Below are 144179 nucleotides of genomic sequence, written 5' to 3'. Positions count from 1 at the left end.
TCCTCTCCTGCCTATATGGTTTTATGTGATGGTTTGATAGCCCGGAGGAAAGGTTTCGTGCAACACTGGGGCCATGTCATCTCCCAACCATGATTCTGTTATGAATAGTAAGTCAGGTTGTGTGTCTGTGAGCAGGTCGTAGATGAGGTGCTTGTTTTTTGAGAGTGACCGAGCATTTATGAGCTGGCAGTTTATAAAAAGTGTGTTAGTGGCAGTGTTGTTTTGCTTAGGAGAAGGGTGAGCAGTATAAATTGAGCTTGAAGCAGGTGTGTTGGTAGTTGTGATAACTGTGTGAGGGTCACAACAGTCTTGTTTTTCAATATAGTGTCCTTTTCCAGCACGTTTAGGAGGCATTTAGTTGGGTCTGTATGCATGTGTGGTGGACTTGGTGGCTGAGAGAGACATCAAGAGTGTACTGTTTTTTGTAGGGTAGCCTTATTATGTAATAGACAAGGAGGTTCGAGGTTGTTAAGAGTGGCATGTTGTTTATTTTGTTTGCGTCTGTTTAGTGTGGATAGAGTATGGGTTAGGGGTGGTGGAGGAGCATGTGGATCATGATGTAAGGCTCTAAATTGTGCAATGGAGGAGAGGCGGTAAATGAAAGTTGCTGGGTTGGGATGCTTGTGGCAGGTGTTTGAGAAGAGTGAGATTGTATGGGTAAAGATTGGATGGGACTTCTTTTTTTGTGTAGTCATGAGGGTGGGAGTGGATGTGACGATAAGTATAATGAAAGTTTGTGTTGATTTGATGTGCTGATGTGTGTGGTCTGTATTGTTTTTGTGGAACAGTGAGAGGGGATATTGATGTGGTTGTTTTCGGTGAGGGGTTTGTATGCAAGTTAGTGCTGGTGAGTGGAATTAGAGTATTACAGAGGGTGTTGATGTGTTTTGGAGATGAATGTATGAGGTGTGTAAGAGGGGATGGATGTGTGTCAAGGTAGTTTGTGTTAGTTGTGATGACTGGAAGAGGTAATATATGTGGTGGAGTGGAGTGTGAGGATTGTATGGTTGTGTGTAATTGGTGAAGAGAGGGGAAGGGTGTTTGTAGATGGTGTGTTGGAAGGCTGGGTTTGGGAGTTGTAATGACGAAAGGTGGTCTGTGTGGAGCAAACAGAGGATAGTGTTGTTGGTTTGTATGAACAGGGAGTGTGTACCTGGAAGGCTGAAAGTAATGTATAGTGTGGTTTTGTGTTAAGTTGGTGATGGCAGGTTGTGTTAGTGGGAGTGGATATAGTAGTGTTTGCTGTGAGAATGCAGGGGTTTGACTGTTGTAGTTGTGAAGATATGTGTATATGTGTTGTATAAGGGGTATTGTGTTGGATGATGGGACATTGCAATCTGTCTGTGGTCTGTTTGTGATGCATGAGTTGGATGTCTTTGCAGATAATGTGTTTCCATGTTGATGGATGTTTAGGGAATAAAGTCCTTTCTGGTCAATAGAGAATTGGGCAGCAATTCTGGCCCTAGGCCCTACCAGTCCCGAACAGGCCCAAACAGGCCCAAACAGGCAACTGCCCTTGTCCTCTCCACCCTTAGCCTCGTTGCCCAGGCTGAAAACGCCCTGAGTCCTAGCCTTAAATAGCCCTACTGGCCAATATAAACCTAGTCCTAACCGTAACCAATCAGATTTGTAACCCTGATACAAACAACCACTGGGAGACCCAGCCCTAATCACCAATCATACCCCTTAATTGACAACCAATCACAACCCCAGCCCTAGAGCCAGGACCCAATCAGATTCTCAGCCCTATCCACCAATCACAACCCCAGCCCTAGAACCAGGAACCAATCAGATTCTCAGCCCAATGCACCAATCACAACCCCAGCCCTAGAACCAGAAACCCATCACAATATCAGCCCTATCCACCAATCACAACCGCAGCCCTAGAGCCAGGAAGCAATCAGAATCTCTGCCCTATCCACCAATCACAACCCCAACTCTAATCTCTAAACCAATAGAAAGACCAGCCCCGAACAACCTATCACAACACCATATGCAACAACCAATAGGAACTTAGAGATGGGCAAGTTAACTGAAATCCAGTCCCTGTGGGCAGGGAGGAGGCAGCTGCTGCTCTATTCAGAATCTCCTTGGATACAGACAGGCTGAATCCGCACTTCCAAGCAAGCAGAGTCTACTTTCCAGGTAAGGGAGAGATTGTTTTTTTTTAAAAACACTGAAATACTGCTTGTCGCGCACTCTGAAATGTGGCTTTTTTAAGGCAAAAAACAGGAGATGCAGACAGTTTCTAAACACAATTTAAATCACAGAAACAGATTAAGCAGTCTCCTAAACACACTCTGCAGGATGTAGGTAGCCTTTTTACTTAGAAAAGGGGGGGGGGGTGCTTTTATGCAGTCTTGTGCCACAAGCTAGAAGGGGAATTCACACAGTCACGGCTAAAAAAAAGAAACACCACTTTAAAAGGTCAAGCTGCCTGAAACACAGAGAGTCTAACATAAAACAGGCACGGGTAGCAGTGAAAAACACTTTTAAACAAACAATACTATTTCCCAGAAAAGTCTGGGGCTCCTTACCTAAGTCTTTTAGGAATCCTTGAAAACTGGGCTGTATTAGGGCACAGGGAAAATGGGAAAGATGAAAGAGATGAGAAGGACTGAAAAGCTCCACATTGGGAGAAAGCTACAAGAGTGAACTGAAGGGTAGGGAGAGGCTGTAAATGGATTGAAGAGATCCAAGATGGCTTTAGGATTACCGCTGCCTTAATGTTCTGTGCGTGCATATTTAATCACACCAGCCGTGTGTTTCAGAGGAGAGCTTTCAGCACTGGTACATTTTTATTTACAAATTAATAAATATTGAGTGGAAACACATCCAACTTGATGGGTCTTACAATTACTACGTAACATTGCAAAACCATAATAAGTTTGATGTATTTCCACTGTGATTCTTTCTTTCTCATACTACTGTATGGCTCCCTTCTAAATGTAACTTGTCTTTAGAATGGAGGCGTACAATAGTATGAAAGAGAAAGAATCGCAATACAGATAAATCAAACTTGTTAGGTTTTTGCAATGTTTCGATGTCTATTGTAAAACCCATCAAGTTTGATTTGTTTCCACTGCTAATCTTTCTCTTTCATACTACCATGCAGCTCTATTAGCTATACAATAGTATGAAAGAGAGACTCGCAGAGGAAACAAATCAAACTTGATGGGTTTTATAATTTACCACATTACATTGCAAAACCCTAACAAGTTTAATTTATTTCCACTGTGATTTGTTCTTTTTCATACTACTGTATGGGTCCATTCTAAATGTAATGCGTTTGTAGAATGGAGCCGTACCGTAGTAGGAAAGGGAAAGCATTTCAGTGTTCCCAAGAAGTGTGCAGTGCCCCTGGTGAGGTCTGATGGTGCACCGGGGTGCCAAGGCGCACACTTTGAGAAACACTGGCTTAAAAGTATGATAAGGAATTCCCAATGCTGGCCTATGAAAGGGGCAGGACTCACAGTAATGAAAAAGGATTTGGGGAGTTTTTTATCAGCAGCACATGAAAAACTTAAAAGTACATGTCTTGCCTCTTACTTACATGGCACCCTGCCTTATGGGCTACTTAGGGCCTACTTTAGGGGTGACCGATATGTCCAAAAAAGGGATGTTTAAGGCTTGGCAAGAGGTTTTAAATGCCAAGACAGAGTGGCAGTGAGACTGCACGCACAGGCTCTGCAGTGGAAGACCCGAGACATGTTTACAGGGCTACTTAAGTGTCTGGCACATTCAGTGCTGCAGGCCCACTAGAAGAGTTTAATTTACAGGCCCTTGGTAAATGGTATACCACTTTACAAGGGACTTACATGTAAATTAAAAATACCAATTGTGGATACACCAATTTTACCATGTTTAACCCCATGAGTGCAAGCATCGGCCACTGGCCGACACCCGCAGTACCTCCCTGGTGCGGGTCACGACCACTGGCGGACACCAGGTGGGTGCACTGGTGGATGTCTTTCTTTAATCCCCCATCGGGAGACACGGAAGAGCTTCCGTGTCTCCCCCCTGCCTCCCACTCACCCCTTTGTGACTTCAACGCGCTGACATCACAATTTGTTTTCCCCACCGGAGCAGGAAGTGAACATAAAGCCGCTTCCTGCTCTGGTGGGAAAAATGGGCCCTAACGGTACTCCCTACCGTTCGGGAAGGCCTCGTTTGAAAGGGGAGATTCTCCCCTGCTTGTCAGAGTGGGAGTCGGATTTACTCCCATCATTCTTAGGGTTCTGGGGTACAGTGGGAGTCTCTGTGGTGGGCTTACCCCCTCCCTCCTTATGCTTTTGGGGACCTGACTCCCCATTCTTGGAGTCTCCCTCTGGGGCTTGACAACCACCCTGGTTCCTAACCACTCATCAGCTGCCTCCCCTAGCTCTCTGGGGTTTGGTCAGCTTAGAGTCCACTAGATGCTGGCGTAACCTCTCTTGGATACAATTGGTCAAGATGTGCTCTCTCATGATCAAATTGTATAACCTCTAATAAGTATTTACTTTGTTACCATGTATCCAGCCTTCTAGTGCCTTAAGTGAGGTGTCTACAAAGTCAACCCAAGACTCGGTATTGACCTTCTGGATGTCTCTGAACTTCTTCCTATACTGCTCTGGTGTAGGAAGTTGGCTCTGTATGCACTATTTCAAAGTAAGGAATAGTATGCACAGAGTCCAAGGGTTCCCCTTAGAGGTAAGATAGTGGCAAAAAGAGATAATACTAATGCTCTATTTTGTGGTAGTGTGGTCGAGCAGTAGGCTTATCAAAGGAGTAGTTAAGCATTTGTTGTACATACACACAGGCAATGAATGAGGAACACACACTCAGAGACAATTCCAGGCCAATAGGTTTTTGTATAGAAAAATATATTTTCTTAGTTTATTTTAAGAACCACAGGTTCAAATTCTACATGTAATATCTCATTTGAAATGTATTGCAGGTAAGTACTTTAGGAACTTTGAATAATCACAATAGCATATATACTTTTCACATAAAACACATATAGCTATTTTAAAAGTGGACACAGTGCAATTTTCAACAGTTCCTGCGGGAGGTAAGTTATTGTTAGTTCTCGCAGGTAAGTAAACTACCTACGGGGTTCAAATTGGGGTCCAAGGTAGCCCACCGTTGGGGGTTCAGAGCAACCCCAAAGTCACCACACCAGCAGCTCAGGTCCGGTCAGGTGCAGAGGTCAAAGAGGTGCCCAAAACACGTAGGCTTCAATGGAGAAGGGGATGCCCCGGTTCCAGTCTGCCAGCAGGTAAGTACCTGCATCTTCGGAGGGCAGACCAGGGGGGTTTTGTAGGGCACTGGGGGGGACACAAGTCAGCACAAAAAGTACACCCTCAGCAGCACGGGGGCGGCCGGGTGCAGTGTGCAAACACGCGTCGGGTTTTCAATAGGTTTCAATGAGAGACCAAGGGGTCTCTTCAGCGTTGCAGGCAGGCAAGGGGGGGGCTCCTCGGGTAGCCACCACCTGGGCAAGGGAGAGGGCCTCCTGGGGGTCACTTCAGCACTGGAGTTCCGATCCTTCAGGTCCTGGGGGCTGCGGGTGCAGGGTCTTTTCCAGGCGTCGGGATTTCAGAGTCAGGCAGTCGCGGTCAGGGGGAGCCTCGGGATTCCCTCTGCAGGCGTCGCTGTGGGGGCTCAGGGGGACAACTTTGGTTACTCACAGTCTCGGAGTCGCCGGGGGGTCCTCCCTGTAGCGTTGTTTCTCCACCAGTCGAGTCGGGGTCGCCGGGTGCAGTGTTGCAAGTCTCACGCTTCTTGCAGGGATTGCAGGGGTCTTTAAATCTGCTCCTCTGGAAACAAAGTTGCAGTCTTTGTTGAACAGGGCCGCTGTTCTCGGGAGTTTCTTGGTCTTTTGGAAGCAGGGCAGTCCTCTGAGGATTCAGAGGTCGCTGGTCCTGGGGAAAGCGTCGCTGGACGAAGGAGGGAGACAGGCCGGTAGGGCTGGGGTCAAAGCAGTTGGTGTCTTCTTCTTCTCTGCAGGGTTTTTCAGCTCAGCAGTCCTCTTCTTCTTTAAGTTGCAGGAATCTGATTTCCTAGGTTCTGGGAGCCCCTAAATACTGAATTTAGGGGTGTGTTTAGGTCTGGGAGGGCAGTAGCCAATGGCTACTGTCCTTGAGGGTGGGCACACCCTCTTTGTGCCTCCTCCCTAAGGGGAGGGGGGCACATCCCTATTCCTATTGGGGGAATCCTCCTTCTACAAGATGGAGGATTTCTAAAAGTCAGAGTCACCTCAGCTCAGGACACCTTAGGGGCTGTCCTGACTGGCCAGTGACTCCTCCTTGTTTTTCTCATTATCTCTCCTGGACTTGCCGCCAAAAGTGGGGGCTGTGCCCAGGGGGCGGGCATCTCCACTAGCTGGAGTGCCCTGGGGCAATGTAACACGAAGCTTGAGCCTTTGAAGCTCACTGCTAGGTGTTACAGTTCCTGCAGGGGGGAGGTGTGAAGCACCTCCACCCAGAGCAGGCTTTGTTTCTGTCCTCAGAGAGCACAAAGGCTCTCACCGCATGGGGTCAGAATCTCGTCTCTCAGCAGCAGGCTGGCACAGACCAGTCAGTCCTGCACTGAACAATTGGGTAAAATACAGGGGGCATCACTAAGATGCACTCTGTGTGCATTTTTTAATAAATCCAACACTGGCATCAGTGTGGGTTTATTATTCTGAGAAGTTTGATACTAAACTTCCCAGTATTCAGTGTAGCCATTATGGAGCTGTGGAGTTCGTTTTTGACAGACTCCCAGGCCATATACACTTATAGCTACCCTGCACTTACAATGTCTAAGGTTTTGCTTAGACACTGTAGGGGCATAGTGCTCATGCACCTATGCCCTCACCTGTGGTATAGTGCACCCTGCCTTAGGGCTGTAAGGCCTGTTAGAGGGGTGACTTATCTATGCCATAGGCAGTGTGAGGTTGGCATGGCACCCTGAGGGGAGTGCCATGTCGACTTAGTCATTTTCTCCCCACCAGCACACACAAGCTGGTAAGCAGTGTGTCTGTGCTGAGTGAGGGGTCCCTAGGGTGGCATAAGACATGCTGCAGCCCTTAGAGACCTTCCCTGGCATCAGGGCCCTTGGTACCAGGGGTACCAGTTACAAGGGACTTACCTAGGTGCCAGGGTTGTGCCAATTGTGGAAACAATGGTACATTTTAGGTGAAAGAACACTGGTGCTGGGGCCTGGTTAGCAGGGTCCCAGCACACTTCTCAGTCAAGTCAGCATCAGTATCAGGCAAAAAGTGGGGGGTAACTGCAACAGGGAGCCATTTCTTTACATCTGGGGTTAGACCTAACTTCTTGGTTAAGCACCTCTTCATGCTAAGGTATGAATCTGCCTCCTCCCCACTTAAGGTCAGAAGCCTATCCCTCCCAGAGTTGGGGACCAATTCCCATGGACAAGAACCTTAGTATTGAGGCTTACCCCTTCTCATCTGGATGTCCCTGTCAAAGGCCTCCAACCACTTGTCTATGTCATTCCCCTCTGCATAAGCAGGATCCAACCCCTTGGGTAGTGTGGAACAAAAAAAAAAAAACACCCATGGACACCTCAACTTCTCTGTTGTTGCCACCATCTCTCTGTTCTATCCTTGCCGACTTCTCCTTCTCTAGAGCCAACTTCTCTGCCTCCAAAGCTATGGGGGCTACCTGGGCCCAAAGTTCCATTTCCCTGAGGTCCAGTTCTGCTTCCTCTTGGTCTGATGCCACAGACCCTCCCACTAGCTATGGATGGGGCCCTAGCTGCTGAAATTACAGTAAGGCAATCATCTACTTCCTCCTGGTGGTCGGAGAGGACATCTTCCCTCTCCCTTCCTACATCTGAAGCTTTCTCTGTCTCTTTCTGTGCTACCCAGATTTCAAGGGACTTGACCATCACAGCCTTCCTAAGGTTGTTAGAAGCAGGTAATCCATTCTTCCTACACAACACCCTAAACTCAGCTGCAGTAAATGTGGGTAGGCTACCCAGATCACGCTCCATGATCCACCTCAAGTTTTGTGTCACTTAAAAACAGCTTTGGCACCAATTGATCAGAACAATTTAGAAAAATCAAAAATGAAATGATTAGAAAATTAGTCCAAATTTGAAAAATCAAAAATACTTTTGCTCTAGGTCAATTTAGAGGATTTTTAACTTATTTCACTTAAAACTGTAGATTGACTTTAAACACAAGTTCTGGATCCCACCACTGCGCACCAAAAATGTTGGAAAATGGATTATTGGAAAGGGCAGGTAAGTACCTACACTTAGCAATAGGCCACTAACCTCCACTTAGGTCCGGTTAGGTCTCAATAAATTAAACCCAGCTCAACCCTTGGTAGCTTGGCAACGACCGACAAGGTTTAACTTAGGAGACATGTGTAAAGCATTTCAAAATCACAAAACAGTAAGTAAGTAAAACGCAAAACACAATAAAAATACAACACCAATGGATACAAATAGATTATATTTGTATCTTTAAAATGCCACCAAAACGATTAAAACCAGATAAGGGGAACCGGAGATATGAATTTTTAAAGAATTAATGCTTTCTAGCGCATAGAAGCAACTAGCGCTCAAAGGGTTAAAAAAGGCCACACTGGAAAGGAACAAAGTCCAGAGTTAAAATCGGATAAGGGGAACCGGAGATATGAATTTTTAAAGAAAGAATGTGTTTTTAGTGCTGAGAAACAAATAGCGCCAATTTGGTCTTCTGGTCGTACCTTGACCGGGGCAAAATCAAAGGTTGAGGCTGATCGTGATGAAGCCCTGCTTGGCTACAGCTTGCGGGAGGCCTCGGTCAAAAGTTTACCTTCAGACTTAGTCGTTTTCTTGAAGATTTTCTTCAGCAGGACCAAATCGCCAGACCAATCCGACCTCCTAGAACTCTTCCTCGGATACGCGTCGCAGGAGCCCTCGGTGGAGATTTTTACCTTCGGACTTAGTCGTTTTTCGAGATGAAAGCCCTTTGACCAGGGCAAACCTGAATCTTGATCCGACGTCCCTGGAGCCCTCTTCAGATACACTGCCTGGGAGGCCCTGGTGAACTTTCTACGTTCGGACGTAGTCACTTTTTCTGAGATTTTCTTCACCGGGACTATTCTGCAAGTCAGGCCGGATTGCGGTTGAGGCAAGCTAGCTAGAGTTGCTGCGGCGGGTCCGTCCCTTTATGGAGCTTCTTTCTGAAAATTCTCCAAACTTCTGGATCTTCTTCCAGATGTTCTTTTAAGGTTCTTTTGGTGTCCACAGCCCACCCCAAGGTTCCAGAAGCTCTGAGATGCTCCTTGAGGGTATGGACTACAACTCCCAGAATGCACCTGGACGCAAACTCCAAAACGGCCACTGGACAGTGGTCAGCTGGTCAGTTTCTTCAGAAGTTGGTGCAGGGGGCTCTGGTTAGCAATTTTCCACTTGTAGCAAACAGGGAAACCGTCCTTGAACCAGTTGAAGCCAGGCAAAGTCCTTCTTGTGGTGAAGTCCAAGTGTGCAGGTGCAATCCTCCAGAGTGCAGTGTCCAGGTGCAGGTCAGGGGTCCAGCAGGGCAGTCCTTCTTCTTATTCTGTAGTTCTTCCTTGCTAGAATCTGGTAGGGATCTGGTATGTGGGTGCAGGTCTGCCAGTTTTATCCTTGCTCCTGTGTGAAAAACAGAGGTGTCCTGGTTCTCCAATCAAGTGCAGGGTCATGCCACCCTGTGATGACCTCTTCCTGGGAAGTGTGGCAAAAATCAATCCCAGGAAGCAAAATTCATCAAAATTCCATCATGGTTGAAAATGATTTTTTGAGGTTACATCTGGCTGAGCCCACCCACTGGTGTGGCTAAAAATCCTAAACACACCCCTCTCCTAATCTAATCAGGGGGGCACCTAATTATCTGGGTTTGCAGGATGTGATGGAGGGTGCTGGGTTGCTCCTAATGTCCTTCCCTGCCTTTGAAGACCAGTTTGGCAGCCCTCCCCCTCCTGCTTCTCCATCTGCTGAGGGAAGATCTCACCCCCCAGGTACATCTCTCTTTGTGTTGAGCCCAGGCTACTTCACACCTCATCAAGGAAGCCTGGTCAGGCTGCCAGAGGCTGTCCAATCAGAGCAAAACACTACTGTTGGCAACTTTTTAGGCAAAGTTTAAAACTCTCTACCTGAACAAGTTATATTAAATCCATTGTAAATTGTGGCATTTATTATAACAACTAATTTGATACCAACCATGAGGTATCTGACACTTAAGGGGACTTTGTAAATTAAAACAAAGTCCCCCCTTTCTAGCCTATGGAGGCCATTCACTACAATGAGGAAAAAACAAATTTGGAGGTTTTATGTCACCAGGGCTTATAAAACTATTTTTATAAGGTCTCTGCTTATAGTTACATGGCACCCAACCATAGGGGCACATAGGGTGCCTTATATGTACAAATAAGGTAGTTTAAGACTTCAGAAGTACTTTTAAATCCAAAGTCGAATTTGCATGTAACTCTAATTTAAAAGCAGCCACCAAGGCAGGCCTGTCTTTAAAATGACACTAGGCACCTCAGCAGTGCACCTATGAGTGCACTACCTATGCCGGGGTCCCTAAACCTACATGTCCTACCATATACTAGGAACTTATAGGTTGGTTAATATTGGCACTTCTAATTAGCCTAATTTGCATACTGATTTTACACAGAGCACAGGCCCTGGGACTGGTTAGCAGTACCCAGGGCACAATCAGAGTCAGGAAAACACCTGCAAATGTGAAAAATGGGGGCATAAAATTAGTGGGCCTCTGCAATCAGCCCTGTTTTCTCACAGCAGGTGCATGTGGTGGCAAGCACAGAGAGAGTCTTCTCTTGGGAGTACCCCAATTTAGTTCACCCCTAAATTCCACCGCCCAAATTGTATTGTGGAGACATCAAAATTATTTATCACAAAACAACCTGGTTTTGTAAGGTAGGCACCTGCATTTTTGGTCCCGGACTCGGCTGCCATATAAGGAAACCTATCAAACCCAGATATGTCTGGAAACTAGACACCTGGGGTAGTCCAATGAGGTGTGACTTGTGTGGATTTCCCGAAGTTTCCTTACCCAGAATACCCTGCAAATGTGAAATTCTGAATAAAAACTCTATTTTTTTCTTGCATTTCTGTCACACAAAGTACAGGAATGTGCTGGGATCCACAAAATTCCTACCACCCAGTGTTTCCCCACCTTTTCTGATAAAAAACACTACCCCACTTGAGTGCCTGTACCTAGTGCCTGCATCAGGAATGGATCACCCCAGGGTCAACAGTTGCCCTCATTTAAGGACTAACATTGACCATTGTGTGATTCATTCCTGACATGAGCACTAGGCCTACCCACACAAGTGAGGTACCATTTTAATCTGGAGACTTGGAGAAATGCTGGGTGGAAGGAAATGTGTGGCTTCTATGAGATTCCAGAACTTTCTATCACCGAAATGTGAGGAAAAAGTGTTTTTGTTTTGCCAAATGTTGGGGTTTGCAAAGGATTCTGGGTAACAGATCCTGGTGCGAGCACCACAGGTTACTCCATCCTGGGTTCCCCTAGGTGTCTAGTTTTAAAAAATATACAGGTTTGGTAGGTTTTTCTAGGTACCGGCTGAGCTAGAGACCAAAATCCACAGCTAAACACTTTTAAAAAAACACGTCAGTTTTCAATGTAAAAATTTGATGTGTCCACATTGTGTTTTGGGGCATTTCCTATCGCAGGCACTAAGCCTACCAACACAAATGAGGTACCATTTTTATCGGGAGACTTGGGGGAATGCTAGGTGGAAGGAAATTTGTGGCTCCTCTCAGATTCCTGAACTTTCCATCACCGAAATGTGAGGAAAAAGTGTTTTTGGGCCCAAGTTTGAGGTTTGCAAAGCATTCTGGGTAACAGAACCTGATGAGAGCCCCACAAGTCACCCCATCCTGGATTCCCCTTGGTGTATAGTTTTCAAAAATGCACAGGTTTGGTAGGTTTCCCTAGGTACCAGTTGAGCTAGAGGCCAAAATCCACAGCTAGGAACTTTGCAAAAAACATGTCACTTTTCTTTGGGAAAATGTGATGTGTCCATATTGTGTTTTGGGGCATTTCCTATCACTGGCACTAGGCCTACCCACACAAGTGAGGTACCATTTTTATCGGGAGACTTGGGGGAATGCTGAGTGGAAGGAGGTTTGTGACTCCTCTCAGATTCCAGAACTTTCCAGCACCGAAATCGGAGTGAATTTTTTTTTTGCCACATTTTGAGGTTTGCAAAGGATTCTGGATAACAGAACCTTGTGGGAGCCCCACAAGTCACCCCATCCTGGATTCCCCTTGGTGTCTAGTTTTCAAAAATGCACAGCTTCAGTAGGTTTCCCTAGGTGCCGGCAAAGCTAGTGGCCAAAATCCACAGCTAAGAACTTTCCAAAAAACACATCAGATTTCAATGTAAAAATGTTATGTGTCCTCGTTGCGTTTCCTATCGCGGGCATTAGGCCCACTCACACAAGTGAGGTACCATTTTTATCGGGAGACTTGGGGAACACAGAATAGAATAACAGTGTTATTGGCCCTTGTCGTTTTCTACATTTTTTCCTTCCAAATGTGGGACAGTGTGAAAAAAAATCTATTTGAGAAATGCCCTGTAATTCACATGCTAGTATGGGGACCCCGGAATTCAGAGATGTGCAAATACCCACTGCTTCTCAACACTTTATCTTGTGCCCATTTCGGAAATACAAAGGTTTCCTTGATACTTATTTTTGACTCTTTATATTTCACCAAATGAATTGCTGTATACCCGGTATACAATGAAAACCCATTGCAAGGTGCAGCTCATTTATTGGCTCTGGGTACCTAGGGTTTTTGATTAACTCACAAGCCCTATATATCCCCGCAACCAGAAGAGTCCAGCAGATGTAACGATATATTGCTTTCAAAAATCTGCCATAGCTGGAAAAACTTATAGAAGAAAATGTGGACAGAAATGGCTCTTATTTTCACCTCAATTTCAATATTTGTTTCATTTTAGCTGTTACTTTCTGTAGGAGCTTTGGGGTTAAGGGAGAAGCATATGTACTTTAACACTGGTTAGCAATGGTAAAGTGCTCACAGTCCTAAGGCCAACAAAAAATACAGGAACAAAGCATGAGGTAAAAGGCAAAAAGACTGTGGTAAGACCACCCTAAGGATGCCAGATCTAACACAATGACATTAGTGAACTAAGAGGCAAGTCAGCAGTCGTGTAAATCTTAAACGTGGCCTAGATTTTTACTATAGCTGAACCAATATTTTAGTCCATTAGATCAAACGTAACAGGTGCTTGTACAAGGCACATTCTGAACTTAGGTATTTAAAAGTGCTCTCATATATGAAAATAAAGAAAAAGAAGGATTTTATAAAATAAAATGATTGTCTAAGATTACACAATTTGAACAAGCAGAGAAGCTGGTATTGTTTCCTGGTAACCTAATTTTACAATCTGAAAATCATCCACCGATGTATATCTCTTTGTCTCCCTTGTTTTACATCAAAGGTCACTGTTTTTCTTCTATTCTTGATGCACAAGAGAAAAAGCGACAAAGAATTTTCGCACCGACTCAGAGTCCTTAGAACCAAATACCTAGCAAAGATTGCATTAATTTTGGGGGGATGTCACACCTCAAATACCCCCTCTGATGCAATGCGTAAAACAAATGAGATTTGTCAGTTATGTTTATGAACACACACAACAAACGACATAGCTCACAGTTGTCTGCCATGTTGTTCTGTTATATGTATGGATCTTTGCTGTCGGGAAATAGGTATTTTGTGCATGGTGGATGACCATGAGATTTGTTATGTGTTGCATGCGTCATAAATAGAACTAGTAATTTAATTGATTTTACACATTTGAGCCAAAAGCGTAAGTAGGTTGTCGAATGTGTTTTTTCAGTTAATATTCTTGTTTTTTTAATAATGATTTTTTTATATTGTTGTAATGTTTATTGAAAAATGTCAACACTCACTACGCATGGCCTGCGACCAAGCCCTATCTCCCACCCACTGGAGCCGATTCAGGAGTTTCTTGGTCGCCAAACATTTTCAGCCTTAATCCAGTCAATTGCATGTTGTAAAAAAACAAAATGTGGTTGACAAGTCTTGACTTGCAAGTTAAAATGGCAGGGACACACATAAGTGTTTAACCTTTAAAGCCCGGTCAGTAACCTTTTTAATGCTTTTAAATGTTTAGATCTTTACTGCTACTTAAGGGATTTACACCATACAAAAAAGGATCACGATCTGAGTAAAGTTTTAATTTCATGACAAGTTTCATGACAATCAGTTCAGTGGTTCGGCCTGTAGAGGTGAGAAAAAGTTCCTATGGGAGCTAAAATAGGAAACCACTTCTTTTTCTACCTCCTTAACTCACCACCCACCCCCATAGCTAGGTCTCAACAAAACTTGGCATGCCAAAAATTAACTATACAGTGGTGAGTGACTGTCATTGTATTTGGTGTGTGTGTGTGTGTGTGTGTCTGTATATATATATATAGAAAGAGAGAGAGAGAGAGAGATTTTTTTACACATTACAAGTCATCCCTGGGTGAAGCTTGCATGATACTAGGGTGCCATAGGGGTGAAGCTTCTGCACCTGTACTTGCACTTACATTTATGTTGTCAGTCACAGATTGGGGTGTCTTAGAGTGTCTCAAAACCAAAGGTTTGTACATAGTCGAAAACAAACAAGGTCCTTCCTGGGGCCAAATTATTTCCTAGACGGTGGGCTACGTTGTTTCCTACACAAATATCACTCATAATGCAGGACACACTGTCATGTCTACTCTCTCAAGACGTAGAACACCTAATTATTTGAAATCTCTTCTTCCAAAAGGGCATGCAGCAACATTTCTGTACAAAGAGATGGGATGGCGGTATATGGTTGTGACGTGAGATTTGATGAGGGTAATGCACTATATTTAGAATATATTTGCATTGTACACATATAACCCCTGAACAAGAAACACATCTAGGAGCAAGATGGCGAGTGGTGGGATGTAGGGTCATTTGACCTTTTTTCAAGATATGGAAAGTTTGAAAGGTGCAGTTCAGTACCAGAAGACAAGGGTAAGTACAGGACTGACTGGGAAGATATTCCCATAGGAATGGGCAAAACATATCGAAATATCAAAACTTTAAGGAGGTATTGACATAGTTTGATTACAGTGAGCAGTTGATGATCAACAGGGTATAATGTGTGTGTCAAAAAGTGGAGTGCAGGTTGTAGGAGGCTGGCCTGGTTTGTAGTGGTACTAAGGGGTACTTACACTCTGCACCAGTTCCTGGTATCCCTTATTAGTGTAGAAGAGGTGTCTAGCAGCTTAGTCTGATAGAAAAGGGTAGCTTATCAGAGCAGCTTCGGCTGAACTAGGAGACGTGTAAAGCTCCTACTATACCACTGGTGTCATATGCACAATATCATAAGAAAACACAATACACAGATATACTAAAAATAAAGGTACTTTATTTTTATGACAATATGCCAAATGTATCTCAGTGAGTACCCTCAGTATGAGGATAGCAAATATACACAAGATATATGTACACAAGACCAAAATTATGCAGTAATAGCAATAGAAAGCAATGTACAGTCACAATAGATTGCAATGAGAGCACATAGGTATAGGGGCAACACAAACCATATACTCTAGAAGTGGAATGCGAACCACGAATGGACCCCAAACCTATGTGAGCTTGTAGAGGGTAGCTGGGACTGTAAGAAAACAGTGAGGATAGAAAAATAGCCCACCCCAAGACCCTGAAAAGTGGGTGCAAAGTGCACCTAAGTTCCCCAGAGAGCACAGAAGTCGTGATAGCGGAATTCTGCAGGGAAGACCAACACCAGCAATGCAACAACTATGGATTTCCAGACGAGAGTACCTGTGGAACAAGGGGACCAAGTCCAAGAGTCACGATGAAGTCAGGAGTGGGCAGATGCCCAGGAAATGCCAGCTGTGGGTGCAAAGAAGCTGCCACCAGATGGTAGAAGCTGTGGATTCTGCAAGAACGAAGAGGACGAGAAACTTCCCCTTTGGAGGATGAATGTCCCACGTCGTGAAGAAGCTTGCAGAGGTGTTTCCGTGCAGAAAGACCGCAAACAAGCCTTGCTAGCTGCAAGGGTCGTGGTTAGGGTTTTTGGATGCTGCTGTGGCCCAGGAGGGACCAGGATGTCGCCAATTGCGTGAGGAGACAGAGGGGGCGTCCAACAAGACAAAGAGCCCACTCAGAAGCAAGCAGCACCCGCAGAAGGGCTGGAATAGGCACTACAAAGAAGAGTGAACCAGAGCTTACCCGAAGTCACACAAGAAGGGCCCACGACGCCGGAGGAACACTCAGGAGGTCGTGCACTGCAGGTTAGAGTGTCGGGGACCCAGGCTTGGCTGTGCACGAAGGAAATCCTGGAAGAGTGCACAGGAGCCGGAGCAGCTGCAAATCACGCGGTACCCAGCAATGCAGTCTAGCTTGGGGAGGCAAGGACTTACCTCCACCAAACTTGGACTGAAGAGTCACTAGACTGTGGGAGTCACTTGGACAGAGTTGCTGAGTTCCAGGGACCACGCTCGTTGTGCTGAGAGGGGACCCAGAGGACCGGTGATGCAGTCTTTTGGTGCCTGCGGTTGCAGGGGGAAGATTCCGTCGACCCACGGGAGATTTCTACAGATCTTCTGGTGCAGAGAGGAGGCAGACTACCCCCACAGCATGCACCACCAGGAAAACAGTTGAGAAGGCAGCCGGATCAGCGATACAAGGTTGCAGTAGTCGTCTTTGCTACTTTGTTGCAGTTTTGCAGGCGTCCAGAGCAGTCAGCGGTCGATTCCTTGGCAGAAGGTGAAGAGAGAGATGCAGAGGGACTCTGATGAGCTCTTGCATTCGTTATCTAAAGAATTCCCCAAAGCAGAGACCCTAAATAGCCAGAAAAGGAGGTTTGGCTTCCTAGGAAGGAGGATAGGCTAGCAACACAGGTAAGAGCATATCAGAAGGAGTCTCTGACGTCACCTGCTGGCCCTGGCCACTCAGAGCAGTCCAGTGTGCCAGCAGCACCTCTGTTTCCAAGATAGCAGAGGTCTGGAGCACACTGGAGGAGCTCTGGGCACCTCCCAGGGGAGGTGCAGGTCAGGGGAGTGGTCACTCCCCTTTCCTTTGTCCAGTTTCGCACCAGAGCAGGGCTGGGGGATCCCTGAACCGGTGTAGACTGGCTTATACAGAGATGGGCACCATCTGTGCCCATCAAAGCATTTCCAGAGGCTGGGGGAGGCTACTCCTCCCCAGCCCTGACACCTTTTTCCAAAGGGAGAGGGTGTAACACCCTCTCTCTGAGGAAGTCCTTTGTTCTGCCTTCCTGGGCCAAGCCTGGCTGGACCCCAGGAGGGCAGAAACCTGTCTGAGGGGTTGGCAGCAGCAGCAGCTGCAGTGAAACCCCGGGAAAGGTAGTTTGGCAGTACCCGGGTCTGTGCTAGAGACTTGGGGGATCATGGAATTGTCACCCCAATGCCAGAATGGCATTGGGGTGACAATTCCATGATCTTAGACATGTTACATGGCCATGTTCGGAGTTACCATTGTGACACTATACATAGGTAGTGACCTATGTATAGTGCACGCGTGTAATGGTGTCCCCACACTCACAAAGTCCGGGGAATTTGCCCTGAACGATGTGGGGGAACCTTGGCTAGTGCCAGGGTGCCCACACACTAAGGGGGTCATTCTGATCTCCCGCCGCCCGCCAAGCGGGAACCGCCAGAAGACCATACCGCGGTCAAAAGACCGCAGAGGTCATTCTGAGTTTCCCGCTGGGCTGGCGGGCGACCGCCAGAAGGCCGCCCGCACGCCCAGCGGGAAACCCCCTTCCACGGGGATGCCGGCTCCGAATGGAGCCGGCGGAGTGGAAAGGGTGCGACGGGTGCAGTTGCACCCGTCGCGATTTTCAGTGTCTGCTATGCAGACACTGAAAATCTTTGTGGGGCCCTGTTAGGGGGCCCCTGCAGTGCCCATGCCATTGGCATGGGCACTGCAGGGGCCCCCAGGGGCCCCACGACACCCGTTCCCGCCAGCCAGGTTCTGGCGGTCAAAACCGCCAGAACCAGGCTGGCGGGAAGGGGGTCGGAATCCCCATGGCGGCGCTGCCTGCAGCGCCGCCATGGAGGATTCTTCAGGCCAGGGGAAAACCGGCGGGAAACCGCCGGTTTCCCTTTTCTGACCGCGGCTTTACCGCCGCGGTCAGAATTGGCCTGGATGCACCGCCAGCCTGTTGGCGGTGCATCCGCGGTCCCCGGCCCTGGCGGTCTATGACCGCCAGGGTCAGAATGACCGCCTAAGTAACTTAGCACCCAACCATTACCAGGTAAAGGTTAGACATATAGGTGACTTATAAGTTACTTAAGTGCAGTGGTAAAGGGCTGTGAAATAACGTGGACGTTATTTCACTCAGGCTGCAATGGCAGGCCTGTGTAAGAATTGTCAGAGCTCCCTATGGGTGGCAAAAGAAATGCTGCAGCCCATAGGGATCTCCTGGAACCCCAATACCCTGGGTACCTTAGTACCACATACTAGGGAATTATAAGGGTGTTCCAGTATGCCAATGTAAATTGGTGAAATTGGTCACTAGCCTGTTAGTGACAATTTGGAAAGAAATGAGAGAGCATAACCACTGAGGTTCTGGTTAGCAGAGCCTCAGTGAGACAGTTAGTCATCACACAGGTAACACATACAGGGCACACTTATGAGCACTGGGGCCCTGGCTGGCAGGGTCCCAGTGACACATACAACTAAAACAACATATATACAGTGAAATATGGGGGTAACATGCCAGGCAAGATGGTACTTTTCTACACAACCCCCCCCCCAAACGAAGGACAATAAGACTAGCCATGCCCTGATGAGTCTTCATTGTCTAAGTGGAAATATCTGGAGAGTCCATCTGCATTGGAGTGGGTACTCCCAGGTCTATTTTCCACTGTATAGTCCATTCCCTGTAGGGATATGGACCACCTCAACAATTTAGGGTTTTCACCTTTCATTTGTTTTAGCCAAAGTAGAGGTTTGCGGTCTGTCTGAACAATGAAGTGAGTGCCAAACAGGTATGGCCTCAACTTCTTCAGTGCCCAGACCACAGCAAAGGCCTCCCTCTCTATGGCAGACCAACGCTTTTCTCTAGGGGTCAACCTCCTGCTGATAAAAGCAACAGGTTGATCCTGGCCCTCAGAATTAAGTTGTGATAAGACTGCCCCTACCCCTAATTCAGATGCATCAGTTTGGACAATGAATTTTTTGGAGTAACAGGGGCTTTTCAGGACAGGTGCAGAGCACATGGCCTGCTTCAGCTCCTCAAAAGCTTTCTGACAGTTAGCTGTCCACAATACCTTTTTAGGCATTTTCTTTGAAGTGAGGTAATTAAGAGGGGCGGCTATGGAGCCATAGTTCTTTATGAACCTCCTGTAGTACCCAGTGAGGCCTAAGAAGGCTCTCACTTGAGTCTGAGTTGTAGGGGGAACCCAATCTATGATAGTTTGGATTTTCCCCTGAAGTGGTGCAATCTGTTCTCCACCTACCAGGTGTCCCAGATAAACTACTTTCCCCTGCCCTATCTGGCACTTTGAAGCCTTGATAGTGAGGCCTGCCTTTTGCAGGGCCTCCAAAACTTTCCACAGGTGGACCAGGTGATCATCCCAGGTGAGCTAAAGACAGCTATATCATCTAGATATGCTGCACTAAAAGCGTCCAACCCTTGCAGGACTGTGTTCACCAACCTCTGAAAAGTGGCAGGTACGTTTTTCAAACCAAAGGGCATTACTATGAATTGGTAATGCCCTCCAATGGTAGAAAATGCAGTTTTTGCTTTAGCATCCTCTGATAACTTGATCTGCCAATACCCTGCAGTCAAATCAAAGGAGCTTAGATACTTGGCAGAAGCCAGTGTATCTATTAGCTCATCTGCCCTGGGTATAGGGTGAGCATCAGTTGTAGTTACCTGGTTGAGACCTCTGTAGTCTACACAAAATCTCAATTCCCTTTTCCCATCTTGGAATGAGGCTTTGGTACAAGTACCACAGGAGAGGCCCATGGACTTTCAGAGTGCTCAACCACTCCCAGTTCAAGCATTTTTTGAACCTCTTGTTTTATGCAGTCTCTGACATGGCCTGGCTGCCTATAGATCTTACTTTTGACAGGCAAGCTGTCTCCAGTATCTATAGTGTGCTCACACCAAGAAGTGGTGCCTGGCACAGTAGAAAAGAGTTCAGAAAACTGCCCCAGGAGATTTATGCAGTGGTCTTTCTGCTCAGCAGTAAGACAATCTGCCAAAACTACACCTTCCACAAGAGCATCTTGTTCTGTGGAAGAGAAGAGATCAGGGAGAGGGTCACTCTCTTCTTCCTGTCCTTCATCTGTTGCCATGAGCAGGGTGAGATCAGCCCTGTCATAGTAGGGTTTCAAGCGATTGACATGGAGCACCCTAAGGGGACTCCTGCCAGTGCCTAAGTCAACCAAGTAGGTGACTTCTCCCTTTTTCTTAACAATAATGTGTGGACCACTCCATTTGTCTTGGAGTGCTCTTGGGGCCACAGGCTCCAAGACCCACACTTTCTGCCCTGGTTGGTACTAAATCAGAACATCCTTCTGGTCATGCCATTGCTTTTGGAGCTCTTGGCTGGCCTGAAGGTTTTTGCTGGCCTTTTTCATGTACTCAGCCATTCTGGATCTTAGTCCAAGTACATAGTCCACTATGTCTTGCTTAGGAGCTTTTAAAGGTTGTTCCCAACCCTCCTTCACAAGTGTTAGAGGACCTCTTACAGGGTGTCCAAATAGGAGTTCAAAGGGGCTGAAGCCCACTCCTTTTTGGGGTACCTACCTGTAAGCAAAAAGGAGGCAAGGTAACAGGACATCCCATCTCCTCCGGCGTTTTTCAGGGAGTCCCATTATCATTCCTTTGAGAGTTTTATTAAACCTCTCAACCAGTCCATTTGTTTGTGGATGATAGGGTGTGGTGAACTTGTATGTCACACCACATTCCTTCCACATGGCCTTTAAGTAAGCAGACATGAAGTTGCTTCCCCTGTCTGATACCACCTCTTTTGGGAAGCCCACCCTGGAAAAGATTCCCAGGAGGGCCTTGGCCACTGCAGGAGCTGTAGTGGTCCTTAGAGGAATTGCTTCAGGATATCTGGTGGCATGGTCCACTACCACCAAAATAAACCTATTGCCTGAAGCAGTAGGAGGGCCAAGGGGGCCAATTATGTTAACCCCTACCCTTTCAAAGGGAACCCCAACCACAGGCAGTGGAATAAGGGGTGCCTTTGGGGTGCCACCTGTTTTGCCACTGGCTTGACAGGTGACACAGGACGTATAAAATTCCTTTGTGTCCTCTGACATTCTTGGCCAAGGAAACAAGGGAACAAGCCTGTCCCAAGTTTTCATTTGTCCCAAATGTCCAGCCAAGGGAATGTCGTGGGCTAGAGTTAGGAGGAACTCTCTGTATTGCAGGGGAGTGACCAATCTCCTGGCTGCTCCAGGTTTAGGGTCCTTTGCTTCAGTATACAAGAGGTTGTCCTCCCAGTAAACTCTGTGAGAGTCACTGACATCCCCATTTTGCTGTTTGACAGCTTGCTGTCTTAGACCCTCTAGTGTGGGACAGGTTTGCTGTGCCACACTCAGCTCCTTCCTGGCAGGCCCCCCTCAACCCAAAAGCTCAGCAGTGTCTGCTTCCAGCTCCTCTGGTGTAGGTTCTGCACAGGGTGGAAATTCGTCTTCCTCAGAAGTTGAATTCACTGTAGAGGGAGGGATAGTAGGTAGTGTTTTACCTTTACTAACCCTAGCTTTAGGGAGCACTTGGTCCATTGTTCCAGGATCCAAGTCACCCTGTCCTTTTTGCTTTTTGGCCTGCGCCCTTGTCAAAGCAAAAATATGCCCTGGAATGCCCAGCATTGCTGCATGAGCCTCCAACTCCACTTCTGCCCAAGCTGATGTCTCTAAATCGTTCCCTAGTAGACAGTCTACAGGTAAATCTGAGGCAACCACAACTTTCTTTGGACCAGTAACCCCCCCCCAGTTGAGATTCACAACAGCCATGGGGTGGCTAAGAGTGTTGTTATGAGCATCAGTCACTTGGTACTGGTGACCAAGTAGGTGTTGTTCAGGGTGGACCAGTTTCTCTATTACCATGGTAACACTGGCACATGTGTCCCTGTAGGCCTGAACCTCAACACCATTTATTAGGGGAAGTTGCTTGTACTTATCCATATTAAGGGGACAAGCAACCAAGGTGGCCAAATCAATGGCACCTTCAGAGACTAACACAGCCTCTCTGGTCTCCCTAACAAGACCAATCCCAACTAAATTTCCAAAAGTGAGCCCAGCTACTCCCTTGGTTTGGCTATTAGTAGGTTTGCTCCCACCACCACTGCTATTACTAGGGGCACTAGGTGTAGCAGTGGGGTTGTGGTAGTGGGAGGCTTGGTGCTTTTCTTTGGACAACTGGGATCAGTTGTCCAATGGCATTTTACTTTACATAAATAGCACCATGGTTTCTTTACTTGATTAGAAGAGGATTTGGGCCCACCACCCCCACTAGAGTGTTTTTGTGGGCCTGATGAAGACTCATTTTTAGATTTGTCCCCACCCTTGTCTGAAGACTTACCATCCTTCTTCTTGCCATCCTTGTCACCCCCTGTATGAACTTTTCTGTTCACTCTTGTTCTGACCCATTTGTCTGCCTTCTTTCCCAATTCTTGGGGAGATGTCAGATCTGAGTCCACTAGATATTGGTGCAACAAATTAGACACACAATTATTAAGAATATGCTCTCTCAGGATTAAGTTATACAGGCCTTCATAGTCAGACACTTTACTGCCATGTAACCACTCCTCCAAGGCCCTCACTGAATGGTCAACAAAGTCTACCCAGTCTTGTGAAGACTCCTTTTTGGTTTCTCTGAACTTGATCCTGTACTGTTCAGTGGTTAAGCCATAACCATCTAGGGGTGCATTCTTAAGAACTGAAAAATTATTGGCATCACTTTCCTTCACAGTAAGGAGCCTATCCTTACCATTTCCACTGAAAGATAGCCATAGGATAGCAGCCCACTGCCTTTGAGGGACCCCCTGTACAACACAGGCCCTCTCAAGTGCAGCAAACCACTTGTTAATGTCATCCCCCTCCTTGTAAGGGGGAACTATCTTGTGCAGATTCCTAGAACCATGGTCTTTTACAGGATTACTATCTCTAATACTGCTGCTGCCACCATGGGGTCCAAACCCCAACCTCTGTCTTTCTTTTTCTAAGTCAAATGCTTCCCTGTCTAGATCCAGCTGTTGCTTTTTCAGCTTCAGCCTAGACTCTTCCACTCTCAATCTACTGAGTTCCCTTTCTAACACTCTGTCTTCAGGGTGGGTGGGTTGGGCATGCTTAGACACAGAAGAATGGTGTGAATGGACAGAGGGAGACCTGTCCCTAACAGATGGCACCCTAACAACCTGGCCTAAAGGAGTGATATTCCTACTGTGATGAGAGCTCACATTAGTACCAGCCATGCTAGGTGGCCTGCTAAGGGGCAGGTTGGGAAGGTTCCCATCTAACACTTTTACTGGGGCCACCCCAGAGTCAGAGTGTGAACCATCAGCTAATCTGTCACCTGATGTGCCAGCTATGGCCTTATCATTCTCAATGAGCATATTAACTAACAATTCTCTAGAGGGATTCTTCCCTACCCCTAAACTTCTATCAATGCAGAGACTCCTTGCACCTTTCCAGCTAAGGTGGTCATAAGCAGTGCTGGTCAGATCCAGAGTTTGACCTGCACCAGACATGATAGAAAAAGGTTTAAGGGACAGAAAAAGAAAGAAACAGTTTCAGAACTTTTTAAGGAACAGAAAAAAAACCTTTTTCAACTTTTAAGAAACTTTTTTTAAAGTTTAGAGGTACTTTTCAGCACTTAGCAAAGGAGTAAGAGAAGAAAAGCAAAACTTTTTGGTTAGGTGTACATACACTGAACTTGTTTTGTATATTTTTCTCTTATGAAAATGACAAAGTGGTAAGTAGTTGCAAGTACTTATCCTACCGCTGCACAACCAATGTAGGAGGCTGGCCTGGTTTGTAGTGGTACCAAGGGGTACTTACACTCTGCACCAGGTCCAGTTATCCCTTATTAGTGTAGAAGAGGTGTCTAGCAGCTTAGGCTGATAGAAAAGGGTAGCTTAGCAGAGCAGCTTAGGCTGAACTAGGAGACGTGTAAAGCTCCTACTATACCACTGGTGTCATATGCACAATATCATAAGAAAACACAATACACAGATATACTAAAAATAAAGGTGCTTTATTTTTAAGACAATATGCCAAAAGTATCTCAGTGAGTACCCTCAGTATGAGGATAGCAAATATACACAAGATATATGTACACAAGACCAAAATTATGCAGTAATAGCAATAGAAAGCAATGCAAGCAATGTACAGTCACAATAGATTGCAATGAGAGCACTTAGGTATAGGGGCAACACAAACCATATACTCTAGAAGTGGAATGCGAACCACGAATGGACCCCAAACCTATGTGAGCTTGTAGAGGGTCGCTGGGACTGTAAGAAAACAGTGAGGGTTAGAAAAATAGCCCACCCCAAGACCCTGAAAAGTGGGTGCAAAGTGCACCTAAGTTCCCCAGAGAGCACAGAAGTCGTGATAGGGGAATTTTGCAAGGAAGACCAACACCAGCAATGCAACAACAATGGATTTCCGGACGAGAGTACCTGTGGAACAAGGGGACCAAGTCCAAGAGTCACGATCAAGTCGGGAGTGGGCAGATGCCCAGGAAATGCCAGCTGTGGGTGCAAAGAAGCTGCCACCGGATGGTAGAAGCTGTGGATTCTGCAAGAACGAAGAGGACTAGGAACTTCCCCTTTGGAGGGTGGATGTCCCACGTTGTGAAGAAGCTTGCAGAGGTATTTCCATGCAGAAAGACCACAAACAAGCCTTGCTAGCTGCAAGGGTCGCGGTTAGGGTTTTTGGATGCTGCTGTGGCCCAGGAGGAACCAGGATGTTGCCAATTGTGTGAGGAGATAGAGGGGGCATCCAGCAAGACAAAGAGCCCACTTAGAAGCAAGCAGCACCCACAGAAGTGCTGGAACAGGCACTACAAAGAAGAGTGAACCGGAGCTCACCCGAAGTCACACAAGAAGGTCCCACGACGCCGGAGGACAACTCAGGAGGTCGTGCAATGCAGGTTAGAGTGTCGGGGACCCAGGCTTGGCTGTGCACAAAGGAAATCCTGGAAGAGTGCACAGGAGCCGGAGCAGCTGCAAATCACGCTGTACCAAGAAATGCAGTCTAGCGTGGGGAGGCAAGGACTTGCCTCCACCAAACTTGGACTGAAGAGTCACTGGACTGTGGGAGTTTCTTGGACAGAGTTGCTGAGTTTCAGGGACCACGCTCGTCGTGCTGAGAGGGGACCCAGAGGACCGGTGATGCAGTCTTTTGGTGCCTGCGGTTGCAGGGGGAAGATTCCGTCGACCCACTGGAGATTTCTTCGAAGCTTCTAGTGCAGAGAGGAGGCAGACTACCTCCACAGCATGCACCACCAGGAAAACAGTCGAGAAGGCGGCCGGATCAGCGATACAAGGTTGCAGTAGTCGTCTTTGCTACTTTGTTGCAGTTTTGCAGGCGTCCAGAGCAGTCAGCGGTCGATTCCTTGGCAGAAGGTGAAGAGAGAGATGCAGAGGGACTCTGATGAGCTCTTGCATTCGTTATCTAAAGAATTACCCAAAGCAGAGACCCTAAATAGCCAGAAAAGGGGGTTTGGCTACCTAGGAAGGAGGATAGGCTAGCAACACAGGTAAGAGCCTATCAGAAGGAGTCTCTGACGTCACCTGCTGGCCCTGGCCACTCAGCGCAGTCCAGTGTGCCAGCAGCACCTCTGTTTCCAAGATGGCAGAGGTCTGGAGCACACTGGAGGAGCTCTGGGCACCTCCCAGGGGAGGTGCAGGTCAGGGGAGTGGTCACTCCCCTTTCCTTTGTCCAGTTTCGCGCCAGAGCAGGGCTGGGGGATCCCTGAACCGGTGTAGACTGGCTTATGTAGAGATGGGCACCATCTGTGCCCATCAAAGCATTTCCAGAGGCTGGGGGAGGCTACTCCTCCCCAGCCCTGACACCTTTTTCCAAAGGGAGAGGGTGTAACACCCTCTCTCTGAGGAAGTCATTTGTTCTGCCTTCCTGGGCCAAGCCTGGCTGGACCCCAGGAGGGCAGAAACCTGTCTGAGGGGTTGGCAGCAGCAGCAGCTGCAGTGAAACCCCGGGAAAGGTAGTTTGGCAGTACCCGGGTCTGTGCTAGAGACTCGGGGGATCATGGAATTGTCTCCCCAATGCCAGAATAGCATTGGGGTGACAATTCCATGATCTTAGACATGTTACATGACCATGTTCGGAGTTACCATTGTGACGCTATACATAGGTAGTGACCTATGTATAGTGCACGCGTGTAATGGTGTCCCCGCACTCACAAAGTCCGGGGAATTTGCCCTGAACGATGTGGGGGCACCTTGGCTAGTGCCAGGGTGCCCACGCACTAAGTAACTTAGCACCCAACCGTTACCAGGTAAAGGTTAGACATATAGGTGACTTATAAGTTACTTAAGTGCAGTGGTAAAGGGCTGTGAAATAACGTGGACGTTATTTCACTCAGGCTGCAATGGCAGGCCTGTGTAAGAATTGTCAGAGCTCCCTATGGGTGGCAAAAGAAATGCTGCAGCCCATAGGGATCTCCTGGAACCCCAATACCCTGGGTACCTTAGTACTATATACTAGGGAATTATAAGGGTGTTCCAGTATGCCAATGTAAATTGGTGAAATTGGTCACTAGCCTGTTAGTGACAATTTGGAAAGAAATGAGAGAGCATAACCACTGAGGTTCTGGTTAGCAGAGCCTCAGTGAGACAGTTAGTCATCACACAGGTAACACATACAGGGCACACTTATGAGCACTGGGGTCCTGGCTGGCAGGGTCCCAGTGACACATACAACTAAAACCACATATATACAGTGAAATATGGGGGTAACATGCCAGGCAAGATGGTACTTTCCTACACAGGTAGTTATGTATGGTATGAGGATGATGCTCATATTGATGCTAATGTAGGCACCTGTTGTGGACTGTTTAGCTAAGAGTCACCTTGCTTGGTGTTTGGAAATGCTAAACAAAATTCTATGTCAGGACCGTAGGCTTTAGATTATGCTTTCTCTTTCTTTACTGAAAAAATACAGCAGCCAATCAACATTAACCAAAACAAAAAACTATATATCCCAACAATCTTGGTAGTCCATAGTGCCCAATCCCAGGCCTGTACTCCATATAAGTGTCTCTGTCCCTTTAGTCCTTTCTCTTTCTTTGCTGCTTGCAGCCAAAAGCTAAGTACTCCTTAATTTCTTACTGTGCGTTATTATCTTTGATTATTTGCTTCGGCCGTGGAGTGGGAACGGGGACTGAGCAGCGCTCGTTTGGGGAATTCCCCTCTCTTCTCCACACACCTTCGCACTCGCACGTCGCCCAGCCTCCCTTTCCATGAAAAAAAAGGAGTTTGAGCCCCCTCTCAAGCAAGATGTTGCCCCTCTTCTGCTTCGTTTTTCCCAGTCAGAGAGCAATTTCGTAGACAACAAAGCAATTTCTTTGCTTCGCAAGCAAGCAGTAGTCAGGACTGTTCCCCACCCATCAGGTGTCGTCAGCACAATCCTTTTGGTGCAGAAAAATGGTGGGGGTTATCGTCTAGTACTAAATCTAAAGACATTCAATTCTTGGATAGTGTACTGCCATTTCAAGATGGAGGGTGTCCACCTTCTAAGAGAACTTTTGCGGGAAAAGGATTGGCTTGTTTGGCTAGACCTCAAAGGTGCCTATCTAACCGTGCCGATTTACGCCCCCATCGTCGTTTTCTTAAATTTTGTTGGCAAGACCATTGGTAGGAGTTCACAGTCCTTCCTTTCGAACTGTCCTCGGCCCCTTAGTGTTTCACCAAACTACAAGGAGTGGTGGTGTAATTTCTTCAAGAAAGAGGCATTCGACTTATCATTTATCTCAACGACATCTTAATTATGGCCCAAACCAAAGACTTAGTTTTAGGGCATCGCCTGTGGACTGTTCAGCTTTTACAGGATCTGTGGTTTCTAATAAATTCTGACAAATCGATAATGACTCCATCTCAATGTATAGAATTCTTAGGCTTCCAAGTAGATTCTATCAAAGCACAGTTGAAGTTACCGCTATAAAAACGAGCCTCAATCAAGAGAGAGTTATGGAGAGCCCTTGCCTCTCCGACAATATCCTTGAGAACCCTGGCTAGCCTAGGAGGGCCTCTACCTTCTTATATCGAAATGAATTTTCTGGGTCTATTTCACTACCGGGCCCTTCAACGTCTGAAAATATTGCATCTGCGCAAAGGGTTAGCTTAATCTGAGCAGATTCTGCTGTCGGAAGAGGCCAGGATGGAAATAGTTTGGTGGTTGGGCCATATGGATGCATGGAATGGCAAAGCCATTTTTGCATCCTCTCTGGAGATTATCATAGAATCCGACGCCAGCCAATGGGGTTATGGAGCTTGGTGCGTAACGGTGCAGACGGGGAGCAGATAATCTCCGGAGGAACTGACACTTCACATCAATTGTTTGGAGCTTCTGGTGGGAGCATTTGCGACTCGATCCATGTCTCCTCCCAGATCCAGTTGTTGCATACTCTTGCGCATGGACAATGTATTGGCAGTGTGGTACATAAACCGTCTAGGCAGGACCACATCTCAGGTCCTAGTGGAGATTGCCAAGGAATTTTGGCATTATTGTCTGCAACACAAAATCTCAGTGACAGCGGAGTACATTCCGGGTCACTCCAATGTGATAGCGGACTGGAACTCGTGTTTTTGAGGGACGACAGTGACTGGATGCTTCATCAGTTGGTTTAGCAAATTCTGATTAGTCGGTGGGGCAAGTGTTCGATGGACCTTTTTGCATCTCGGCTCAATGGTCAGCTCTCTCGGTTTTACAGTTGAAGACCGGACCCTCTGGCTCTGGGGTCAGATGCTTTTCTCCAGGATTGGACCAGGGGTCTTCTGTATGCCTTCCCTCCATTCTCCATGATTCAGAGTGCTCTCTCATGTGAAGAGGGCAGAGATCATTCTGGTGACACCATTCTGGAGAGCTCAGTCGTGGTTTCCAGTAGCGATGGTGCTCTCCTGCACCTCCCCTGTTCTGATTCCATTGTTCCCATCCTTGCATCTGGATCTGGCGGGTTCCCCACCCCCACTAATACTTCAGGGACTATTGTCCCTCATGGCATGGAGACTTTCAGGAAATGTTGGCAGATGCCAGGAATTTTGAGAGACGCTAAGTTTTTCTTATCCCAATCTTGGGTTCCTTCCACCCATAACCGCTATGAGACCTCCTGGAAGCGATGGATGGGTTGATGCAGTGAGCAGAGTGTGGATCCCTTGGGGGCTCACATTAGTGTGATTGTTAATTTCCTTTCGGATCTAGCCACTCAGGGTCTTTCTTATAGGGCCATAAATAATTTTAGATCAGCTATTTCAGCTGGACACCCTCATACTGAGGGTAGACCAGTTGGTGAACATCCTTTGGTTTGTAAACTCTTACAAGGCTTCCACTTGGTTAGACCTCCTCAACCTAAATATTCTTCTGTGTGGGATGTTGATATTGTTCTGCATTTTCTCTGAAACTGGCTGTAAGGAAATGCCTCCTTGGCATGGTTACCCCCTGACTTTTTGCCTTTGCTGATGCTATGTTTTGAATTGAAAGTGTGCTGAGGCCTGCTAACCAGGCCCCAGCACCAGTGTTCTTTCCCTAACCTGTACTTTTGATTCCACAATTGGCACACCCTGGCATCCAGATAAGTCCCTTGTAAGTGGTACCCCTGGTACCAAGGGCCCTGATGCCAAGGAAGGTCTCTAAGGGCTGCAGCATGTCTTATGCCACCCTGGAGACCCCTCACTCAGCACAGACACACTGCTTGCCAGCTTGTGTGTGCTGGTGAGAACAAAACGAGTAAGTCGACATGGCACTCCCCTCAGGGTGCCATGCCAGCCTCTCACTGCCTATGCAGGTATAGATAAGTCACCCCTCTAGTAGGCCTTACAGCCCTAAGGCAGGGTGCACTATACCATAGGTAAGGGCACCAGTGCATGAGCACTGTGCCCCTACAGTGTCTAAGCAATACCTTAGACATTGTAAGTGCAGGGTAGCCATACGAGTATATGGTCTGGGAGTCTGTTTTACACGAACTCCACAGCACCATAATGGCTACACTGAAAACTGGGAAGTTTGGTATCAAACTTCTCAGCACAATAAATGCACACTGATGCCAGTGTACATTTTATTGTAAAATACACCCCAGAGGGCACCTTAGAGGTGCCCCCTGAAACCTTAACCGACTATCTGTGTAGGCTGACTGGTTCCAGCAGCCTGCCACAACCGAGACATGTTGCTGGCCCCATGGGGAGAGTGCCTTTGTCACTCTGAGGCCAGTAACAAAGCCTGCACTGGGTGGAGATGCTAACACCTCCCCCAGGCAGGAGCTGTCACACCTGGCGGTGAGCCTCAAAGGCTCACCCCTTTGTGCCAGCACCGCAGGACACTCCAGCTAGTGGAGTTGCCCGCCCCCTCCGGCCACGGCCCCCACTATTGGTGGCAAGGCCGGAGAAAATAATGAGAATAACAAGGAGGAGTCACTGGCCAGTCAGGACAGCCCCTAAGGTGTCTTGAGCTGAAGTGTCTCTAACTTTTAGAAATCCTCCATCTTGCAGATGGAGGATTCCCCAATAGGATTAGGGATGTGACCCCCTCCCCTTGGGAGGAGGCACAAAGAGGGTGTACCCACCCTCAGGGCTAATAGCCATTGGCTACTAACCCCCCAGACCTAAACACGCCCTTAAATTTAGTATTTAAGGGCTCCCCTGAACCTAAGAATTTAGATTCCTGCAACTTACCGAAGAAGAAGACTGCTGAGCTGAAAACCCCTGCAGAAGAAGAAAGAAGACACCAACTGCTTTGGCCCCAGTCCTACCGGCCTGTCTCCTGCCTTCTAAAGAACCCTGCTCCAGCGACGCTTTCTCCAGGACCAGCGACCTCTGAATCCTCAGAGGACTGCCCTGCTTCCAAGAGACCAAGAAACTCCCGAGGACAGCGGCACTGCTCCAAAAGAACTGCAACTTTGTTTCAAGGAGCAGATTTAAAGACCCCTGCAACTCCCCGCAAGAAGCGTGAGACTTGCAACACTGCACCCGGCGACCCCGACTCGACTGGTGGAGAACCAACACCTCAGGGAGGACCCTCCGGCGACTCCGAGTCCGTGAGTAACCAAAGTTGTCCCCCCTGAGCCCCCACAGTGACGCCTGCAGAGGGAATCCCGAGGCTCCCCCTGACCGCGACTGCCTGAACTCCATTTCCCGACGGCTGGAAAAGACCCTGCACCCGCAGCCCCCAGCACCTAAAGGAACGGAACTCCTGTGCAGGAGTGACCCCCAGGAAGCCCTCTCCCTTGCCCAGGTGGTGGCTACCCCGAGGAGCCCCCCCCTTGCCTGCCTGCAACGCTGAAGAGATCCCTTGATCTCTCATTGATTTCCATTGAAAACCCGACGCTTGTTTCTACACTGCACCCGGCCGCCCCAGTGCCGCTGAGGGTGTACTTTTTGTGTGGACTTGTGTCCCCCCCGGTGCCCTACAAAACCCCCCTGGTCTGCCCTCCGAAGACGCGGGTACTTACCTGCTGGCAGACCGGAACCGGGGCACCCCCTTCTCTCCATTGAAGCCTATGCGTTTTGGGCACCTCTTTGACCTCTGCACCTGACCGGCCCTGAGCTGCTGGTGTGGTAACTTTGGGGTTGCTTTGAACCCCCAACGGTGGGCTACCTTGGACCCAAACCGAGACTTGTAAGTGATTTACTTACCTGACAAAACTAACAAAAACTTACCTCCCCCAGGAACTGTGAAAATTGCACTGTGTCCACTTTTAAAACAGCTTATTGTGTTTTATGTAAAAAGTATACATGCTAATGTAATGATTCAAAGTTCCTAAAGTACTTACCTGCAATACCTTTCAAATGAGATATTACATGTAGAATTTGAACCTGTGGTTCCTAAAATAAACTAAGAAAAGATATTTTTCTATAACAAAACCTATTGGCCTGGATTTGTCTCTGAGTGTGTGTTCCTCATTTATTGCCTGTGTGTATGTACAACAAATGCTTAACACTACTCCTTTGATAAGCCTACTGCTCGACCACACTACCACAAAATAGAGCATTAGTATTATCTCTTTTTGCCACTATCTTACCTCTAAGGGGAACCCTTGGACTCTGTGCATGCTATTTCTTACTTTGAAATAGCACATACAGAGCCAACTTCCTACACTGGCCATGTAACAAGGATCTTTCGCGTAAGCAGTTATCTGCCAAACTCACGGTCCTCTTGTGTTTAATTGCATGCAGATGTGTGTCTGATGTGCGTGCAATGGATTTAGCAGGTTGATAATTTACTCCTTCAGGAGTTTCTTTTACTATTTCTTGACATACGAAAACAGCAACTAAGTGTATTTCTTATCCAGCTTTTCCCCATAATCAAAAATGATGTGTTGTAAAATGTTTGAGGGCATATGAGGATTCACCAGAGAGATTTGCAGGGATGCTCAAGGGCAGTTGCTTATATGTATACAAAGTCCCTTTGCTCCTGTCTCATCAGCCACCTTGGCCAGATGGATTAAATGGCTTTTGGGGGAAGCTGGTATAGATATCTTCCAGTCTGGGGTGCATTCATTGCGCGGCGCCATGGCATCCAAGTCCTTTGGGGCGGGTTCTCGATTAGAGGATATCATGGCAGCTGCGGATTGGTCTTCTGACAGTACGTTTAAGGTTTTCTAACTGAAACCTATTGTGGATGTAGCGTCTACTGTGGTGGATCAGCTTTGAACTAGCACAATCTGAAGCCTCTGGTCCTGACACAGAATAAAAACATTCTAGCTATAGCATCAAGAATTTTCAATTCTATTAAGGACACTGAGGCGAGGATTATCCCACCCTAATTGTTATAAAGATATTGTTATTTACTACAATTTTGTGTAATTACGATATATCTGTTGTGATTTTATAATATACATAATGTATTTCTGATATATTTTTGTTCCCTCCAGTAATTTGTTTTCTTGAATCATTGCCAGATAATTGGTATATATATATATATATATTTTTTTTAGGACCAGATAATAAAGGCGCATGAATTCTTCAGAGTTTCATGGAGGACTAGATGATTGCGCCAGTTTGGACAATGACTACAGAGTTTTTGGTTTTGTTGGGACCTTTGAGAATCCAGTTGGAGATCAGGTTGTTTTGGTCTGATTATTTGGAAAGAAAGAGGAAGGGGCAGAGACATTTATATGGATTACAGGCCTGGGATTGAGCACTATGGGCTACCAGAATTGTTGGGATATGTAGTTTTTTTGTTTTGGTTAATGTTGATTGGCTGCTGTATTTTTTCTGTAAAGAAAGAGAAAGCATAATCCTCGCCTCCGTGTCCTTAACGGAATTGAAAATTCTTGATGCAATAGCTAGAATTATTTTTATTCTTGTGGCAGAAATCTTGTGACAAAGTTAATACTAAACTTCCAGGCGAAAGGAATGGATTGCAGGTCATTAGTTAGCTGTTGTAGTGGTCCAGTTCACTCAAAACAATAGCATCAAAGGGAAGACAGTAGCATATCTTTACAGTGTTAAATAATTGGAACCTGAAGGTTGCAGGAGTGGAGGAGGCAGATGATTCAAGTCTCATGTTGGAGTTAAGTTGTAAGCGGAAGTTTTTGGCAGAGATGTTAGGACATTTGGGAGACGGCAATTGAAGAGAAGGTTATGTCAAGGAAATACTTTATGGGCAAGTGAGCTAAGCATATGGAAGCAGAGAGGTGTCCAGAACTTTGAAGATGTGAGACAGTCTGTGGATTGTGTTTGATGGAGACCTAAGAGAGACTGAAGGGGACGTTGTTGGATAGTCTGTGTAGACAGTGTGGAAACAAAAGGACATTAGGAGGCTGTTAAGGGTGTTTCTGAAGATACAAAGTTGTTGGCATTAAGAGCGAACTTTTAATGGTGGGACTGGTCACTGATGTATATATTAATAAAATATAATAGCATTTTTATACATTCAGCTCTTCTCCAGGTTTTATCAATATCCCTTCGTACAGCAAAAAGGGCCTTTGTATCATTCCTTCAGTACTTAAATAAATCTAAAAGAGTGCAAGTCACTAATGAAGTACTTGTCATGAAAAGAACATTGATCAGATCTGATAGGATGGTTTTACAGATAAGATGTAGCAATTAGTAGAAAAGCAGAACATCCTCTTGTCTAGGTAAATAGTCTATATATTAGACTTAGCTCAGGGTTTGATTTTTATTGAGTGCATAGCTGTCAATCTATCAACTCTGCAAAGGGAGAGGGATATCAGTTTTTTAATAGGATGATCCAGTTTAACTCTATTACATTAAAGTATTTCAGAAGGGCTATGCAAATTTGCAAAGAAAGTGACTCTAATGAAATGTATAAAGGGTTTTTGCTTGTTCAAATGGTGAATCTTGTTGAACGGTTATCAGGGGTGGGTGGGTTGGCAGACCTGGGGAATGGTGCCAGTTGACATTACATCACAAGAAGCAAACCAGCATTTATTAGGGAGGGCAGTCAAATTATTGGACATCTGCTCCAAGGGCTCACATAGTGAATCTTACTGACTCTAAGTGTAATGTCTGAATGGATTTTTATTTTTGGAAAGGGGTGGTTGTAGCATTCCTACATAGTGAACAGAGAATAAATCAGACGTGGTGCTCCAGTAGACCAATCCTGCAACTGCTGGCGAGGGCAGATTAAAAGACTTGCGTCCTTTATTACAAGTTGGTTTCTGTTGAAACATTATTTATGGACCATCCCTCCAAATGGAGGACTTTGCCCTATGAAGAACTACCTAAACTTTCATCTGGAGTTTGGCAGGAAATATACAAAGGAGAGTCTGCCCAATAGTGCCAGTGATCAATGATTGCTGGCAAAGCAGGAGAAGTTCCTATAAACCTTAAAAGATCAAAGCGCTACCAAGTCACTTCTTGTCACAAGTCAGAACTGTACAAATTAAAGAATATAAAACAAAATAAATGCAAAACGATATACTATCTGAGATGGTGGTAGAGAGGACTTACTAAGAATAGTACTGAAAATGCTTTGCCAAAGCCAATAGGTCTGGGTTTAATGTGCTAAGACTTGCAAATAAACCTTAGCACAATAAAGCCAGACAATTGTAAGAAACAAGTACCGATCTTAATTGAAAGCACCATTGGCTTCACTACAGTATTTTTTGTTTCTACCTGAAATAATGGTCGGTTGTCAAGGGAGCCTTCATTATTTACTTCTTTCATTTCTATGACATAGAAAGAAAGAAAAGACTGTAATGGAGGCTCAATTGCTACATACACTCCATTTCTGACAGCAACAACAATATGACTGCAATAAAGGAAAAGGAGCTTTAATATAAATTGGTTCAATTTCTTAAAAATACCAAGGTCAGATTTTAAGAGAGATTTAGAAAGAAAGAGGAACATAATAAGGCTTCCTTCACATGCCCTTAAAAATAGCCAGCCATAAGAGCATCTATGAGTAGTTAATAGGAGGTTCAATTACGACACCAGGAGAAAGAGAGAGAGAGAGTGGAGGGAGCACAAAGCAGACAACACAGGGGAAAGACAGGGTGTGGGAGAAATCAAAGAGAAGCTGACACATAATTGGAAAGGGTGGGAAGAAGAAGCAAGAGGTCAATAGTTGTAACATTGTTCCTAATTGAGATGCAAACACTCAATTGGAGGTGGAAGGATACACCCACATGCACGAGGAGAGAGATAAATATTCCATTGGGCTGATCCATGGTGCAATTCACAAAGTCTTAAGCCAGTGCCTTAAAGAGCCTGGTCCAAAAGAAGCCGATGGTCGCAGAGATAGATCTAAAGTAGTTTTAGTAGTTTTAAAGAGTGCGGACTAGACTTTAGGGTGACAGAGTGCTTTACATAGTAAGATCCATATGCAACAAGATTTACAATAAAGGAATGGAAAGAGGCTACTGTTGGTATAGAACAAAAAAAGTCTGAAGCATTTACAGTTCTTAATTTCCAGGTGCATACTATAAACAAAATTATCTACATCAAGTTCATATTTAGACACTTTTTGATGGCAATCAAGACATAGATCTGGTAGAGGATATTATGGTGTTGGGTTTGTCTATTGCTTCTTGAACTTTTTGTAGGCTGAAATGTATCGAATGTCAGGTGGGATGGAGTTCCTGATCCAAGGAACAGTTTTTGAGAGTTGATTCGGTGTCTTAATCTGAGTGACGCATGTCAGCTTGTTTATATTCTTTATGTTGACGGAAATCCAGGTTAGACTGATTAGAATGCGTATATATGCTCACTTTTAGCTCCTGTTTCTAGTGTAGTGGAAGTGCATAGCGCTTCCTATGAGGAGAGAAGGGGTAGGTGCAAGTTTGTGAATTCAATGAGAAGTGCATTAACACAGTCAAATATAGGGAGTGCCAGTGCTTGAACAACATGCCTCTGAGATGAGCTGTGATAAACTGATCAATCCAGGTTGCATTTGTACTCCCTTCATTGTATTATTTACGTGTGCTTCCGGGTTCAAGCGTTTATCTAGGATAAAGAACAGGGATCTTGCAGAGCGAACATGGGTTGGGCTGCAGGTGATAACTGACCTCTTTGAGTTAGTTTTAGGCGTGTATGTTGCAGTTGGGGTATGATATAAGGAGAAATTCCATTTTAATCTGGTTTAGTTTCTGATGATGTATAGATGACTCAAAATAGTGTTTTGTCTGTATATAACTGGTAGTTGATGTTTGATTTGCTTCAGGATGATGGTAAGGGGCCCCATATCTATGTTAAATAATGTGGGAAAGGGTGTTGAGAGTTGTAGAACTCCTTGGTGGAGCTTTAATATCCTGGAGATAGTGTTGGGAATTTTGATAAACTGAATGGGATTATCTAGGGATGATGAGAACCTCTGGAGGATGTATTTTTTAGGCCCATTATTGCTCGAGTACTTTCATGAGTGAGTTGTTTTTTACAGTATCAAGGCGGCAGAGACATCAAGGAGGATGAGCAGCCAAGAGCCTCTTACCGCTAGGATGAAGATGACGTCAGCCACTATATTTGCATTGCTGGGTTGGTGCTGCATCTTGCTCTGATGGAGGACTGCAAGTTACCCAACAGCTTCTTTTATTTAAAGCAGAGTTTGACTTCGATTAGTAAGCAGATTTCTACAAATTTGGGGAAGAATGAAAAATTAGATATAGGGCAGAAGTTATTAAGGTCTTCAGAGTCTGCACCTTATTTTTTAAGAATCAGTGTCACCTATGTTTAGGTACTTTGGGAATGTCCTAAAGATTAGAAGCACGTTTATAAGCATCAGCCATCGGGTGCTGGACCCACTGTCCCGCTGATCTGTGAGCAAGGCAGGTGGCAGGGGCTCGGAAAAGTAAGAAAAGGGCCTGGTAATAGTGATGGTACTGGTCACGACTTCTTAGATGATTTCTTTGAAAAAAGGCCAGCTGATTCACGATTTTTGATTTAAGGCTGAGGGGTTTTGTGAATGGATGTGTCCGAGAGAGTTTGCTTTTTTTACCTTTCTCAATTGTTGCATTGGTAATCACTGTTGCAGATGGGAATGTAGAATGTTCTACAGTGTCAGATAGTACTTTGGTTGATTTTTGGCTTTGTCGGTTTTTATTCTGATAAGAGTATTTGGATTCGGAAATGTTCTTTTATAGATTCTCCTTGCAGTGCAAAGCAGATCTCTAACGAGGTAGGTTTTGGCACCATCTAGAGTCCGTAGCTCAGAGGGTTTTCCTTCCTTCGTTCCCTTCGTGAACCAAATAGCTGATGTTTTGGTTTTCATCCCTTTCAGGGTTTTGATACGATCTCACCTAAGATCTCTGTTATAGTTTCTATGTATTGGTTTGATTGCTTTGCAAGCTCATTCACTCTCAGTACTGGGGGTGGCATTTACCGCGTAATTTTTTTCACAGTATGAGTCTTTGTCATGTTTTATTGTGTTTCTGGCCCAGTGTTTTGGTCTTTATTAGGGTGGCCGCTGATAATAGTTTTTGTTTGAAGTTAGAGACAAGAATGTGTGGTTTGACCAGTCAACTGGAATTATGGCGCGTGACACCAACTTCCTTCTTTTGAAGTCGGAAGGTAGAGTTTTGATTTTTGTGTGTGTTGATGATGTTGAATAAGATTATTATTGTGTAATTATGACAAGAAGGACACATTTGCATCCACATGGTCTCTCAGGGGAATGTTAAACTCTCCGAGGAATATGTTGTTGTCCGAGTTGGTTGTGCTTACAGAGAAGAGTTAATATATTTGTTTCCTGAAGGCTGAGTTGTTTCTTTGGCAGTAAAGTGGTGAATGGTAGACGTTGAATAAAAAAAGCATTCAAAGGTTGAGAATTGTCATTCTAATGTGTTTCTGCATTTTATGGACTCCTCGAGGAAGATTGTCACTCATGCCCCCACCCACCCCCATTTTTCCATTCTATCTAGCTGTATGAGTATAGTGACCTAGTGCAGTGACCTGTAGTTAAAGGGGTGCATGCACCTTTTCACACAGGCTGCAAGGGCAGGCCTGCAGAAAGGTTTGTATGGACTCCCCATGGGTAGCATAATACATGCTGCAGCCCATGGGGATCCCCTGGCACCCCAATGCCCTGGGTACCTAGGTACCATATACTAGGGACTTACATGTGGGCACCAGTGCGCCAAATGTGGTGTTTAAAAACCAAGTAAGAAGGGAGAGAGCATAATCACTGGGGTCCTGGTTAGCAGGTTACCATTGAACACAGTCAAACACACTGACAGACAAAAAGTGGGGGTAACCGTGCTAAAAAGAGGCTACTTTCCAACACAGAGATTACACGTGTATAGCCCAATTGAGCTATATGCACGTCCTCGCTCCCAAAAACGGGTCGCCACCTACACGGCAGCGACGTAGCACAAGACCCAGGAGTCACAATGATGGGGAAAGGAGCCTAAGTGCAACACACACTTTGTACTAAGGGTCAGCGCACGCAGGGAAGTTGACATGGGGCTTCAAGCAGGAGTAAATGTAACCGAGAGAAAAGCATTAAAGGAACATGTCACACGCACACCAGTGAAAACGGTCTCTTGAACATGGGGAAATGAGCACGAAGCTCTCAGGAAAACACAATGAATACACGTATGATAAGCTGAACAAGACTACTGCAGACTTTTAGGGGAAGAAGAGGACAGCACACTGCGTGCCATTGCCTCACTGAACAAACTTCATATCTATAACTTTTGAAAGAAGAAAAAAAATGCATTGCATAGTACAAATAATATTTTTTAGTACCTTAATTGTGTATGTACCTCCAGTATTTAGACAAACAGCTGACCATCCCCTCATTGCGGTACATGAGAAAGTAGCCAAAGTGTTAGGTCTTGAAAACTGCTGGATGTGTAGAAAATTATCCAGACACCCCAATGACCCCATTGGCCTACATGGGACACCTGTGCCTATACAGAATTATGCTCAAGGAAAAGGATGCCTTATACCAAATGTAACTTGGGACTGTGGAGGAGTACGGATTGTATGGTACCCACATTGTACCATACTGCCCAATATTCAAGCTGAATACCCAGTATCACCTATGAGGGAGAACAATGCAGAGGACAGCGCTTTTCCTGTATGTATAAAGCATCAAGTTTCAGGATGTAACCCAGCTTCCCGATACTTACGATACCTCGCAAGTAGCAAGTGTCCTAACATATTAGAATTTGATGATACCACAGGTAATTGTAATATAAAGGACAGACAGTTAATAAGTAGGATCTGAACAACTAAGAGACAAGGAAAGAAAGTTACCTACACTTTACATTACTGGAATATCACTATTCTTGGAGAAACACTGTTGATAACACCTGATGGTCTTCTATATGATCCACTAATTGAACAAGAAAATGATTATACTAGGGCACCAAATGTGATTTCTAAAATATTAGAATATCCTTTATGGTCAGCTCGCTGCTCTTACATGGCGCCATGGGCAAATGTTACTTTTATAAACTCTGCATGGATTGATTATAAATGGTGTGACCAATTTCAGAACTCTTTCCCAGACGGGGTAGGCCTTCCTCTCAGTAAATATCATACATTGGACACACAGTTACAGGGCAGTATGTATTTCATTTGTGGAACTAAGGCTTACAAGGGCTTCCGCGGCACTGGGAAGGCATGTGTGCTTTTTCTTATCTGACACCAAACATTTCAGTTGTGCTGCATATTGCAGCATATGAACCATTAAACATGGGGAGTTTTGCTCATAGGTATAAAAGAGATATACATACACCTATTCTGAAGGCTGGACAAGGTCTATTTTTTGAGCTAATGCGTATATTAATCCCTGGATATGGCGTATATGATTTGGAATTGGCCCTTGTTAACATGTCTGCTGAGCTAGCCATAGCATTCAATGCAACAAGAGATGCACTTCAAGAGTTGCAGGTGGAAATTAATTCAGTGGCTGCCATGACTATTCAACATAGAATTGCCCTTGACCTCCTGACACTACAACAAGGAGGACTGTGCATTCTGTTGAATTCCTCTTGCTGTTATTTTTTAAATGAAAGTGGAAACACAGCAAGGGATGTCACCCAAATTAAGAAAGCAGTTAGAGTATTTCATGGAGCAGAGAAAATTTCTGATTCTGATGATTGGTCCTGGCTTTGGTCATGGTTACCAACAGGATGGTTGAAGAGCTTAGTTCTAGCACTATTCGGTATCTTTATAACAATAGTGGTACTTTTGTGTTGCCTCCAGTGCTGTTGCTCCATGTTCCAGCAATTCTGTAGTAAGAACATCTATTCATTTTCTGCAGTTAAAGTTCTACATCCTACAGAGCAGGAGATAGCCCTCAGATATCTTTCAATACAACAAGATGTAGAGGAAGCACACAAAGAAATGTTTGATTTAATGGCTATCGACCCATAACACATGAATGCTTTAGATTAGATACTATCATATAATTTAGTCTATGTTTAAATAATGAATACCTCATAGGTGTAAATCTAGATTACAATATATGTGTTTCATCTGAACAAAAGGTGTAATGCCACCCAGAGATATGTATTTTTGATACGTTAATACTATGTTTCTGCAATGTATATATATATTTTTGCAATCAAGTTTGATATTACTATCAAAAAGGCGATATTGTTGGGAAAAATATATATTCACATGTATGTACCTATAGATATGATACTTTAGTTCCAATTCTCTCGTCCCTTATCTGAATCCCAGTAAGACTTCCCTACTGACCTCTCTGACACCTATGCCAGTTGTACAAACAAATCTCTCCAAGCCACGTTGTTAAGTTTAGCTTGGTCTCACACTTTAAGCCAGCAACCCAGCCCCCATTTCTTTAGGGACCACCTGTTGTCTGTTCACATGCTCATGCTCACACTGCATTATGTATATTTTTACACTATGGACTTCTAGTTTTGTATGTGCAGCATTTCTTTTGTATGTGCGTGCCCATGTTTGGCCTGTGTCCCCTTTTGGGGTTGTGCTGTGACAGCACTTACCAACATATATAAGTGCCTGACTTATATGCTTCAGGGCAGAAGATGCCAGCTTGTAAAACATTACACTGGGATGTGCGTCTGCCTTCTGCCTTGGCCTGCCAATAAACCTTGGTACCTCATGAAAGCATTTCATCTGTTCCGGAGCCTTGCCTGATGTTTGTGTTTTCTTTGCGTCACTCTGAGGAGGGTCGAAAAATAGTTTCCTAACAATAGTAAGGGGCCATACTAGGACCACCGTACTAATCCATTTAGTTCTTTAGGTCTAATTTTGAATAATAATACCTTTTCCCCATTATATTCAACCAAAAATCCTAATATGATTGCTATTTATAAATTGTGAAGTATGAGGCAAAATGAGCATTGAAGTAGCAGGATTAGAATTAATTTTGAGCTTTGTGATAATGTCCCTTTTTTGAATATCACATTTATATCGGAGTAATTTTAATTGCCATCGATATATTTTGTAAAAAGATTTTTGGGGACATAATGTAGAAGCTGGACCAGAATAATCTGGATATTATTATTATATATTTTTTTTTTCTTGAGCTTTTGAGTTCCTGGCTGATTTTCCATATATGTTTAATAGTCTTGTATGCCAAACATTAGGTGTAGATCATCCTTAGTATAACTGCTATTCTCATTGTCTAACTTATTTGGTCTTCTGTTGATCATTTCAAGATGGCCGCCTTCTTCCTTGTTCAATAATTCCCCAATAATTGGGTAAGTGACAATACTTTTTTGGTTTATATTGATTGTCCTTATAGCAGGCCGTTTTTTTGTTTTTTTTTGTCACCAAATTATTAACAACATTGGGAATCACATCATTGTTTTATTACTATATTGTCTTCTGATCTCGTTATGAATCTTTTGTTGTATTGTTGGAGGCCGTTCTGTGGCTCTTTTAACTCAGGTTAGTCGCAATTAAAATAGGACTATGGTTCCTTTTTCCAGACGTTTCACTCCCAAGATGGCCACCCGTGCTCTCCCTTTCCCTTTGGGTGGTTGAAAACAATGAAGGACGAATCGCTTTTTCTTGTAAATAAAAATGGCGTTGAACCAGAACGCCTGGCCCTAAATTTGGAGGTTTCTTGTCCGGGGATTTATTCTGTAATTTTGCTCAGTGATTGATTCCATAAACTTACTAGATCTGTATAACTGTATTTTTCTTATAGTAATCATTATTTTTTGGAGCGTTCAATCTGCAATCTTGCGTCTCATTTACTTATTGATATTTCATAGACATAATGTATTATTTTCTCAACTAATTTCTCTGAATTTGTTTTATGACAATCATATTAATATGTAAAAAGTGACTCACTTTTTACATTAATGGACAATCGTACTTGTAGCTGTTATATCATTTATAGACAATGTGATATTTTGAATTGACTTTTCGTGCACATATGCACTAGGGATGAACGTGTACATTTGGATTTTTTTTACATGCTAGTTTCAGATTGTATAGCGCTAATGTTACATTTGCACCCATAAGTATATATATATATGAGCTGTTCAGTATATGGAACTATAGGGACCTCTGTAGGTATAATGTGTTTAATTATTTCCTATTGTTACAGATATGCTCCTTGATTAATCTAATTTGATAATGAGACCCTATACGAATCTATATTAAGAACATTTGAACAGGTATTGTATTAGTTTATGATAATTGGTCCTAAGTGAAGGATTGCATAGGAGATTTTTAAGATCAGCTTGCTTAGGGTTACTTTCTTTTGATTTCTGCCATAGTGTCGAAGTTACTCATCACTGGAAGTGTTGTTGCTATTTTATAAAATAATTCATTCTTTTGTCTCCTATTTTCTGCCTTTGGGATGACTCCCTATCTGTTCAATTTATTATCTTGCCTGATTCTCAATATTCGCTAGCACCCTTATTCTTGAACTATACTTATCTATAATCACATTGGTGTCTTATGTGTTTGGTAATTGCATATACTATTCTATGAGATGGCTTTTCACTAATCAGATTTATGGCATCTGGCTCTAGTTTGCTTGTGTTTACTCAGACAGTTGCAATTGGGTGGCACTTTGTTATTTTCTTTTAGTGCTCTTTTCATAAGTAGATGCTCTGTTTTTTATTTGCTTTTGTTTTTGTTTTTTTCAGCCTGGAGAAAGCTCCAGGTTTATAAACTACTAGGGGGCAAAACATGTGTTGGCGTTTGCTCATCATTAATGCACATTATATTGGCTTCTATGTACTTCATAATAAACTACCTTTGGATCTAGTGATCTGTTTGGATGTGCGGACTATAATTCGATCTGTGAAAGTAAAGACATGAATTAACCAATTGAAACATGGGTTTACCAACACTTTATTATTAAAATTTACATCCAGAGGCTTACATAAGGGGGCCGCACCTCTTTGGTAAACCATATTCTGAGTGTTTTCTTTCATGTGTGTAAGTGCTGTGTGACTACGGTGGTATAGCATGAGCTTTGCATGTCTCCTAGATAAGCCTTGGCTGCTCATCTACAGCTACCTCTAAAGAGCCTGTCTTCTAGACACTGCCTACACTACACTAATAGGGGATACCTGGACATGGTATAAGGTGAAAGTACTTTAGGTACCCACCACACACCAGGTCAGCTTCCTACAACCGGCGAATCATATGTCATTGTTGGTTGAATAATTGTGTTTATTATGCGGAGTATTGTGTGCTCACCGTGCTCTGCATAGGCATTGACTTAGTTCTCAGAAGCGGGTACAATACAGCCAGTTTGGTTGATGCTTTTTGGCATGTCTTCTCAATGTCGTTTCTCCAGCTGAGTTTGGAGTCAAGTATCACCCCTAGGTATGAGCTGCTGCTTTCTCACGTTATCTCCTCTCTCTTGAGGCAAGCCTGCGGATGCTTCTTGATCTGCTTTCTGGTCAATAATGTCGCTGTGGTTTTGCTTGTGTTGAGGGTTATCTGCCAGCCGCTGTACCATCTGGAGATTTTGCTGAGCGGTGTTTCAAGGTTCTTGGCCACTTATTTTTCACTGTAAGATTGAGAGATGACTGCAGCATAATCGGCATAAAGAGCAATGTCTGTTTTCTTTAAGTCCTTGGGAATATAATTTGTAAATATATGAAAGTGAAATTGTCCAAGAATTGATCCCTGAGGTACTCCAGCAAGAATAGAGCGTACAGTTGAACAGTCCTCTCATACTGCCACATGAAAGATGCGTTCTGCCAGCTAACTAGTCAGCAGGGTTAGCAGGTAGCTTGGAAACTTCAGCTTAATAAGCCTGTAGATCAGTCATCTGTACCATAATCAGCCTAATGCTTTGGCTATGTCCAGGAAGACAATTCCAGCTGATTTGTTAGTGTTAAACCCATGGCTGATAATGTCCACAACTCTGAGAAGTTGATGTGAAGTGTTCTTTCCGGAACCCAAACTGTACTTTGCCAAGAAAGTTTTCTTTTGATGCAAAGTCACTGAGCCCAGCCTTAGGGAATACAACTCTTGCATCTTTCCAGGCTTTGGGGAAATACTGGTGCTGGATACACACATTGAAGATTTAAGCAAGACTATCCACTGATGCATTTGGGAGCATCTTGATGGCTTAATTGGTTATTCCATCTTTTCCTGGAACCTTGCCATTTTTCAGTTTCTTCACCAGCCTTTGTACTTTGCCACTTGAGCATTGTTCTATGGTTGCAGCTTCTGTTTCTGGTGGATGCTCCAGGTGATGCTTGGTGACTTCTTGCTATACTTCTGCTGTCAGTTTGCTGGCCTGTTTGGGCTTGAAGGATGCCAGCAAGGACCCCTGACTTGTCTCTGTTTCTGCATGCCAGGTGAGTCTTTCCTTTATTGGTGTGTTCGGTTCCCTTTTTCCAGTCAAGCGTCGAACATTCTCCAGGGAGAGTTGTCAGAGTCCTTCAAGTTAGCTGTGGCTGCTTCCCATTTCTCACCTGTGCAAGCTTATTTGTGTCTTCAGCAGTTTTACCAACATGTTGAACTTCTTCAGCAGGTCAAGGATGCAATACTTCTGTCACTGTCTTCATGCTCTGTTTTTCTCGGCTGTTAACTGCTTGATGCCTTTTGGAAGGTCGTAGATGGACCAGCGTTGGGGTTTCTGTTGAGGAATGCTGCATTTGATAGCAGTGTGGACCACTTCTGTGAGGCAGTCAGCAGCTTGATAAAGGGCTTTGATACAGCGTAATGGATCAAATGTAAGTGTTTGCTCAGTCTTTTCTTGGAGAGGCACCAGTATGCCTTCTTGTAGTTGTACCTGGTCCCCTGTTGTTGGCTTTCAATTACATCTCCAATGGCGATCAATACTGTGTTGTGGTCGTACGTCAGTGTTGGTAAAGTCTCCAACTCCATAGAACAGGAAAAGTTCTTCTTGACAACGATATCCAGGATGTTCAGTTTCTGCCATGTGGCACCTGGTGAACTTGGTTATGTGACTCAAGTGAAATAAACCAAATACTACAATCCTGCAGTGCACCCAAAGCTTTAGGTGAGTTACAAACACTGAACTAAAATCATGCTCTTGCCTGTGCTATATTGAAATAAACAAAACTAATAATAAGCATCACAGCAACAAAAAAAATGGCATGTGTAAACAATTACTACAGAAACATGTCCAAAAATGACCCATTATACGTATTACACTTGTAAATGCAAATATCTGTTAAATTGTAAATGTATCCAGTGTTTATTGATAGTTCGAAAAACAGTACATAGGCACCCACTGAACACTTAGGTAACCACTAGATCGTGAACTGGAAATAAACTTGTGATGTTGTTAATGCTTGTATATATGGCTATTGCCGCTCCTTCCACTGATGTTTCTTGTTACTCCAAACTGGATTCCAGGGGAAAAACTATCCGGGTAGGCCATGAAAGTAGAATTGCTGTATGAATGGTAGAATGTAACCCAACTTTTTTAGACTATTAAATTGGTTCACCCTTGAAACAGTATTCAATGGAACAGGCTTGGTGTGCAACCCTGGTGCATGCTCTGCTCAAAACCATGCTAATATATTGACAGTAGCTGGTGCACACCTGTGCATAGACCCAGAATGTACAACCGCCCAAAGAAAATAAATAATGCTTTATCCTTTTTGAACAATTTTCACATTTTAATCAGACTTCAATGATTGTCTTCAACACTTATTCAAAAACAGCACAATTTTCATAATGCAAAACCATAAACATCAATCCAGGCTTCTTTCAAATGAGGTGCTAATCCAGGCTTTCACTTACTGTTCACAAAGATTTATCATTCAATATGTATGACCACAATATTGTAAACAGTGTATATCGGGCAATTTTAGCCCTTCTATAGAGGTAGCTGAGGTACAAAAAAAAGATTGCGTCAACAGCACCTTTGCCCATTGAGGCAATGTTTTGCCATTGTGATAGAGACTCCTGCAAATGCTTCCCCACCACCCCCTCCTGCTGATCAGTGTTGTGTGATCAGGGGGAAGGGAGAGGGAGTTCCTGCATAGGAGGGCTGGCTGCCTTAGCCCCCTCCATCTCTAAACCTGCCTTTGGAATTGTTTCACCTTTATATACCGCTGGAGAATCTCAGGTTTCTGTTGCTGACTCCGATAGGAGGAGGGAGCCTCTAGCACAGTGACATTTGTATTGCTGCGAAAACAAGTGCAACGCAAATTGGAACGAGGGATGGTGTTGCGTAGGCTCTCATTATTCTAATGAGACTACTGGATTTTGAGCAGCAAGATCGTCTGCGGTGTGGGAGACTGAGTCTGACCCGCTGTGCATGACACCTGTCGCTCTAAATCCAGGTTTTGTTCTGGCTAACTAGCAGTGCCTCATCTCTACCAGGGGATAGCGATGATTGGGCAGCCGAGCGCATGACATATTAGGCTTCTCAGGGAAGTAGTGGGCGCTCAGGTCGCATCCGGTTCTCTTATTCACAATTCAGTCTCATATATAAATTACAAACAGAAGAAGTATATGTTTCCATGACTGGCTTAATAAAACGACTGCATCTTAGATAGCAAAGTGTGGGCTGCAATAACCACGACGACACAACATGATAGTATTAAAATGGTGACAAGAAAAGTGAAGTATAAGAATAACGCTATCATATTTTCACTATGATCGATGGATTTTTTCCTAAATCATAATCTGAGCACAGCATGTTAAACTCTAATTCTGCCTTTCAGGTTCCCCCGGGGAGATATCAACCCTCATACCTGAGCAAAGGCCTGTAGTCTGCATTAGCATCTGTAGCGAAGCATTCAGCAATTAGCATACAGTCGTGGTTCCCTGGCTGGAATCTCCCTCTTAACGTGTAATGGGACTAGGAAGTGTTTTTATAATAACACAGCTGATGTTCTGAGAAAATGTCCCTACATAAGGATGTGTATTTTCTACGAATGTTGGAGAATAAACTTCTACCACGTTCACCGGCAATGTACCAAACTGTAGCCTTGAATGAAGCACAGAGTTATCAAGAATGTTTAGTTTGAGAACACAGTGCTAGGCTAAGCAAAAACAGCTAGATAGATGAAAATAAAACAAGAACGTAAAAATGGTTATTGTAAGATTAACAATGCGAAGCCGAATAAAAGATATCTAGGTTAAGGTGCACAGCGGCCTAGTGTGTTAAAATAACGTGCACGGAGCTATGACTAATATGGCTATACAACAATGGGGCTGGCGCTCCCCCGTGGGCCTCCCACTCCCCTTCCATGGGCAGGGATGGAAGGGAAATCGCTTCCCCTTCAACCCCCACTCCCAGTGACCTCATCAGAGATTGCCCCCAATGCGCAATCTGAAGAAAAAATGCTTGCATTTCTCTTCCAATCTGGGGGTGGGGGCGGGCAGAGACATGAAAGGAATGGAAAGGCCTTTCCTTTCATGCATGTCTGAGCATTTCTGCAGCCCAATCGTGATGCGACTGGGCTGCAGAAATGGCCACTGTACACAAGGAAGTTCGTTTTTTTAAATATAAACAATAAAGGGGAGCAACCCCTTGATCAAGGGCTGCTCCCCTGGGGGGTTAGGAGCATTTTCTAAGGCCTTTTCTGCCGACCCAGGGGCAGATAGGCCTGTTGTAATTATTATATATATAAATATAGGGTGGGGGTAGGGCCATATACCCCACCCCAATAAATGTGGAAATGTGGACATAGTTGGGGCTATTACCCCTGGATCCTGGGGGGGGGGGGGGGGGGGGGGGGGGGGGGGAGGGGGTCAGGCAGAAAGCCTACTAGATGCCAAGGAATTTAAAAAAAAAAAAAGAAATTGTGGGGTGGTGCCTACCAACTACTATGGGCATGGTTATGCCTCTACCCCAACTGAAGGGAGTAACGGTCTTTCAGCTCTCCCCCCTGCACACTAAAAGATCTTATCCCAATGGCAAGCAAGATGCCATTTGATTATTTTGGGTTTTGGTTTTACATTTGGGCCATGAGACCTTGGCTAACTCTCAAAATCGTCCGATTTGGAATGGTGAGGGCTGCACTTTTTGGACACTGCCATGTAGAATAATCTACGAGACCTAGGCACATCCGAAACATCTGGGTGAGTCCAGGGTGGTGTGCTTCACACGCACCCCGCACCATTTTCCTACCCTGCAAACTTCCAACTTTGCTTGAAATCACACATTTTCCCCACATTTCTGTGATGGAACCTTCCGGAATCAGCAGGGTTCCACAAAATTCCTACCACCCAGCATTGTCGCATCTATACCGATAAAAGTTCTGCCCCACTTGTCCGCCTAAAAATATTTTTTTACAAACTGCCCTTTTAGACCCGCTTTGGTTCCCCCTCAATTTCGACATGATTTTGGCTCTTCCCTGTCACGGGTATCATTTTTAATCGGGAGACTGAAGGGAACGTTGGGTGGTAGGAAATTTGTGCTGGTGCAGTGATCCCACACAGATATGTGGGAAATGGTGATTTTTTAGCTAAATTAGGTTTGCTGAGGATTCTAGGTAAGAAAACACTGGGGATCCATGCACGTCACACCTCCCTGGACTCCCTCTGGTGACTAGTTTTCAGAAATATCTGGATTTGGTAGGTTTCCCTAGATGGCTGCTGAGCCCAGGACCATAAAATCACAGGTGTCCCCACCATCCCCCCACAAAAGCAGGTAGTTTAGTATTTGATAATTTTGATGTGCCCACGTAGTGTTTTGGGGCATTTCCTGTTGCGGGCACTAGGCCTACCCACACAAGTGAGGTACCATTTTTAATCAGGAGACCTGGGGGATCGCTTGGTAGAAGTTTGTGGCTACCCTAAGATTCCAGAACTTTGCAGTACTGAAATGTGAGGGAAAATGTTTTTTTGCCAAATGTTGAGAGTTTGCTAAGGATTCTTGGTAACAGAACCTGGTGAGAGCACCATAAGTTACCACATCCTGGGTTCCCCGAGGTGTCTAGTTTTAAGAAATGTCCAGGTTTTCTAGGTACCTGATGAGCTAGGGGGCAAAATCCACAGCTAGGCATTTCCCCAAAAACTAGTCAGTTTTCTTTGGGAAAATGTAATGTGTCCATGTTGTTTTTTGGGGCATTTCCTGTCACGGGCCCTAGTCTTACCAACACAAGTGAGGTACCATTTTCATCGGGAGACTTGGGCGAATGCTGAGTGAAAAAATGTGTGCCTCCTCTTAGATTCCAGAACTTTCTATTGCCGAAATATGAGGAATAAGTGTTTTTTTTGCCACATTTTGAGGTTTGCAAAGGATTCTGGGTAACAGAACCTGGTGAGAGCCCCACAAGTCACCCCATCCTGGATTCTCCTAGGTGTCTAGTTTTAAAAAAATGCACAGATTTGATATGCTTTCCTAGGTGCCAGCTGAGCTAGAGACCAAACTCCACAGCTAGGCACTTTCCCCAAAAAAAAAGTCAGTTGTCAATGTAAAAATTTGATGTGTCCATGTTGCGGTTTGGGGCGTTTCCTGTCACAGGCACTAGGCCTACCAACACAAGTGAGTTACCATTTTTATCGGGAGACTTGGGGGGGAATGCTGGGTGGAAGGAAGTTTGTGGCTCCCTTCACATTTCAGAACTTTGCAGCACCGAAATTTGAGGAAAAGGTTATTTTTTTGCCAACTTTTGAGGTTTGCTGAGGATTCTGGGCAACAGAACCTGGTGAGAGTACCACAAGTTACCCCATCCTGGGTTCCCCTAGATGTCTAGTTTTCAGAAATGTCCAGGTTTGCTAGGTTTTCCTAGGTGCTGGATGAGCTAGAAGCCAAAATCTGCAGCTGGGCACTTTGCAAAAAACACGTCATATTTCAATGTAAAATGTGATGTGCCCATGTTGCATTTCCTGTCGCAGGCATTAGGCCTACCCACACAAGTGAGGTACCATTTTTATCGGGAGACTTGGGGGGACACAGAATACCAGCACAAGTGTTACTGCCCCTTGTCTTTCTCTACATTTTTCTCTTCCAAATGTAAGTGTGTGTAAAAGACATCTATTTGAGAAATGCCATGTAATTCAGAGATGTGCAAATAACCACTGCTTCTCAACACCTCATCTTGTGCCCATTTTTGGAAATACAAAGGTTTCCTTCATACCTATTTTTCACTTTTTATATTTCACCAAATGAATTGCTGTTTACCCGGTATACAATGAAATCCCATTGTAAGGTGCAGCTTCTTTATTGGCTCTGGGTACCTAGGGTCCTTGATGACCCTACAAGCCCTATATATCCCCACAACCAGAAGAGTCCAGCAGACGTAACGGTATATTGAATTTGAAAATCTGATAATCGCAGAAAAAGTTAAGAGTAAAACGTGCAGAGAAATGGCTTTTTTTCACCTCAATTTCATTTTTTTTTTTTATTCCAGCTGTTATTTTCTGTAGGGAAACCTTGAACGATATACACAAATGACCCCTTGCTAAATTCAGAATGTTGTCTACTTTTCAGAAATGTTTAGGTTTCTGGGATCCAGCATTGGTTTCACACCCATTTCTGTCACTGACTGGAAGGAGGCTGAAAGCACAAAAAAAATCGTAAAAATGGGGTATGTCCCAGTAAATGCCAAAATTGTGTTGAAAATTTTGGTTTTCTGATTCAAGGCTGCCTGTTCCTGAAAGCTGGGAAGATGGTGATTTTAGCACCGCAAACTCTTTGTTGATGCAATTTTCAGGGGAAAAAAACAAAAGCTTTCTTCTGCAGCCCTCCCCCACCCATTTAAAAAAAAAAAAAAAAATTCTCTGTATTTTGGCTGATTTCTTGGTCTCCTCCAGGGGAACCCACAAACTCCAGGTACCCCTAGAATCCCTATGATGTTGGGGGGAAAAAAGGACGCAAATTTGGAGTGGGTAGCTTATGTGGACAAAAAGTTATGAGGGCCTAAGAGTGAACTGCCCCAAATGACCAAAAAAAAGACCTGGCACTGGTCAAGGTTAATGTATATTGCAATTTAATGAAACCGCTCAAACACAAAATTACCAAAGGATATAAAAATGATACATTATAAACATATACTTTCAGTAATTCTTAAGAAACGCACCCATGTCATAAGCAATGTAATTTCAAAATGGGTAAAGAACACCAAAACAAGCATTGGCAAAGCCAATATGTATCACCGATACGAGGTCTATTGGCTTTAACAATGTTCTTTAGCCATGCTGTTCAGCAGGTTGCATGCTTGCTGTGCAGCATGGTCGAAAATAAAAAATAAAAAGCGCAATGTTGCTGGTGTGATATTTCTTTTTTTACTTTCAAACATGCAGCACAGCAGACTGCTACTGTACAACGTGGCTTAAGAAACATTCACAAAGCCAAAGAGTACATTTTGATTTGTTGATTTTTCTAAATTATGTTTTACAGCAGCATCGTGGGCTGCTGTGATGCATAGTTGAAAGTGAGGTGGAAAAAAAGTGCTATGCCATGGCCTGGAGCGACGGTGTCATAGCGGTAATTTTTTTTATTTATGTTTTTTACTTTCAACCATGTCGTACAGCGGTCAAACTGCTGTACTATATGTCTAACAAAAACATTGACAAAACCAATAGCTCTCGCATGGGAGAGGGCCATTGGCTTTGCCAATCCTAGTTTCCCATTCCTCCTGGTTTATGTTGCATGACACTCATTTTGTTGCATTATGTTGCAGGACACCCTTATCTCAAGATTTTCTTGGACTGTTTTGCTTGTCCTTGGCTGTGGCCCCTGTTCCATCTCACTGTTTGCCACTTCACCTCATGAATGGGCAGAAACATTTCTAGCTGCCACCGAGGGCGCGTTCAATGGTAAGCAGCTCTGTGCACCTGAATCCCTGGGCTCATGTGGAGACAGGCCCCCTATTTTATGAGGCTTCCAGTGGCCTAGCTGGATTGATAGCCCGGCTGTCTGAGGCAACATATGTGCGACTGTAACCGGACACTTGCAGATACAAGGTCGGTGTAAGGGAGAAGCACTGCATCAGTTAATCTGGAGTTACGATTTTAAACGCGTGAGTGTCAAGCTTTTTAGGAAGACACCTTATTTGTTGCGAGTAATGGGGAATTCAAACTAGTGCATGAATCCCCCCGGGGCATCATGTCACAGTAATATCCGTTTCATAGGTGCAAGTGCAGAATCAAGTATCGTAAAAAGATAATTTATTCTATACTAATTTATAATTTAGTCACGAATGTTGCTTTTCATTGGATCGCTACTATTTCGTGATTTGCTTAAAAACCTGCCAGTTTCCCGAACAAGAGAGGACGTGTCGTAATGGCCAGAGTACTTTGGGACTGGGTAACCAGTTTCGAGTCTCAGCATCCTGTGATTCTAGGCAAATCACGTAATCTCCCCTCAACTAAAAAATACGAATACAACCTTGTGTATTGTAACTGTTGCCCACATAGCAAATACAGCATATCTCAATGCTGCCCAGGCTTTCCCTTAAAAAAAAAAAAAAAAAAAAATGCACAGAAAACTAAAATGGATTCACCAGTTACTGAACAGCAAACATAGAAGATTAGAACACTGCAGAGGCACATTTGAAATACATGTGTTGTGACTTAAGCAAGCAATTCATACACTTTATTGTGTAGGATGGCAAGCTGCCAAGTTTGGAAATTTAAGGGAAGGGTACCAGTGCAACAATTTTAGATTGGGTTTAAAAATGAACAACCATTTCCTTCTTAAGTGCTTCCATTGTCAACTTGCTTCCCCTGCCCCTCCCTCCCACACTACATTGCAGCTTGCTTCCCCATCCTCTCCTTCTCACCCTTTGTTGCCGGCTTGCTGTCCCAGCCCCTTCTGTCCACCCCATGTTGTCTTTTTGCATCCCCAGTCCCTCTTGTAAGTCTTCCCTCATCCCTCCCACTCAGCTGCCTTTTACTGACTGCTTCCTCATTGTCTCTCGTGTGTCATGTCCCTCCCACCCACATCCTTTTCTGTGTTGCCTTGTCCCCAACCAACTCTGTTTTTTTTTTTTTTTTCCGAAACTAATAATGCATTAGCACTGGCTGTGTCATAGTGCTTAAAAAAATATATTTTAGCTATGCTGCACAGCAGCCACACACTTGTACAGCATGGCTAAAAAGAATCGCCAGTCAGTAACCCTCACAGGCGACCTTTATTGGCTGTGCCTATGCTTGTTTTGAATGCATACTTAATTTAATGAGTTATTATGGTCCAACTAAAGACAAAACTCAAGCTCTTTAACAGTTGTGCATGTTAACAATATTTGCAAATGGTCCTATTATAATTGATTTTAATTTTACTCGGATCCCTGAAATGGATGCCACACGTAGGAGCAAAAAAAAAAAAAGCTGGAACCAATGACTAACTGTATTATCTACATTCAAGTCATACTTTGGCCTCATGGACCCATGGAGAGAATTACCATTTGGAAGACATACTTGTTTTTCAAAAAGATTTAACGTTGCATAATGTCTGGGCTTTTTTTTTTCTTTAAAGTTCTCAGACCCTTATTCAGTAAACAGTTCTGATAATATTGAGTAGCTTCTCTGATCGTTCTCCGATCTCAGTGGAGATGCAGGTAAATTTAGGATCTGCCTTAAAAACCACATTGTTTTTTAACAGATCCTTGTTTCTTGAGGAAAGGTAGGGGTCTTCTACTCATTTTTTCATTACATTGTTTTTCCCCTCCACTGACAACTATATGGGACATCTTTATGGCTGCCTTTAAGGAGTACACCATTCCCTTCTGAGCAGAGAAAGGAACAGTGTAATTCTCGTTCTTTCCTCTTTCCAACATTTAGGAGAACCTTTTAAACCTAGCACAGGCAAAGCAATGAAAATAAGACTACTTATTTAGAAAGACAAATCTTAAGTGAGAAAATAATAATCAGATCTTATGAAGAAAATGAACATGTAAAGAAGTTCTTAGCTTGGTCAGCAAAAAAACAAAGAAGTCAAATAAAGACTTCATAAAAGGTAATTACCATCCCTGAATCCAAGAATTTAGTCTCTGACCAAAGCCCTTTGGTTGGCTTTCGTCAAACATTATAAGGCATTTTACCACTTTGATGAAGTTGTCAAACCAAGTTTACAGATGTTTTGTGAAGAGCTCATTTTCAATTAAATCTCATGAGGGAACAATTCTCCAGCTTCCTGAAGCCACTGTTAGCATACTGAAGAGCTGGAAACCTCTTGCCATCCTCATCAGTTTACCTATTGCCAATTATAAGCTTATGAAAATTCTTGCCACCCGAATTAGGACAATACCTTCTAGTTTGATCCACCAGGACCAAAATCGCTTTTTTATTTATCAGATCGATTGCAGCTAACAAATGTTCAGACTCAAGCTATAGATCATTTCTCACAAAAGAACCTTAGATCCGTAACATTATTGATGGAGACGGGAAAAAACATTCCATCTGGTACACTGGGAGGCTTTATTCTGTATTTTAGCAGGCTTTTTGTTTCCGGAACAATTACTAGTATTTTTCAAAAAATGTTTAGAGAGAATCAACAACTTCAATCATAGTAAACTGACGTAAGATTAACATTTTAGAAAGGATTCCTCATGGAAGCCCAATGTCACCAATTTTATTTACTTTATTCATTGAACATTTGCTGATTAGTATTCAGGGTGACAATAACATTCAGTCCCTATTCCCTGATATAGTCAAACAAACTCCATGCACATGACTTGACTGTACTTAGAAGGAGAGAAGTGAACTATGCAAATTCTGCTGAATAAAATGTGAGTCTTCACTGAAATGAAGGACAATAAGTTAAGCAAGGAATGCCAGAAATATTATTTTTATTATTTAACATCTCAAAGAATGATGTCCCCTCGGGTCTGCACTGTAGATATAACCCTTCCCAACCAATGGAACTTTGTGTTTCTTTATGCAGAATCTTTTAAATTGAAATATATAGCCACCTTAGTGAATTTTTTTTTAAAATGTTCTCACTAAATAAAAAAAGCGAATCTCTCTAGAATAATTGGTAGAGTAGCTTTGAATAAAAATAAAAATTTTGCCATTATTTACATTTTTGTTCGGGAACATTCCCATCAAAATTGCCAAAAGCACTTTACAGATGTGGATTTTGTGTTCGGCAATTCTGTAATAAGCATGCCCATTTTAAACTCAACTATATACAAATAAAAACAGATGCTTTGCTCTGCCACATCTGAGATCCGATTGCCTATTTAAATAGCTCTCTATCCTCATTTTTGACAGTGATTTGTTTTGTGATATGAGTAATGATTTAGAAATGTAGACCCCTATGTGAAAATAGTTAATATTCCAGAACGCAGAGATAAAAGTCAGTTGTTGACTTGGTTTTGTGGAAGAATTAAATCTTCCAAGAATAGAACATTCCCAACTGCCATGATTTACTAACATTGCATGATTACCCGAATGTGCTATTACCAGAAAGTGATATGTTAAGCGCTAACAACAAATTTGGGATTCCAGTTTGTGTCAGATTTTAATAATTGTTTAAAAAACTTGGGGCGCAGCGAGGCGTGTTTCATGTTCCTGAAGGGAAGGTTTAGCTATATAGAGATTAAAAGTGCAACAGTGTTCTGCTTCAATTGTTGAAAAGGTGGGTATGATTTTAAGCATAAATCTGGGGGTAATGGCTTCTGGTATCGATATTTGAGTTACAACATACAAATCCCTCCTTTTTCTATTTAAACATTTTGATAGCATGATGAGAAAAAAATTGGGTTTAAGATCTCTCAAAGGAATGGAGCGAAATGTCTGATATAGTTATAAATTATGCAGCTCTTAACAAATTATAACAATGGAGTGTCAGGTTAGATGGCAGTTTTACTATACCCCAAAGTGTTAAATTTACCCTTTAACTCTCAATTAGTGCTTTAGCTGCCAGCAAAAGGCATAGGTGGTTGGCAACATATATGGTGATTTGCCCCTTCCCCTCCATTTATATTGGAGCCAGCTATTTTCCTTTTAAGTAATAAATTGAATAGGAACTCTTAACCGGTTGAGTTTACCATATGATTTGGTCTGCTAACAGTCATTCCAATTTCAGTCTCAGATTGAAAGTTGATTTTTGTTGCCATGTCAGTAGCATGCTTACTCATTCTAAAGTGCTTGAAATAACCTTTGTTTGTTCAATGGTTAGCTAAAATGTATTGTGAAACTTTTTTTTCAAATTGACTTACGCAAACAATTAAGCAGAATGACTGGTTTGCCAAGCTGTTTCTCAAATTATAATATATATATTTTTTTAAGTTTTGTCGTTTTTAAGCTTACGACCTTTTAGTTTTGTTTTATTTTGGCTTCTGCATACATGAATTTTTCTCTCAACTGGAACATATAGTGAATGAGATAACTGAACATTTTTAACTTCATCTGTTGTATTGTTCATGTGAATTTTATTACTTTTTTTTTTAATACTGCTTAATTAAAAATAATAAGGGTACCCGCTTCCTCTATGAAAAGTAAAAGCAAAATGCAACTTGGAACCATTTTCATCACTCCAAGCTAAGTGCAGCTACAGGTATACCACAGCAGGTCAGACCCCTTGATGCATGACAACTCTTCCCACCTCGACTACTTCATAAACCGTGCTACTAACTACACATTATGAAGGTGCCTCTTAAAAGAATCTTAGATGACATTTGTTTTTCTTCGGAATTAAATATTTCTAGTGTGCAAACATCCACTTCAGTAACTAGGTGTTGCTTATTGAAGGGAATGTTCGCTAGTCTTGCTTGGGTATTTTACAGGGACTTGTCAAACAGATGACAATTCTACAGAATAACAACGACAATGTATATACCTCTATGCATACACTGCTGTCAGGTCATGAAAAAAGCCCATTTAGGGGTTCAGAATAATCAGAGTGCTAGCACCATCATAACCCACAAGACATGGAAGCAACAGGCCCTCAATGCAAAACTGTCAATGAGGACTTGTAAGAGTGGGACCTTTTTAAATGGTGATGCAGTGAAGTTGTTGCTAATCCATATTGTAAGGAAATGCCTCCTTGGCATGGTTACCCCCTAACTTTTTGCCTTTGCTGATGCTAAGTTTTGATTGAACGTGTGCTGGGACCCTGCTAACCAGGCCCTAGCACCAGTGTTCTTTCCCTAACCTGTACTTTTGTTCCCACAATTGGCACACCCTGGCATCCAGGTAAGTCCCTTGTAACTGGTACCCCTGGTACCAAGGGCCCTGATGCCAGGGAAGGTCTCGAAGGGCTGCAGCATATCTTATGCCACCCTGGGGACCCCTCACTCAGCACAGACACACTGCTTGCAAGCTTGTGTGTGCTGGTGAGGACAAAACAAGTAAGTCGACATGGCACTCCCCTCAGGGTGCCATGCCAACCTCACACTGCCTATGCAGTATAGATAAGTCACCCCTCTACAGGCCCTAAGGCAGGGTGCACTATACCATAGGTGAGGGCACCAGTGCATGAGCACTGTGCCACTACAGTGTCTAAGCCAAACCTTAGACATTGTAAGTGCAGGGTAGCCATAAGAGTATATGGTCTGGGAGTCTGTCAAACACGAACTCCACAGCACCATAATGGCTACACTGAAAACTGGGAAGTTTGGTATCAAACTTCTCAGCACAATAAATGCACACTGATGCCAGTGTACATTTTATTGTAAAATACACCCCAAAGGGCACCTTAGAGGTGCCCCCTGAAACCTTAACCGACTACCTGTGTAGGCTGACTGGTTTTAGCAGCCTGCCACACTCGAGACATGTTGCTGGCCACATGGGGAGAGTGCCTTTGTCACTCTGTGGCTAGTAACAAAGCCTGCACTGGGTGGAGATGCTATCACCTCCCCCAGGCAGGAGCTGTAACACCTGGCGGTGAGCCTCAAAGGCTCACCCCCTTTGTTCCAGCACCACAGGACACTCCAGCTAGTGGAGTTGCCCGCCCCCTCCGGCCACGGCCCCACTTTTGGCGGCAAGGCCGGAGGAAATAATGAGAATAACAAGGAGGAGTCACTGGCCAGTCAGGACAGCCCCTAAGGTGTCCTGAGCTGAGGTGACATTAACTTTTAGAAATCCTCCATCTTGCAGATGGAGGATTCCCCCAATAGGGATAGGAATGTGACCCCCTCCCCTTGGGAGGAGGCACAAAGAGGGTGTACCCACCCTCAGGACTAGTAGCCATTGGCTACTAACCCCCCAGAACCTAAACACGCCCTTAAATTTAGTATTTAAGGGCTTCCCTGAACCTAAGAATTGAGATTCCTGCAACTTACGAAGAAGAGGACTGCTGAGCTGAAAAACCCCTGCTGAGAAGAAGACACCAACTGCTTTGGCCCCAGCCCTACCGGCCTGTCTCCCTCCTTCAGAAGAAAACTGCCCCACCGACGCTTTCCCCAGGACCAGCGACCTCTGAATCCTCAGAGGACTGCCCTGCTTCCAAAAGACCAAGAAACTCCTGAGAACAGCGGCCCTGTTCAACAAAGACTGCAACTTTGTTTCCAGAGGAGCAGATTTAAAGACCCCTGCAATCCCCGCAAGAAGCGTGAGACTTGCAACACTGCACCCGGCGACCCCGACTCGACTGATGAAGAAACAACGCTACAGGGAGGACCCCCAGGCGACTCCAAGACTGAGTAACCAAAGTTGTCCCCCCTGAGCCCCCACAACGACGCCTGCAGAGGGAATCCCAAGGCTCCCCCTGACCGCGACTGCCTGACTCTAAAATCCCGACACCTGGAAAAGACCCTGCACCCGCAGCCCCCAGGACCTGAAGGATCGGAACTCCAGTGCAGGAGTGACCCCCAGGAGGCCCTCTCCCTTGCCCAGGTGGTGGCTACCCCGAGGAGCCCCCCCCTTGCCTGCATCGCTGAAGAGACCCTTTGGTTCCTCATTGAAACCTATTGAAAACCCGACGCGTGTTTGCACACTGCACCCGGCCGCCCCAGTGCTGCTGAGGGTGTACTTTCTGTGCTGACTTGTGACCCCCCCTCCCTCCCCCCCGGTGCCCTACAAAACCCCCCTGGTCTGCCCTCCGAAGACACAGGTACTTACCTGCTGGCAGACTGGAACCGGGGCACCCCCTTCTCCATTGAAGCCTATGTGTTTTGGACACCACTTTGAACTCTGCACCTGACCGGCCCTGAGCTGCTGGTGTGGTGACTTTGGGGTTGCTCTGAACCCCCAACGGTGGGCTACCTTGGACCCCAATCTGACCCTCATTAGGTGGTTTACTTACCGGCAAGAACTAACAATAACTTACCTCCCCCAGGAACTGTTGAAAATTGCACTGTGTCCACTTTTAAAATAGCTATATGTATTTTATGTAAAAAGTATATATGCTATTGTGATTATTCAAAGTTCCTAAAGTACTTACCTGCAATACCTTTCAAATGAGATATTACATGTAGAATTTGAACCTGTGGTTCCTAAAATAAACTAAGAAATGAAAATGTCACTTACCCAGTGTACATCTGTTCGTGGCATCAGTCGCTGGAGATTCACATGTTCTGCATAGCTCGCCATCTGGTGTTGGGTCGGAGTGTTACAAGTTGTTTTTCTTCGAAGAAGTCTTTCGAGTCACGGGACCGAGTGACTCCTCCTTTTGTCTCCATTGCGCATGGGCGTCGACTCCATCTTCGATTGTTTTCCCCGCAGAGGGTGATGTAGGAGTTGTGTTGTAGTAATAGTGCCCATGCAATGGAGTGACTAAGTATGTACCTATTTAAGGCTAAAATAATATATATACAAATATACAAAGTTGAAGCTAACTTCCGAATTGCTACAGGCTCCCGGGGAGGTGGGTGGGCACATGTGAATCTCCAGCGACTGATGCCACGAACAGATGTACACTGGGTAAGTGACATTTTCAGTTCGATGGCATCTGTCGCTGTAGATACACATGTTCTGCATAGACTAGTAAGCAGTTATCTCCCCAAAAGCGGTGGTTCAGCCTGTAGGAATGGAAGTGGTTTGAAATAACGTTCTTAACACGGCTTGACCTACTGTGGCTTGCTGTGCGGATAGCACGTCTACACAGTAGTGCTTGGTGAACGTGTGTGGCGTAGACCATGTGGCTGCCTTACATATTTCTTGCATTGGGATGTTTCCTAGAAAGGCCATGGTAGCACCTTTTTTTCTGGTTGAGTGTGCCCTTGGTGTAATGGGCAGTTGTCGTTTTGCTTTAAGGTAGCAGATTTGGATGCATTTAACTATCCATCTGGCTATACCTTGTTTTGATATTGGGTTTCCTGCATGAGGTTTTTGGAATGCAATAAATAGTTGTTTAGTCTTTCTGATGTTTTTCGTTCTGTCAATGTAGTACATTAATGCTCTTTTGACATCTAATGTATGTAGTGCCCTCTCAGCTACGGAATCTGGCTGTGGGAAGAACACTGGTAGTTCCACTGTTTGATTTAGGTGGAACGGTGAAATAACCTTTGGTAAAAATTTAGGATTAGTCCTTAGGACGACTTTATTTTTGTGTAGTTGTATAAAAGGTTCTTGTATTGTAAACGCCTGAATTTCGCTTACTCTTCTTAGAGATGTAATGGCGATGAGAAATGCAACCTTCCAGGTGAGGAACTGTATTTCGCAAGAGTGCATGGGTTCAAAAGGTGGACCCATGAGTCTTGTTAAGACAACATTTAAGTTCCATGAAGGAACAGGTGGTGTTCTTGGTGGTATAATTCTTTTAAGCCCTTCCATGAATGCTTTAATGACTGGTATCCTATATAGGGAAGTTGAATAGGTAGTCTGCAGGTATGCAAATATTGCCGCAAGGTGTATTTTAATGGAAGAGAAGGCTAGGCTAGATTTCTGTAAGTGAAGCAAGTAACCCACTACATCCTTTGGAGTTGTGTGTATAGGTTGGATCTGATTATGATGGCAGTAACAGACAAACCTCTTCCATTTACTTGCATAGCAGTGCCTAGTGGACGGCCTTCTGGCTTGCTTTATGACTTCCATACATTCTTGGGTAAGTTGTAATTGTCCGAATTCTAGGATTTCAGGAGCCAGATTGCTAGATTCAGCGATGCAGGATCCGGATGTCTGATCTGTCGGTTGTGTTGTGTTAACAGATCCGGCCTGTTGGGCAATTTGATGTGGGGTACTACTGATTGGTCTAGCAGTGTTGTGTACCAGGGTTGCCTTGCCCAAGTTGGTGCTATTAAAATGAGTTTGAGTTTGTTTTGACTCAATTTGTTTACCAGATAAGGAAGGAGAGGGAGAGGAGGAAAAGCGTAGGCAAATATCCCTGACCAGTTCATCCATAGGGCATTGCCTTGGGACTGCCTGTGTGGGTATCTGGATGCGAAGTTTTGGCATTTTGCGTTCTCTCTTGTTGCAAACAAGTCTATTTGAGGTGTTCCCCAGAGTCTGAAGTAAGAGTTTAGAACTTGGGGGTGAATTTCCCATTCGTGGACTTGTTGGTGATCTCGAGAGAGATTGTCTGCAAGTTGATTCTGGATCCCTGGAATAAACTGCGCTATTAGGCGAATGTGGTTGTGAATTGCCCATCGCCATATTTTCTGTGCTAGAAGACTCAACTGCGTTGAGTGTGTCCCCCCTGTTTGTTTAGATAATACATAGTTGTCATGTTGTCTGTTTTGACAAGAATGTATTTGTGAGTTATAATTGGTTGGAAAGCCCGCAATGCGTGAAAAACTGCTAGCATTTCTAGGTGATTTATATGCAGTTTTGTTTGATGTACGTTCCATTGTCCTTGCATGCTGTGTTGATTGAGGTGTGCTCCCCACCCTGTCATGGAAGCATCTGTTATTACATATTGTGGCACTGGGTCTTGGAATGGCCGCCCTTTGTTTAAATTTATACTGTTCCACCATAGAAGCGAGAGGTAAGTTTGGCGGTCTATCAACACCAGATCTAGAAGGTGACCCTGTGCTTGTGACCATTGTGATGCTAGGCACTGTTGTAAGGGCCTCATGTGTAATCTTGCGTTCGGGACAATGGCTATGCATGAAGACATCATGCCTAGGAGTTGTAATATCATCTTTGCTTGTATTGTTTGTGTTGGATACATGCGTTGTATGATCTTCTTGAAATTTTGAACTCTTTGTGGACTTGGAGTGGCTACTCCTTTTGTTGTGTCTATTATGGCTCCCAGGTATTGTTGTACTTTGCACGGCAAAATGTTGGATTTTGCAAAGTTGACGGTGAAACCTAGTTTGTAAAGGGTTTGTATGATTTGATTTGTGTGTTGTAAGCACTTTGTTAGTGAATTGGTTTTGATTAGCCAATCGTCTAGATACGGGAATACATGTATTTGCTGCCTTCTGAAGTGTGCAGCCACTACTGCTAGACATTTTGTAAAGACTCTTGGTGCGGTTGTTAAACCAAAAGGCAATACCTTGAATTGGTAATGTATTCTTTTGAATACGAACCGTAGGTATTTTCTGTGAGATGGATGTATTGGTATATGGAAATACGTGTCTTTGAGGTCTAAGGTTGTCATGTAGTCCTGTAGTTTTAGCAATGGTAACACCTCTTGTAGCGTGACCATGTGAAAGTGGTCTGATTTGATGTAGGTGTTTAGTATTCTGAGGTCTAGGATTGGTCTCAGTGTTTTGTCCTTTTTTGGTATTAAGAAGTACAGTGAATAGACTCCTGTGTTTGTTTGTGTGATTGGTACTAATTCGATTGCATTCTTTTGCAATAGTGCTTGAACTTCTATTTCCAGAAGGTCGGAATGTTGTTTTGACAATTTCTGTGCTTTTGGTGGTATGTTTGGAGGGAATTGTAGGAATTCTATGCAATAACCATGTTGGATAATTGCTAAGACCCAAGTGTCTGTAGTTATTTCCTCCCATGCTTTGTAATAATGACCTATTCTTCCCCCCACTGGTGTTGTGTGGAGGGGGTGAGTGACATCTGAGTCACTGCTTGGTTGTAGGGGTTTTGGGGCTTTGAAATTTTCCTCTATTCCTAGGGAATTGCCCTCCTCTGTATTGGCCCCGAAAGCCTCCCCTGTACTGTCCCTGGTAGCTGGACGGTGTTGCCTGCGAGGTGCTGGCTTGTGTGGCCTGACCCCGAAACCCCCCTCTAAAGGGGGTCTTGCGGAAGGTGCTGTAGGTTCCTCTGCTCTGCGGGGAGTAGAGTGCTCCCATGGCTTTAGCAGTGTCAGTGTCTTTTTTAAGTTTTTCGATTGCCGTGTCCACTTCTGGTCCGAACAGTTGTTTTTCGTTGAATGGCATATTGAGCACTGCCTGCTGTATCTCTGGTTTGAACCCAGACGTTCTTAGCCATGCGTGCCTTCTAATGGTCACAGATTTATTAATTGTTCTTGCAGCTGTGTCTGCTGCGTCCATAGAAGATCGTATCTGGTTATTTGATATGTTCTGTCCTTCCTCAACCACCTGCGTTGCCCTCTTTTGAAGTTCCTTGGGTAGATGCTCGATGAGGTGTTGCATCTCATCCCAATGGGCTCTGTCATAGCGCGCAAGTAGTGCTTGAGAGTTAGCGATGCGCCACTGGTTTGCAGCTTGTACTGCGACTCTTTTCCCAGCTGCATCGAACTTGCGGCTCTCTTTATCTGGGGGTGGTGTGTCCCCAGATGTGTGGGAGTTGGCTCTCTTCCGAGCTGCTCCCACTACGACGGAATCTGGTGGCAGCTGTGTGGTGATGAAAACAGGGTCTGTAGGAGGTGCTTTATATTTCTTGTCCACCCTTGGCGTTATTGCCCTACTTTTGACCGGCTCCTGGAAGATTTCCTTTGCGTGCCGAAGCATACCTGGCAGCATAGGCAGGCTTTGGTAGGAGCTGTGGGTGGAGGAGAGGGTGTTGAATAAAAAGTCATCCTCGACTTGTTCTGAGTGGAGGTTTACGTTGTGGAATTGTGCTGCTCTAGCCACCACTTGAGAATATGCTGTGCTGTCTTCAGGTGGTGAGGGCTTTGTTGGATATGCCTCCGGACTGTTGTCCGACACTGGGGCGTCATGTAAGTCCCAAGCGTCTTGATCTTGGTCACCTTGGCTCATGGTGGTGTGAGCCGGGGAATGTGACGGAGTTTGCGCTGGCGAGACGTTAAGTACAGGTGGAGGAGAGGGTGGCGGAGTCACCTTTTTCACCATTTTTGTTTGTGGCGCCTGGTCTGTTTGAAACTCCAGTCTCCTTTTTCTCCTAATAGGGGGAAGGGTGCTTATTCTTCCTGTTCCCTGCTGTATGAAAATACGTTTCTGCGTATGGTCCACTTCGGTGGATTGCAGCTCTTCCTCAAACCTATGCTTTCGCATCTGAGAGGACAGTGATTGCTCCTCTGTATAAGAGCCTGGACCTGGGTCGGTTACGGGTTGTTTTGGCACCGAAACCATGCCTGTATCTTTTTTCGGCTCCGAGGTGGCTTTTTTCTTTTTTGGAGTCGAAACCTCTCGGCGTCGATCTTCGTCAGTGCCGCTGTCTCGGCGTCGAGCCGTTTCTACACCGCTATCTCGGTGTCGTTGCTTCTCTCCAGCACTTTCTCGATCCCGAGAAGGCTGCGTGCCGGTGTCTCGACCGGAGTCGGACGATCTCGGCACTGTTTTGGCCTTTTTCAGTGCCGATGGTCGGTCACCGAACTTATGGGTGGAGCCATGGCCTGGTGGCAGTGGCGTCCCCTGGGCCTTGTCACTTTTCTTATGTGTTGTTTTCGACGTCTTACTCACGGTTCTTTGATCGTCGAATTCCTCGGAGTCCGATTCGTGGATCAAAAAGGTTTCTTCTTCCTCTTGTTCCTCGAACTCTCGGTGCGCTGTCGGCGTGGACGCCATCTGAAGTCTCCTGGCTCGACGGTCACTGAGTGTCTTTCGGGACCGGAACGCGCGACAGGCTTCGCAAGTCTCCTCACTGTGCTCAGGTGACAGGCACAGGTTACAGACCAAATGTTGGTCTGTATACGGGTATTTGTTGTGGCATTTGGGACAAAAACGGAACGGGGTCCGTTCCATCGGCGGTGTTGGACACGCGGTCGGGCCGATCAGGCCCCGACGGGGGCTCGAAAACTACCCCGAAGGTCACCGGAGCGCGTCGATCTTCGATGCGGTGTTGAATCTAACTACGCCGATCCCGAACGCAACAATACCGACGAAAATCTTCCGAAATCTACTAACTTTCCGTTCCGAAACTCGGAGCGACAGGAACACGTCCGAATCCGATGGCGGAAAGAAAACAATCGAAGATGGAGTCGACGCCCATGCGCAATGGAGACAAAAGGAGTCACCACTCGGTCCCGTGACTCGAAAGACTTCTTCGAAGAAAAACAACTTGTAACACTCCGACCCAACACCAGATGGCGAGCTATGCAGAACATGTGTATCTACAGCGACAGATGCCATCGAACATATATTTTTCTATATAAAAACCTATTGGCCTGGAATTGACTCTGAGTGTGTGTTCCTCATTTATTGCCTGTGTGTATGTACAACAAATGCTTAACACCACTCCTTTGATAAGCCTACTGCTTGACCACACTACCACAAAATAGAGCATTAGTATTATCTCTTTTTGCCACTATCTTACCTCTAAGGGGAACCCTTGGACTCTGTGCATGTTATTTCTTACTTTGAAATAACACATACAGAGCCAACTTCCTACAGCCTCAAAGGCTCACCTCTTTTGTTACAGCGCCCCAGGGCATCCCAGCTAGTGGAGATGCCTGCCCCTCCGGCCACTACCCCCACTTTTGGCGGCCAGGCTGGAGGAGATAATGAGAAAAACAAGGAGGAGTCATCCACCAGTCAAGACAGCCCCTGAAACCGGTCCCAGGATGCTCGTTTCCGGTCCAGTGAGGCCCTGGCTTGGCAGTTCGGGCTGGACTGTTCCCATGAGGAACAGGGTGAAGACTGATTTGCATATGGCTGGGTCGAAACTGGGGTGGCATGGTGAGCAAAAGAACGATGGATTAAACCCAGATCTGTGACTGGGGGTGAGTGTTTGCATTGTTCAGCACTCCGTCCATCATCCTTTTGTATTGCTAAAGTTGCCCTAAGTGGGAAGGGTATGCCCAGACGTGGGTCCCTTGCTCACTATGCCACTGGATTCAAGCTAGCCTGGCTGATGAAGGGTGAAACCCTGAAACCGGTCCCAGGATGCTTGTTTCCGGTCCAGTGAGGGCCCTGGCTTGGCAGTTCGGGCTGGACTGTTCCCATGAGGAACAGGGTCAAGACTGATTTGCATATGGCTGGGTCGAAACTGGGGTGGCATGGTGCGCAAAAGAACAAAAACCCAGATCTGTGACTGGGGGTGAGTGGTTGCATTGTTCAGCACTCCGTCCATCATCCTTTTGTATTGCTAAAGCTGAGGTGACCCCTGCCTTTAGAAATCCTCCATCCTGAGTTTGGAGGATTCCCCCAATAGGATTAGGGATGTGCCCCCTCCCCACAGGGAGGAGGCACAAAGAGGGTGTAGCCACCCTGAAGGACAGTAGCCATTGGCTACTGCCCTCCCAGACCTAAACATACCCCTAAATTCAGTATTTAGGGGGACCCCGGATCCCAGGAAATCAGATTCCTGCAACCTGAAGAAACAAGGACTGCTGACCTACAAGCCTGCAGAGAAGACGGACGACGACAACTGCTTTGGCCCCAGCCCTACGTTTGATACCAAACTTCCAAGTTTTCAGTGTAGCCATTATGGAACTGTGGAGTTTATGTTTGACAGACTCCCAGACCATATACTCTTTATGGCTACCCTGCACTTACAATGTCTAAGGTTTTGTTTAGACACTATAGGGGCATAGTGCTCATATGCCCTCACCTGTGGTATAGTGCACCCTGCCTTAGGGCTGTAAGGCCTGCTAGAGGGGTGACTTACCTATGCCACAGGCAGTGTGAGGTTGGCATGGCACTCTGAGGGGAGTGCCATGTCGACTTAGTCATTTTCTCCCCACCAGCACACACAAGCTGTGAGGCAGTGTGCATGTGCTGAGTGAGGGGTCCCTAGGGTGGCATAAGACATGCTGCAGCCCTTAGAGACCTTCCCTGGCCCTTGGAGGGCTGTCCAGCACTTTGCCAATGATCTAGCATCTCCCCTGGGGGTGGAGGAGCCACCCGCCTGCATCTTCATGCAGTGACTACATCTGTACGGAACATTGTTTTGATGTCCATCAAACCCACAGAGGGAGCATCACACCAGGGGAAGATTTTTGAGGCTCTGAGTAGTCAGCCCCATATTTCTGCTGAGTTTCAAGACGCCAGACCCTCCAGGAGCCCTCCTGCACCGATACCCTGGGTAACGGATCACTTGCAGCAACCAAGGCTTGTTGAGTGTCCAACCCTGACACCACCACCGCCAAAAATCAATGTGCCCAATGAGGGACTTCAGGACATACAAGGCCACACAGAGTGGCCTTGCCCTTTTTTTTTCTTCCCCTCTGCAGGTCGACCCAAGGACCGCAAGAGCCTCCAACACAAGCGACCAGCTGGCCAAACATCTTTGCACCCAAGCCCGGGTTCACGGCAACCAACTGCACTCTCTTGCCTTAAAGAGCCTAAGCTCTCCCTTGCAGCCTGTGTTCACAGGTACCCGTTGCTTTCTACTGGTGTAGCATTCGAGGCTACCAACCCGCAGGCACCTCTGCACCCAGACACCAGGAAAGGTAAACTAAAGCTGCTGGTGGTTCTTTGGACTGCTGCGCCCTAGCACCTTAAATTCCAAAGGGCACCCCTGAACTCCAACTACAGGCACCTGTTTGTAGTATATGTCTTTCCTCCCATAGGATAACATTACCACATTCAAGGCCTCAGTCTCAAAAAAGTTATTTGTAGTTTTTTCTTAACAGTTTTTTCAGTAAAATTCATATCTCCAAGGAGTACCTACCTGATACTATCGATCTTGGCGTCTTAAAACTTATAAAAGTCATTTTTTTTTTTTTTTTAATAAATTGGAATCCGTTTTCTTTCTGAGTGTGTGTGTGCCATTTACTGACTATGCAACAAAAGCTTAACACTCCCCTCTGATATACCTAGGCTGTCGACCACACTTCCATTAATAGGGAGCACTTGGGATTAATAAAGGAAGCCCCATAAACCAAGTGGGATCTGTCTGGACTTTTTGCATGGTGTGCCCTTACATTGTCCCAGTACATAAAAAGCCAGCTTCCTACATTCGTCTTCGCTCAAGTAATCAGTGGTTTTTCCTCAGTACCTAGGGTCAAAAGAGAAAGAAGCGGCAGCCATTCATTCACCTTCCTTGTTCCTAGATTCTGGAATGCACTCCGCGCCCCCATCAGAAGTCAGCAGTCCACATCAGTCTTTACAATTTCTCAAAATGTAAGTTTTTGTAGCCTATGCTGGCTCCCGTAGGCAGTTTAGGATGGTAGGAAGAAGCGCAGGGGGGGAGCTGTTGAGTAGCCAGGTGCTATATAAAACCAGTTTGAATTGAAATGAAGGACCCCAGGCAACAATCATTTCCTCACCTCAGGATAAGGACCCATGGCAACAAAAGAGTTTTTTTTAAATTTCCTGGCACTTAGTGTCCATTTGGACAGTGACCAATGGGTTGTGTTCCTTATCCACTGTAGTAACAAGTTTAACTGCAGAATTGTGGAAGTTGCCTGCAAACCTAAGTGTATATGTTCTAGGACCTTCAGAGACTTTCGTATCCCAATATTTATTACTGAGATAATCAACGTTTTGAAAAGAGAAACAGGGCTGCCAATCAATAATGGTGTAAAATTCACTAGCTATGAGAATTAATGATTAAGATCAACATCAGGAGCAACCCAAGATGGCCATTCTTATAAACAAAGGCAGATCAATGCAAGCTTTAATTCCGTCGTTTTAGACAGATCAATCCAGTAGTGTATTTTAAAATGTGTTTTAAAGACATGAAACCCATTAGCATTGCCTGCATATCCAGGTGGACAAGAAGGTTAAGTTGGGCTCTCACACGGGGCAAAGGCATCAAATTTGAAGAAAAATCATTTGCTTTTGTAGTGCAAGGGCAGTGAAACCAGCCAAATAGTTGGGAAGGCACGGTTTTGAATAAACAGTAATCAAACAGTGTACGAGATTGTGAGGGAAACCTCTGCTTTTAGATACTATTGACAATAGAACAATTGCTCTAAATAAGTTTAAAGAAACCAAAAATATTTATATAAGGGTTAAAAACAGCTTCACTATCGTCCAGAGCCAGTCAAACAAAAGACAAGGCTTGTAACAAAATAGTAAAAATAGAATACACTGACAATAACAAAAATGGCACAATACAGCTGTTCGTCACCAACAGTAAGCCACATCTTTATTAAATTCATAGAAATAGTACAAATTCAGCTTCATCCACGCTCCAGCAGCTCAAAAAAATATATATATCACTCTGTTTTACATTGTCAATTCCTGCAAAGACAAAAAGAAACTGACATTAGAAACGTTATAGTTAAAAGGAAAACCAAGCATTCCTAGATAAAGTTTCACTATGGTAAGGATGTGACTGTGCTGCTGACTGTCAGTTCGACTGATAACTATAATCAAACTTTGCTTTGGAAGACTTAGAATAGCAAAACAAGCAGATCAGGTCTTAAAACATAAGCAGAACAGCTGGTTAAGTAGCATAGCTGCTTTACCAGCATCATTAATATTCGCTCACCAACTCATTTGGCTTACCATACATTTACTAGCCAAACCTGAAGTTTTGGGGAAACTATGCAATGTTCAAACAAGACTGGGAATATAGAAAAAGCAGACTGGCAAAGTGAGGAGTGATACAGTTTACTATGACTAATAAGCCTCTGAGAAAATTATTTGTGGAAGAACAGATTGCCAACATAGAAATAGACTTGCTACGTTAGCTGTTGACATAGGAGCAAAGATCGGATGTCAAGAAAGAAAATGTGCCTGGGTGACAGACTACAATTTGTTCTACCACAATAACCGAAGGTGGACTGTTGAACGATGGCTTTAAATCAATACTCCATACCTTTTTTAGGATTGTTTTAATTAGAAAATAAACTTCTTTGTCAACACTAACCAAAGCCAACCCAAAGTTCAGATTCACTGCCCTTTCTGTTTTTTTTTTTTTAGGTCATTATTCGAGTCAGCCAAATGCAAGTAAATTTAACAGGACGCTGGGAATAAAACAAGAAAAGAAATGGGAAATTGGCTTTGCCAATGTCCTTTAGTCCTGTTCTACAGAACACAGCTAAACGTTAGTCAGGCCTTAAAAAAAAAAAAAATCATCAAAATGTTACTAGACCTGCAGGTCGAGTAACTTGAATAATCTACTCGATCTAACTTATGTACTCAACCCGTAAACGCGTCTTAAATTGTTTGATCCTGGGCAAATTGTATTTTACAGTCGCCTTTTGCTTCATTTCCACGAGTGCACCTTCAAATGTGAGTTCAGCATTTCTGCAGTACAAAAAAACCTTGTTTGCTTAAATAGTCTAAAAGTTTGCTCCATGTATAATAAGAATCTAGTCCACATATAGGATACACATGATCCATGACTTGTCTCTTAAGTTTACTATAGCATTGTCATCAAGGCAGGAGTGTTTCTTAGGTTATGTCTGAACATTCACTTTTAGAAAATCTATTCCAAAAGCATCATGTGGTAGCACACTCATTTACAGACATTACATTTTCAAGAAAAATCCAAAAACCTTCACACTAACCTGCAGCTTTACAGATAAAAGTATAGGGTATTAACAATCTGTGAAAATTGGGTTTCAGAAAACATTTATCATTTGCACATGACAAAGTAAGGTGTTTTGATTTGTTTTCATCTTATTAAAATATTTTTTCATCACAGAGAAGTACAAAAAAAGTGGGCTTTCACAACTACTGATATTGAAATGTTTGAAGAGTTGACTAAGTTATTTAAAAGTTGTGTATTAGGAAATATCCGACACCTACAGCCTTTCATTTCACTCTTTTTATAGGAGGTCAGAAAGTTCCCCTTACAAAATCCGACCTCTACAGTCAAAAGGAAAAAATAAACTGACTTTTGACCTCTGTCTCTGAACACAAAGCAAATGTGACCAGAACAAGATTGAAATGCATCTTTATTGCTCCTTCGCTTTCTGACTGACCTGTTCTTTGTCAACTCGCCAGAAGGGGCGAGTAGGACCTAAAAATATATAGCTTGACTTGATAAAATATGACTTGCCACAGTGAGTAGGTGTTTAGAGGCCTGTTGGGGATGTCGAATAATACAGTTGGAAGTGTAATTAACTTAAGAGTCAATAGGGAAGGCAGACAGGCTGGAAGCAACATAAATAGGAAGCCATGCTTCTGTGTAAAAAAGTAGGAAAGCACAGTGCACGTTCAGGAATAATACTGACACTTATAAAATTAACACCCACAAAAAACAAAAAAACAACAAAAAAAAACACACTAGTACACTCCTAAAAGGCAAGGAAGAACACATACTTTGTCCATACCGGAGAGAGGAGCTAACACAAGAAAAGCCTACAGGAGCTAAGTAATCAAAAGATTGTAAATTAAAGTGATAGTAAAAACAACTAATGGTATGCCGTGGGCAGGGTGCAAACCCACTGAACTGTAAACAATACATCTTGCAACAGTGCATGTAGGAGACCTAAAAAGAAAGAACAACAAAAGGGACGAAGGACAAAAAAAGGAAGGCAAGAAAGAAGCAAGAAATGATGGAAAGAAAGAAAGAAAATACATTAACAGTGACAGCATGATGTTTGTACTGGAAATGCGAGATTCCAGGGCATAATGGCTTAGACATCTCTATCAATCAAGTCTCCCTCTGCGCAGAATGTCTTGTCAGAAGAGAACCTCAGCAGAAAGCACATTGACAGTACTAAGCAGTGAGGCATACAGGCAGTTTCCTTAAAGCATTTGCACAAATTCTTCTTCAACTTTCTAACTCAAAGCCTTGAAAAGCCTCAAGATGGCTTAGGTGGGGGCCACTCTGATCAGGCAATCAGAGGCCTCCACAGCCTTTAGTGCAACACCACCAAAACTACATTGAAATAAACAGGAGTTCTGCAGAGAATACATTTGCAGTCCCCAAGAGACAGTAGTAGCTCCTAATGTGTGTGAAGATATGCCTGTCAAAATACAAGTTAAACCTCTGCTACGGACATTTATGCTCTTTCAAAAACCCTCCTTTTGATATTATATACCCGAGTCAGGTTCAAAGTGGGTATGCCTGATAAACGGCCTTGCCTAGTTGACATTCAGGTGAACACATTTGTGATAAGACAAATAGAATGAGTTTTCCTATAAATCAGCACTAGGATACCATGAATCGTTATGCATGTTTGCCAACATCAGACCCAGTCAGCCCATAGGTCCAACAGCGCGTGAAAATTCCATTCAGCCAGTAGATGTGTTGCGTCTTTCCAGTATGCAACTAAGCAGCCATAAATGTGAAAGTGCACTTTACTCATGATCAATTTGATGTTTCAAAATTCAATGAGAAGGCAAGTAAGAACCATAAATAAAAACCTTACCTGTAGAAGTAGTTTTGCAGCAGGAAGACTTTTCTGGGTTCACATGCTGTGCATTATTCCACCATCAAGAGGCTGGTCCCAGAAAGTGGTGTGTTCTGGTCATTTATTTTTTCTTTTCTTCTTCTTTTTGGGGCGTGTACCACCATTTGGTGCTTAGTCCGCACTGTGTGTTGTCAGACAGCGCCCCGAAGTTCCTGCGAATGGTCCCCATCTTCAGATTTTTTTCTTCATCGTTGGTCTTTTTTATTTTGGTCCTCCCACCTGTTTGTTTCTTATCCCATTTCTGGGGAGGTGGGTGGGTCGCCTCTGAATCCAGAAAACTCTTCAAGCTGCAAAACTATGTCTACAGACAAGAAACCATTTAATTTTGCAGCCATGAATCCTCTTCTGGATTCACATGCTGTACATTAGATTATAAAACGGTATTCCCTTTTCTGGGCTGGCTGTGGAGAATGCCAACTCAATGTGGATGAGTTGGCAAATAGGTGTTGCAGTACCTTCTGTCCTACTCGTGCTGCCTTGTTCATTTGAATGCCCACACAGTAATGTTTCGCAAAGATGTGTCTCAATGCCCATGTTGCTGCAGTGCAGATCTCATCGACGAGTATGTTTGCGAGATATGCTAGTGTGGCGCCTTTCTTTCTGGTGGAGTCTTCCCTGGGTCACACAGTTCGATGTTTCCAAGCTTTTGCGTAGCATATTTGGATGGTGGCAACAATCCATCTGGTGAAGGTTGCCTTGGATACTGTCGATCCCTTGTTTGCTTTGGCAAATTACACATAAAGCTGGTTTCCCTTGCAAAAAGCTTTGGCCTCCTGTAGGCAGTACATTACAGCCCTTCGAACGCCCAAAGTGTGGAGGGCGCTTTCTGCTTGTGTCTGGCTCCTGAAAGAAAGCCAGTAGTATGCTTTGATTACCGTGAAACTGAGTTACTACCTTTGGTATGAATCGAGGATTAGTTCTAAGAACCATCTTGTCATTTTGTATCTGCAAGTATGGTTCCCATACTTTTAGTACTTGCCATTCGCTAACTCTGCCTAGCGATCTGATTGCTATCAGAAAAGCTGTCTTTAGGGAGAGCAACTTTAGATCAGATTTGTGCCAGGGTTCCAATGGTTCTGTCATCAGTTGCGTTAACATCGTGTTTAGGTTCCACAACGGTGTTGGTGCTGATGCTGATCTTGGTGGTGCCACTCTTTGATCCCACTAGGAATCTCTTTACTACAGTGGGTGTAAAAAGGCTGATGTGCACCTAGTGTATGCTGCGGATGTACCTTTATTGATGCATAAGTGAGGCCACTGTCTATGAGGTGAGTGAGGATTATTAGTACTGTGTCCAGGTGTGTTCTGGAGTTCATCCAATTGTTGTTTGTGCACCAATGGATGTATCTTTTCCTTTCAAGAGTGTAGCATTTCAGTGTGCTTAGTTTTCTTGCTTCCCTCAGGATTTCCACCATCCTTGGAGTGAGCTGTAGGTCGCCAAATTATAAGCGTTGAGGGGCCAAGCTACTAGGTTGAGTGTGGCTGGCTCTGGGTGAAAGACTTCTCCATGCTGGATTGTCAATAGATCTTTCACTGGTTTCAGTGTGTTCATCTGTCCACTAGACACACCTCTAGTAGATCTGAGTACCAGGTCTGCCTTGCCAATTGAGAGGCTAGGAGGATGATTTTGCTCTTCTAGTGTCTGGTCTTCTCCAGCACCGTGGATTAGGGGAATTAAAGGAAAGACGTTTAAATGTCCCCGACCAATTTATTGATAGGACATTCCCTTTTGAATTTGGGTGTGGCAACCTGGAGGCAAAGTGTTGGCATTTGTTGCTGTGGCGAACAAGTCTATGCTTGGTGTGCCCCAGCTGTTGAAAATTCTTTGGATGACTACTTGCTATTTTTCCCCACTTGTGTGAGTTTTCCCGTTTTTTGCTTAGCTTGTCTGCTTGTGTGTGGAGTTCTCCTGGTAGGTGAATTGCTTCGAGATTTACTTGGTGCTGTATTGCCCAGTGCCAAATGTCTTGGGCTAGCTTTGATAAGGTGAGGGATTTTATTCCCCCTTGTTTGTTCAGGTAGAACATGGTGGTTGTATTGTCCGTTTGTATCGGAACTGTTGTACCCGTTAAGTGTGCTTGATGGGATTTTAGGGCTAGGAAGACTGTTTTCCGTTCTAGGTAGTTGATGTGTTTCACTGCATCTGAGTCGTTCCATAGGCCCCGTACCTTTATAGAAGGCCAGTGTGAACCTCCAGCCGTTATATGATGCATCAGTTTTTAGGGTCACAGTTGAAGCTGGTGTCTTGAAGGCTTTCACTATGTTTATGTTTGCTGTGTTCCACCATTGTATCTCCCTTCATACCTCTGTTGTGACAACTACTACATCCTCCCAGCTCCCTGTGGCTTGTGACCATTTGCTGCAGATCCATTCCTGGATGGATCAAATGTGTAATCTTGCATGAGAGATCAGTGGTGTGCATAAAGCAGTCATGCTCATGAGCTTCACGATTGTCCTCTGGTACAGACAAATTTGTTTCTCGAGGGCCTCTATCCTCTTCTGGACTGGGTACACATTGCCCTTCCTGGAATCCAGTGCAGCTCCTAGGAACACCTTTACCTGTTCTGGTTAAGGTAATGACTTCTTTGAGTTTATTTCAAACCCCAGGAGCTGTAACGAGTGCATGACCGTTTGTACATCTCTTTTGCATTTGCTCCTTGATTGTGCCTTTATAGGTCAGTTGTCCAAGTATGGGTAAACGTGGATTTCCTGCCTTAAGTATGCTGCCACAGCAGAGAGAAACTGGTTAAAGACTCTTAGTGTGGATTTTATGCCGAAGGACAGCACTGTGAATTGGTACTGTTCCTTGGCTAACATGAACCGGAGATATTTTTTGTGGCCAGGGTTCAGGGGATATGTAGTTATGCATCCTTTAGGTCTAGGGTGGTCATGTAGTCTCCCTCCTGGAGTAGTGTGATTACTTCTTGTAAGTTCGTTATCTTGTAGCGTTGGGTTTGTACGAATTTGTTAATAAACCTGAGGTCCAGGATTGAGCTTAATGTTAGATCTTGTTTTGGCACTAAGAAATATGGTGAATAGTCCCCCCCCCCATACCACTTTGACGTTCTGGCAGGAGTTCTTTTGCTCTCTTTAACAGTAGTTATTTTAGCCCCCCCCCCGTCTTTGATCTCACAGTCATATTTTTAAAGATCACCGCAAAGGGAAGGGAAACACAGGGATGGGAAGGGTGTTGGTGGTCAGGGGTGTCCTCTTCATCTTGCCATTACTCGAAAAGGGCTGTCTTGCTGGGTGCTGCCGTTGTTGGTAAGGCTGTGGTTGTGTGGTTTGGATGGAAGACCCCCTGATGGCCTTCTTGTTGCCCTGTATTAAAAAGGTGTCCTGCCCATGGGTCTTCTACTCGGGGTGCCCTTTATATGTGTGCCCCTAAACTCTAGAGCGCCCATCACTCTTGCCGTTTCATTGTCCTTTATTTGTTGCAGGGTGTCATCCACTGCCTATCCGAACAGGGGTGTCTCCTGTGAAGGGCATGTTTATTATTGATGCATGTACCTCAGGCTTGAATCCGGAGATCCTGAGCCAGGCATGCCTCCTTAGAGTGGCACCTGTGCACATCTGTCTGACTACCATATCTAGAGCTGACTTTTCCCTTCCTGAATGATCGCCTTGGCTCTCTTTTTGTAATCTTCAGAGAAGTGTTGCATGAGGTCTTTGATTTCCTTCCACTGCTGGTGCCAATAGCGGTTCATGAGGACACTGTAGTTGGCTATCCTCTGTTGCGTGGCAGCCTCCCTTTCCATTTTTTTGCCCACCAGGTCCAGCCCCTTAATTTCCTTCATGGGTAGTGGACCTGTGGAGGTGGGCGCGTTGTTTCTCTTCCTCGCAGTGGTCACGATAATGGAGTCTGCAGGGAGATTGCCCTTGATGCATGTAGGGTCCTGCGTGAGTGTGCTTTTTCTCCACTCTGTGCATGAGTGCCCTTGTGTTAGCTACTTCCCTAGAAGGCCTGCTTACCCTGATCTAGGATGCTGGGCAGCATGGACAAGTAAAGGTTCCCCTTTTGGGGAGGCAACAATGTCTCTATAAGCATGATCCCTTCTCTTCATCCAGCTGTACTCCCCCCATAGGTGCCTGCAGCCCTTTTCACCAGACTGCTGTACATGGCCAGGTCATCCAGTGCAGATGGCCTTGATGGGAGTTGCCTATACCCTTCTTCAGATGAGTCGAGGTCGAGATCCTGCCAGGTGTCTTCAAAATGACTGGAATCATCGAAATCCTGAGCATACTTGTCATCATCTGCTTCGAAGAGCTTTTCTCTCGTGTGGTTCAGGGGTTGCTGGTGCCTCCAACGCCGATTTGGCCTCCTCTGCAGCTGGGGTTTGTTGAGGTTTTGGCTGTAATGCGAACGTTTTTCAAGGAATCGTCAAATTCCTTTCTTCTTTGGAGGAGAGCGGACATTTCTGCTTCAAGCTTTCTCTTCTTTCGAGTTCTTGGGCCCATAGGTCTTCTTCATCAGATGTCAAAGCCTTCCTTTTGAGGGTTGCGTTCACCAGCATATTCAACATGCTAGGCTTCTCCCCCATTCCTCACGTTCAGGATCTTTCGCTGGTTCTTTCAACAATGCCTTCTGGCCTTCAGTATCCTTTGGCCGGGATGCCAATGGCTCTTTCTGTTTTGGCCCCTCTGTCTTCATTCTCTGAACGTGGTGGGTCCGATTCTCTCCTCCAGTGACCCCAACTGGGTCAGTGGGTGTTTTTCTGTGGTATCCCCCCCAATGGGGCACAAGGCTGGTTTCCGGCAGCGTGCCCTGAGGGGTATGGTGAGGTCTATCTTCTCTCGCATGGGAAATTGTGGGGCACTTTCTGAGATCATACAGAAGAGGGACTAAGCACCAAATGTGATCTTGTGGGGTGGGGTGGGGGGGGGGGGGGGGGGAAGAGAAAGAGTGTGTGTGTGTGTGTGTGGAGGGGAGAAGGGAACTAGAGAACAACACTTTTCGGACCCAACCACTAGATGGCGGAATAATGCACAGCATGTGAATCCAGAAAAGTATTCAAGCTGCACAACCATTAGTACTTTTCTAGTAATCCGTTTAGTCATGCCATCTTACGAGAGGCTTAACAACTGCAATAATGACAACCACAATGACATTACTGAATCAACAAGACATTTTACTGCAATGTTTATATAGAGCTCACGACCACTCTGTGGGGTGCCAAAGTGCTTGCCTACATGGGTAGCATGCTACTATATGTAGGGTGTTTGATTGGAAGTGTACCACTTCATATGGTGAAACGGCAGCGTTATCAGACGCTGCAGTGGCAAACACATACGCCTTTGTTACTTGCTTCCCGAACTCTACGGTTAGAAACAGTCAGGTCTATTTCATCGTGTGGATATCTAACTGAACACCATCAGCCATTCTTTACCTAAAAAGTATACCTAGAGCCTTGAAAAAGTCAGAGAGGACGAAACACGTGTTGGCTGTTTTGTTGCTCATCTATGCCTGTTCATTCTGAGGAGTCAGTTTGTTATTGTAACCTGCTATATACTTTCTCATATGTGGATTCAAACAATTTTGAACTATGATTCAACGAACAATTACTGAGGATTAAACTTTTCCACACTAAGTCACCCGACTTTTGGACTCTGTTTGGAGTGCCCCGGTTTGCTCTTTTCTTAGATTTTGATTGGAAGGGTATTGTCTTTGTTTTGATTCTGTGCGAGAAGTGCTTCCATGTGCGTGAGGACCACGGAGGTGTGATTGTGTTATGGGACGCATTGCTTAGCAGTGTGACAGGACTAAGTGTGAGACGTGCACAGTTTGTTGTTTTCAGTAAGCTGGCACCTTTGAGCAGCTCTGCAGGTCCCTTTTTAATTGTTCACAGTCCACTTAGATGGTTACTCCATTGGGTTGCCCATTCAAAGATATTTTGAAGTTTATGTTTCCGAGTAGGCACAGGTTAAAAGGGAAAAAGGTGGGGAGATCTGCTGGGATATTCTTTGTTAATATCATCCCAAACCTGATGTCATTGTGAGATGCCAATACGTGGCTGCATTTTGTAGCTAGTTGGGACCTGCAGTGGTGGACTAAATTAAATTAGAGTTCTCCATTGGTCAGCAGTATGTGGCAGATCACTTCAATTACTCTACGCCAGTTCAGAGGATGTGTGGTTTATTGCTGTGGACTAGTACACTAATGGGTGATGGATATAACTTTCAGTAGTATTGTCTTATGTGAGTGTATGAGAGTCAAACAGTGAAGGGAATTATTTAGGAGCCTCTATGAAGGAAAATCGACTGTGTGCCATAGTTTTAGTGTGGTTATTGTAAAGCGACTGTATTACAGGGCACTTAACTACCCCTGATGCAGCATTGTTGAGCAGTGCGCTGCCCAGCGTAAAGCACAAAGTCTAGAGTTAGTGTTTTTGACATTACTGGAATTAGACTTGTAGTCTACAGAAACTGTGTCATGCCTTTACTCTGGATTATTTGTGGTTGATTACATTAGTAGGAAAATTACAAGTGATCTTTTTTAGCACTTCTCTTAAAACACAAAAACATATTAAGTTTTGGACCATTCCTTTCTCTGCAGTTCAAAATTCCATTGAGCATCAAGAAGTGGCCAAGCCGCCAAGTTTACGTTGTTCCAAACAGGACAACAATAGCCATTAAGACAGAAGAAACAGAGTCACAACGACCTCTACCATATTAAAAAGAATCCCCGATGAAGGAACATACTAAATTATAAAGTTATGCGTTAAGACCTAGAAATAAATCATCCAGCAAGGCCTAACTCAAAGAACCACCCCCAAGGTCAGAAAGGAGAGACGCACTTCTCTGTCAACGGAATCTCTAATATCCATAAACATCTAGGCGCTCAGAGTTGTAGCTGTGCGCCAGAGCTGTTTCTCGAAGGGCCATGTCTTGAGATTTTCCCTGAAGTTTAGGAGTGTGGGAGAGGTGAGATTTCGGGGGGGGGGGGGGGGGTGAGTGAATACATTTGAAGATATATCATAGCATGCAGAGGTTGTGGAAGCTGGAAGAGGCCACTGCGTTTATCGGCTGTTTGAAGGCGAGGTTGCTGTTGAGGATGCAGAGGTTGCAGGCGTGGTCAGACAGGGGTTGTCCAAGCGTGGAGGGCCACCAGGAGTCGTCTCAAGGGAAGAGGTTGTTTCTGAAGATGATCATCCCGTCTTGTTCGTGTTCAGTCTCAAGCAGTTGAATTTCTTCCATTCGGCTGCGTGTCATGGCGTTGCTGAAGTGGTTTCTGGGAGTGGCATGGTCTTCGGAAAGTGACAATGGGTGTCCTTGGTGCAAGAGATGCTGTTGAATCCATGGGAATAAACAATCTCGGCCAATGGGATCACACAGACGTTAATAGTGGGGCTGAGAAAGGATTCCTCGGGATGCCACATATGTTGCTCTTAGGTTCTGAGGTTAAGGGTAAGAGGCAGAGCCTTGGAGTGCGGCCTGTGATGGTGTGGATCCATTTGAGGGCGTGGCTTCAGATCCCGATGTGGTGGAATCCAGAGGTGTGGGAGATGGTATTGAAAGTGGAAGAGGTAAAGGAGGATTAGGGCTGCTTTATCTCCGTGGTCAAGGAGAGAACTGATGTCGTCCACTGCTGTGATAAGGGTGGTCTTGTGCTGTGGTTGGAGCGGAAACCGCATTGGGGAGGAGTCAAGTAGGTTGTGTCTTTCCAGGTGTGCAGAGAGCTGCTTGTTGATGACTTTATCCAGGACCTGGCTGGGAAGAGGAGCAGAGAGATGGGGTGGTAATTTTTTAATTTGCTGAGGTCGACAGAAGGCTTTTTCAGGAGCAGCTTGACCTCTGCACGTTTCCATGCTTCGGGGATGGTGGCAGACCTGACGGAGGCGTTGACGATGGGAGAAAGGATGCTGCTGATTTCCTTCTGGCCCAAATTGAAGATGTAATGTGTGCATGGGTCGCTGGGTGAGCCGGAGTCGGTTGAAGTCATGAGGGCAGCGGTTTCCTGGGTGGATAGTGGCTTCCAGTCTATGATGATGTGGCTGGGGGAGTCCTCAGACAGGGTCAGGTAGGTGTTTGATGCTGGTGAGTTGGGGTGAAATTTTCTGTAGATAGCTGTGATTTTGTTGTGGAAGTAGTCAGCTAAAGAGTCGGAGGGTCTGGGTGGGTTGGATTGTGCTTTTGGTGGCTCCTGGGCAGGAGAACGACGATCTTTCGGGCGGTTGGTGTTCTCCTCGATGCGGCTTACTAGTGTAACTTTTTTGCTTCTCTGGAAGCGGAGAGGATTTTTGTTCAGTGCATCGTTGAAGATGGTGAGGTCTGCAAGGTGCCTGCTATTATGCCATCGTCTTGCAAGCCTTTTGCATTCTCTCTTGTGTTTGCATAGTTTGTGGGTGAACCACACTGCAGGCTTTCTGGATCTTCTGGAGGCAGACCTCCTTGCTTGGGCAATTCTCTTGGCACCGTTGATCCATTCGGAAAGATTGCCAGCATCTTTTTTGAGGTTGCTGGAGAGGATGTGCTTTTTGAGAAGTTTTGGAAAAGGAAATACATGGAACACGTCTTGCACCACAATGATGGGGATGAATGGAAGTTTTAATGGAAGTTTTCAAAAGAATCTTCTTTTAGTCAGTGTTAACTGATATAATGTTAGAAGACATTTATCTATTGCTTTTTCTCAAATTCTCCTGCCGCTGAAGGGGAGTGTGTTTAAAAAAGAAAAAAAAAAAAAAAGAAAATGACAGGCAGTTTTACTCATTCTTAAGATTAGCCACTGCAGTGGCTGTAGGTGGACCAGCTTCACCTGCGGCAACAACTGCATAGATGGTGTCCATGACGGGTAGACTTCGACACAATGTAGGGCACGAGACTGTACGGCAGCCTGCCCTTGCTGAGCTTCACTGCACTCCAACAATAAGGCCACATAAACCTGCCAGATCCTAAGAGTCTAAAACATCCTTTCACTAGGTCCTCACACAGTTGCAAGAGTTTTTGCATTTGGTGCTTAAAGCAGCAAGTACACATGAGAACCTGCAATAAACAGTATTGCATTACAGTTTTCATTTGGCATTTACAGCCTTTTGGCTGATAGCGCTCCTTACAGGAATGCCCATTTCACTTAGAAAATCAAAAAAGTGAAGGTTGGAGTGCTTGGCATAATCTTGGCCACTGGTAGTTACACAATCTGCCAGCTGTTCGTTTCTGTCCACTACACCACTCTCGACCTAGACAGTTGTTTTAATTTCAGATTAGAGAAGACACATTCTATCACATGTATAAATCGTTGTCTCCAAGATTTATCCTGATAAGTGTTTTTTAGGTCGAGCACACAATGCTCCGACATGTTGTAATTATCTGTGGGCTTTTGAACACGCCCACTGCATGCTCTTCGCTATCACTCGTTCATGGGCTTGCCTTTCAAAAATCCTTTATCATCATTGGTAAATGCTTTAAGTTTGTCCCTCCATGTGGCAGTTTTGTTACTGCCTTGGCCATCGGCCCCCAGTTACATGGATAATTGTGCGTTTGCGGATATGTTTGACTGTGAGCAAACTTTTTTCTTTTGTGCCTCTCCTTCCCGCTCATGGCGGCGGTGGCATTTTGAATTGGCTTGCTAATGTTAACTGTTATACTTTTCATTTAATGGGACAAGAAAAGTCCAGTTAAGAATTTACAACGCTAACAGCTCTAACTCAGGCAAACGTGAGACCCATTACATTGCAAACGATTGTTTCTGGTACCCATTACTTCAACCCATTACTTCAACTAGAAGCTCTGTACCCAAATATTTTTTTCTTCATTTAATATCCTTAAGAACTCTCAGCTTGCTTGGGTTAACAGATTCCCCACTAAACTAGAAGATATCCCTTTGAGCACCTTCCTACGCCTTCATTCGCCTGCCGATAAGGCTCTTCTAAAGATTTGAGATTCGCATCTCAAAAATAAATTAATTTAAAAAAATAAAAAAATGTACGGGCGGTTTTGCTTGGTGTGGGTTCCACAAAATCGACCATACCTAAATGGATAACTTTATGTTTTATGTTTCCATAAGTGCAGTTCATACCTTTCTGATTTCGACTTTGTACCTTGTTGAGTCAAGCTAGTAATGTATTTTTTTCTGTCTGCAGTACCCACACCTCCATGTTAGTGCTTGTTTTTTTAACTTTTTACTCTATTTTACTTTCTAGGTACATGATGACTGGCTTGGCTACCTCAACAATATTTTGTCCCGCTTACCCTCTGCCAAATAAAGATAGAAAACGTTGCCACTTTTAGTCTCTTTAAAAAATAAATAAAAATAGCAATGAATCTCCCAAACGAAAACCGTGTTTGGGGACCCTAACGGCACAAATATCTAGCCTGTTAATAGATCCCTAGACAGGTCCATGAGAGAAGATTAAGAACCGATGATAGTAACTTTTTCTTTAGAAATACAAGAGCAAAACAATCTATAATATATGCACTGGCAAGCAAGGCCAACTCACAGTCCCCATTTACACAGGAAGACCACCCATGTTCTAAAGACCTTGCATTCACTTTTCATTACAACTTATGGTGCCCCCATAGTTAACTCACCATAATGGCATTCACTATGTCGTTACTGTTGTTCTTAAGTGCACGGACAGCCTTCGCTCTCGAGACATTCGCTTGGGACATCACCAGTTCAATGTCTTTAACCTCCACGCCAGCCTCATCGACCTACATAAGAAAAGACAGAAATAACATAGAAGGATACCATGTACATTCACTGTCATGTATCAGTCTGCTTGCACTTCGTAACAGATCACCTGTAAAGTTTTCTTGGCATACCTTACCATCCCTAATTAATCTAAAATCAAAAGTAAAATGAACACCAATACATTTTGTCCGCTGAGGGATCAGCCCACTCTAATTTTCATCAAAACTACAGTCCACTAAGGCAAAATCAGTTAATATTTGCAGTGAAATCATCTTTCAGATGTAGATGTAGAACAGAAATGCAACACCAATATAAACGTAGTAACTTAATTTTAAACTCCCAAATGCTAGTCCAGGGACAAAACAGTGACGTAGGCTTGGCTAGGACATTGATTTGATCAAACAAATCTACAGAGGCAAAAGTAAATAGCGCTTCCTAACTAGTGTTACATGGACCGCCGAAGTACATTTTCCTACACTGGACTTTTAATCATTGGCAAACAAGCTGTTGGGCTTATATGGATTTTACCTACGGCATATTTTCCATATGCAATCAGGAACCAGAACAGGCATGGGTTAACATATAACCTCATTACACGCATACTGCTAGCCAAAAAGTGATGTAACCACCATTACTTAGTAATGCCCCCACAGCCACAAAACTGCTGTAATACATTAGGTTTCTGCACAAACCTTATTTGTCAAACAAAAGTAAATTAATAACTTATTTAAAAAAAAAAAAAAGAGTGCTCAGCCGATACAGAAATCTATTATATATTGGTAATCATAAAAAAAAAAAAAAAATGTTGATGGTCTGACTGCTTTACCTCCTCTTCTTCGCTTTCTTCCTGTACCGTCGGAGTCTGCGTGTTTTCCTGGATGTTCGAGACAGCTTCTCCTTGCACCTTGAACTTTTCTGCAGCTGCAAGCTGTGCCTGTTGTGACAGATCTTCAATCTGTGTAGACACACATAGAAAGAAGTGTCAATACGACATAACCAACAGAGGCATACAAAAGGTTTCGAACAGCACGACTTCGTTCTAGAATGTGTAACATTGGAAGACGCCTATCTTTAGAGATTTTCAACATTTTAAGAAATACATTTCAGACTAGCTGGTTCGGGGCCACACCACAAGTAGACAGGGCTACCTCAATGCACCACCCAAGACAGAGCGCATATGGGAAGAAGACATGCTTCGGTGGCCACACTTTCTATTTGGTTCCCAAGCTGTGGAACTTAAGTCCTCTGAACAGCAGGGCCACGTACAACCAGTTAGCCTTTAGACGAGCAGTAAACAGTCTCCTATATCTCCACCTCTTTGGATTTTAAGCCCCGTGCTGTATTAACTCATTTAGCATCAGGAAACATTTGGATGAGAGTTTGCAATTTTTTATATAAATGAAAAATATACGTGGAAACTGATGCTACGAGGCTCTTCTCTCGCATTACGCTGTGGCAGTACTCACTTTCGCTTCCCCAAATACTATGTATGTGTCAGATGCTGGACTCTTGTACACATCTGGTTTTGTGATGACGAAAAGGATGTTCTTTGATTTTCTGATGGTGACTCTGGTTACTCCTGTTACCTGGCGAAGCCCCAGTTTGGACATGGCCTGCAAGATGAAATGTAAGGAAATTATAGTCTATTCCCTGCAACATGTCACCCCAGTCATATTCAGACACTTACTTTTCTACTTTTGCGTAAACAAGAAGACATTACTGATAATCTTCAAATTCTTTCAAGGCAAACGACCACCCACAGACTGACCCTAATGAATACCAACCTAATTCATAAAACTCCAAAAGGATCGAATGCTGGAGGAAACTGCGAACCAGTCAATTTTAGTTAAAAAGACAGAAAAAAAGCAACAAAGGCGCACATAAAACTCTTGGTATTCATGAATTTAGGTTGACAAAAGTAAATCTTAAGTGTATATGCAATGATGGTATAGCTTGTACCTATATTTCATGACGTATTCCATGACATACAGGCATAGCACATCAGAGTATAACAGGAAAACATTTAATCCAAGTTTGATGCTTTACTGGTAGGTTGTCTGTTTCACGAAGTACACGCAAAAAAATATCAGTAAACAATTAAAAAAAAAAAAAAAAGCTTACGGGTTCGTGCAGCATTCCACTCTTTCACAAAACAGTTCACTTTTTAAAAACAAGACAGCCTGAACAATTTATTAAGTAGCGCCAGTAAAATGCACATGCTGTAAATGCTAACCAAGGTAACGTCTATTCTGGAGATACAAGCATTTCTTCGCAAAAAGCGCATTCAGTATTCAACTGCTTCTTAATTTCTAATCAGTACACCACATAAATTAGCCATCTAAACTCAGCCCAAATCCAAGTTCTCTCCTATTTAATTAGTTAATATGGATGGAGTATGGACTAACAAAGTTATAACCAATAGACTGAAACCGATGCTCACAAGTGGGTGGAAAAGGAAAGGTGCCCCTGTCCCATCTACTCTGTGTGGTAGCTTACCCCTCTGTCAGTAGTGTCCGACCAACAATAGTATAAATTCTCCCAGACCTGCTCACAACTGTCTCTTTCCACCTTACCTGAAATTGCCTATACCTAGACTTCTTACACAAACCTCCTCCAGACCAGATGCTTTCACCAGCTACATTCTCTCTTCAGGTAGGAGTTCACACTTTGAAGCACTCTTGCGATAGGATCACAATGCATGCAAAGTTCTTGAGTTTTAATGACAACTCATGTTCAGCTGAGGTGGTCTTTAAGTCCGAAAGTCTAACTTCAAGCCATGGCTCCTAAAATTGTAAACCTCCTTTAAGGAGGTAAGAATGAAGACCAACTTCCACATACGGTCACTCACCTTCCTCGCTTTCTTTTCGCTCCTGCTCTGTTTTGCTTTGCTGACTGGTTCTTCATCTATTTCGGCTGCTGCTGCAAGCTGTTCAGAGGTGAGAGAAAATCGGTGAGCGAAATAGAACATGATACATTCTATGGTTACTTTTTTTTTTTTTTTTTTAAAGATGCTCCAACGCTTACATAACCAGAAAGAACACTTTTATATGTTAGAACTATCAAGATGGTGCACAGCACTGCTTGCCTGCTGTTTAAATCGAAAAGCCCCGCGGCTACTAGCCCGAGATAAAGTGCTATATACAGTTTGGTCTTTAGAGAAGAGCATCTAACAGATTTTAGGAAAGTCTAATGGTTCCAATTTTTTTTTTTATAAACCTGTTTCCAAGGGCACTGCCTTTAAATGAGCATCTGGAGGGTCAGAATATTTTGCATTAAGCCACCAGAGTCAACTGGCCTCTCACTTTCTGCAAGAAAACAGAAGGATGTGACCTACTTGAGCTTGCTGCGTTGCTGTGGTTGCATCTTGCTCTTCAAGCTCTGGTACAGATTCATCGCTGTCCGATTCTGTCCCTGAACCTGTCAAAGACAAGCAAGCGTCACACTGCTGATGTCACCACCCACAGTTGGGAGCTGCTGCACATTTCCCTCCCCCTCATGGCAGAGGGGAGAGGTTGTCAAACCAGCTGTGCGACAGCCCTCTCGTGACCACGGATCGAATGGCAATGTTGCATTTTTCAACTGTCAACCGATAAAAGACTAATGCAACCTTGCAGCCGCATGGGCCCACAATCAGTGTTACCCTGGACAAGAACAATATATTAATGCAACATCGAGATTCTATACCACCGTTAGTAAACATTAAAAACCCAAACGTAGTAACAAGGTCGCAGACACAGTCAAAGCAAAGAAATCCCTTACAACGACGGGAATGTGATAGAGAAGATCTCAAGAAAGTTATATGGAATACGCCCACATGAGTAAGACTGGAACGATCAACTATTCTGTATTGTTTAAAGACAACATCAGTAAGTAAACCCTGCAAATGCCTCATGAATCGTGACATATGCTGTGAACATACCAAAGGTGGACTGTAAAGGCCGAAAACTAAGTTTTTCAGATAATCCTTTATTTTTAAAAACAAAGGACTATTTGGTTTCTGATAATTGGGCGATGAGCCAGACAACCTCTAATTCGTACATACCTGCCCAGAGGTTACCGAGCTTACACTGTGAAGAAAATAGGGTTAGGATCTGTGAAACTTAAACTAGTCTACACAGAAGTCATCATACTGACAAAGTGACTGTGCTCAAAGCAGATGCAAGTTTAGTGACAGGTGTGATCGACCCAGACTTTCCAGGCAGATTTCAAAGAGCAGAATCATACCCCTGCCACAAACATCACTGTTCGAGCGGTCAAACATCACACCCCAGGAGAACACGACACACAGACCTCCCAAATGAAGGCTACGCTGAAAATCACACCTCTCACCATTCACAACCAAAAATGGCACAACCTGTTCCAACTAGACATCAGCAATCACTACCACAAGAAAAGCGCTTCCACTTTTTAAAACCAAAAACTATGAAAGTAAGAAAGTGTGTGTGTGTGTGAGGGAGAGAGCGAGAGCGAGAGCTTTTAGGTGTCAGGCATAATTTAAAGTAGGAAAACTAAATAGAGAGGCCCCGACCCGGGCTGCGAAAGCCTAATATACTAGTATGTTTATTGGTGGTTCCAGTGTGCATCAGTTCAGCAACTACGGAATAATTAAGCACTACCACTTAACACTAACAAACTGGAATGTTAAATGATATTACCCTTTAAGGCAGAGAGAATACTGCCATATTTCACTGAGCGTCCACTGATATGCGGTGCAGCTAATAATAAGAGTACCACCGATTTGACAGCTCTGGCCATTCACAGCCGCTACTGCTCACTGAAAGTCACCCCAAAAAATAAACCAACTGTGACCTAACCCAGTTCCTTCAGTGTACGGTCCATCCTTGTTTGGGGCACGGGAATTTGAAGAATGGATAAATTACACTACTATGTACACCATCTGTATGAATTTCCATTAAATGCACGTCTGTACCACGTTGTAGTGGGCCACCAAAAACCGCAACTTTCAACCAAATTATACCAGACGCTACACATCAAGAATCATTATACATTTCGTCTTTATCTTAGAAGCACCCACATCCGTCCAACAGATCGTTCTCTCACATTTTCCGTTTGCTAACCCCATTTACTGCTAAAATGAAGAAGCCAAGATAGACAACATACAATATCCAAAACAAATAACAAATAAAGAGGGAATGTGAGAAGCGGCAACAGCACATACACACCAATGGTGCCATGCTTCTTGGGGGATTCTATAGGCTGCTACAGATAGGCTGTTAGTGATCCACAGCACACAACTACCCGAGTCATTAAGTTTCCAAAGCAGCACATGGACTGGGTTCTAGCTTGGTCTTATTCACAGAGAACACCCACGAGTACGGTGGTTCAGGAAACGATACAGGCTGGCAAAGTCAAATAATGAGGGCAAAAATATTATACTGAGAGACTGGCAGACTACAAAATGATCTGGTTAGAGAAATGGTAAAGCTATTCAAATAGCAGTTTAACAAACTTCCAAGGTTAGGGACAGCAGCAGAATGAAAGTACCACTTGGCCTGCAGAATCTGCAGCCGTGACCTTCCACTTAAAATAAAAGTGAAGAACTCTGCCTTCATCAAGTGTTCCCATTCTTCTTCATTCGCTGCATGAGCATTCTGAGATTGTTAGTGTATCAGAAACTGTGGCATAGATATGTACCAATGTCACAAATGCATGTGCAATCGGCCATCACCCTGCATACTAACTATACCTCTCTACACCCTCTGTATGGCTGTCTTCGGTTAACTAACTAGTGGCCCACAGAAAGATAACTGAGCAGGCCATGGTTCGAGGATGGGACTGCTAAGAATGGAGACGCCAAGGACAGAGTACAATAGTGACTTGTGTCCAGTCCCTCGTACAGACAATAACAGAAATATGGATGGTCAGTAGCACAGGCCATGAATCGGGCAAACTTGTTCTAAAAGACAGTTTAAACTGCTCTGCCCGTGTTGTGTTTACATGGTGCAGCACTTCCAAAGCCACACGGGGTGTCCCAGGGGCTTCCAGATCATTGGGTTTATGTGAAAACAACATGGATTTGGAAGCATGTTAAACTGTTTTAGTTTCAAAAGAATGGCCATTTACGAGTATTTTGTAGGTACGATTTCTGGCACTGCCACTTGGGGATGCAAAGGCTTACCCAAGAACATACTTAGTCCTTCCCAGGTACAACCGCGGAACATTTTTTTAAAGCTTTTGTAATGAGAAGTCTGCTGGCCTGGAAGAAAGCAACTCGAGAGAAAAAAAACAAGGGGATAAGGCAACAGATACGAAGTCTGACAGTACCTTATTAATCAACACAATCATCTCTTGGTGTTCATGAAACAGTATGCAGCTGTGACACAGTGAGCTGTTGATTGTGTAAGTGTGCAAGACTGACGCCACCCTGGTCACTCTCCTAGGTCAGTGGTTCCCAACCTTTTGATTTCTGTGGACCCCCACTTTAACATTAATGGAACCCAGGGACCCCCAATGACGCATCATTAGAATCCGGGGACCTAATTTGTCAATATTTGTTAATATTTTTTAATTTTCTAGGCTCTCACAGACCCCCTGAGAAGGCTTTGCGGACCCCTAGGGGTCCCCGGACCACAGGTTGGGAACCACTGTCCTAGGTGATGTGGTAGCAACCAAAAATATGTTTTCCAATGTTGCTTTTTATGGGTTGCTGTATGTTTGATTGACGGTCTTGTGAATCTAACTAGAATATTTTACAATGAAGGTGAGGTACAGGATTCAACAACCACACTTAGGTTGAAGGAAAGAGCCAGTCTAGCCAATTTTGTGTAGGGAAAATACACAGGCTTAACCCTTCTAGATGATATCTTCACAAAGTGAGCCCACTGCAGGCCAATCCTGCAACACTGTATCGGCGATATGCCTACCTAGTTGGAACTGAGAGGCTGCAAAACACAGAAAACCTACAACTGCTTCTGTGGAATAAGCCCAAGTCCTTCTCTTCCCAAATCAATGGATCCCAACTGGTAGGGCAGGGGATGTGTCAAAGGAACTATGTGCCGTTCATGGCGGAATCTTTAGTCAAATGTATAACTGATACAGATTCTGGTACAGTAAGGTGGCAGTATTTTCAGATGGTCAAAATAGAAGAGAAGGGACCGAAGTAAAGGAAAAAAATGTCAATGAGCAACATTAATTCATTTTCCTATCCCTGTGTGCCAAGTGTACTGACAACTCCATGTGCTGCAATGCTTTGAAAACCACATGTAAATTATTTCATTCTACATTCGTTAGCGTGTCACAGGTACATCGGATCAATCTAGAAATTGGATAGACTGGAACTAAAATAACCCATGCTCTGCCAGGACTAAAGAGTTAGTATTCTGCGGTCAGCCTCAGTGTGGCTTTAACTCCATGCACACTGCAACCATGAGGCAAAATACCCTTGTCGTTCTTCAGCACAGGTTCTTTAGCCAGAGGTGCAGGGGCCTTGGGAGAAGGCACAGCAGATTTAGGAGAAGCAATATCCACCAGGACTGGCTGGAAGGGAGACTCTTCAGCAGGTACCTCTGGTGGGATCAGAGGTGGTAGATCATCATCATCGTCTTCAGGAACAGCAGCAGGAGGCGGTACTTTAGGTCCAAGGGCAGAAGGCTTGGGTTGAGTGGAGGGTGCCACTTCAGATGAAGGTGGAGATGGTTTAAGAAGCACAGGGAGAGAAGTCGCTGAAGCAGGAGGAATTAGCGGTTTAGCTGGTGAAGTATCAGTAGAAACCAGTTTAGGAGTTGGGAGAGGATGAAGAGTAGGTTCAGGAGAAATAGGCAAAGCAGTATTAGCTGGAAGAAGGGGAGAAGAAGAAAGGTTAGGAGGAGTAAAAGGTGAACAGGTGTTATCAGGAAGCAAATCACTTTCAAGCAGACTGGGTCTGGAACAGTTGTCGTTAATGATGGAGCCAGCAGAGCAGGAGTGCCCAGCATCATGAGTAGCAGGAAAGTTTGGAGCAAGCTGCTCAGCATGTAAAGTAAGACTTGGCTTTGGTGAACCTGTGGACACTTCATGCAGCATTCGACTCAAGGGCTTCGAAGTTTCTGGGGTGCACTGTGTCAGCTTAAGGGTCAACTCCACATCAGTTGCATCAGCAGTAGAGTTGTGTGCTATTGGTGCAAGATGTAATGAAGCGTGATGCACAGTGGTAGCAACAGAGTCTACTAGTGAATCCAGCATAGCTAGTGGACAGGATGAGCCAGAATGGCCATCACCATTTATGGGACGCTCCATGGAAGCAGCAAGCGCACTGGCATCCGTGACAGTAGCAGGGGTACATGCACCTAGCACATGGGATACTGTGTTGTTCAACATAGTCTGATCTTTCACTTGTGCGATGGCAGAAAAAGCATCAGTGGGATCGGTGGCATTCTTAGCATGCACTTCAGAGGGAGTGTCAGGCATTTCACTGTAAGGAACATCTATATTTGGGGAGCACACTGAATCCTTTAGAGCAGGGTCAATTTCTGTTTGTACTAGCAGGGCATTAGCTGAATCAATAGTTTTCACAGGCACATTTAGGAGGGTGCCGGCCTTGAGCAATAGGGTGGTATTTACTTCTGAACCTTTCTTTGACACTAAGGAAACTCCAGTAATTTCCTTTGGTTTAAACCCCTTTTCTGGAACTGAAATATTATCTTCTTTCACCGCAGGTGTTGCTGCCATGTCTAACTTAGAAGTCAATGTAGGATGGGCAAAAGCAATAGCTTTGGTTGGTACAAAACCCTCCATTGATGTCTCTTTTGGAACTGTGACCTCTGGTGGGAGGTTCAGCTCTGATAAAACTTTGCTCAGTCTCTGTGTGCCCATCAACTCTGAGGAATCACTTGAAGGAAACGGTTGCTTTTGCTGCTGGGTGCCTAAAGGAGCACAAATTGAGTCTTTAACTGAAGTAGCAGGTAAGACATCCACCAACACAGGAATGTGTTGCATGTCATTTGGTGTAACACGATCTTGTTCATGTTTATAATCTGCATTTGGGGGCTTCGGTACTATCTGAGCAGCCTTCGCTTCTGAAGTATGTACGTGGGTAACTAAAGTATCCCGATCTAAGGAACCCTGTCTGGTGACAGAGTCACATATGTCAGAGGCCGAAACCTCCAATGATGCAAGGTTTTGAACTAGTGAATGTGGAGTTACTGGAGTTTCCACTAGCTGAGCAGAATCAGCAATCACTTTTAAGGAAGGTGCATCCAAAGTGTTCGCAGCAACTTCTAAGGTTTCCTTTGCATTAGCTCCTATGGAAGCAAGATTAAGAGCAACGGACTCCTCAGAGGACGTCTTTGTCTGAACCTCCAGCACAGGGTCCTCTGTTACACTAAAAGTATGTGCCTCAATCGGCACTGCAGTTATCAGAAGCTGTTTCAAAGAAGGGACAACTTCTGAAGTGAAAGGTGTGCCTGTGGGCTTCAAATGCAACGTTCCTTCTTGGGTGGAGGAATCATGCTGAAAAAGTGCAGGGACCTCTCTCATGGTGGTATCTGAAAAATCTGCACTACTACCGTAAGTTTTTGTATTCTGGGCAGATGCATGAGTTGGTGTGCGATCAAAAGCATCTGTCGAAGAAGGACTATCCACCATAAGAGGCACACTTGGGTCTGCTTCAGGTGATAAGGCATCTTTAAACACAGAAGGAGAAATATCTGACAGGCTCTGCTTTGGAGTGGACGCCACCTCTGAGACTAAAGCATCACGCAAGGGGGTGTACAAGATCTCTTTTAGGGGGGTCTCCGGCACTACTAACTTCTGGACATCATTTAAATTGAGATCACCTTTGCCTGGAGTGCCTATTACACCAGAACCATCTGGGATTTTAACCTGTATAGAGTCGTCTGTTGAAGCAGGGCAAGGCCCAGCTGTTATATCTCGGCTACCTTTCTGCTCTTGGACAGAGGCAACATCTGGCGAGGCAAGGAGGATGTTCGGATCAGAGGAGCAGACGGGTAGGTCTGAAGATAGGTCCTCATGATTTGCCGAATCTGTGATGCAATCCACTGGGGAGACTGGCAGAGAAGCATGAACCACATCTACAGCCACCAATAATGGCACCGCAGCCACAGGTGCCTCATTTGGCAGAGAGCAGCTTGGCTGAGCAGCATGGTTAGGTAGAACGCAGAGGGAGTCCTGGGACAGGGACTCCGAGTTGGGGTTAGAAGCAAGCAATAGAGGCGGTACAGGAGCTTGAATGGCTGCCAATTCACGGCTTTCAAGACAGCTACCAGATCCTACCACAGCTTTGAAACCCCCAGAAACAGAAAAGGTAGGTAAAGGAGAAACAATATTTTTCAAAAAGGATTGATAAAAAGGGGGAAACAGAAGAAAGCGAGTAAAATGAAATCAGATCTATGCAATTCACTCAAGGGTTATGTCTTAATCATTAAAATACGTTAAAAAATGTTAACATGTGCATTAATTGTCTTACCTAAACATCTTGGAAAGTAACCCTGCAACTGGCGTCTAATATTTTCAACACACGTACATTAAAAAAAATGTCCTTACAAATGCAGTTTGATGCACTCACTTGCAACACATCTTTGTTTTAAAGTAACTGCTTGCTTATGGTGTGGCCCAATATCTGGGGGCAGAAGAGGGGGGCATTTAACATTTCCAAAATCAGTCTTGTGCAATCAGTATATACGTGGAATCATTGGGACATATTTCAGGCTCAATTATTGTCTCCAGAACATACAAGTAATGAGTAGAGAGTTCAACACTGTCTGACTACAGCAAAATATACCAACAGCTTCCAAACCAAGTACTTAAAGTAGCACCTAGAGAAACATTGTTACTGGAAAACGTGCAAAAAAAGCACTTAATTTTTTAGTGGGATACAGACGATGAAGGTAAAAAAAAAAATCTGCTATTAGTGTCAAGCCATATGGCTATACGAGGGTCATCATTAAATTCACTGTGTCCTTTTACATACTGCTTGCATAAAGACAGTGCCCTTTCAACATGGTGCTCGGGACTAAAGTCTACAGAGGTGCAGATCGGATTCATTCCCGAGTCGTCTTGCCTTAAAACAGTCTTCCTATGACATAGTATGAACACTCAAATATACGTCTTCACATTCTTAAGGTCCACCAAACAGAAAAAGTTTATAAAGAGCACAAAAGCAAAGCAATTCACAAAAACACAACATTGTTCATATTGCGTCTCTCAGAAAAACGCATGGATTACTGGATGAATTTAAAAAAAAAAAAAAAAAAAAAAAAAAAAAAAAGGGAAAACTCAATGCTTCGACAGTGCTACATTTGGTGCGCTACACACACTGGATTTTAATATGAACATCTGCCTAGATTACATTCGGACTTCTTTATTCTCACAGTCGAGTGAGCATTTAGCAAGCCTAAATGTATGGCTAAAGAAACTTTCATAACACGCACACATAATAAATAAGCAGAGGGGGTTATCCTAAAGAGGCTGCCAAACATGGCAAATCAAAATACACCTCGCAACGATAAAAATTGGAACACACGCTCTGCCTCAAACAGAAGAGCAAATATTTCAAAGAAAGAACCAGAAAAAGTCACACTGACAAACTGAAAGACTGTCTGTCTACAACGAGATACAACCACGGCGAGTCTAAAGTATACACGCCCAAAAGACAATTGTAAAGACTGGCAAGATCTCAAAAAGGAAGGCCTGCTTTGGGAACACTTATTGGACAATTCAATCATTGTGGTAGGAAAAAAAAAAAAAAAAAAAAAATACTTACACTGTTGGTTGGAGGGGCTTTGTAGTGCCCCCGTTGTTACTATAAAAGCCCCTCCAACCAACATTTATAGATCTAACTTCTGAGAATCGACACCTTTTTGTTGAGGGCAACCACTACTGACAGCAACTTAACAGAAGGGTTAAACATAGTAAGGAACTGTGCAGAAATTCCAAAGAGTTAAACTTCCCTTTGCACAACAGAAGTCACAGACTGAACTAATTTCCTGCACCATAAAGGCCCATCACCAAGCATGATATGCCAACTTTTACCAAACAGGACGCAACAACATGAGCGTACAGAAATCATGAACAGAAGGGAGAAACCCTGACGCAAGAAGACATGCGTTAGGCACTAAAACAGAAAGGTCACGCAGGTGGCACGTGGGATTATAAATGAGACATTGAAAAGGAAGAGAACATCGTAATTGTTAAAATTGCACCTCACAAAAGCATAAAAACGGTGTTTATGTTTCCAGCACTAAATGTGAAACTAAATAACCAGCGAGTAACCATCTGCACACTAGATGGTCGCTCACCTTTACGTTGCAACAAGTTTCATCCAAAAATTGCATGTGCCCTAGCGATCAAAACTCACAAATATTCAGGCAAACATCAGTTGTTTTTGTGGCAGCCAGTATTACCAGAAATGGTGCAAAATGCAGGCCAGTGGCTATGCAGTTTGACACACAGTACCCAAACCCTGACAAGTAGAGCTAGAACAGTGCAGTTTGCATTAGACAAATCTTGAATACAAAAATGCAGTTGACAGGAGCCCCATAACACCCACCATTTAATTCCATTGCAAGTAGCGCACACAGCTGAACACTGCTCAAGGCATACTAGGGGGTGGAGGAAGCAACAGCGCACACAAGATACCTGAAGATGAAGCTGGAGCAGCAGAGATGGGGCTGGCAGGTTTTGCAGGAGTAGAAGCAGGTGCTGCAGCAGCAGGGACTGCAGGAGCACTAGCAGGTGGGGAAGGAACTGCAGGCGATGAAGGAAGAGCAAGAGCGGAATTAAGATGCAATCTTTCAAAATCAAAGCATTAGCGTTAAGAAAAAAGAGAAGATCAAACAAGCCCCAACTGGATGCAAACGCTGGCTCCTCCCTAGACAGTAAGGAAGCCGACCCAAGGGCCAAATGCTGACTTTTACCACAGCACTCCAGGCAATACCCACCTCCTGAAATACAAAGACATGGAGGCAACCATTCTCAGTTTTGCAGCATCATTGAAGCGTACACAGTGTCGATGAGTTCAGCCGGAACCTCTACCCCCTCGCCCCTATTCCTAAAACAGAGCCCTGTCAGCTTTATAAAAATCAGCAAATACGGGGCAAGCGTGTCACCAATGCTGAGGAACTAAAATGGCAAAGTCACCGTAATTATCCACTACTATATAACTCTACAAAAAGATACCCACATACTCGGGACAGAGGTCAATTCCTCCACCCGGAGACTTCAAACCCATCAACTAGAAAAATTCCCTTGTCCTTGTTGCAAACGCCACTGGGATTAAGATCCAATAGAAGGGCGCCCAAAATAAAACTATGTATGTATTTAAGTTGCAAGGAGGACGTCTAATATTTTGTCAATTTCAGTTTCATTCTTGTAAATAGGAGCTCCCAATTGAACACCAAATGTATGGCTCCAATTCTGCCACCTTGCTCTTGGTCAGGTTGTTGCACAGTCACAGGTATTTAATGACTGCCTAAAGCACGGTGTGCCGTTTTTTTTTCAGTCACTTAACCATGGAAATTAACCACTGCATCACTTGGTGCACGCCTGTGTCTCTCGAAGCATCATACCTTAAGCTGTGATCGCAGTAACTGAAATGCAGACCTTAAGCACAAAAGGGACTCTCATTCGACACCCATCTTGGTACCACGAAAGCAGTCCGGCAGTTCCTGCCAAGGAGTGTATTTCACTGACTGATTAGATGAATGCCGAATTGTAATACCACCCAGCCTTCCTAACTGTATGATGCCTGGTTGAGAGAAAGCAGGCATGTGCAAAGCTCTGTAAAAGATAGACGAGTTTCTTTAAGCCTTAGATGGCATTTCTGTATTTTCACACAACCTATTGACAGAGGTCATGTGCAGATTAGGAGTTCCATGTGCATACAAGTTCTCCTCCCAATAGCGATATGCAGATAAAATGACAGTCTGAAAGATGAGAATGTTCTCCATATGCATTAAGGCGCGCCACTGTGCAAGACATTCAAACAACGCAACATGTTAGAGTTTTTCTCATAGAAAATTAAAGTGTGCATGTTAAATGAACATGCAAGAGGCCCGGTGATCAGACATATGGCAGACAAATATATCAAGGAACACCAGGGAGCTAGCAACCAAAGGCATAAAGCAGGATAGTTCGTTCATGCACAGATATTCACTCACTACAGTGTAAAACACTCCTGGTTTACGCAAGGGATCATGTAAGATCATATTAGTAAGAAATGCAAATCACATGGCATCAAAGGAATTTAGTGCAAACTAAATACCTGTAGTTTTAGCTGGAGAACTTTTCACTGGCTCTGCCGCCACTGCAGCTAAAGTTGATGCTGCTGGTTGGGAGGGGACTGAAGCCAAGGTAGAAAATAATGTACCAAAATAAAGAGATAAAAGTAAAGAAACCCGAAAAGTATGTGCATCTACCAAGTATACGTAGAATTGAAAGAGCAAGACATTACTGTAAGGTTAGCTATTTGATGAAAACATCACCTCTCACTTTTGACACCCTCTTCAGGGAGGGTAACCTAGCGTTAAGCAATAGCTCCAAAAGGAAGAGAAAGTGTAATGTGTGATTAATAACCGTGTACATGCAGTGCGCCATGAAAAAGAAAAAGCCCTTCAGGTGTATTTTAAATATTGAAAACCTCAAGTGACCATGCACCTTAAAACAGCACATTAACTCTGGCCAGTTCGTATCCTGGTTTATGGTTCAAAATACATTGTGTTCTTGGCCAAAATGTGCCATGTATAAACAAGCTACTTAATTCCATTAGGAGAACCGCACACAACCCCAATAATGTAACGTCAGGGTGAGTAGGATGTTAGTAGGACAGGATACCTGACGATACTGCAGGAACAGGTTCAGGTGCTGCAACATCGGGGGCGGGGGGTGCTGCGGGAGCACCAGCTGGTGGGGAAGGTACTGCAGGGACAAAAGAAAAAGCAAGTGGAAGTAACGAAGAACCAGTTAGAGCAATAATAATGAGCTTTTAATAGAGTTGGACAACATCCTAAGTGAGTAGGCCAATGTGCCATCCAACGACGTCACTACAATGCTGACTGAAGAGGTCGCACTGCTGTGAATATTGCCTTTTGATACAGTGAAGGCGTGCAAAAGCCATCCAATATAACAGGAAGGCACACAGAAAGTTGTGTACAGAAAGATAGCGAACCGAACACATACACCAGGTCGATGTGTTCAGAAGAGAATACCACCATTAGAACACGACCCCGCTGCCAAAAGAAAGTGTAACCCCCCACAAAGAATGGTCCTTTCTTTTAAGCATAAACGTTGTGGTCTATTGAGACCAAGATGGAGTCTGTTCCTTTATGTCTATCCCAAGCACCACTGTGCAAATAAGAAAAAAGAAGAGAAAAAACAAACGCTTGTTTGAAGGGATTTTCCTTTAAACAGCACAAGGGAAAGGCAACACACCATTAGTTTGTACACCAAGAAGGGATAAGGGTGTGTGAAGTAAACACTCGTTCACATTTAGGATACCTGTGGCCGGAGGAGCAGAGTCTGGCAAATCGGGAGCTACTGAGGCATCAACCGGAACAGACGCTATGGAAAGAGCACGAGGCAGTTATGCGCAGGTCTGAACGGAGGCACTGGTCAGGTTAGCAATGTCTTTGCTCTACTGTGCTCAAACAGTAGAGAAACAATATTATGAAAGTGAACCTAGTTACACAAAAGCAGGCCGGAGACCAGTTTGAAGACTGTAATCTTGTACTCGGAGAGGGATTCTTAAGAAAACAATGTACAAACCTGCAAGTGCAGAGCAAGAGAAACCCATCTGTGCTCTCAACACTTAAAAGGAGGTAGCCTAGCCTCACCATGGTGATATCAAAATCCAGAAGCACCACATGAAAAGCCACAGAGAAGAATGGAAAAGCCACAACCAGACAACGTGGTGGGTGCCACAGAATTGTTTCAACAGGGGGCATTTTTAGTATTAATTAAAAAGTTTCACACGTGCCCCTTAAAGTCCAAAAAATAGTTATTTACAACAAAGAATGAAACCTTGAATTAATGAACCTTGACGAAATCCTTCTTGGCTCCCCTAAAGAATACCAGTGAAAAGACCCCATGCTGTCATTAAGTGACCCATTACCACAAATCAGAGGTTTTTATTCCAAAGTGGCGCCACGCACAATCGCAAAAGTAGGGTTAGTGCAGGAAGGGTACCTGGAACTTTGACCGGAGAAACCGGCACAGGGGCTGCAGATTCAGCAAAAGTTAGTGCGGCCACTGCAGGATCAGAGGAAGTAGCTGCTACAGACTGCACAGAGGCAGAGGGTTCAAGTGCAGGGTCAGAGTGTGCAGCTGCAGAGGGAGCTGAAATGGGGAGTTCAGAAACATCAGCAGTTGCGGCAACTTCAGGAGCTGCAGCAGGAAGTTCAGGAGCAAGGACCGCTGGCGCAGCAGGAGCCACAGGCACTTCAAGTGCTGCAGCAGACATTTCTGGCACTGCAGCAGCCACAGGCACCGCAGGTGCCGCAGCAGGGAGCTCAGTAGCAGGCAATTCAGCTGGTGAGGAAGCGACTGCAGATGCTGAAGGAAAAGTAAAGCAAGACATCCTGTGAAACAACTGGACACACACACACACACACACACACAGTGTGAAACACCATGCAGGAACAGAATTAAAAGACGACACTGACAAGGAGTGCCGAGTGGCCTGGGGCTGTAACTATTTCATCACCAACGGTTGCTGCCACGGAGCAAGTATATATATTTTTTGGGTCTATTCAAAATTTAATAGTAGTGCACCGTCCATTGTGCTGCCAGTGGTATTGTTAAATCTGCATTCCATTAGATTTTGTACCACATGAGCTCTACTTTGTCAAACATTTCCAAATGAAATTAGTTATTGCAGTAAATATATAATGCAGCAAAAAGTGGGCACATTGTTTTTTTTCTTTCCTTTTAAAACACCAACGTAAGTTCAGGACAAGCTTATTTTGCTCATTTGTATCATAACAATCAAAATCTTTATAAGCCTGTTGAAACTCAAATACATTTAGCTTCGTGCACAGCTATGCAGTCTGTTCTGTAACAAACAGGCTTTAATATAACACGGTGCTCCATGTGCCTTGAAATCTTGACTATGGACTATGCTGCTATTGGGTAGCCATAAGGAGCTAAATTCAATCACATCAGTCCAAATTATTTTACAGCCATTTCTGCCCCGGGGGGGGGGGGGACCCCTAGACACCAGGTTTTTTTTTTGTTTTTTAACGTGGGGAGCAACCCATTAGGCAAGGGTCACTCCCCTTGGGGCAAAATTAACTCTAGGCCATTTCGCCCTACTTTTATTAGTCCAATCTAGACACCAGGGATTTTTATTTTTTTTGCATCAATTTCACACAAGGGGAGCGACCCCTTAGGCAAGGGTCATTTCCCTGGGGGGGCAAATTTATTTTAGGCCATTTCTGCCCCCCTTGGGGGCAGCGCTGCTGAAAATACAGCACAGCACCCCCCTCACTGCGCGTGTATATTTGTCCGGCCATCTCGGGCCGGCCAAACGAACATGCGCAGTAGGCTCTCTCCAGCCCGCAACACAGTTGCTGGGCTGGAGAGAGCCTGCACAGGCTCCTAGTCTGCCTGGGATTGCCCTGGCTGGGAGCTCCTAGCCAATCCTGCAGCTGCTTTGAGCACCGTCAGGATTAGTCGCAGGGCAGGGTAGGAGCCGGTGCCTGCAGCAGAAGACTGAGGAGCACGGCGTGCAGGTAAGTTTATTCATTTATTTATAAAAATATATATATTACTATTCCCAGCCCCCCGCCTCTCCCCATGTGCCGCCCCACCCCCGTAACACCCACGAGCCGCGACTGCAAAATACACTGCAATGCTCTAAACAAGCACCATAGGAGCTGTGTGAAGTACACCACTTCCAAGGATGAACGGCCGGAGGCAGGAGATGCATCTTCCATAGGATATATTGGTTTTCCTTTGTATTTTAAGTTAAACACAAGAAACTGATCGCAAAGGCCAACAAAACTAACAACTTAAAACTGAAACAGCAGCAAAGAGTCTATCTTTTGAGTGGTAGTGAGAAGTGTCACAAGTATATTCGATTTATAGGCTAAATAGGCCACTTTTTAGCTGGCTCAGCCGCCACTACAGCTAAAGTTGCGGCTGCTGGTTGGGAGGGGACTGAAGCCAAGGAAGAAAATAATGTACCAAAAATAAAGAGATAATAGTAACGAAACCCGAAAAGTATGTGCATCTACCAAGTATATGTAGAGCATTGAAAGAGCAAGTCATTACAGTAAGGTTAGCTATTTGATGAAAACATCACCTCTCACTTTTGACACTCTCTTCAGGGAGGGTAACCTAGCGTTAAGCAATAGCTCCAAAAGGAAGAGAAAGTGTAATGTGTGATTAAAAACTGTACATGCAGTGCGCCATGAAAAAGAAAAAAACCCTTCAGGTGTATTTTAAATATTGAAAACCTCAAGTGACCATGCACGTTAAAACAGTACATTAACTCTGGCCAGTTCATATACTGGTTTACGTGCAAAATACATTGTGTTCTTGGCCAAAATGTGCCATGTATAAACAAGCTACTTAATTCCATTAGGAGAACCGCACACAACCCCAATAATGCAATGTCAGGGTGAGTAGAATGTTAGTCAGACAGGATACCTGACGATACTGCAGGAACAGGTTCAGGTGCTGCAACATCGGGGGCGGGGGGTGCTGCGGGAGCACCAGCTGGTGGGGAAGGTACTGCAGGGACAAAAGAAAAAGCAAGTGGAAGTAACGAAGAACCAGTTACAGCAATAATGAGCTTTTAATAGAGTTGGACAACATCCCAAGTGAGTAGGCCCACGTGCCATCCAACGACATCACTACAATGCTGACAGAAGAGGTCGAAATGCTGGTGAACATTTGCTTTGGATGCAGTGAAGGCGTGCAAAAGCCATCCAACACAACCAACAGGAAGGCGCACACAGAAAGTTGTGTAAAGAAAGACCGCGAACCGAACACATACACCAGGTCGACGTGTTCAGAAGAGAATACCACCACTAGAACACGACCCCGCTGCCAAAAGAAAGTGTAACCCCCACCACCAAGAATGGTCCTTTCTTTTAAGCATAAACGTTGTGGTCTATTGAGACCAAGATGGAGTCTGTTCCTTTATGACTACCCCAAGCACCACTGTGCAAATAAGAAAAAAAGAGCAAAAACAAACGCTTGTTTGAAGGGATTTTCCTTTAAACAGCACAAAGGAAAGGCAACACACCATTAGTTTGCACACCAACACCAAAGCGTGTGTGAAGTAAACACTCGTTCACATTTAGGATACCTGTGGCCGGAGGAGCCGAGTCTGGCAAATCGGGAGCTACTGAGGCATCAACCGGAACAGACGCTATGGAAAGAGCACGAGGCAGTTATGCGCAGGTCTGAACGGAGGCACTGGTCAGGTTAGCAATGTCTTTGCTCTACTGTGCTCAAACAGCTTGGGCAAAAAAAGCAATATTACGAAAGTGAACCCAGTTACACAAAAGCAGGCTGGAGATCAGTTTGAAGAATGCAATCCTCTACTCAGAGAGGGATTCTTAAGAAAACAATGTACAAACCTGCAAGTGCAGAGCAAGAGAAATCCATCTGTGCTCTCAACAGTTAAAAGGAGGTAGCCTAGCCTCACCATGGTGTTATCAAAATCCAGAAGCACCACATGAAAAGCCACAGAGAAGAATGGAAAAGCCACAACCAGACAACGTGGTGGGTGCAACAGAATTGTTTCAACAAACAGGGGACATGTTTAGAATTTATTAAAAAGAGTTTCACACATGCACCCTGAAGTCCAAAAAATATTTACAAAACGAATAAAACCTTGAATTAAGAGACCTTGAGGAAATCCTTCTTGGCTCCCCTAAAGAATACCAGTGAAAATACCCCATGCTGTCATTAAGTGACCCATTACCACAAATCAGAGGTTTTTATTCCAACGTGGTGCCACGCACAATCGCAAAAGTAGGGTTAGTGCAGGAAGGGTACCTGGAACTTTGACCGGAGAAACCGGCACAGGGGCTGCAGATTCAGCAAAAGTTAGTGCGGCCACTGCAGGATCAGAGGAAGTAGCTGCTACAGACTGCACAGAGGCAGAGGGTTCAAGTGCAGGGTCAGAGTGTGCAGCTGCAGAGGGAGCTGAAATGGGGAGTTCAGAAACATCAGCAGTTGCGGCAACTTCAGGAGCTGCAGCAGGAAGTTCAGGAGCAAGGACCGCTGGCGCAGCAGGAGCCACAGGCACTTCAAGTGCTGCAGCAGACATTTCTGGCACTGCAGCAGCCACAGGCACCTCAGGTGCCGCAGCAGGGAGCTCAGTAGCAGGCAATTCAGCTGGTGAGGAAGCGACTGCAGATGCTGAAGGAAAAGTAAAGCAAGACATCCTGTGAAACAACTGGACACACACACACACACACACACACACAGACAGACGGGCACTTGTGAAACACTGTGCAGGGACAGAATTAAAAGACGACAATGACAAAGAGCGCCGAGTGGCCTGGGACTGTAACTATTTCATCACCAACGGTTGCTGCCACATATCAAGTATGTTTGAGCTGCCGGTGGCATTGCTAAATATGCATTCCATTAGATTTTGTACCACATGAGCTCTACTTTGTCAAACATTTCCAAATTAAATTAGTTATTGCAGTAAATATATAATGCAGCAAAAAGTAGGCACATTGTTTTTTTTCTTTCCTTTTAAAACACCAACGTAAGTTCAGGACAAGCTTATTTTGCTCATTTGTGTCATATGAATCAAAAGCTTCATAAGTCTGTTTAAACTCAAATACATTTCGCTTTGTGCACAGCTTCGCAGTCTGTTCTGTAACATAACAGGCTTTAGTATTACACAGTACTCTGTGCGCCTTGAAATCTTGACTATGGACTATGCTGCTATTGGGTAACCATAAAGGACCTAAATTCAATCACATCAGTCTAGCTGTGCAGATGTCAAGTACAAACCCAAGCAAAACAACGTTATAGATTTATTAAAACATACATACACATATATATATATATATGTATATATATATATATATATACACACACATACACACACACACATACACACATATATATATATATATTTTTTTTAAACCACACTGGGATAAACGTGTCACAATGCAGCCCACAACTAGGCCAACCACCGCAAGTGCTTAAATGAAAATCATTTTTGATTTTCAAAAATGTTGATTCAGTGCTTTGGAATGGCCCTCTAAGAGGGCAGATATACATAATGGTCTGCTGTCCCTGTTTCACAAGTAACAAAACTAGACACCCGGGAATAAAGGAGAATTTGCACAGGTCACTTGGCTGTCCAGGCAGAGTGTGCACTTCTATTGTTCATGGTGTGCTGACCCGCACTATTGCTTTACAGAGGCCAAAGATCTCAGCGCACCCACCGCACAGCAGCACAAACACCAAACTCTCCAAATTTCAGCCTGCGGTGAAACGCAGCGGCTAATTCACCACAGACCTGCGCCTTGGCTTAGCTAGACACTGCCATACGGCCAACAGACAACCAAAGCAGGTGGCGTGTTCTTTATTGTATTGAAGTGTATATTAGAGAGACACAGAAAAGGCGGTTGAAAGCCAAGGGAAGAGATGTATACTTTTGCCAGTACATTTGTTTTTCATTTTAGCCATTACGTTATACAGCAAGCGAAACATGGTAGCACTTGATAATTTATCCCGTTCTAATGTTCTGTGCATATTGCTTCCAAAAAAGGAACACATGCGCAGTAGGCTCTCGCCAGCCAGCAACACAATTGCTGGGCTGGAGAGAGCCTGCACAGGCTCCTAGTACGCCTGGCCTCACCCTGGCTGGGTGCTCCCAGCCAATCCTGACGATTGGCCAAAGGGCAGGTTATGAGCCTGTGCCTGCAGCATAAGACGAAGGAGCAGCACGGCGTGCAGGTAAGTTTTATTTTTAATTACTATTTCCAGCCCCCCACTCCGAACACCCCCGCCTCCCCTTGTGCTGCCCCACCCCTGCAACACCCACGAGCCGTGATTGCAAAATACACAGCAATGGCAATGCTCAATTCAGCCAGGCTATCAACAAGCACATACAGATCGCAAAAGTCAACAAAACTAGCTTAAAACTAAAACAGCAGCAAAGAGTCCATCTTTTGAGTGGTAGTGATAAGTGTCACAAGTATATACGATTTATAGGCTAAAAAGGCCACAAAAGACTTAAGCCTCGCTTTAAAAGGCAACCAGTGAAGGCACTTCTACATAAGCAGAACACAGCCACATATAAGGAAGTGGAAGCGTAACTTCTTATATACTGGAATTAACACAGATCTCTCCATATGCTTGACCTTCCTGATGTAAATATGCAGAGTAGGTAAACTAGAGAAGTAAATTATATGAATGACAATTCAAGTGCTGAATTGATGTTGCCACAACATCCACTTTAAATGCAGGTCACTACATTGGGAAACCAGCATAGTCTGGAATTTAGAAGAACGAGCAATTATCGTTTAACACAGAAATTATCTGGTACCATTAGAACGCAAAACAAGCATTTGCAATGCAATAGATATCACATTTACTTGAGAGCTATTGGCATTGTGTAAATTTACTACGGACCTTCTCTTGCCACATTAATAGGTCAACCTTGCCACATATTTTGGTCCTTCCTACCACATAATCCCAGTAGCTCTGCATATAACTAAAGGGCTAGCAGGCTTACTGGAATACTTTTTCCAAACAAGGCACTCGAAACAAACTATTCCCAGGTGGAGAACAAAAGTTCCCGCCATAAGAGAGCTTAAAAATACACTGAATGGTGAGATAGGTTAATATTTTGGGGTCCCCACTAACCTAGTGTGGGAACCCAGAGATGATCTAGACAGAAAAAGAACGTTGTGGTGAACACATTTTGAAGATGGTCCCATTGTCCTAGGACCACCATAGGCTGAGTTTTCAAGTGTCATGAACATTATAGTATGTTGACTAATGCTCAGAAAAGCCCCCAGAGAACACCACAATAAAAATAGCATTTCTAAGAAACATGATCATGTAACCATATAGTTAGCACCTAGAGGGCATAACCACATGAAAACATAATGGCAGAAGGTAATGCAGTGTAACCATATACTTAGCCTTTAGAAGGCGTAGTGCATTATACATTTTTAAGGCTAGCAGGCCTACTATAATGATATAACAAACAAGACCCTTAAATCAGAAACTACCCTCAGGTGTAAAACAAAAGTTCTAGTCATGAGAGAGCTTAAAGACACTGAATGGTGGGAGGGGTTATTATTTTGAGGTCCCCACTTACCTAGCGTGGGGACCCAGAGTTGACCTAGACAGAAAGGGTGCGCCAAGCCAAAGGTTTTGGTGGTGGTCCCATTGTCCTAGGACCATAACAGGCTGAGCTATGGGCACAAATGTTCTGTAAAAGAATGCTTGCAAAGCATTATGGGGCAAGTTTCTGAGTACTTCAAATATTGCAGTATGTGGACTTTAATGCTAAGAACAGCCCCTAGAGGACACCACAATAAAAAAAGAATTTCTAAGAAACATGATCATGTAACCATATAGTTAGCCCCTAAAGGGCACAACCATATGAAAACAGAAGGGCAGAAAATAATGCAGTGCAAGCATATACTTAGCCCCTAGAGGGCGTAATCCATTACACATTTTCAGGCTGGTAGGCCTACTGCATCAATATTACAAACAAGGCTCTTAAAACATTAACTACTCTAAGCTGAAAAACAAAACTTCTAGTCATGAGAAAGCTTTAAAAAAAAAAAAAAAAAAAAAAAAAAAAACACAGAATGGCGGGAGGGGTTATTATTTTGGGGTCCCCACTAACCTAGTGCGGGGACCACAGATGATGTAGACAGAAAGACCACGTTTTCGTGAACGCTTTAGTGGTGGTCCTACTGTCTTAAGACCACAACTGGCTGAGTTATGAGCAAAAATGTTTTGTAAAAGAATGCTTGAAAAGCATTATGAGGCGAGTTTCCTGAGAGCAGGGAATATCGTAGAATCGTCTCTCCTGCTGTGCTGGAAAAGCTGCTTTGAGGATTTCTGCGTTTTTTACGTAAAGCATTTATCAATTACAAGTGTTTTTGTAAAAGCTATGGAGCTTGAAGGAGAGAGCCGAATGAAATGACTGATTAGTTAACAGTGTAAACAAGGTGACCTGCAGTACAATACCGCCAATGGAGTTGACACTGTGAGCGCCATGGAGCACCAAGGGGAGAGACAAAAGATAACAGTTCTCCCATGCTCAAGCATATTGGCAATCGTGCAATAAATAATAAACAGGGTCAGTCTGAAAAGCAGTAACAAAACAGCCCTAAGGAGGGACAAACGTAAAGCATTTACCAATGACATCAAGGGATTTTTTTTAAAGGAAAGCCCACAAACAAGTGAAAGTGATGGGCTTCAAATCAGTGTGGTTAAAAGCCCACAGAATACATACAAGAGGTCAAAAAGCGCTTACATGCTTGACCTAAAACATGCTGGATTGTCCTCACTCTGAAGGCCAGGTTCCATGTATATTATTACATGCCTGCAGTCATATTACAGCGGTGCTAGCAAAAAGTGTATTCTCACCTTAAGCATTCAACTGTAGAACAAGCCAGCCATGTACCAAAGCTTGCAAAAGAACTTGCAGTTTGTCAATATGTAACAATGACAACATATGATAACGGTGTTCGCCTGTCAAGATAATCAATGGGTAGGAATGTCTGCACACTTTAAAGAAAACTGGAACACAAATGTGAAAAATGATTAAGAAAAAGTGGAAAGCTTGTAGAAACGCTGCCCATTTTTCAAGAAAAGACGAGCGGAAAACTTGCATGGAGGACCATGTGGAGAAGAGGCAGTGGAGGTGGCAAGTGAACAGAAAGCGGTGTTTCCACAAAGGTGTACACAGGCATGTCAGCAGACCCATCTCACCATGCCCAGTTGACATACCTGAAGGTTCAACATGCTCATCAAAGGGCACAACCTCACCCTGGGAATCTGCGTCTACCACCTTTAGGTTCTGAGAGACAAATGCTTGGGCATCCTCAGCTGGAGCGTGTCTACCTTTCCCTGGTGGACAAATTACTGTAACATAATCATGACAACTGCTCTACAGAACCTCCAATAATACCAACCCCAGTTCTACTACAAAGCACACTTCACCAACAGACAACATTAATAATTTAAAAAAAGAAAGAAACCTCAAAACAAAACCCTGAAAGGGTGCAAGTGGGGTTTAGGCTCACAGGAATAAAAATATATCGCACTCAACACAAAGTCTGAAACTACAGTAAATAAATACCCTCAGTGTAAACATAAAAACAACAGTTTCTCACAAAAAAGCCCCTTTTGAAGTTAGGTTTCGAAAAACAAAAACAAAATATTACCATAACATTTTCACTGGTTAAGTAGCAGAAGAGAAATAGATCACAAACTGGTTACGGAAGCATCCTGGAATTTACCAGGTCAAAAAATAAAGGTTACATGGACAGGCTGTTCCACTTTCTATATGGCCAAGTCAACTCCCACCAATTTAGAAAGACAAATACAAGGATAATAAAAAAGAAAGATGAGCCATGTGAGCCACTCATTCAGGAAGAGCTTATCCACAGCACACAAGTTAGAAACAGCACAGGATTCTACAAGAGTCATGTGCCAAACAGATATTAACCAAACTAGCAATCCCTGGCAAAAACCAAGAACAGCACATAAACACTTCACTCAGCTAAGAGTATTTAAAACAGATGAGTGAAGCTTCGCAAATATTAGACAAAAGCAGCACTGAAGGCAGACACCAAAAAAAGTTTGAAGCCTCAGTGGGCAGTTAAAGGACCACTCACAGTTGATATGCCAGCATCAAGTCATTATTTTTTCCAGCCCATTTTGAGAATTATATATTTTCAATCACTGAGATTAATTTATTGCTTTTAAAACCACACTCATCCAAGTCACAAATCCTCAATAGTCCTTGGCAAGAAATCTTCCAATGTTGATTTAGGGTGCAGAAGTGATTGCAATGAGTGTTTCCGAGCCAAGTCAGACAACACCAGGTCAAACTTTATGGCTACAGTTAGCATCCAGAGCAAGATGTCCAATCCAAAACTGTACTGATTACAAAGCATACTGCACAGACAAGGCCTTGCGAGGGATGGATAAGACCAACATCCAGCACAACAGAATTACCAAAACCACAAAAGGAACGCAACACTTCAAGGAGCTCAGCAATATAGTTTGATCATCTTGACAAACGTATACAAAAAAAATAGGGCAGAGAAATGCCTGAACTATGTACAGTAAGCAGTTATTAAAAATGCAAAGCAATCATTTATAACCTGTCAGCTACGGGAGTAGATACAAACACCAAAAGAGACCAAGCATGCAAAACCTTAGTTACCTTAAGTTAAAGTCACAAAATCCCTCCACTTGTTTAGTAGAAAACCCAATGAACTTTTTTGTGTTTTAAGTTGTTTGGTAGCCTACTGCGAAAGTTAGTGAAAAGGTATTGTTGACACACAGGTTAATTAAAAAGCAGACACAAAATCACACAACTTTTACATGTCAACAAAGAGTAACAAATTATTTTTTACAAGCCTTGGCAAAATCGACTAGTCTTCTCTTTCGTTTTTGTCACATCTGATCTATTGGTTTTGCCATTTTTCCCCAATGAAGATAATCATCAACAGACAACCACTGCAGGATAACATACACATGCCTTGAGAAATCCACTTGACCACGTGCCCCTTCTGGCGAGTTCACAAAGAACAGGTGTTCTGTTCAGTCTGAAAGTGGAGGAGCAATAATGAATCCTTTAAAACCTTCTGCTTGTCACATTTGCTGTGTTCAGAGACAGAGGTCAAAAGTCAGTTTTTCTTACAATTAATTTTCCTTCTCACTGCAGAGTTTCAGGATGTCAGGTTTTTCCTGACAACATTTAAATAGCTAAGTCAACTGTACAAACATTTCCAAAATATTTCAGTAGTAGTGAAAGCCCATTGTTTGTACTTTTGAGATATAAAAAAATATTTTAATAGGATGAAAACAAATCAGAACACGTTACTTGGTTATGTATAAAAAATAAATGTTTTCTAAAACGTGATTTTTACAGATTTTTAATACATTATATAGTTTTATCAGTAAAGCTGCAGGTTAGTGGGAAGGTTTTTTGACATTTCACAGAAATGCTCTGTCTGTAAATGACAGCGTGCAATCACATCATACTTTAATATAGTTATTAAAAGTGAGTGTTTAAACAAACTGAGAAACACTCCTGCCCTGATGGCAATGCATTTAGTAAACTAAGAGGCAGATAATGGATCATGTGTTCCCTATAAAAGGGCTTGATTATTTTGATACACGAAGCAAACATTTAGTCTACTTAATTAAACAAAGATTTATTTTGTACAGCAGAAATGCTGAGCTCACATTCTTGAAGGTACAATCATATGTGATAATGAAGAAAAAGGCAACTCTGTAAACTAAAATATTTGACTAGGATCACAAAATGTAAGACAAGTTTATGGGTCAAGTACATTGCAGTTATGGTAGAGTAGATTATTCAAGTTAGTCAACCTGCAGTTCCAGTAACATTTTTATGATTTTTCGAGACCAGATACACAAGCATGTATTGCATGTGACAATGCAGATGTCTTTTTTCAAATATGCCATGTCAAGATTACGGGAAAAAAGAGAAAGGACAAGTGGGGACAAGGAAGCAATGGAATACCTTAGGGGAGGGAACACACCAACAGGGAGCAAGGAAACGTATGCATTTACACCATGAGGTGCTAAAAGAAAAAAGTAATATGCTGAGTGCAAACAGTCGAAGGACACGTCACCCAAACAGATTACGGGAAAGAAGAATTGCACCAGAGGTGGGAGAAACAGAGTATGAAGATAATCTATTGAAGAAGAAGCAGGGAAATGAGACAAGAAAGTCAACCAAACAAGGACAAACAGCTATCTCTAAGTCAACTGCATGGATATATTTTAAAGTATTAAATACACAAGATCTTAAACAACAGCTAACAAGGTCTGTTTAAAGGGATTATATTTATGTGCCAAGATCATTTCTGGGTGTAAAAACTGTTTTTTTCTGTTAATCATTTGTGATGCTATAAAACAAAAAGTGTTCAGCTCCCATGTCGCAACATGCCCCTGGATTTGAATCCAGTCAAGCACTCCACAACACCTGCTCTGGATAGACGTAAATACCCAAAAGAGCCAGAAAAAACAACAACAACAACGTGTACCTGTCTCAACCTGCGGTTGATGCAGTTCCTGTTCCATGGCAGGTACGGTTTCCGTGGCTTCACCAGGCATTTCTGAAAAGAGTAGAAAAAAAAACAGGCCACAACTGTACATGTTTCCAAAGTTGAATCAAAATTACGAAAAATACATTGCAGACTCTTTCTTGTGCAACACAAGAAGCATGGTAAACGGACTACACATACAAGACAACAACATTGTAAAGCATCCAAAATATAGAACATGAATTGTTTCCACTGAAATAATCCACCGACAAAACCAAGAGGGTTGGCTGACAATTTAAAGGAAGATATCTCCAATGTGATTAACAGATGATAGATAGCCAGCAAGCAGTGATTTATCCTATTTTAGCACAGCGCCTCACATATCATGTTCTCAATGTAGGATTCACAAACAGACAAGAAAAGAGTGCTAAATTCAAGGACTTCCTGCTATATGAAATGTGGTATTTCACGACCTCATGTAATAATTAAGTGACCTGTGAGTGAAATTCTTAATAAATTACAGTTTTATTGCTTGTGTGAGCACTCATGTTCACCAGACCTAAATATGATATGTTGGCATTAAAATAGGTATATTGGCTTCAAGTCATGCAGGATCTATTTCTAGCCTGCAACTGGCAAAATAAAGATTTTTGCATGCTAAAAATGGCACTAATCAGAACAGTAATTTCCTTACTTAAAGTAACTGTGATATTTAGACAATGAGTAACTGGTAGAAGCATCAATAATAATTGTCCTAAATGAGGTCTTCTGAAGTATAATCGAAGGCACCATTCATTTAAATGAGTGAGTGGAGACAGTTCCATATAAAATAAGAAATACAAGTTTTAAAGTGCACTTCTTAACTCTGTTGGTTCCTGGCCATCATTGCTGCCACCATCGCGCTGGGGTGGAACTTCGCCCCCCCCCGCATCCCTGGTGATAGTGACTCAATGCGCTAAAAGCGCACCTGGCAACCCGCAGCACTGGATTCTCTTAGTTCCTGGCTTCCGTCTGCACTGCTGCACCATCGCGCTGGGGTGGGACTACGCTACCCAGCACCCCTGAGGGTAGTAACTCTCAAACCATGCTAAAAGTGCACGTAGCAGTCCACGTCACACGATGTGACCATGATAAAACCTGGACCATCATCGACCGGCCACCTCTCTTGGAATTTTGGGACAGCGGCACTGCACATTTAAGTGGCTGTCTGTCCACTATTATCATTACCTTGCGTTACTGAGTGCGACTATGGGCAAACAAGTTTCCAGCAGGGAAGAATCCAGCTGTGACCCCTGTAAAAGCAGGCATTACTTTAGACTAGTTTTTAGTCCAAGCTGTTAGCGTACTGTCTAAAGAAATTGAACTTGCGGAAAGGCGATTGTCTCTTGAGCTGGGGGACAATATAAACCGTATTATTTCTCTGCCTAATCCCTCACCATCTGATGCCACCAATGCAGTCCTGAGAGACACCATAAATATGGTAAGCCCCGAGGCTCGTACTTCTGCATTAGTGGGGTGTAAAGAAATGGCTCCCTGTTGCAGTTACCCCCCACTTTTTGCCTGATACTGATGCTGACTTGACTGAGAAGTGTGCTGGGACCCTGCTAACCAGGCCCCAGCACCGGTGTTCTTTAACCTAAAATGTACCATTGTCTCCACAATTGGCACAACCCTGGCACCCAGGTAAGTCCCTTGTAACTGGTACCCCTGGTACCAAGGGCCCTGATGCCAGGGAAGGTCTTCAAGGGCTGCAGCATGTCTTATGCCACCCTAGTGACCCCTCACTCAGCACAGACACACTGCTTGCCAGCTTGTGTGTGCTGGTGGGGAGAAAATGACTAAGTCGACATGGCACTCCCCTCAGGGTGCCATGCCAACCTCACACTGCCTGTGGCATAGGTAAGTCACCCCTCTAGCAGGCCTCACAGCCCTAAGGCAGGGTGCACAATACCACAGGTGAGGGCATAGGTGCATGAGCACTATGCCCCTACAGTGTCTAAGCAAAACCTTAGACATTGTAAGTGCAGGGTAGCCATTAGAGTATATGGCCTGGGAGTCTGTCAAAAACGAACTCCACAGCTCCATAATGGCTACACTGAATACTGGGAAGTTTAGTATCAAACTTCTCAGAATAATAAACCCACACTGATGCCAGTGTTGGATTTATTAAAAAATGCACACAGAGGGCATCTTAGAGATACCCCCTGTATTTTACCCAATTGTTCAGTGCAGGACTGACTGGTCTGTGCCAGCCTGCTGCTGAGAGACGAGTTTCTGACCCCATGCGGTGAGAGCCTTTGTGCTCTCTGAGGACAGAAACAAAGCCTGCTCTGGGTGGAGGTGCTGTAACACCTAGCAGTGAGCTTCAAAGGCTCAAGCTTCGTGTTACAATGCCCCAGGGCACTCCAGCTAGTGGAGATGCCCGCCCCCTGGACACAGTCCCCACTTTTGGCGGCAAGTCCAGGAGAGATAATGAGAAAAACAAGGAGGAGTCACTGGCCAGTCAGGACAGCCCCTAAGGTGTCCTGAGCTGAGGTGACTGACTTTTAGAAATCCTCCATCTTGTGGAAGGAGGATTCCCCCAATAGGATTAGGGATGTGCCCCCCTCCCCTCAGGGAGGAGGCACAAAGAGGGTGTACCCACCCTGAGGGCTAGTAGCCATTGGCTACTAACCCCCCAGACCTAAACATGCCCTTAAATTTAGTATTTAAGGGCTCCCCTGAACCTAAGAATTTAGATTCCTGCAACTTACAGAAGAAGAGGACTGCTGAGCTGAAAAACCCCTGCAGAAGAAGAAAGAAGACACCAACGGCTTTGGCCCCAGTCCTACCGGCCTGTCTCCTGCCTTCTAAAGAAACCAGCTCCAGCGACGCTTTCCCCAGGAACAGCGACCTCTGAATCCTCAGAGGACTGCCCTGCTTCAAGAGGAACAAGAAACTCCCGAGGACAGCGGCCCTGTTCCAAAAAGACTGCAACTTTGTTTCAGAGGAGCAGATTTAAAGACCCCTGCAATCCCCGCAAGAAGCGTGAGACTTGCAACACTGCACACGGCGACCCCGACTCGACTGGTGGAGAACCAACACCTCAGGGAGGACCCTGCGGCAACTCCAAGACTGTGAGTAACCATATTTGTCCCCCCCCCCCTGAGCCCCCACAGCGACGCCTGCAGAGGGAATCCCGACGGCTGGAAAAGACCCTGCACCCGCAGCCCCCAGCACCTGAAGGATCGGAACTCCAGTGCAGGAGTGACCCCCAGGAGGCCCTCTCCCTTGCCCAGGTGGTGGCTACCCCGAGGAGCCCCCCCCTTGCCTGCCTGCACCGCTGAAGAGACCCCTTGGTCTCCCATTGAAACCTACAGAGAACCAGACGCTTGTTTGCACACTGCACCCCGCCGCCCCCGCGCTGCTGAGGGTGTACTTTTTGTGTGGACTTGTGTCCCCCCCGGTGCCCTACAAAACCCCCCAGGTCTGCCCTCCGAAGACGCGGGTACTTACCTGCTGGCAGACCGGAACCGGGGCACCCCCTTCTCTCCATTGAAGCCTATGTGTTTTGGGCACCACTTTGAACTCTGCACCTGACCGGCCCTTAGCTGCTGGTGTGGTGACTTTGGGGTTGCTCTGAACCCCCAACGGTGGGCTACCTTGGACCCCAATTTGAACCCCGTAGGTGGTTTACTTACCTGCAAGAACTAACATTACTTTACCTCCCCCAGGAACTGTGAAAATTGCACTGTCCACTTTTAAAACAGCTAAATGTGTTTTGTGTAAAAAGTATATATGCTATTGTGATTATTCAAAGTTCCCAAAGTACGTACCTGCAATACCTTTCAAATGAGATATTACATGTAGAATTTGAACCTGTGGTTCTTAAAATAAACTAAGAAAAGATATTTTTCTATAACAAAAACCTATTGGCCTGGAATTGTCTCTGAGTGTGTGTTCCTCATTCATTGCCTGTGTGTATGTACAACAAATGCTTAACTACTCCTTTGATAAGCCTACTGCTCGACCACACTACCACAAAATAGAGCATTAGTATTATCTCTTTTTGCCACTATCTTACCTCTAAGGGGAACCCTTGGACTCTGTGCATGCTATTCCTTACTTTGAAATACCACATACAGAGCCAACTTCCTACATGGGGTCAGTGGAAGAAGGGTAGGCATAGGATTTTTCACCAATTATGCCTGAGCCCAGCATCTATAGCAGCTTGTGTGAGTCTCTGGAGAAAAAAAAGGCAACTGAGACCAGCTACAGGTTTAACTAGTGCAAAACACCTGGGCCCCAAATTCTTCCAACGTAATACGGACTCCCTCTCTCAAATGGTCCCTGTGCCTGACTAATGACACGTTCAGGGGAGCACAGCGTATTTTGGGAGGGCTTGGAAGACAGAGTGAGGGCGACAAAAGCTTCTGTTATTGCTCCTACTATGGAAAGACTAAGTGCTCTGGAAAGGGCTATTAAAGATTTAGGTCCTCAAAACGCATGCGGGGGTCTTACTGCCACCGGTGAAGACCGTTGTATTATGACTGCAGCGGTTTGGCCAAAGCCAAACTGCCACCGATATAGCCGGGACGGTCGGACTGTCGGGACAGAGGTGAGCACATCTGACCCAACAGGAGCTGCAAGACCGCGGGTCATATTACGAGTAGGCACACCACCAGGCTTTTCGTGGTGGTTGCACCACCATGAAAACCCTGGCGGTAACAAACCCAGCGACAGAAATCTCCATTCCTGTCGTCAGCACATGCACCTCCACTCACCCACACACCCCCATACACGCACTCCCACTCACCCGCACACCTTTATACACTCACCCCCACACCTTTATACACTCACCCCCCCCATCAACACACTCCCTGATATACACCCCCACTCGCACGCACCCAAACACCTGTACTTGCATGCATCCCAATACACACACCTACTCACACCCTGACTCCCCCTCTGCTCTGCTTCCATTCAGACACACACACACACACCCTTGACGCATACATACACTCACTCACCCATACTGCTACACATACACGCACACACCACCCCCACCCCGGACAGTCCACCTACCTGTCTGGGCAAGGGGGTCGTCTGGGAGTGGATGGGTGTTGGAGTTGGAGTTTCCAGCACTGCACAGTCATGCAGGAACCGCTGTGCCATATTATGTCTCGTAATATGGCTGGCGGAGTCCTAGTGCAGTGGCGGTGCTGGAGGTGGAACCGCCTCTCACCCACCGGTCAGGCCAACGGTGTCAGAGTTCTGCCCTTAAATGGGTGGAAATCCTTGGGCGAGTCCTAAAACGGCAGTCTTTGGACCGCCAACAGTGGCGGTCTTTGGGCGCCCGCAGCAACGGTGGTCTTTCCAAAAGCCTGCCAAAGTCGTAATGAGGGTCTTAGTCTCCAAGCATGCTCCTACACCTGTTCTTCCGGCTCCTGTGCCCTCTGAAGTGTTGTTTCTGGCACCCTGTTACGTGTCAGCAAGTAATCCTAGTGATGGGAATTTCAAAGGGGCCGCAGCCAACAAGAGCAGAGTCCAATTAGGGCAACGAGCTCTAGTGCTGCTTCAGCGGATAATACTGATAGAGTCTTATGGAAGAGCCAGGCGCCCGCACCCAGAACTTTGCAACCACAGCTCAGCCCTACCGAGGAAAGGCTTCCTGTTCTCCCAGCCTTCACTGAGATAGCCCCCAGCATAGTACTTTGTGTGGCCAAGAGCATTTACATCTGTCTCTGGAATGTTCTCCCCATGTGGTTGTTTTGGCGGGGGTTCCTTTAGTGCAATTGCAAATTGCTGAAAACTACATGGCCCTTAAAAACTAAGTGTGTCATTCACACTTTAGAAAAACTGATTTTGCCATGCAGGATTATGATGATATTCTTACGGTGAGCAAAGCTGCCTGGTAAGGGTATTCCGTTAAGAGTTGTAAAAGGGGATTGCACTGTTGTAAAATGTAGGTACCCAGAGCTCGCCCATCGATTAATAAACATGGGGTATAGGTGCTAGAGGAACAGACTTCCTTATCAGGTGTCTGTTGTCTCATCAGATTATTTTTACCGCCTGCGTGCAACCATGGGGTGAAGGCCACGGCTGGTCTCTGACTCTGCCCCCACCCCGTCCATTCCAGTCCCACGTGCATCTTTGAGAACTCAGATTCAAAAACAGACTCCAGGTGCTATCACATTTGGACACCAATGACTGACTGATGGGGCACACTCGAAGGCCTAAGGAAGAATAGACCATTTAAATCCTCAGGGGTGATTAGTTACTCAATCAAGGAAGGAAAGGTTTATGAACCACCAGTTATTGGGTGGTTTAACTAGGTCTCTGTGTCTCCTGCTCTGGAGAAGGTGGATCCATCTGATTTGGCCCTCAAAAGTGTCTTAGGCTGGAGACCTGGTCCCTTTAATAAACAGGGCATCAACACGTGTTACAACAGGAGCCAGCTCTCTATGGAGGGCATGTGGTGCCCCAGCAATGACGGTATACCAGCACCTACACCCAGCCCAAAGGATATGTTGCTGAACCAAGAGAACTCTTTAGCAATCAAGGATTGCCCCCCTGCACAGCGCCCAAAAAGTCTACAGCTCCTCTCTTGGGAGTGTGGCAGGGCTCCAATCTAACCAGAAAAAATAGGAGTGGCTGAGATTCATTGAGACTTTTGATATTTGTTGACAAGAGACTAGGGTGTATGATTGCCCATCTATTAAAAAGTTCACGTCCTTCGGTTTCCTTGCCATTCCCTCGTAGGCTCGCAGGGAGAAGGGTGGACTTAGTCCTTGTGTCTACTACAGTAGAGAACCTTACGCTTAAGATGGAGTTTACAGACCCTCATTACCAAATTTTGATTTTATCTTATCGCAATGTGTTCAACATAATTCTTGTTGATTTTCTTTATTTTTTTTTATATTTTATAATTTTTGTGTGTTTCAACCTCTGGGGATTGAAAATTTGGAGCTCCTTCTTGCAGAATCTATGAATAAGGAGCATAATGGTGCTTGCCTCCTATGGGCGAGTTATTTTAACATTACCAAATGTTTTAATATGAACAGCAAATGTGGGATTACTAATAGGCAGGGTGATCCTGTTGGTCATTTTCTGCACACAGCATATGGAGAAGCACGCACTAGAGTGTTACTGGTTAATAACTTGTCCTTTCCATCTGATTTAAGGGCCAATAACTGCATCGTCCAACATTTGTAAAGAGTGGAAAAGGAAGTGTCATAGATCACATTCTATTGTCAGAGGATCTAGTCCCGCTCCAGGAAAACAAAGAGGTCCCCCAAACTCCGTGGAGTAACCATTATCCTGCGACTATCACTTTAGCCCACACAACCCCTTCCATCTCTGTGAAACTTTGTAACTTTTACTTCTAATAAAAGGGTAGAAAAGAAGTGGAAACAAGTTGATGCCAATAAAATCCTTTCTGAAGTGGTCAGTAACAATTTTGAAGAGATTAATAGTTGTTTTACTGATTATCCTGATCCAGGTAGCATTCGTCACAACTTTACCAAAGTTTGCAAACCCATTTCAAATTTGTTACTGAGAAAGCCTCGGATGGAGTGTCCAGCCCATGCTTGGTTTAATTTGGAGTGTCCAAACACCCAATAGTTTTAAAACATGTACATAATTCTATCCCACAAGATTCAGTTACGGTGACAGTGGCCAGAAAAAATTCTAAAGCAGCCATTGGAAAAATAAAAGCAAAAATGAAAGCCAATGCCTGGGACGCCTTTGAACGTGTCGCTTCACTGTGGGATAACAGGTCTTTCTGGGAAATTGTAAACAGACCCCCCGCCGCCCCCCTTTTTTTTTTACACTGAAAAGTCCCCCCCCCCAGGGACAGATTGCCACGTAAGGAAAATGTCACTTACCCAGTGTACATCTGTTCGTGGCATGAGACGCTGCAGATACACATGCTGTGCACATCCCGCCATCCAGTGTCGGGCTCGGAGTGTTACAAGTTGTTTTTCTTCTAAGAACTCTTTGAGTCACGAGATCGAGGGACTCCTCCCCTTTCGGCTCCATTGCGCATGGGCGTCGACTCCATCTTAGATTGTTTTCCCCGCAGAGGGTGAGGTAGGAGTTGTGTATTATAGTAATAGTGCCCATGCAATGGAGTAAATATGTATGTACACAATGTGGTTTAAAGTGATATATTTACAAACGTTCAAGATCAACTTCGAAACGGCTACATTATGTTATTGCCCTTCCTTTGACAGGCTCTTCAAACACTTGTTTGGAGTGTTTTAGCATTCCAGGTAGCATGGGAAGGCTCTGGTACTGGCTATGTGTGGACGACTGTGTTAAATAGAAAGTCGTCTTCAATTGGCTATGTATGCTGGCTAACATTATGAAACGCCGCTGCCCTTGACACCACCTGTGTGTAGGCGGTAGAGTCCTCAGGTGGTGACGGTCTGGCTGGATAACAGTCGGGACTGTTATCTGACACTGGAGCATCATAAAGATCCCACGCATCTGGATCATCCTGACTCATCCCTGTATGAGTTGGGGATTGCATCATTGGTGGAGTAGCTACCGGTGATGGCTGTGGAGAGCGTTGTGGAGATGGTGGCGGTGTTACTTGTTTAGCCACCTTTGCCTGTGGCTGCTTGTCTTTCTATTGGAAGGCAAGTTTTCGTTTCATCCGAATAGGAGGGAGAGTACTGATCTTCCCCGTTTCTTTTTGGATGTGGAGCCTTCTTTGTGTGTAATCTGGCTCCATTGACTCTAGTTCCTGTCCAAATCTATGTGTTTGCATTTGTGAGGACAGGCCTTGTTCCTCTGTGTAGGAACTTGTTTTTGGTTCCGAGGCCGGATGTTTCGGTACCGAAACCCTTTCGGCTGCCTTTTTCGGCTCCGAAGCCACTTTTTTGCTCTTTGGCGTCGTGATCTCTTGGTGCTGACTTGCCTCGGTGCCGAGATTGCTCTGTGCCGGTATCTCGACCGGAGTCGGATGACTGACACATGCATGCCCTTTTTCGGTGCCGATGCTCGGTCACCTATTTTTCGGGTTAAGCCATGGCTTGCCGGCGGTGGCGTCCCCTGGGCTTTTATGGTCTTTGCATGAGTTTTGTGTATTGACGTCTTGCTCACGGTTTTCGGCATCTGTTTAGGTTCGACCTCTTCCGAGTCCGAATCCCCGACGGAGAAGGCTTCCTCTTCTTCTTCCATCTGTTTTTGTCCGGTCGGCACAGACGCCATCTGTAGTCTTCTTGCTCTTCGGTCCCTTAAAGTTTTTCTGGACCGAAATGCTCGACATGCTTCACCTTGTGTTCTGGAGACAGACACAAGTTACAGACCAGATGCTGATCTGTATAAGGATACTTGTGACATTCGGGCAGAAGCGGAATGGGGTCCGTTCCATCAGCCTTGAAGACATACGTGGCCGGGCCGACCAGGCCCCGACGGGGGATCGAAAAAACCCCGAAGGGCCACCGGAGCTCTTCAAAAGTCAGTGTCGATCTGTAGTAACTAACCCGATACCGAACGTAAACAATACCGTTGAATTTTCCGAGATTCTAACTAACTTTCCGAACCGAAACACAGAGCGAAAAGGAACACGTCCGAACCCGATGGCGGAAAAAAAACAATCTAAGATGGAGTCGACGCCCATGCACAATGGAGCCGAAAGGGGAGGAGTCCCTCGATCTCGTGACTCAAAAAGACTTCGAAGAAAAACAACTTGTAACACTCCGAGCCCAACACTAGATGGCGGGATGTGCACAGCATGTGTATCTGCAGCTACACATGCCATCGAACAGGAGCAGGAATCTGTTTCCCATTTTCTTAAAGCATTTAATCAAGAACACTCAAAAATTATGCCAGCATTCCCAGCAGTTTCTGCTGTCCCTGTTGCCGGCCTTAGCAGAATTTAGTAAGTCTGTCTCAGTAGGTGAAGTCTGATTAGCTTTAATCCGCTCTTTGACAGGAAAGCCTGATGGGGTGCCTGGGGAAATTTGGAAACATAATTTGTGTCTCTGGGCCCCTTTGATCACCAATGTTTTAGGGCCTTGTTAACAGGGGGCTGCTGGAGTCGTAGAGACAACAAATCATATATATATATATATATATATATATATATATATATATATATATATATATATATATATATATATATATATTTTTTTTTTAAGGAACAAAAAACTTCCCTCTAACTATCACCCCATTTCATTACTTGACTCATCCGTTCAAATCTTTGGCAGAGTTATCCTGGGGAGACTGTAGGTGTGGGTGAAAGAAAACTCGTTTTCTCTGATGTGAAATACACGTTTCGGCCAGGTCAGGGTGCTGCGGAGCAGGCATTAAATCTTTCCCTGATACTAGGCAGATACGTCAAGGCCAAGAGAGGTGCCAGTCACATGGCTTTTATGGACCCCACCCTGTGCTTTTGACTTAGAGGACAGATAAATGTTGGGATATTAAGGCCTTTGCAGGAGTAGATCCTCCCCTAGTGGACGTTCTAAAAGGTGTCCATCAGCACAATCATATAAGAGTGCGCTACTCTCAGTCTGGAGACCTGATATCGCCCATACCAGTCACCCGCGGGGTGAGAAGGGGTTGCATTTTGGCCCGCCCTTTTTTTATTTTCATTCTATAATGCTCTGTTTTTTTTTTTATGCATGGGTACCCCCAGATGTGCCCAAAATAGGCCTGCGATTAGTCTCCATACTGTTGTACGCACATGACGCTGCCTTTTTATTCCATACAGCAAATGGTTTGCAAGCACTCCTAGACGCGTTTTATAGTTTTTTGCAGGGGCTGAAGCTTAAGGTCAACAACAATAAATCTTATATTTTAAATTTGCAGCCCAAAGAATCCTCGCTCTAAGAAGTCTGTTATGGGTGATAACCCAATAAACAAGACTGTGCACTTTAGCTATATGGGCATTTTATTTAATGCCAGCTTGGGCTGGGATCGATCAGTTTTACAGAGGGCCTCAAATGATGGCGGCGGGGTGTGAAATGCTTTTTAGATTTGCAAAGAAGCTGGGTCAATACTCCCCAGAAGAACTGACAGTGTAATATAAAAGCAACTGCTCCTATGTGGGCACATATAGGGTTGGTATAATATAACAGCTAATTGCATCCAGGTAGAAGAAAATCGTTTTTAAGTCTTCCTAAATCCACGTCAAGTTTAAACTCTCACCAATAAGTGGGGTTAGGATTTTTAGATGATCCTGTATGCTTGGCACCCATTTCGTTTTGGATTAAAATCTGGTCCATCCTGGAATTGATTTTTTATTTGTAGGATCCTGGAGGATTGCCTCAAACTTAGAAACCCATCGGTCATCTGCTGGATTAACTACAAACAAGTACACTTCTGGATTTAGACCTGAGCAATCTTTTTGAGACCCCAGACAGGATCAGCCTGTGCGTTAAGGCTCAGGTTAAGGAAATTTATCTTGCCCACAGAGAAAGGCTGAGACTTGCAAAGGCTCTTTATATGGTTTCAGTTCAACTGTATATTCCGCTGTGTACGTGTAACAGTATGGAACCTTATTTAATGTGGATAAAGAGAAAAGAACACAGGTTTTACTTAATGCCCTGTAGCGGAGTCCTGGTTTGCTTCACTAACCTGTAGCCCGTGTGATGGAGCTTCAAAGCAGTCAGCCAAGCACTTTATACTGGTTTGCACTGTTTTTAGAACACGTTTTTACACCCTATGTTTAGCAGTAACACGTCAAGAAGTCTAATGATTTTACAACGCCTAGAGTCCACAGAAATTTCAGTCTTGTACTTTATTATTCAGGCTTTGACACTAAAGACAAAATATGCTCTATGATTTAGAAAGGGCACTTTTTGATCTACGGATGTACTTATTATATATTGTTTCATGATACTGCTTTGCCGTTTTGTGTGTTTTTATCTTGTGCTTTTAGGTCAATATTCAGACTAAATAAAGATTTACTTGCTTGACACAGAGCACTACAATCCAACTACTTCCACAGCCCAGTGGCCCACTGTTCATCATAAAAGTACAGTACTAACAAGTACAGGCCTTCCAGCTACCCCATGTACACCTCAACATAAGCTACAAGGACTTTTTACAAAGGCAAACTAATATGCAAATGTCGTGCAGCTGACAGTTTCTTTATATCAAAATCAAACAAACAAATCTTTTTGGCCTCAAAATCAACTAGGCTTATACACCATATTACTAACAGCCAACTAACACTGCGCTGCAATCTTATTACAAAGGAAAGGTTTTCTTGCATAGCAAACACTGACAAGTCAATGACTTTCACCCACTTAAGAAAATGTAGGAAATAGACTTAGTGACTGATCAGATACACACAGGCATACGTCTAATACAAGCATAACAACCACACGTACTGTTGTGCAAACTTCTCAAACCATGCGCCATGCTGGCCCCGAAGGGCACGTGAAGGTAGCTCATAACTTATGCACGTTCAAACATTGCATCTCCGGGCAACTCTATGAATAAAGCACCGATGGTGGGCTAGGGAAAAGTGGAATGGGGGTGAACGGGCTGGTCTATGCATTTTTCGCAACTCAAATTTCTGTGCCAAGCCAACTAGCCTTTGGGACAACCTGCGCCTCAGATGCAAACTAACTATAATACACCACTGTTTGTGACCAATTACTGCCAGACATATGAGTTCCACACAATAAAGTAACCAAAGTATGTCATACTTTGGATTGGCTAGAGTATTCTTGTACTGGTCCAAAATGTATTAAGTAAACTGAATCCAGGACTTTGGGCGCCCTCATCTAGGCCCAGTTAAATGAAATAATCCTTGAGAAACTAGGGTTACCTTATACTTTGCATTCGAGTCACAATCCAATAAGGGTAATCTTTAAATTCGCCCTCAAAACACACACAGGATACTCTTTTAAAAGGAATACCTACCTTAAACCCATTTTATTTCCAAAACAAGGTATAGAAGAGAAAGACCTTTGAATTATCTTATCCATAACTGGAAACACCATCCTGGATGCAAAATGTACAAACCTGCAGTCCTATGTTTTTTTTAAAAAAAATGTATGTTATCTCCTAATGTCCATGTGCTTCGTATTTTGGACATTAATAATCATTTTTGACTCCGTTCCATACACCCACCATAAGTACTAGGATTAGTATATACAACAATGGCATGGGGTGACGGAATAGCTATTCAGTTTCCTAAAGATGGTAAACAAGCAAGTCATAAGGACCCACCATAAAGAGAAACTGCTGATGACAAAAGCACAGGGGATAAATGACAATGCTTAAAATGCCCATGCAAAATTTGTTAGTGTAAAAGGAGTAGCATTCGAAAAACCAGAGGCTTTTTTCTGGGGAGGCTGCATTACTCCATGGCCAAACAATGATGGGTTAAGTTACAGGACTCCCAACTGTTAAAACTACAAAAGTACGGTTATTTTTGTTTGGTTAATACTTGTTTCATGCGACATTAGGGGCATAACATGGGTAGGAAAAACGTGCTGCATATCTTCCTTATAAAAGGATAGGAATCGCAGATCCCCGCAGTGCCCATTCCAAAGGCGGTATGATTGGGACAGTCCCAAATGCACAGTGCCGTTACGACTCTCCCAAAGACCCCACGATGCGCCTAAAGCACCGTCAATTCTTTCTTCTAACGTCTCACTTCCACCACTTCACAAAGACCCCTACAAAGACCAAACACCTTTACCCTCCTGAATATACAACGCAATTGGTTAAGCATCAGGCGCTCTGCTGCACAACACTCTGGTCCTAGTAAGGGAATAGCATGAACACCACGTCCCAATACCCACACACGCCACCAAAGCAAAGGTTTCATCATCAAAAAGCCTCTGTCCAAACAGGCGACTAATGAACTCGATTAAGGCACATTCGGTTTACACCATCACGTCCGTCAAGAGACAGTGACAGAACACCTATTCACCACTCCCATTGGTGAAATGCCAAGCACACCACACCCAATGCGTCAAGACCAATCATGCAAACCCGATTAATGAAACTAAAGTTACAGCCGAATACCCAAACGTTGCGGCAAGGCATCTTTATAAAACGCTACCACCACTCTAGAAGACGCTCTAGCAAAGACACTTTAATAGGAAAAAAGGGATAGTGTCGCCAAGACTGCCTCGTTTCTTGATCAGTACCAGCTACAATAAATAAAGTGTGTGAGAAATCCTATCCACAAGAACCAAGTCCTCCAATTCTATAGGGACTGTGCCAAGGTACCCCAGACAAAACAATAGCCGTGACTTCCCCCAAATTTTAGCCACTCCACGTGCCCCTTCCCGGCATTGCAAAGTGATCCAAAAAGCGGCAGCCCTTGCAGTTCAACTGCCCCTCCCCCCTGTCTATTGCAGACCCTCTGCCACCTTCCAGTAGGACTTTCTGCCCCGTAAGAGCCACGGATCTGCTCCATACCGGTCTCCACCAGCTCCCCACGGCTCACACTGCTATCAGGCACCCTGCATCAAAGCAGAAGACGCAGCTGCTGAGCAGATGGGCACAGATGGTGACAAGAGACACTTACTGTGTGAGGACCTCAGATCCAAGATGGCTGAAGAAAGAGGAGCCTGCGCTCTACTGCTGCCAGGAAATGGAAAGAGGCTGACAGATTCTACTTCCAGGTCACCGCCTGACAGCCCAGGGCGCAGGACTCGAACATGGAAATAGAAAAGGAACAAACTAAGTGCTACCTTCGGACATCTTGGAAGGGGCGCGCTTCCCACCGGTTCAGGCGTGTGTGTATTAGAGTGATGAGGAACGACAACGCCGATTTTCTCACCAGCCGTCAGACGAGCAGTCATGGAAGTAACGCGTTGGAAGGGGAGCTGAGGAATTCACTTCTAAGTTACTTGAAATATCATTTTAAGTGTTTAGTTTTTACATATACATATTTTAACTGCATGTTTTCAGTCACCCGTGCTATCTTGTAGTTTTAGGCGAAAGGGCTAAAAGTAGTTGATTAATCATATATCCAGCACTCTTTTCGCAAGCGCTTTTCTCCAACAAGTCATCTTCCCTTTCGCGTAACGCAGTCTGTATTTAAGTTCGTAAAATTGGAAATGTATAGAAGAGATTTCTACCTTCAAAATATTTTAGGTCTGGCTGTAGAGGGACGTTTGAATTTTTGGCAAAACATCGTGTCAACACTAACCGACTCACGACACATAACATACAAGAGAAGGAATTTAGGTATTTCTTCATTAGACATTGGCTTGTTTGGGAGCGGTCCAGTCACACATTGGCTGGTTGAGTTGTCCCTCACATTTTGGGATTAGCCCAAGGCCTATCGCGGACGTTCAGCTTTATTTTTAGCTGTTGCGCTCGCGCCTTAAAAGGTAGCGTCTGCCACAGTAACTGAAATTGTATTTATGTTCTTTTTAAAATATGTAAAGCACTGGTGTGTCTGCCAAGGTCAAAAATGAACATCATCTGATGACTCCAGCAGGTATATTTCAGTAATGATCTGGTGAAGTCACCTGATACCAACCTGAAGTGTGTGTATAGGGCGAAATATCCAAATGAGATGACTCCAGAGCCATCATAACGACTACTCCAGGATGGTATTCCAATTAATTTATTTGAATATGCGTGATTATTGTTTAATAGCCCAGGAATAGAAATTGACAACATCAGGATAAGTATCGATTACTCAACGATGATTCTGTGACAACTTCAGAATGAATGCGAATTTCAATAGGATGACTCCCGCACAACTTCAGGATTAGTGTAGATTACTTTTAGATGAGTCCATGACAATTTAACAATGAGTATAAAGTACAATCGGATGTTTCCAGGATAAGCTCAGTATGAGCATTGCTCTTGGATAATTATGTGACAACTTAAGGATAACAGTCAGTTACTCTAAAATGATTCCAGGACAACCTATGGATAAGCACACGTTACTCAAATGATTCTGTGATATCATCAGAATGTGTATGGATTATTTCACGGTGAATCAATGGCGACGTCAGGATGCATGAGTATTACCCCACGATGATCCTGTTACAACATAATGATTAGTGAGGATTACTCATTGATGATTCCAATATAACTTAAGATAGAGTTTAATTGCTTCTTGATGATTCAACAACTGGTTGTGGAGACTGTCAGCGGATTTCAGTTACTTTTTTCCCCCCATTATGGGTATTAAAAGTGCAGTACAGTCACCAGTTCCTACCTTCCCAGTTAACTCACTCTTGTCACACCTCTGCACTCTCCATTGTCAATATTTGGATGCCACCCCTTTTCCACTCAGATGAGAACTAGTTTTGAGGATATTGATGATGTGATAGTGATGATGAGGCAAGAGGCTATAAGGTATATTATGATAAATGGCATGGATGCTCTAATTAGCTTTGAGTAGTGGGTGTTTTGTAAGGTTATATAGGAAGATATGACCACATGAACTACTAATGTGATTGCCAAAATGGGTTGCAATTTGAGTGCCAACCTTATGAGACTCAACTTGAGTATGACTAGGTCAGTTCACAAAATAAGGAATCTGGGTGGGTCACAATCTAATTTACCTCCTGAATATTATTGAGATAGGTCATAAATGGTGATTCGCTCTGATTAGTGGCCTTCACTTGTAGGGTGGCCAACTAGAATTAGCAGACTACCATGTCTGTGATTCCCTCTAAATGACAAAGGGCCTGATTTAGATCTCAGCGGAGGGGTTACTCCGTCGCAACATTAACAGATATCCCAACCGTCAAAATCTAAATACCATTGTTTTCTATGGTATTTAGATTTCAGCAGATGGGATATCTGTCACCAGTGCAATAGGGTAACCCCTCCCCCCGAGATCTATATCAGGCCCAATTTTTTTTTTATTTTTTTTAATTGAAGCCCATTTTCCTTCAAGAAAATGGGGATGCATGGTCTGTTGATGAAAAAGTGTGATAAGCTACACGTGGTTATAGAAAAGCATGCATGACTTATGACTGTTATGTGTGACTACATCTAAAGTGGGGAAAGCTGTATGTGGTTGGGCAATTGATTGGATTTATGTTGTAAATGACTATATAAGTGAACATATGTGAGTATGTAATTGGTAGGTTCAAGGTGAGTCACTAAGTGTAGGGAAAACAATTTATGAAAGGTACAGGATGCTTTGAATGTCTTAGTATTCCTATGTGAGTGTTGGCGAGTAAGCAAATCTACAATTTAGATTAGACAGAGGACTGAGGAAAGGAAAACTGAGTTAGTGTCCAAGTGTCCATTGGTAAGGCAATTTAAAGTTAAGAGCTGTGAAAAGATGAGCAGCTATAGATGAGCAGGTTAGAGAAGCGGAATTTGTGAGCAGAGAAATGCCTGCTGAGTAGGTGAGTGATTGTGGGGAAGTAAAAGATGCAGGCAGTTGAATGTCACTAGAGGGCAATTTAGGGTCAGAGTAGCTAGGAATTTATGTGGTCAAGTGCTAGTAACCAAACCCACTGACTTGCATTTTGGTTACTAAAGTTGTGCTATCTGTTATAAAACTTGGCTTCAAATTCCCCAAAAAATCATATAGATGTACTTTTTACAATTGATATGGAATAACCTGGTAGCTCTGCATTTGAGAACAGGGAAAATTATGAATGGGATAGTGTCTGTACTAGGTGCATGAGTAGAATGGCCTCCCTGAGTACCTGTCCAGGCCTCGCTGTATATATTTGGGGCCCTGGTCCAAGTGTATGGACTTTTAAGTTGTGGGCTGAAATCTGATGTCTGAGTGCAGCCTGTGTTGAAGGTCAGGCCTTGGTTGGAAGTCTTATGTGGGCAAGGGCGGGGCCTTGTAGGCTGGTGACATAGCTTCAAATTTCAGAATTTAGACTTATCTGTTTGGACCCAGGTGTCTGGATTTGTAATCTGGGATCATATGTGAAAGGGAGTGAGCCCAGGGTCAGAAGTTTGAAGATTACCATCAAAGGTGTGTGAACTAGTACTTCTGTTGTGAGACAGTGAAGAAATGCATTTCCTATGTTGTGTACCATGGAAAAGGATCCATGTCATGTGCTGTGTGTTGAGAGTGAAAGTTCAGAGCCTGTTTTCTTCATCAGGATGAGGGTACAGAGGCAATGTTCAGTGCTAGGAGTGGTAGTCCAGGGCCTGTGTTATACATAGGGTGGAGTGTCCAGAGTTTGGGTGTAGTATCAGTATAGTGAAACCCTGTGTTTTATTGAAGGGCTGGGAGTCAGTGTCCTGTGTAGTTTATTTGGGTCCAAAGCTCTTGTTTAATGCCAGGGTGAGAGTCCAAGTCATCTGTTTTCTGCTGGGGTGGATGTACAGAACCAGTGTTGTGTGTAAAGTGGGGGTTCAGGAGCTGTGTACAGTGGTGGTGAAAGTGCAGGGACTGCTGTGACCTGTGAGTAAAGCTTTAGCAGCAGGAACAGGAGTTAATAGCTTGCATTGCGTGCTGGGCAGTGTTAATCCACGACTGGTGTTGTGTCATAATGAGAGTCGAGATCCAGTGCAGTGCATTGCAGTTAGTATTTGAGGCCAGTTTTGTCCGTCTGACCTGTGTCAGGAGAAAGAGTCATGGCCATGTAATGTGTCAAGGGCAAAAAAGCAAAACCCATGTAGTGAGAATCCAGGGCAGTCATCTGAGTTAAGAGTATACTTGAGGGTTTGCCTTGAGCAAAATAGTCAAGCAAGATAATGCGTGATGTCCAACTTTATGGAACTCTGTGCTTCATTGCACAAAGGGAAGAAAACAGTACTGAGCCATATTTGTTAACAAGGAAGCAAAGCCTATGGGACCGATTGGCTTTGCCAAAGTGTTTCAGTAGTGCTCCACAGTGTCACCTTTTTCCGGAATCTGTGCAGCATTGTCAAAAAGGAAAATGTCTGATTTTATGCAGGGGTGTGGGATTTACCAAAATATCTACTTTACCATGGGATAGGTTGCTTTATAAATCTACTGTAAAAAAAAAAAATCTACTTGTCCCTTTGGTGCCATGTGGTGCAGTGACAAATTATGGCAGCAATCTCATTATGTAAGAGCTCTAATAACAGCCTGTCCAATTATGCCAGGGCTAATACTGTAGCAGGGCTCGAATACTAGCAATTTCAACCTCTACAACAGCAATTTCCTTACTTTGACACCTCTCCGCAGGTCTACATTCTGCGGCTATAGCAATCAGTAAGCAATAGTTTGAGTATTGGAATGCCTTTGAGTCTGTGCAAATCTACTAACTGGCATGTTTTAAGGATTTTCCACCAGCTCCTCTCTTAACTTTTCCCATACTGAGAAAGGTTGGAATTTTACTCCTGACAAGGTCAGAAGTAGACGTTCTTCCAGGGTTGGGAAAAAAGTGGTTGGGGAGAAATTGAACTTGTAAACATACAATAGATTTAAGTATAAGCAAATCTACCCATGCATATTTGCTCGTGCTAAAATACAGTTCACAAATATTTTCTAGGAATACGATTTCCTGGTCTACTTCTGTAAATTCAAGAAAACCCCTAATGCAAAGACATACACCATGGGTGCCTTTTGTGACTTTCTTTAAGAATTGGGCCCCCTAATTGGGTATGGTGTTAACCAAGACATTTTTTTAATTAAAATTCCATTTCTGTCTCTGTCCATCTATCGGCTGGCTGCACTGTGAGTGGAAACATTCTGCTCTTTCACAAAGAGCATATTGGCATACAAAGCAGTTTTGTGCAGTGCCAGGAACGTCTGTGGGAATGTGTGCCTTTAGAGACCAACTTTTTTTTGGGAGCTTTTTGCCAATGTTTGTTACAATGGCGAGGGCCTGGCAGCTTCCACAACTATAAAGTGTTACAAAATCCATGTCCAAACAAAACACACATTGACAAAACCAAAAGACTAACCAACAATGTTGGGTTGGTTGGTTTTGACAGTGTTTGTTAATTTTAATGTTTCCCATAGTCTTGTTGAAAATGGTTATACTGATTTTCAGTTATGAATATTTTTTGAAAATTCTTGAATGCATCAACAAATTCTAGTAAATGTTGCTTCAAATAAATAGTACCTAAAGTTTCACAGTAATTTAGCAAAACATTTTTTTCCTACTTGCATTTTTTCTGAACATTTTATTTTGAAAGCATGAAATCATCAATCTTGCTTACAAGCTTCTGCAAACACATGCATCTAACCAGAGATCATTCGCAGAGCATTGTATATACCCTCATATTGTTAAACTTTCCAAATGGGTGGCTACACATTTTTTTACTGGAACCACTGTCAGTAGTTCAGTGTGACCTTACAAGGTTCATTTAGAATGCACACCCTAATCAGAAAGGCTCTGTATTAACGAACCATAAATACAAGTTTGAACAGCATTAACATATGGAGACAAATATTACCTTGACTGCAGAAAGTTTCCTTCCCTGTAAAGTGACAGCCAAAGTGTTTGTGCTGCAGGGGGTTGGGCCTACTTGTCCCAAGGACAAAATAAACATGAACAGTTGTTGACCTTGACCCCAAACAATATGTCCTGGATGTCAGGCTATTAGAATTACACACCCATGACATGACTACCACTGGCCATTTTTATTTACTGATTCAAGATGGTGTGTGCCACTTTGATTGGTAAATTAAAAAAATAAGATTTGTAGCCAAAAAAAGCGCAAATATGAAAACCTCAGGTGTGGGGTAACAATAGTAAATGGGAGGAGTAAATAGGAGCTAAGAATTGAAGAGTATTGCAAGAGGGCAAGAGCAACATGGTGGCAGGGAGACAAGCACACATGAAGAAAAGAACATGGGGCAAGGGATAGGGTAGCACACGAGAGAGCAAGAATAACCCAAAAGTGACAGCAGCACAGGGGGCAGGAGAGAAGAACACAGAGTTGAGAACAATGTGGAGCAGGGAGTGTCAGGAGGAGATTTAAACAAGAGAAGCAAAGAGTACAGGGATGGACATTTTGGGGTAGTGCATGGGAAAAGATGGAGAGACCTGGAAGGAGTGCTGAAGTAAAAAAATTAAAAAAGTAGTTCCCTAGAAGTAAGCAATGGTAGGATAGAAGCCAGCTATTCAGACAAATGGTAAAGAGGCTATGCTCCAGGAGAGAGACAGGCACCAGACATAAAAGCTGGGGCAAAGAAAGCCATAAAGTAAGAATGAGGCAAATGAGAGTGACAATAAAATTAACTAATGGCAAGCAAAGCACAGGCTAAAAACCCATGTAAGTCCTTGGTAAGCCCACACTAGTTCTTCAGTAAACAGAACACTTGTACTGCCTCTCGAAAACCATGGCGGTAGGCAGGGTCATAATGCCACCAGCAGGACAGTAGCGGTCGCCGGGCTGGAGATCGTTACCATGGCGGTCGGTGTGGTACAATGTCATAATGTGGCGGTATGTACCGCCAGTCTGTTGGCGGCCCTACTGCCACATTTACACCGACCGCCATGGTCATAATGACCCCATAGTGTATTAACAATATGTGAAAATTGTGTTTCGGAAAACATATCCTTTGCACATCAACATGTAAAGTATTCTGATTGGTTTCCATCCTATTAAAATATTTTTTCATCACCCAGAAATATAAAAATGGGCTTTCACAACTACTGAAATATATTTTGAAATGTTTGCACAGCTGACTTAGTCATTTAAATGTTGTGTGTTAGGAAACGTCTGACACCCTATATTCTTTTATTTTACATTCTACGCAGCAGGTCACACAGTTCACCTCACAAACACCTGTTCAGTGTCAACTCGCAAGAAGGGACAAGTAAGTATTAAAAATAGCTCGACCTGATCAAATAAGACTTGCCAATGTGAGTGGTCGAGTGGATTGTTTGAGTCCTGCCCTTTTCCTAGCACTAAAACCTATGGATTCAGAACAACTCACATTGATTGTTTGTGATTCGTACTAATGTGTCCAGTCTTACAATGATTACCTTAATCATTGGCAATTGAATGGGTTTAGAGACACCATAAAACACAGAACACTGTGAGGGAGGGTATCTGATCTTGGGGATAAGCTACCTAATGCTCATGTAGTCCATCCATTAGGCCACCAACGTTTAGGAGTACATGTTATTGGTAATATTTTTGGCTGATGGAGCAGCCAAATCTGCAGTAGCCACGACTTCTGTTGCCGCAGTGAATCATTCCCAGACGAGAATGAATAATGACATTTTGGCTGCCCTGAAAGCTTTGACTGGAGGCAAGCCTCTCTCAAAAGCATACCCTACAAAATCTTCATAGCACATCAGTGCACAGAATGTTGCCTTTGCAACAATTCCTGGGGTTGGAGATCGAGTGATCCCCAACGAGGACCAGAGATTAGATCTAATCAAAGCAGTGCATCAGGGTGTCACCTCTGCACATGCTGGTGTTGCAGCCACAATAACACTCTTACAGAAATGCTTCTGGTGATCGGGTCTATACAAACACACCAAGCAATATGTTCTTTGTTGTGACATCTGCCAGCAGATAAAGGGCTCAAACATCAAACGCCCACCATAGACATCCCTCTTAGTGTCTAATAGGCCACTATAGTGTGTGTACCTGGACCATTGTGGTCCCCTTCAACCTGGTGGTGCATACAGATGCATCTTAGTCTCTGTAGATTCTTGTTCTAGATCCCTTTGGGTATGGCCTCACCTGTCGGCTGACACTCGAACTGTTATAAAAGACTTGCTGATCTTTATCGGTACATATGCGGTTGCAGCATTCTATTCGGACCAGGGCCCTGTCTTTGCCTCTAAGGCACTCGGGGACACAATGCGGACAGTGGGTGTTGAACTCCATTACTCCTCACCCTATCATCCTGAGGATAATTTGGTTGTGGAGAGGAGGAATCGGGGTCTAAAGCAGTCCTTAACAGCTAGAGTATTAGGTTCTGGCTGCAGTTGGCTTTATCACCTATATGGGGTCCAGAGAGCACTAAATAATCTGCCAAGATGGTCCTTGGGAGGACGCACTCCTTATAAGGTTCTCTTTGGGATACCTATGTATGTTCCAGATCTAGATGGCCCTGGTTTGGTGGCAGCAGATACACCTTTTGACATAAATGAACGTCTCACTGTCTTACAGGAGCTTCAGCAATTTTGTGATGATAATTCATTCGCCAGTGCTGCCACCTTAAGAATAAGGGATTTATCAACAACTTCTACTGGGTGGATTCCTGCAATTGGGGATCTGGTTTGTGAGAAGATTGCTGTGAAGAAGGAATTCGGCCCATCCTACAGAGCACTGGTCCAAGTCCTGCTAATATAAGATACCAGAACTGTCATCTTACCACCTCTGCCTGGTTCCAAAGCAAACAGATTTGTCTCTATTTACAATATCAAACTTCACCATGTGGCTGATTCTTCAGAGTAGACGCAGAGGTCCCTTGGGTAGTTCCTGGTCCCCTCTCACTAACCAACACGGCATACCTCTTCAAAGAAGAAACAACAACATTTCTGACTACAATAGCATGTACAGCAATGCTACACATTCCTCCTCGAGCATGTGGAGGGCGGACAAAGAGCTTTTGCTGATTCCTGTTACCACTTCACCGACAACACTGTCCAAGATGTAGCTGTCTTCTACTCCAACTCAACACAAACAGGTGACAATGTCTACTATAAACATCCACGCAAAGTGAATCCATCCACCACTAATGCAGTGGTCCTGTGTTTGCAGAGACTGCCTCTAGTTATTTCATCGACCTTGATGACTTTTCTTCGACTTCATCCGGACCTGCAAGTGAAACTGTTTCAAAGACATGTATGCTGTACATAGGACTTAAAAATAACTATTTAATTTATCCATGCAATTATCTGTGGATATTTCTAGAATTGTTTGCATTTCTATTATGGATTGGCTTTGTGACTTTTTTCTTTCTCCTTGTAAATGGTCATTATCTTCCTGAACGCTCTTCTGTGAAGCCTGTGATTTAAGTCCTAACTCCATATCTTTCCTCACGTAAGGTCCAAAGAGACTTCTCCCTTGTGAACATTTCAAGAGTACCAATGCCTGATGTGTGGGGTAAAGTTCCATTTGATATATACAGGCCTACTGAAATCATTCAAATCCCAAATGTTTTTAAAATTTCAATGACTGATGCAATTACACCTGGTGTTGTTTCTGATGACTGGGATGTTCAAACAGTTGATTCCATGCTTGCTGAAATGCAGGAATATAGTGTATTTGAAAGTGAAGATGTGTACACTAACACAAAGAATTATGGGGAAATGTTCTTTTATAATAACTGGGGACATTACTACCTGCTCCAAGCAACTAGACATAGATCAGTGTTTAATTACACACAGTGGGAACAGTGTTTAACTCCGCCTGTGGGGAGCCCAAAGCAGTAGTCAGATAAACTCACATATTTTTCTGGGCATGACATTAAGAATGCAGATTCATACTATTTCAAGTTACCACTTTCTAAAATTAGGAAGATTTTGCTAACAAACACAAAATTGATCTAATCAAATTCCTTTGTTTCCCGACTTGTAGTTGAAGGATATGAATACTGAAGAACACTATTGATGTAAAGAGTGTATGGGGAACACAATATTAGCAAATACAGGGTAGGGAAGCTTTATCTATTTTTTGTAATATTTTATTTATCATTTTTAAACAAAGAACAAACACATAGCAAAGCAGTTCAAACATGTACACTGTACCGCATACAAATGGTAAAATGTCAGCACAAATCATATATAAATCATCATTTGTGCTCAGAGGACAATTGAGCAGCAGGAGGCAAAAGACAATTAGTACTGAACTAGACAGATTGACATGCGTGGGTTTAATTCAACATGAGCTGGCATCATTAGATGGCTGTGATGGGGGAAGAGAGGTGGCTAATGTAAACAAGTAGTCCCTCAACGGCTGCCAAATATCTCTAGGCCTAGACCTCACAGGCTGTAGTGAGGCGTAGAGTTCGCTATTAGTGTCGCAATACGTGAGACTGGCTAACTAGGAATGAACGCTAGGCGCATGTTTAGACGCCCAGCGAATTGCAACCTCCTGCTTAGCCAGCAGGAGCAATATCGCGTTGAGGCGTTTTATGGGCTTTGGTAAGTCACTGGGCCGAGAGTGAATCCGGTCGCAAACTCCAACCTACAATAGCCGACAATCTGTCATATAACTTGCACCAAAAGGGGATAATGTTAGGGCAGGTCCAAGTCATATGTGAAAACTCAGTGATCAAAGCACAGCACTTGGGGCATGCAGCAGTGAGGCTCGGGTCCATTCGCACTGTGTCTCTGGGGGTGATGTATGCCCTTCTAAGGAATTTTTAGTGTACTAGCTTGTGACGTTGGTTAGGTGAGACAAACCTGGTCTACGCACAGCATGCCTCCTAGACTTTTTGGGATAGTGGACGACCCAGATCTCTTTCCCAGGATTCCCATAGTTGTGCATCTGGGAGAGCCCTAATACAAACTAAATAGAGTCTAGATACTAAGCGCACCCCAAGTCTGCCGTAGTAACCAGGGTAAGTGGTGTAAACTCCACAGGAGCCAATGGATACCTAGTGTAGCATGCTCGCATGGTGCATAGTAGAGTGCATAGTTTAAAGTGTTGCAAGTGTGTGGCGCCTGCAAAACGCGTATCTGTAGTGCGTGAAAATATGTGGTAATCCGGGAAAAAATCATCGAAAGTGTGAAGTTGAAAAGCACGTAATGTACACTGCACCAGCGTGTCCTGTGTGATGGGTATAAATGGATTATTAATCAAGGTCAGTGCTGGAGAGTACAATGTATTGCATTGAAGCAAATGAGCCAGTCTGCGCCACGCCCAGCTAGTTGTGAAAAGAGTTTGAAAATCTCTGCGATGTAGTGTAACACCCTCGGGCAAAAGGGCACTCAGCGGGACAGGATCCAACAGGTCCCGCTCCGGGATAGAGTAATGAAGGCGGGCATCAGGATGATACCAGTGATATGTGTACTGACACTGCGCCACCAAATAGTAAAACTGGAAGTGGGGGACCCCAACCCATCTCGCTCATACGGGAGAGTGAGGATTTCCCATGTAATGTGCAGATGTTTATCCGCCCATACCAGTAAAATGACCAAACTACGAAGTGTAGCAAAAAAGGAATTAGTGAGCAGGGTCAGAATATTTAAAAATAGATATAGAAATTTTGGGAGAACCACCATTTTTATGAGTGATATCCGGCCTGCCGTTTAGCTTGTCAGCTTTACCCACCTATCAACCTGTGCGGTGAATCTCTCCACCGCAGGTCTATAATTTAGCCATAGCGCCTGCTCCTTTTCTCTGTGTAAATGAATACCTAAGTATTTTGCTGAGTCAGGGCACCAGCGTAAGGGAAATTATGTCTCAGGTGGATGAGTAATGTCAGAAAGTGGAAACGGCTTTAACGTACTCCAATTTATATGCAGCCCTGAGAACTCTCCAAAGCGAGTCACCTCTGCCAATACTGGCACCAGGTTCATATCTGGATGGCGGACAAATAACAGGATGTCATCCGCATAGAGTGACACCAGGAGCAGTCCACTGGACCATTGCAGTACCCGTGTATATGTCCCTTACGTAAGTGGCGTACCAGGGGGTCCATTGCCAGGATAAAGAGCAGACGTGACAAAGGGCACCCCTACTGTGTGCCGCGTGTTATGGAGAAAAATTAGGAGAGCTCACCGTTACGCCGTGTGGCTGCTGTGGGCTGTGAATACAGCTGGGTAATCAGTTTCGTGTAGCTTCGGGAGAACCCAGGCTTATAAAGGACAGCGTGTAAAAAGGGCCATTCAAGTGAATCAAAGCCTTTTCGGCGTCCAATAAGGCAATCGCCGCCGGAAGACAGTGCGAAGATTGATAGAGGTGGAGCGGTGCGGAACAAAGCCAGACTGAGTGGGGGAGATAATCGTATCCAAAATGAGTAAGAGGCGGGTAGCAATCATTTTGGCCAGGATCTTATTGTCAAAATTTATCAGAGAGGGGGCGATATGATCCACAATATAGAGGGTCTTTGCCAGGTTTCGGCAAAAAGGGAATAACAGGCTCTCTCATAGATGCAGGGAGAGCCCCAGCCTCCAGACCCTCAGCATACACCAATACCAGAGGAGGGCTTAGAATATCTTTGTATTTTTTGTAGAACACCCTGACAAACCCATCCAACCTCGGGGCCCGCGTCACATCCAGCAAATCTATTGCCTGCGACAACTCTACAGCAGGGAAGGGTTCACTAAGGAACTGTTGTTGAGCGGATGTTAACCAGACAATCGCGATGTCATCTAAATAGTCCTGTAAAGCGGTTTCTCAAAATGCTTGAAAAATCTTGCCGTGGGCAGATAAGAGTGGCTAGGCAATACCTATATTAAAGAAGAGTGGGGGTTGCCCTTTGAATATACATGTCTGAATGGCAAAACTGAGGTCTTTCTCAGCGGAAGCAAATGTGAGAATACTGTTAATCATTCAATGATATTCATGGCCTTTGCAATGTGGGGGTTGAGAACTTGGCCTGTTTTCTGAAGGGTACTCCCACCTCTTTGATTCATCCAGCATTTCATGTACTTTCAGATGGCAGTTATGTGGTCCTGAACAAACAAAGCTATTGTGGTATGAGACCAGGAATTGCCTACGCAATTTCAGTCTCTAAGATTGTAACGTGTTGCGGGCATGTTTTATTCCACCCCCACACAAGACAGAAGAGTAGCAGAAATGTGGCCTCATAGTGATACTAATGTAAAGTATGACAAGCTGAGCAAACTAAAGGCGCTACTGTTCCAGAATCAAGTTGCGTTGACACCAGCTAGGGAGACGTATGCTCTCTAGTTGGCAAGGTCATCAGCAGAGATACAATCCTTATTAAATACCAACTTCCCCAAGCATTTTGGAGAGCTGGTATCCAGAATATTCAATGCTTCAAGCACTACAGGGATTGTGCATTTCTTTAAGGCTGTCGGGTCTGGATTCGTGTCCATCTTCCAGACTGTCTTAGGAGTCATTCCTTCAGCCACCCATTCACTCTTTTCTAGAGAGCTTGGCGGCTTTCCTGTGACTTTGGTGTTGATCAGCAGGATATTGCTGCTGTTGTTCCTGATGCGCAGTGGTTTTACCTTCCCAGCTAAGGAGAGTAGGAGCTACTACCTCCGGCCTCGCTGTGCCATGATCACATGGTGCAGTTATTTGGTGCTCTCTTGCTGGAAGAATTGGAGCATGATTGGTAAGTATCATTCTGACCAATCTTATGGTGTGTGCAACCAGTCTTTCATTGCACCTGGTGCCTCTTCGAACATCTACCTTCAGTGTGTCTTGCTGTTCCGCCGGTGCCTCCTGTGGACTAAGAACTGCTGATGTTCCTGATGAGGGTTCATTGACGGTCATGCCCCATGAGACTGAGGCTGATTCGCGAAGCCACTTTAGGCACTTTGAATGGTGCTACCCTTGCGGGTGATCTTGCGTGTGAGGCTGCTGCTCACTACTGCTCCGTGGATCCGTCTGCCAATCCTGTCATCGATCTGACAATGTGGTCTCTTTTCTAGATGCCCTTCCTTTCAGTGGCTTTGAAGACATTCTTCAAGATCATGACTACTGTTAAATGAATTGGACCGTTAGCATATTCTAAAGTTGCAAAGTTTTTCCCAACATTGCCTTTAACTTTGGCTTGCTGAGCTTGTCATGGTTGACATTTTGGCTCTTTGTATGTTTTAGCTATTTTTAACAAGTTTCAAATGTAATTTTAGTTATATTTTAATATGATTTTAGCTTGTTTGAGTCCAGAGCATTTTAGCTTGGGTTCATGCACCTTCTCTGGCGTTATCATTATGACATCATATATGTTCCAGCAATGGGGAGAGTGTAGGGGATCCTATTTAGTTTTATTGGGAATCAGGAGAAAGCTTAGCCTTCTGGCTTGCAGGCCTGTGCCCTGTCACCTAGTGACTTTTACCCTACTCTGTTTTAGCACAGTTATTTCATTATTTCTTCCAAGATGGCTGCTATGTTTATAGTTAGATGTTTTGATTTCACGTTATCTGTGCTACTCTGTGAAGGCGTCACTATCAGCATCAAGGACAAGTGAGATAGATAGATAGTCACATCATGTCCCTTTTCCCACTTACGTGTGACAGGAACATAATGTACTTTTGGAAAGAATTGTTCATGTAATTGTCGCCACAAGCATGCCTTCTTATCTATTGTTTGGCAATATACATGCGTCATGGGTCCTACAAGGTTTGTATAAATATATCTCACGCAGACAGGGTTATCAGAGGGATTCCTACCAGAGGCCATCAACGATATATATGCTACACGTCGTCTGGATGCAGACCCAGCCTTCATGTCCCCAGGGAGTCTGATCTAGAGACCTCATTTGTAGGTAACGAGGGTTGGGGGGCTCTTCTCATGGACATGGTACTGGTAGATTAAGTTTATCACACCTAGCTCTCTTTAGGTTAGAGATTAGGTTCATCATGCTAGGGTATTAGGGCCTATTTCACATCTCAAGTTATTGCAAGATGGTGGGGGTCTTTATATTCATGACTCTCGTTTTCACAATTCTGTTTCCTGCATTGTTCATTATCCTAATCATTGCAGCCTATGCATTTTGCAGTCTTGTTAATAAAGCCTATTGAAAACTGTACTGCATCTCCTTCACTGCCTATGTGTGACTGAGACTTGTTGCTCATGTGAGAAAAGGGTAATCTCTGTTTAGCCACGTCTCTCCTGAAAAGTCGCACTCTTGAATCCGTACGTAAAGGCTATCACAAATCACCTTTCACTATTTGGGTTTCTGGTGAGGTACTGTTTGTGTGCCGGGAGGGTTGGGCCGAAAGCTGCGACTTGTAGGATTGGTCTACGAAAACCATGGCGGTAAGCCCTACCAGTTACAGGGATGTCCACCCCTCAAAACACCCATACAACCCCCAACCCCCCTCCATACATGCTCCCCCCCCTTTACAATCCACCCAGCCCCATACACGCACACACACAGGCACACATCACACATTTACACACTCACACAGGCATACACACATTCATACACGCGTGCATCCATTCATTCACGCACACATCCGTACACACATCCAAACGTACACACCTTCACTTTTCTATTTATTCACGCATTCTCACACATGCACGCAACACTACACACTCATGCGCATGCACGCACACACTCACACAGTCATGCACACCCCCACACACACACAACACCTCCCCACCCCCTCACCTGTCGGAAACCCGACTTCGCTGAATCCAGGGGGATCCTGACTTACCTGAGTGCAGGGGGTTTTCCGGCAGGGGACGGGGCGCTGCTACCGCCAGCAGCCCCCGCCAGCAGAATACCGCTAAGTCGTATTTTTCATAATACGGCTGACGGCGGTCTACTGGCATGGCGCTGCTGGTGGTAGCAGCGCCACCTTAATACCGTCCGCCAGTATGGCCACAGCTGGATTTCCGCCCTTCTTGTGGTGGAAATCCGGCTGTGGTCATACTATGGCGTACTGATGCTAGCCGCGGCGACGGTCTTTTGGCAGCCGTCGCCGCAGCGGTAGGCGGCACTTACCGACAATGTTTTAATGAGGGCCTATATAGTTTTATCAGTAAAGCTGCAACTTAGTGGAGTTGTTTTTGGACATTTCTTGGACAGTTACTGTGTGTAGATGACAATATGTTACCACATCATGGTTTAGTAACATTATTATTAAAACTGATGTCCTCATTATGACATTGGCAGTAAATCCCACTTACCGCCATGCCTACTGCCGCCAACATAACGCCGCCGCCGCGGATAACCACCAACCATATTTTGACACACACATACCAATCCGTCACTATTCAGCCACACACACAAGTCCGCCAGCCCAAAGGTCAGTGATAAACTGGCGGTACCCAAACCCACACAGTTACTCCAACAGAACAATGTCCAGAACATTATGGCCCACGAATCACCGCAGTGGACATTCAATGGCAGTAAACCATTGGCGGTACATACCGCCGCACTCAAAATACACACAACTTAACAAAACAACAATACATTGGTCAATTCAAACAACACACACCACACCCACACCACTATAAAACACACACCCACACTACCCACAACCCTTTACGACTACAAACCATTGCCACCAGAGAGAGAGAGACAGCAAGAGCACCCACACAACCAGAGCCACATACCACCATCACCTATATACCACCCACGCACCTCACAACACACACCCCAACACATCATCCACACCACAATCATGGCATCACAAAGACACCCCAGGTTCTCTGAGGAGGAGCTACGGGTCATGGTGGAGGAAATCATCCGGGTAGAGCTACAGCTATTTGGATCACAGGTGCAGCAGATATCCATTGGTAGGAAGATGGAGCTATGGCAGCGGATCGTGGACAGGGTCAACGCCGTGGGACAGCACCCCAGAACAAGGGATGACATCAGGAAGAGGTGGAACGACCTACCGGGGAAGGTGCGTTCCATTGCAGCAAGACACCAACTAGCTGTACAGAGGACTGGCAGTGGACCCCCACCTCCTCCTCCACAACTAACACCATGGGAGGAGCAAGTCTTGGCAATTATGCATCCTGAGGGCCTGGCTGGAGTAGCAGGAGGACTGGACTCTGGTAAGTCAATTCTCTATTACTATCACCCCCCTACCTCCATGCCATCACAAACTCCTATCCCTACCCTCACTCCCATCACTCCACCTCCCACACACCCCACCACCACAACCCACCAATCCCAAGCCCTGTATGCAACCCCAATGCATGGACACCCCTCACAGACCTGCATGGACACCTATCACCACAGCATGCACACTAGAGAGAATCACCTAGCCCACCATGTACCAACTCACACAAGGAAAAGCTGCCAGGGCAAATCCAACCAAAGAGGGCAACACACCCATGCACAATATGTCACACACAGAAACAATAACATTGCATTTACATCCCCACAGGTATCCCAGCCAATGTCATTGGCGAAGAGGTGCCAGCAACATCCAGTCCCCCCATAGAGGAGGCCCACAGTGACGACAGCAGCTTTGCTCACCTGGATCTGGATGACCAACCTGGCCCATCGGGGAGCTCCGGACAGTCGGTT

General features: G+C 44.3%; 1 protein-coding gene across 37 annotated transcripts; it reads right to left on the bottom strand.

Moving 5' to 3' along the window:
* Positions 1–70177: 70177 nt before the first annotated feature.
* Positions 70178–126870, bottom strand: NACA (nascent polypeptide associated complex subunit alpha). 37 transcript variants are annotated; one of them, XM_069230724.1, is made up of 17 exons: positions 126747–126868; positions 112262–112333; positions 104013–104378; positions 103318–103380; positions 102654–102737; positions 100191–100556; positions 99504–99566; positions 98841–98924; positions 98272–98349; positions 96648–96755; positions 91454–94288; positions 87388–87470; positions 86902–86979; positions 85520–85666; positions 84880–85008; positions 83951–84073; positions 70178–70298 (listed from the first exon to the last, which is right to left on the bottom strand). In XM_069230724.1, the coding sequence occupies exons 2-17, from the start codon at positions 112329–112331 to the stop codon at positions 70284–70286; spliced, it is 4692 nt and encodes a 1563-aa protein (XP_069086825.1). In that variant the 5' UTR covers positions 112332–112333; positions 126747–126868; the 3' UTR covers positions 70178–70283. The 37 variants fall into 37 exon arrangements, with proteins under 37 accessions (XP_069086825.1, XP_069086849.1, XP_069086826.1 ...); XM_069230748.1 differs by having other exon boundaries at positions 91454–91846; positions 126747–126865; XM_069230725.1 differs by having other exon boundaries at positions 126638–126753.
* Between the last annotated feature and the right edge of the window lie 17309 nt (positions 126871–144179).

The sequence above is a fragment of the Pleurodeles waltl genome, chromosome 4_2, assembly GCF_031143425.1.
Source record: "Pleurodeles waltl isolate 20211129_DDA chromosome 4_2, aPleWal1.hap1.20221129, whole genome shotgun sequence".
NCBI lineage: Eukaryota > Metazoa > Chordata > Amphibia > Caudata > Salamandridae > Pleurodeles > Pleurodeles waltl.
Note: the sequence above shows the minus strand (reverse complement) of the source record. Positions and strands in the feature narration are given on the sequence as shown.

What these genes read in the sequence shown, in the direction of transcription:
- NACA (XM_069230724.1), bottom strand. Translation starts at nt 112,331, where the DNA reads ATGCCTGGTGAAGCCACGGAAACCGTACCTGCCATGGAACAGGAACTG. An exon ending in TGCTCCAGCTTCATCTTCAG is followed by an intron (nt 94,289 to 96,647) that starts GTATCTTGTGTG and finishes GGGGTTTCAAAG; the next exon opens with CTGTGGTAGGATCTGGTAGC. An exon ending in TAGTATTTGGGGAAGCGAAA is followed by an intron (nt 85,009 to 85,519) that starts GTGAGTACTGCC and finishes GTGTCTACACAG; the next exon opens with ATTGAAGATCTGTCACAACA.